Genomic DNA, 123575 nt, shown 5'->3' on the forward strand with positions numbered 1-123575 from the left:
TTAGGATTACTTGAAACAATTGTTTTTATATTTGAATAACAGCAGGACAAACAATCATTTATCAAGTGTGGTGGCCTTGCAGTTACCATGGTAATGGAAGTGCTGAAAAAATGGGGTTTACTGGTATGTTACTTCTATAGGTGAAGCTACACTATATGTACAAAAGTATGTGGACACCCCTTTCAGTTAGTGGATTCGGCTATTTCAGCCACACCCGTTGCTGATAGGTGTATAAAATAGAGCACACAGCCATGCAATCTTCATAGACAAACATTGGCAGTAGAATGTCCTTACTGAAGAGCTCAGTGACTCTCAACGTGGTACTGTCATAGGATGCCACCTTTCCAATGAGTCAGTTTGTTAAATTTCTGCCCTGCTAGAGCTGCCCTGGTCAACTGTAAGTGCTGCTATTGTGAAGTGAAAATGTCTAGGAGCAACAACAGCTCAGCCGCAAAGAGGTAGGCCACACAAGCTCACAGAACGGGACTTCCGAGTGCTGAAGTGCGTAAAAATGGGCAAGCAGCGGCACACAAGCCTAAGATCACCATGCGCAATGCAAAGCATCGGCTGGTGTGGTGTAAAGTTCGCCGTCATTGGACTCTGGAGCAGTGGAAACACGTTCTCTGGAGTGATGAATCACATTTCACCATCTGGCAGTCCAACGGACAAATCTGGGTTTGGCGGATGCCAGGAGAACGCTACCTGCCCGAATGAATAGTGTCAACTGTAAAGTTTGGTGGAGGAATAATGGTCTGGGGGTGTTTTTCATGGTTTGGGCAAGGCCCCTTAGTTCCAGTGAAGGGAAATCTTAATGCTACAGCATACAATGACATTCAAGATGATTCTGTACTTCCAACTTTGTGGCAACGTTTTGGGGAAGAACGTCATCTCTAGCTGACACCTTTGCTAACAGGTATGGTGTTCATTTTTTTGACTGCAATTTAGATCTATTTTGGATCCTTGGGATGTCCCTACCTCTATCAAGTATAAATATAAAATGGTTAAGTTTAGTCTTAGTTTAGGGTTCAGGGTAAGGACATCCCAAGGAATCCGGATAGCAGTGACTGTTCATAGAATGAGAGACGGGCACGGTATTTGAGAGCTCAGCGGTGACACAGACATTCATTTGTTTGTTATTTTACAAGCGGCAGAAAGGATTTCCGAGTGTCTGCCCCAGATAGTTTCCTTAGAGACGATGAAAATAATTCCCAAGATGTCCTTGATCCAATTGAGGAGTACGTAGGCTATATTTAAGTTATGATATCAATGTTTATGTATTTAAACCCAAAATATTGGCATATTGGTTTTCATAACTGTTTCATAAATTGTTAATTATTGTAAATTGTAACGCATCCCTTGATGGTATTTGTTAGTTCAACATGACTAATTGTTGTATCATAAGACATGCAATAGATATATTCAACCACAAGGATGTACTAATGAGCTATGATAAAAAATTAAAATAAATCATAATAGAGGACTACTGAAATAATATTATTTCAGTGTAGATAAAGGAAGGCCTGTTTAAAATGAAAACATGCCAGCCAGACAAGTCAGTGTATGAATCAAAGGTATTTGCATATGAATGGAGTGGAAATTAGCTGACTTTGTGATCTGTACGGTAAGTAACATTTTTATTTAATTTATTTGTATTTTACCTTTTGCCTTTTGGTAGGCCGTCATTGTAAATAACAATTTGTTCTTAACTGACTTGCCTAGTTAAATAAAGGTTAAATAAAATGTTATAATAAATAACATTAATGTGTGTGTGTGGGTGGGGGGGGGGGGGGGGGGGGGCATTTCAATTATATTTTTACCCAGTTTTTTCATAAAAAGCAGAAGATGGTAAATAACATTAATCGCAATGATTAGCCTATGCAAATGAATAGGAATACGTTTAGCCTAATTGATAATAAATATGACGTGGGGGAAAGTCAGGATCCTAGTCAGGCTTTAGTTTGTCAAATCCAGATTAAATATAAACTCAGCAACAAAAGAAACATTACTTTTTCAGGACCCTCTTTTAAAGATAATTTGTATAAATCCAAATAACTTCACAGATCTTCATTGTGAAGGGTTTAAACACTGTTTCCCATGCTTGTTCAATGAACCATAAACAATTAATGAACATGCACCTGTGGAACGGTCGTTAAGACACTAACAGCTTACAGACGGTAGGCAATTAAGGTCACAGTTATGAAAACTTAGGACACTAAAGAGGCCTCTCTACTGACTCTGAACAACACCAAAAGAAAGATGCCCATGGTCCCTGCTCATCTGCGTGAACGTGCCTTAGGCATGCTGTAAGGAGGCATGAGGACTGCAGATGTGGCCAGGGCAATAAATTGCAATGTCCATACTGTGAGACGGATATAAGACAGCGCTACAGGTAGACAGGACGGACAGCTGATCATCCTCACAGTGGCAGACCACGTGTAACAACACCTGCACAGGTTCGGTACATCCGAACATCACGCCTGCGAGACAGGTACAGGATGGCAACAACAACTGCCCGAGTTACACCAGGAACGCACAATCCCTCCATCAGTGCTCAGACTGTCCGCAATAGGCTGAGAGAGGCAGGACTGAGGGCTTGTAGGCCTGTTGTAAGACAGGCCCTCACCAGACATCACCGGCAACAACGTCGCCTATGGGCACAAACCCACCGTCGCTACACCAGACAGGACTGGCAAAAAGTGCTCTTCACTGACGAGTCGCAGTTTTGTCACGGTGTGTCACAGCGTCATCGGACTGAGCTTGTTGTCATTGCAGGCAATCTCAATGCTGTGCGTTACAGGGAAGACATCCTCCTCCCTTATATGGTACCCTTCCTGCAGGCTCATCCTGACATGACCCTCCAGCATGACAATGCCACCAGCCATACTGCTCGTTCTGTGCGTGATTTCCTGCAAGACAGGAATGTCAGTGTTCTGCCATGGCCAGCGAAGAGCCCGGATCTCAATCCCATTGAGTACGTCTGGGACCTGTTGGATCGGAGGGTGAGAGCTAGGGCCATTCCCCCCAGAAATGTCTGGGAACTAGCAGGTGCCTTGGTGGAAGAGTGGGGTAACATCTCACAGCAAGAACTGGCAAATCCTTGCAGTCCATGAGGAGGAGATGCACTGCAGTACTTAATGTAGCTGGTGGCCACACCAGATACTGACTGTTACTTTTGATTTTGACCCCCCCCCCCCTTTGTTCAGGGACACATTATTCCATTTCTGTTAGTCACATGTCTGTGGAACTTGTTCAGTTTATGTCTCAGGTTGTTGAATCTTATGTTCATACACATATTTACATGTTAAGTTTGCTGAAAATAAACGCAGTTGACAGTGAGGACGTTTCTTTTTTTGTTGAGTTTAGGTCTTCATGTGGATCAAATCTGTAGGCTATTGTGGGCTAAATCAATGACAAACAGCTGAAATGGTCAGGCTTCATCATGATCTGTGATCAAAACAGGCTGGGGTGTTTTCGGTTCCATTTAGTCTAAGGTTATGCGTAAGAACGCAACTGCACTGAAATGAATAGCCTGATCCAATGAGATTCTCCTGAATAATAAATGTTTTTTATCTGTTAAGCTGTTTGGTCTATGTATAGACCCATAGCGATTCTAACATTTTGGTATTTTGAGCTAGGCATAGCTCTAAATTGCAGAGCATTTAATAAACCAACCACATTTTCCTGTGATGTTGAGGCTGAGCAAGACCTCCGATAGGCTAGTAGACTGCAGAAATAATCGTGGAGTTAATCAATGTTATAGCCTAGATCGCTTCATATAATCTGGACCTTTGTTTTTCTTATGGCTAAGCAAACAAGTGGTAGCATATGCTTTTTGCTTGTCGCAATAACAAGGGTTAGGCCTATATCCTCACATACCCCCTCAATTTAAACCCTTCTTTTAACCATAATACATATCCACAGAAATGTATAGCCTAAGGATTGCATGGTGACAGTGATTGTGTCTGATAATCCGGTGTGTGTGGGGGGGGGGGGGGAATAGGTAAAATCATGACATCAGTTTGTTTTGATATTTTAACGTGCGTGTCCTGATCGCGTCTGGTGTGGATGGACAGAATCAACTTGTGCGCAATGGTGCGAGTGCGGTCTGGTCAGCATGTAACAGTTTGTAGTCACCATCACATGCTGACCACACCGCTCAAGTGTCCCGACCACACTCCAGTCTGATGTAGTAATGCACCGTAAAGTTTGTTGCCTACCGCCATATAAAGTCCAAAGAAGAAAAAGACTCCTGTACGAAGGAGGAGAGATGAGGTGAAACTAATTTGGTTTACAATTCTATCTGTGGATTAATTGTCGGTGTAGAGGACCTTGTGCATTTCAAGTAAAATAACAACCCAGTGTTTATATCCCAGGACAAATTAGCTAACAACAGCAAGCTAGCTAGCTAAATTGCAATAAATGTTTAATAGTTTTCGATCTGCCCAAATTAATATAATTGGTTCAGAGTATGTTTTGATATTTCAACCTGCGTGTCCTGATTGCTTCTAGTGTGGGTGAACAAAATCAACGCGCTCGCGTCCGGTTTGGTCAGCATGTTATAGTGCAATTAACGTAGGGTTAAGTGTTGCGTTGTTGCTTTGCCAGCATGCATCTAAAAACATTTGAGTTTGCCCCACCAAGATTTACACGATAAAATCGCCACTGGGTATTATGACTCATGCTGTGGTACTCCGAGTTAACAGATAGCAAAAATATAATAAGAACATTGTAGGCGGCATACATATCCAATAACAGGCTAACTAGTAATAAAAAAATTAAAAAGATCAGCCTGAGCAACGTGATGCCATAAAATGAACAAGGTTTGTTTTGGGCCAAGTGGCAAGCTGTCCACACTAGCTGGCTGGTTGGCTAAGTAAACAAAAAAAGCCCGTATCATACACAAACAGCTAGCTAAATGGTTAGAATTGTTCTAGCTCTTATGTTATGAAATTATAGAAGATTAGACCATATGATATTATATAACAATGTATTTCAAGATATTCCTTGGTAACTTTAGCAAAATTAAGTTAGCACCCACATACCTTGTAAATCTGAACTGCAAAAATGTGTATCTTTACTGTAGGTCAAAGATTCTTGATTGTCGAATGGCATGTGAACTATGAAGAATATATTTTTTTCTTGAATGTGTTTAAAGCGGCTAAGAAACAAAAAAACGTATGCGCTTTCTTTCCTTTTCGGCAGCTCTTACCCATTTTTACATTTTAGTCATTTAGCAGACGCTCTTATGCAGAGCGACTTACAGTAGTGAATGCATACATTTCATACATTGTTTTTCTCTGTACTGGTCCCCCGTGGGAATCGAACCCACAACCCTGGCGTTGCAAACACCATGCTCTATCAACTGAGCCACACGGGACCTGTAGCAAAGAGTTGAAGCTAGCAAATATATTTATAATCTGTTAGGGATAGGGGGCAGTATTTTCACGGCCGGATAAAAAACGTACCCGATTTAATCTGGTTATTACTCCTGCCCAGAAACAAGAATATGCATATAATTAGTAGATTTGGATAGAAAACACCCTAAAGTTTATAAAACTGTTTGAATGGTGTCTGTGAGTATAACAGAACACATATGGCAGGCCAAAACCTGAGAAGATTCTATATGGGAAGTGCCCTGTCTGACCATTTCTTGGCCTTCTGTAGCCTCTTTATCGAAAATACAGGATCTCTGCTGTAACATGACATTTTCTAAGGCTTTCATTGGCTCTCAGAAGGCGCCAGAACGTTGAATGATAACTCTGCAGTCTCTGGGCGAAAAACAGTAGGGGTTTTGGAGAGTGGTACTTCTGAGAACAATGACACTGGCGTGCGCATGCATGTGACGACTCCATTTTCTTCTTTCAGTGTTTGAATGGATACCTTGTCTCCCGGTTGGAATATTATCGCTATTTTACGAGAAAAATCGCATAAAAATTGATTTTAAACAGCGTTTGACATGCTTCGAAGTACGGTAATGGAATATTTCGAATTTTTTTGTCACGAAATGCGCCGGCGCGTCTCCTTTCAGATAGTGACTTGAACGCACGAACAAAACGGAGCTATTTGGATATAACTATGGATTATTTGGAACCAAAACAACATTGGGTGTTGAAGTAGAAGTTCTGGGAGTGCATTCTGACGAAGAACAGCAAAGGTAATCCAATTTTTCTTATAGTAAATCTGAGTTTGGTGAGTGCCGAACTTGGTGGGTGTCAAATTAGCCTGGCCATCACGGCTAGCTATCTACTCAGAATATTGCAAAATGTGCCTTCACCTAAAAGCCATTTTAAAATCGGACACCGCGATTGCATAAAGGAGATCTGTATCTATAATTCTTAAAATAATTATGTTTTTTGTCAACGTTTATCGTGAGTAATTTAGTAAATTCACCGGAAGTTTTCGGTGGGTATGCTAGTTCTGAACAAAACATGCTAATGTAAAGCTGTTTTTTGATATAAATATTAACTTGATTGAACAAAACATGCATGTATTGTATAACAATGTCCTAGGAGTGTCATCTGATGAAGATCAAAGGTTAGTGCTGCATTTAGCTGTGGTTTTGGTTTTTGTGACATATATGCTAGCTTGAAAAATGGGTGTGTGATTATTTCTGGCTGGGTACTCTCCTGACATAATCTAATGTTTTGCTTTCGTTGTAAAGCCTTTCTGAAATCGGACAATGTGGTTAGATAAAGGAGAGTCTTATCTTTAATATGGTGTAAAATAGTCTTATGTTTGAAAAATTGAAGTTTTAGCATTTTTTAGGTATTTGTAATTCGCGCCACTCTATACCATTGGATATTGGTGAGGCGTTCCGCTAGCGGAACGTCTGTCCCTAATTAACTAACCCTTCTGTCTGTAGTTGTATTATTTTCCTTGTCTGGGGAGCATTCAAAACCCGAATGTTGCTGTAAATAGATAGTATTTGTTTCTCCAATGAGCCAGACAACATAGAGGACATTGACGTCAGAAATGACAGCTCACAAAAGATAAAGGCTAAAATATTTTTTATTCAACCTTAGTTTGTCTAGTTACACAGCACAGCAATATGTAACACAGTTAATAGGCTACACATCAGCCAATGTGTGATCCTTTTAAAATCTCAGAAACCATGCAAACTCACTCTAAATACTTGTACAGTGAAGTTGTAAATTGTAAACTAGGGAGAGATTGACATTACATGGTATTGCACTGAACAAGTTACAACAGAGGGGAAACTAGCAAAAATGCACAAGCATTAATTCTAGAGCATCAGCAGAGAGAGTGGTCACATTCAGGGGAACATAACGGACACCAAAAAGCATTACTGAACTCTATCATTTAGACTCTGTTATTGTAAAGAGATAGATGCCGGAATTTACCTCTGCCTAAAACAACAATTAAATTAAATAAAAGATTACTATACTGAACAAAAATATGTAGCGTTGGTCACATCTTTCATGAGCTGAAATACAAGATCCCAGAAATGTTTCATACGCACAAAAAGCTTATTTCTCTAATTGAGTGCACAAATTTGTTTACATCCCTGTTAGTGAGCATTTCTGTTGCCATGATAATGGCATATGAAGAAGCTGATTAAACAGAATGATCATTACACAGGTGCACCTTGTGCTGGGGACAATAAAAGCCCACACAAAAAAGTGTCTCGTTTTGTCACACAACACAATGCTGCAGATGTCTAAAGTGTTGAGCGAGTGTGCAATTGGCATGCTGACTGCTACCCCGTGGGTGGGCCTGGCTCCCAAGTGGGTGTGCCTATGCTCTCCTACTTGGTCATAGGCCCACCTATTCCCAAGTGGGTGTGCCCATGCCCAGTCATGTGAAATACATAGATTAGGGCCTAATTTAATTTATTTATTTCAATAATTTCCTTAGATGAACTGTAGCTCAGTAAAATCGTTAATTGTTGCATGTTTTGTTTATATTTTTGTTCAGTCTAGATAAAATGTAAACACCTATAGTAAAATCACAACAAAAGATCAGTACTACCTTGAAACTATAACTTAATCAGAACTGGTTTGTTTTGGTAAAGAAGAATGAGGTGAGGTAGGAATGAATACTGCCTCCCCTAATTCAGTAAGGTGTCAACAGGTCTCCCAGTGCACTGTGCAGTGTTCTGACTACACAATTATGTGGGCAGGGTGAGTAGAATTGCAGTTTGGTCAGTTTGTAGATGTGTGTACATGTTTGGGGGAGGGTGTTGGGTTTGTTTTTTGTGCCAGGAAAATATTGGCATCAAATATTATTCCGGTCGTGTATGTATGTATGTATGTATGTATAAATAAATGCGTGTGTGTTATCGCCTAGTTCAGTTCACAATGGCAGACGAGCACATCTTGTTGATCCCACAGAGCCTGGATCCCCTGTACAGGTAGTAGTAACCCTGGAAGGAAGGAACAGGCAACAAGACGTAAACACAAAAATACACGTCAAAACTTCTATTTGCACAAGTTCAGGCTTGACTTTACTCTTAAAAAAAAGGGTTCCAAAAAGGTTCTGCGGCTGTCCCCATAGAAGCAATTTTAGATCCAAGTAAAATTATTTTGGGTTCCATGTAGAACCCTCTGTGGAAAGGAGCAGGCCATAAGAAAACAGGAAAACGCTCATCCAGAGGTGGCGCACCTAGTGGCCAGTGACTTTAATGCATGGAAACTTAAATCTGTTTTACCACATTTCTACCAGCATGTTAAAATGTGCAACCACAGGGAAGAAAAAAAAACAAACTCTAGACCACCTTTACTCCACACACACACACACAAAGCTCTCCCTCGCCCTCCATTTGGCAAATCTGACAATAATTCCGTCCTCCCGATTCCTGCTTACAAGCAAAAATTAAAACAGGAAACACCAATGACTCAGTCAATAAAAAAATAAAAAAAGTGGTCAGATGAAGCAGATGCTAAACTACAGGACTGTTTGCTAGCACAGACTGGAATAGGTTCCAGGATTCTTCCGATGGCATTCAGGAGTACACCACATCAGTCACTGGCTTCATTAACCTGTCTGGGCTAGGGGGCAGTATTTTCACGGCCGGGTGAAGAACGTACCCAATTTGAACAGGTTACTACTCTGGCCCAGAAACTAGAATATGCATATTATTAGTAGATTTGGATAGAAAACACTCTGAAGTTTCTAAAATTGTTTGAATGGTGTCTGAGTATAACAGAACTCATATGGCAGGCAAAAACCTGAGAAAAAGTCAAGCAGGAAGTGAAGAATCTGAGGTTGTAGTTTTTTCAAGTGATTGCCTTGACTGTATACAGTGACTTAGGGTTCATTTTGCACTTCCTAAAGCTTCCACTAGATGTCAACAGTCTTTAGAACGGTGTTTGAAAATTCTATGGTGAATTTGATGGGAATAACAGCACAAGGAAGTAGGTGTCCCATTATAAGGCATGGGCTCAGTCACGGGCAAGACTTGGGAGCGAGTTGAGTTCATATTCACTCCTAAAGAGAATGGATAGGTCCGGTTGGAATTTTATTCAAGATATATGATAAAAACAACCTAAATATTGATTCTATACATCGTTTGACATGGACTAAGTAAGCATGCGCGTTGTGGATTTGGATAGTGAACCTAACGCGCGAACAAAATGGATTATTTGGACATAAATATGAAGTTTATCGAACATTTATTGTGGAGCTGGGGTTCCTGGGAGTGCCTTCTGATGAAGATAATCAAAGGTAAGTGAATATTTATTATGTAATTTCTTTGTTTTATTGACTCCAAGATGGCGGGTTTCTGTTTGCTTGTTATTGGTGTCTTCTGGGCTGTACTCGGATTATTGCAAATTGTGCTTTCGCCGTGAACCTTTTTTGAAATCTGACAAAGCGGTTACATTTAGGAGAAGTGCATCTATAATTCTGTGCATAACACTTCTATATTGATCAAAGTTTATGATGAGTATTTCTGTAATATGTGTGCTCATTCACCAAGAGGTTTGGAGGGAAAACATTTCTCAACATTACGCGCCAATGTAAAATACTGTTTTTGGATATCAATATGAACTTTATCGAGCAAAACATACATGTATTGTGTAACAATGTCCTAGGAGTGTCATCTGATGAAGATCATCAAAGGTTAGTGCATAATTTTAGCTGAATTTCTGGCATTTGTGACGCCTGTCCTTGCTAGGAAAATGGCTGTGTGGTTTTTCTTGTGTTGGAACTGTCGTAACATAATCTAATTTTATTCAAATCGGACATGGTTGGATTAACAAGAAGTTTATCTTTAAAATGGTGTAAAATAGTTGATTGTTTGAGAAAAATGGAATTATGATATTTTAGCTGTTTTGAATTTGGCGCTCTGATTTTCCACTGGCTGTTGTCAAAATCAATCCCGTTAACGGGATAAGAATGGGAAGGGGTCCCCTAGAGGTTAAGTTTGCCAAAGACAACAGCGGTCGGCCTGATCACCGACAATGATGAGAAAGCCTATAGGGAGGTCAGAGAACTGGCCGTATGGTGCCAGGGCAACAACCTCTACCTCAATGTGATCAAGACAAAGGAGATGATTGTGGACTACAGGAAGAGGAGGACTGAGCACGCCCCCATTCTCATCGACAGGGCTGTAGTGGAGCAGGTTGAGAGCTTCAAGTTCCTTGGTGTCCACATCAACAAACTAACATGGTCCAAACACACCAAGACAGTCGTGAAGCGGGCACGACAAAGCCTATTCCCCCTCAGGAGACTGAAAAGATTTGGCATGGGTCCTGAGATCCTCAAAAAGTTCTACAGCTGCACCATCGAGAGCATCCTGACTGGTTGCATCGCTGCCTGGTATGGAATCTGCTCAGCCTCCGCCCGCAAGGCACTACAGAGGGTAGTGCATACGGTCCAGTACATCACTGGGGCCAAGCTTCCATCCAGGACCTCTATACCAGGCGGTGTCAGAGGAAGGCCCTACAAATTGTCAAAGACTCCAGCCACCCTAGTCAAGACCAGAGCCCCAAGTCTAGGTCCAAAAGACTTCTTAATAGCTTCTACCCCCAAGCCATTCAAATGGCTACCCAGACTATTTGCACTGCCCCCGCCTTTTACGCTGCTGCTACTCTCTGTTTAATATCTATACATTGTCACTTTCTCTACCTACATGTACACATTACCTCAATTACCTCGACTAACCGGTGCCCCCGCACATTGACTCTGTACCGGTACCCCCTGTATTGTTATTTTACTGCTACTTTTAATTATTTGTTACTTTTATTTTTTAATTAACACTTATTTATCTTAACTGCAATGTTGGTTAAGGGCTTGTAAGTAAGCATTTCACTGTAAGGTCTAAGCCTGTTGTTTTCGGCGCATGTGACAAATAACATTTGATTTGAAATGGAACCCAAAATGGTTCTAATTGGACCCAAAAGGATTCTACCTGGAACCAAAAGGGGTTTTACCTGGAACCAATGGGTTCTCCTATGGGGACAGCCAAAGAACCCTTTTTGGTTCTTGATAGCAACTTTTTTCTAAGAGTAGGTTTTATGCATGCATTGTAAACAAATACACTCTGTTTGCAAATCCCCACATAACTCCTTGTCATAGAGGTTCAGTGTGACAGCTTCCTCTTACCTGTTCTCCATAGTCCTCTCCCCAGCTGTTCTTGATGGCCCAGAAAGGTTTGCCTTGACCTGTACACAGAAACAACAAGACACACGACTCACACATTCTGACTCATCAGTGTTGTTATTACGCTAGGCTAATGTAAGGTAGATAAGTAGTGTCAGTCTCACGTTCTCCGTAGCCCACGAGCAGCACTGCATGGTCAATCATCCAGGGGTTGCAGAAGATCTTCAGAGGGTGGGACACACCCTTCCTGTAGAACTGAGGAGAAACAAGGAGAGAAAAGCAGGTGGGATTAGATAGATGGATACTAGTCACTTCATTGTTCAGTTGTGTTTTAGTGATGCTAATTTAAGTATCAATAAGGAGCATACAGCAGTGATGCCTGTTACCTGCATTGCGAATGCGTTCAGGGCCACAGATACTGGTCCGTTCTCAGCCAGCCAAGCAGCGATTTCTAAACATAAAAAAGGGAAGGAAACCAAGATTAACACATGAAGCCAACCCTCCTCCATCTGTACTGCATTGTTCAATCTTCATCCAAACCATCAACCTATCATCTGTGTCTTTCTCTCTGTGTACCCTACCCGCTCGGCTCTCTCTCACGCTACTTTTTTCAAAGTGTTGTTCTCCTCCCACTCACCGTTCTCATCCGTGGACAGCTCCACAGAGCTGTTGATGTAGGCGATGACTTTGTCGGTGGTGAAGTCACAGCTCTGCTTCTTGCCGGTGTAGCTGTAGTCAGTCTCTGTCTCCAGACCACCCAGCTTCTCGATAGCTTCATATGCGTTTGATGGAAGCCCGCCCCCACAGGCCTGGTCCACAGTATCACAGTCCACCAGCTCTGTGAGTGACAGGACATTGAACCAATTAATTCAAGGTTCCTATGGAGAAAAGGTAAACAGTTCTGTTGTACAGGTAAGTGTATGATACCTACAAATGCTTGTGCTTACCTTGCTCAGAGAGAGACACTAGTTTGCCAGTTTTCGCAAACCACTGGCCCTCAATGTTGCCTGTCACTGAGAATGCCCAGCAAGAACCACACATTCCCTGCAATACAAACACAAACCACACAATCAGTCACACACAGGCCTTACCTACCTCCACATTTTCCATGAATTGTGTCATATCTACAGTATGAATGAAAGTATGACTTTTGCGTACCTATAAATGTTTAGTGAAGCATCAAAGCAGAGTCATGAATAATTTATGAATACTATATAATGCCTTAAGTTATTTGCCCGATCAGAAATACAAATCATACATAAACATTTACAGTCGTACCTGTAGTCATCTCCAGTCTGTAAGACCATCTCTAAACCCGGTCCTACCTGGTTCTTGACGGGGCTGACAGCTCCATGCTCTCTCCAGTCCCAGCTGGGTGGGGCGGGGCCGCGGGGCATGGCTGCAGGCTTCATGGACTGCTGGAGGTTCTGCTGGCTCAGCAGGGGGTTCAGGTACAGAGTCCTAAACTCCTCCTCTGGAGGGAGAGAAAAGAGGGAGCAGAGGAAGAAGAGATAAGGATTATTCACAGTGTACAGCTGAGGAGTTGTACTGTAGCTTTGTGGAACTAGCTTAGAGCTCTGCTACCCGACCCGAGCCCGACGGGCCCCGACATTATACATTGGGTTAGGGCCGGGTAGGGTCTGTTTTTTCATCAATAACTAGGGTATGGTCAGGACTCGGGTATCCTTAATTTGATCAGTAACATTTTGAAGCTGAGCCATTTGCTCATGCTCTGCTGCAGTACAGTCATATCTGACGAAGATCATAACATGGTGTCAGAGATGCTTCAATCTGGTCAGATACAAGTCAGGAGACACTCAGAGTGCATGCAGAGCAAGCTGCACGCAGGGATTGAGCGACAGAGAGGAGCAGCTAATGGATTTACTAACGGAGGAGGTCATTTCTGATTTGGGGTTTTGAGCCGGGGCTTAAATTTGGCAGAAGTAAATCGGGCCATTGGTAGGGTGGGGCCTGAACGTCACAGGCATGGGTAGGGCTCGGGATTAAAATCCATTCCTATGCAGGGCTCTAAATCAACTATGTAGAAGTGAAATTACTCAACAGATTAGCCCTCTTTGCAAGGGAACATGTTTTAAACTGTCACAGAATCACACCAAGGATGTGCTGTTGCTCCAGAGAGGGCAGACGGTGAGCTCTCCAGCACGCTCAGTGGTTGTTCTGGAATTACTTCAGGCTTGTTAATCTGCATTCTCAACATGCGCGCGCGCACACACACCTGTGAGGTCGCTGAACTTGGTGACCCCGTACTCGGCTGTGCCCTGGTCCAGAGACTGGAGCTTCTCGGCAGTCTTCAAGTTCTCATGGAAGACACGCAGCCGCCGGTCAGCCTCTGTAACAGCAAAGGTCAGACAAAAATGTTATGTTTAGATGTTTTACCATCTCATCTGTGGAGTTGGATGGATGGTATTGTGTAAAATTATGGATTGACATATATCGCTCACCCTCTTGGCTGCTGTAAGTCCTATTGTATCTGACCATGAACTCTTTGAACTGACCAAGAAGCTCCACAGAATCCACTGACTCCTGTCACAAAAGACAAGTTAATTATTCACAAGTAAATTAAATATATACTCATACAGAATAAAAGAGAAACTCAAAAACACACATACCACAAACGCTATGTTTTCTATTACCTCAACTGGTTTGGTGGAGAGGGGCAGAAATTCAACTTTGTTGGTCTCAACTGGTTTGGGATCAACTGGAAACCAATTATCATGAAAAACAATTAGGATGTAGCTATGAGTATTTATACAAACAATCCTGAAACAAATAAATGCACAAAGGTAACTTTAGTTCCCACAGTTGAACCTATGACACTAACCTGCTGGCTGGCACTTCTGTTTGAGAAGGGTGGACTTGCTCTCCCAGGGAATGTCCCAGACCTCAAACACACATACCTCTGTCTGACAGAGAACACATCAGCGGAGAGAACATGGTTAGTGAGATAACCTGTGTTTATTTTATTGGGCTACTGTGTTCATGACTTCTTTAGACAGTATATTAAAACGTAATGTATTGTTATGTGCGCTTTAGGGAAATGCCTGTTTAAAATTATTCACGTCAAATTAAATTAGAAGTTTAATAACATGGGAATGGTACAGCACATAGGCCACATACAAAGGATATGTAGTGTAAAGTTAACAATAATAACTAATTTCCTCTGTCAAAAACAGTCAATTTCTGAACCTATACAGAAGTGAAGCACAGGGGTGAACACCACGAACACTTCGTTCCCTTGACCTTGGAGACATTTCTGATTACGTTTCTGCTAAGTCATGAAAACAAATACAGCAGGCGGAACAAAGAGGGAACGGTAGCTGTCTGCTTGTGCACATAGCTGCAGTAACACTGTGTCAAATCCAAGTCATGAGAAGTTATTTATCTTGTCTTGGTCACATGACTAGTGGAAGGGAGAGCTGAACAGATCTTTAGAATAATAACCTACAGTGCAGCCACACACACACACACACACACACACACACACACACACACACACACACACACACACACACACACACACACACACACACACACACACACACACACACACACACACACACCACACACACACACACACACACACACACACACACACACGCACTCTCTCCAGTGTTGCCAGTTTATTTTTAATGAGTGGTTTAGATATTGCCAATGTTCACTATTGCAAAACATCGGGATTTTATTTGATGAGGTCTCTGATATTAGTTTGGCTGTACTTTCCCTGGAACCCTCTTTCTCTCCAACAACCCACACCGTTATCATCCTAAAACAGACAAACAAACAGACACACACATACTGGCCTCACCTTCAGGTTGTGTTCCTCTGGGTAGAAGTCACAGATCCTCAGTCTGGCAGCCTTTTTACACTGGGTGTTACTTAGTTCCACCATGATGCTGTATCGGATACCCTTCACCAGCTACAAGACAGGAAATACACAGTGAAGGTGGCCTCTTTGGAAAAAGAAACAAAATCAACTATGCGGTTGTTGTTTTGCCATCTAACATACAATTTAGCTCTGATGTCACTTTCAAGACCTAATCCAGTAATTATGGCATTTATAGGCCTAGCTAAACAGGCTGATTATGCTGGAAATTACAGGTCTCTAAATTAGCTTGTCTGGCTGAGACAATAGGTTTGTTGAGACCAGTGTTGGGGAAGTTACTCTGAAAAGATATTGGTAGCGTGGTAAACTTACTTCACACTGAAAGACGTTAAGCTAAACTAAAAAGGTACCCTTAAGAAACATAGTTTACTGAACTAAAGTTACCCTGGAAAAGTAGTTCATTAAATCAAAACTACTTCGTGATAAATTATCATATGTAAATCTGAAATGTCAGACTACAAATTGCAAGAACAGATCACTTTGGGATCATATGTTAACAGAATGTGTAACTTAGCCTATTAAACACAAACTGTTTCAAGTGATAATTAGGCAGGTCTGATGCTGAAAAAGCAAGAAAATTCTTGCCTACTTCACCCATATTTTATTTTTGCAAAAAGAGTAGTGTGTAGTTCAAGTAGTTAGCTACATGGCAAAAAAGTAGTTAACTACTTGAAAGCACTACCTTGACTACCACCAAACTACTGCAAAATATAGTTTGATTAGTTGAGCCCCACATTTATAAAATAAATAAAGAAAATAAAAAGCTTTTGGGGGGGGGGGGGGGGGGCTTGCCTGTTTTGCATGTTATTTTGGCATTAATACGTGTCACATATCATTTTGCAAACAATGTAAAAAAATATATATATATCATTGAGTTAATAAAGCCGCATACAAACATGGACTCTTTTTTGTTTTCCAGAGTAAGAGAGCTCCAAAATGCAGGCGTTTCAGCCTAGCTCCGTGCTTTCTGTGGCGGTGGCGCAAGCCAGCAGAAAATACGGAACGTTGCGCCGTGATTGGCTCAGTGTTCTGTCACTCATGGGGACACTACGTCACCGCCAAGTCTAAGGGTAGAGGTCGGAAATTCAAGCCCCTTGGGTGCTGCCATACATTAGAAGTGCCCATCCAAGAAGGCTCAAGGTCATTGGCCACAGATAAAATCAAATCAAATCACGTTATAGCTACAGTAGATTTGATTGGACTGATCATGTCAACATCATACTTTCAAAATCTTAGCTAGCAGTCATCATCATCAATCAAGTCGACAATCTACTGGCAAATCCTTTTTAATCCTTGTCATATGAAGAGAAATAATGAAGAGAAATTATAGATAAAACGTATCGGTGCTCATCGGCCATAAACATTACACAACACGTTGGTAATCAACAATGAGTGGTTTGGAAGGAATCACTGGCTAACTGCAAGCATTGCAAAGCAATCATTAGTCTGCTGTTCAGTGGAGTGGCTTTGTGGTCCCAAGTCTAAGGGTGTCTTTTCTTAGTTTAAAATGATAAACATTCAACATTGGCCATGCTGTCAATGAACCATGCCATGCTCAAAACAACTTAACTCGGAACTGCAAAATCGAACTTTAGTGAGTTCAAGACAACTGGGAACTTGGAAAAAACGAGTACGACTGGGAAAATACGTTTTGAACTTTCATCCAACTCGGAATTGTAATTTGGGAACTCTGGCCTCTTTCTAGAGCTACGACCTGAAGATCACTGACGTCATCATGATTCAACCCCCCCCAGAGAATGACAGAATACTTTTGCCCACAAAAGGACAAACACACCACAACTAGGTGAGTCTAAAAATGTCTTGTATGCTGCTGCATAAATGATGTAATATGCCAGAGAGATATGTGTACTGTAGCTAAGAAAGTAATAATAAGTGTATGTTGTGTAGTAAACTGCTAGTAGCCCATGTGCCTCACTCTGGGGGTGGGGGGGTGGAATGCATGCCAACAAAGCCACAAAAAAATGTGGCGCTCTGCCCCACCTGCCCTGAATGACGGGTCGCCACTGGTCATTAGGCAGTATGAATAGGCTTAGCTGATCAATTGTAGGCTTAGTCGATCATGTGGAAAACTTCACTGAAAGCATTGTTAAATATTAGAGTGCTTGGTTGGGCTGCAGTAGAGTTAAAAGCCTATACAATTTAGGCTGAGTTACACAATTGTCATGCAGTTCAGACGCACTAGAACAGGTTGGTGCGCTCTGACGTAGGCATTATCTAACGAACTGAAATCTGTGATGGCCTATTCGCCACATATTATGGCCTACAATCACAATGGACAAACTTAATTTTAAGCTAATAACATGTAATTATTTACATAGCACAAGTTATGCGATTACAATAAACAAATTCATTTTCACAAGACTGTAGTCTACCTGTTTACTGGCAGAGAGGATCTTGCTAACTCTGCGAACGTGCATCGCATTGGACCCCTCGTTATAGCGCTCCTCTGCAAACCTCAGTGCCTTCTTTAAACCGGGGTCGTTTTCCGACAAACGGACGGGAGACCCGGGTGCCCCCATCAAAGGGCCATCCAAATCGGCCAGAACCGAGCCCAAAACCGCCAGGGTTAGGCAAAGAAGAACAGGGTGGCGAAATCCGACGTCCATGTTGACGCGTCTGTTTGTAGAGCAGAAAAACTCAAACGGAGGGTGGACGGTGAGATTATAAAATGGGATTTTTGTTTTCCTAGTTACCTATCAATGCCATAACAAATCAGAAGACCGCCCCAAATAGAAATGGTTACACAATGGTTACAATGGCCGTGTTCGAGAGGATCAAACCCGCAATGTATCATGGGTAAATTCTGACTGACTGACCGAACTACAATAATGAGTAGTTATTGACGGGTGATTTGTAGATCAGTCAGTCGGCAGTAGCCTGCAATCGTTTTGATGCTCTCAAACCCGGCCGTTGTTGCCTGAAACAACGACGGAACAATGGTGGGCGGAGCTACAGGGACTGAAAATATGCCGACCACCCTCTGCATCCTACTGCTGCCTTGCTTCTGAAGCTAAATAGGGTCGGTTCTTATGGGAGACCAGATACTGCTGGAAGTAGTGTTGGAGAGCCAGTAGGAGGCACCCTTTCCTCTGGTCTAACAAAAATTCCCAATGCCCCAGAGCAGTGTAGAGTGCAGTCTTTCGGATGGGACGTTAAATGGGTGTTCTGACTCTCTGAGGTCACTAAAGATCCCATGGTACTTATTGTAAGAGTAAGGGTGTTAACCCTGGTGTCCTGGCTAAATTCACAGTCTGGCCCTCATACCATCATGGTCACCAAATCATCCCCAGTTTACAATTGGCTCATTCATCCCCCATCCTCTTCCCTGTAACTATTCCCCAGATCGTTGCTGTAAATGAGAATGTGTTCTCAGTCAATTTACCTGGTAAACTAAGGGTTAAATAAATAATAATAACATATTAATAAATATAATATTTGAATTAATATCCATTCCAGAGACAAGAAATTGTGTAATATCCTACTGTGAAGAGACTGGCTCAGACTTGGTGCCAAATTTTGAAATATTTCAACATCCAAAATATTACTCAACACATCTGAAGTCTGTGATGAACTATTCTCTATGCAGATAAAGGAGAAATAACTTGTGCTGGTATGGGTGATACTGATATCAGTTTAGTGTTCTGTTTTGCCAGTTAACTGCCTGTATTCTTGTTTACTTATTGTTTAATTCTGGGTTATTTTGCAAATACAGGCCTTAGATTTTGAAGATAAAATATTAATTTAGATTTTTTTTATTTCACACCCACTTAAGTAAAGTTTTATATATACAGTGAGGGAAAAAAGTATTTGATCCCCTGCTGATTTTGTACATTTGCCCACTGACAAAGAAATGATCAGTCTATAATTTTAATGGTAGGTTTATTTGAACAGTGAGAGACAGAATAACAAACAAAAAAATCCTGAAAAATGCATGTAAAAAATGTTAGAAATTGATTTGCATTTGAATGAGGGAAATAAGTATTTGACCCCCTCTCAATCAGAAAGATTTCTGGCTCCCAGGTGTCTTTTATACAGGTAATGAGCTGAGATTAGGAGCACACTCTTAAAGGGAGTGCTCCTAACCGCAGCTTGTTACCTGTAAAAAATACACCTGTCCACAGAAGCAATCAGTCAATCAGATTACAAACTCTCCACCATGGCCAAGACCAAAGAGCTCTCCAAGGATGTCAGGGACAAGATTGTAGATCTACACAAGGCTGGAATGGGCTACAAGACCATCGCCAAGCAGCTTGGTGAGAAAGTGACAACATTTGGTGGGATTATTCGCAAATGGAAGAAACACAAAAGAACTGTCAATCTCCCTCGGCCTGGGGCTCCATGCAAGATCTCACCTCGTGGAGTTGCAAAGATCATGAGAACGGTGAGGAATCAGCCCAGAACTACACGGGAGGATCTTGTCAATGATCTCAAGGCAGCTGGGACCATAGTCATCAAGAAAACAATTGGTAACACACTACGCCGTGAAGGACTGAAATCCTGCAGCGCCCGCAAGGTCCCCCTGTTCAAGAAAGCACATATACATGCCCGTCTGAAGTTTGCCAATGAACATCTGAATGATTCAGAGGACAACTGGGTGAAAGTGTTGTGGTCAGATGAGACCAAAATGGAGCTCTTTGGCATCAACTCAACTCGCCGTGTTTGGAGGAGGAGGAATGCTGCCTATGACCCCAAGAACACCATCCCCACTGTCAAACATGGAGGTGGAAACATTATGCTTTGGGGGTGTTTTTCTGCTAAGGGGACAGGACAACTTCACCGCATCAAAGGGACGATGGACTGGGCCATATACCGTCAAATCTTGGGTGAGAACCTCCTTCCCTCAGCCAGGGCATTGAAAATGGGTCGTGGATGGGTATTCCAGCATGACAATGACCCAAAACACATGGCCAAGGCAACAAAGGAGTGGCTCAAGAAAAAGCACATTAATAAGGTCCTGGAGTGGCCTAGCCAGTCTCCAGACCTCAATCCCATAGAAAATCTGTGGAGGGAGCTGAAGGTTCGAGTTGCCAAACGTCAGCCTCGAAACCTTAATGACTTGGAGAAGATCTGCAAAGAGCAGTGGGACAAAATCCCTCCTGAGATGTGTGCAAACCTGGTGGCCAACTACAAAAAAACGTCTGACCTCTGTGATTGCCAACAAGGGTTTTGCCACCAAGTACTAAGTAATGTTTTGCAGAGGGGTCAAATACTTATTACCCCTCATTAAAATGCAAATCATTTTATAACATTTTTGACATGCATTTTTCTGGATTTTTTGTTGTTATTCTGTCTCTCACTGTTCAAATAAACCTACCATTAAAATTATAGAATGATCATTTCTTTGTCAGTGGGCAAACGTACAAAATCAGCAGGGGATCAAATACTTTTTTCCCCTCACTGAGCCTCATATATACATACAGTGAGGGAAAAAAAGTATTTGATCCCCTGCTGATTTTGTACGTTTGCCCACTGACAAAGAAATGATCAGTCTATAATTTAATGGTAGGTTTATTTGAACAGAAAAAAAAAATATATATATATTTTTAAAGCATTTCATATCTGTATTTCACTGTTTTTGTCCTGTTTCACACACAGACTTTTGACATTCTGCTTTGTATTACACTTACAAAAGTCTTGATAATTAGAACATATGTAATGCAGCTGTTTAAAAAAAGAGTCATAGAAATGGGAACTACATACATATTAGATGTGCATAAGACATTTGTTACTCTTTTTACACAGAATACAGTTCTCTCTTGTATTGTGTCATTACCACCACAAGCAAATTGCATGATAGTTTGTGCACTTGGTTACCATGGATATGAATAGTGACAGTGGAGCACATGGATGTCATGGAGAGAGATTCAAATGTTGATGCTAGGAAATAATAGAAAAATAAAGGTAAATATGACTTGAGAAGATAATATTTTTATTGTACGTCATTACCCCTTGTTAGGTTATCATTTCATCAAATTATGTTAGATTTTTCAAATGATATTTTAACAATGTGCATTTAGTATACATTGTATGCTAGCTGTTCAACTGGAGTTCGCATGCTACAATCCCTGCTATTTATGGCCAAATACTGTAAAAATGTCATTCCCACCACATAATGAACTGTCATGGTAAGGACAGAATGTGGTGGTAATGACACAATTTATTAGTTAATCAATTTTTACTTACCTTAATACCTGAAAAGACACACAAATTACATATATGATCATGGTTAAATTGAAACTGAACACTTATTTGCTGAATAAGGCCATTATATGTTGTATAATGTTAGGATGACTGAGTGATTTTGATGTCTATTCGTGTGACTTACTATGGTTGTTGCTGACTTTATTTATTTTTATTTTCTATAAGATGCCCCCTAAATCAACCAAGGAGAGGACAAGGACATATATAAACAAAATCAAACAAGACCCTATAAGATACCAGGAGTATCTTAAGAAACAAATACCTTAAGAGAAAAGAAAGTGGTGAACTGAAACCCATCTCACAACTTTCCCAAAGGAATAAAAAGGAGGGAATGGGAAATAAAACAAAGAAACAGAAGATCAACTATCCAGAAAATAGTGATAATTTTTACATTACATTTACATTTAAGTCATTTAGCAGACGCTCTTATCCAGAGCGACTTACAAATTGGTGCATTCACCTTATGATATCCAGTGGAACAACCACTTTACAATAGTGCATCTAAATCTTTTAGGGGGGGGGGGGGGTCTAGAAGGATTACTTTATCCTATCCTAGGTATTCCTTAAAGAGGTGGGGTTTCAGGTGTCTCCGGAAGGTGGTGATTGACTCCGCTGTCCTGGCGTCGTGAGGGAGCTTGTTCCACCATTGGGGTGCCAGAGCAGCGAACAGTTTTGACTGGGCTGAGCGGGAACTGTTCTTCCTCAGAGGTAGGGAGGCGAGCAGGCCAGAGGTGGATGAACGCAGTGCCCTTGTTTGGGTGTAGGGCCTGATCAGAGTCTGAAGGTACGGAGGTGCCATTCCCCTCACAGCTCCGTAGGCAAGCACCATGGTCTTGTAGCGGATGCGAGCTTCAACTGGAAGCCAGTGGAGAGAGAGGAGGAGCGGGGTGACGTGAGAGAACTTGGGAAGGTTGAACACCAGACGGGCTGCGGCGTTCTGGATGAGTTGTAGGGGTTTAATGGCACAGGCAGGGAGCCCAGCCAGCAGCGAGTTGCAGTAATCCAGACGGGAGATGACAAGTGCCTGGATTAGGACCTGCGCCGCTTCCTGTGTGAGGCAGGGTCGTACTCTGCGAATGTTGTAGAGCGTGAACCTACAGGATCGGGTCACTGCCTTGATGTTAGTGGAGAACGACAGGGTGTTGTCAAGGGTCACGCCAAGGTTCTTAGCACTCTGGGAGGAGGACACAATGGAGTTGTCAACCGTGATGGCGAGATCATGGAACGGGCAGTCCTTCCCCGGGAGGAAGAGCAGCTCCGTCTTGCCGAGGTTCAGCTTGAGGTGGTGATCCGTCATCCACACTGATATGTCTGCCAGACATGCAGAGATGCGATTCGCCACCTGGTTATCAGAAGGGGGAAAGGAGAAGATTAATTGTGTGTTGTCTGCATAGCAATGATAGGAGAGACCATGTGAGGATATGACAGAGCCAAGTGACTTGGTGTATAGCGAGAATAGGAGAGGGCCTAGAACAGAGCCCTGGGGGACACCAGTGGTGAGAGCACATGGTGCGGAGACAGATTCTCGCCACGCCACCTGGTAGGAGTGACCTGTCAGGTAGGACGCAATCCAAGCGTGGGCCGCGCCGGAGATGCCCAACTCGGAGAGGGTGGAGAGGAGGATCTGATGGTTCACAGTATCAAAGGCAGCAGATAGGTCTAGAAGGATGAGAGCAGAGGAGAGAGAGTTAGCTTTAGCAGTGCGGAGAGCCTCCGTGACACAGAGAAGAGCAGTCTCAGTTGAATGACCAGTCTTGAAACCTGACTGATTTGGATCAAGAAGGTCATTCTGAGAGAGATAGCAGGAGAGCTGGCCAAGGACGGCACGTTCAAGAGTTTTGGAGAGAAAAGAAAGAAGGGATACTGGTCTGTAGTTGTTGACATCGGAGGGATCGAGTGTAGGTTTTTTCAGAAGGGGTGCAACTCTCGCTCTCTTGAAGACGGAAGGGACGTAGCCAGCGGTCAAGGATGAGTTGATGAGCGAGGTGAGGTAAGGGAGAAGGTGGTCTGGAGAAGAGAGGAGGGGATAGGGTCAAGCGGGCAGGTTGTTGGGCGGCCGCCGTCACAAGACGCGAGATTTCATCTGGAGAGAGAGGGGAGAAAGAGGTCAAAGCACAGGGTAGGGCAGTGTGAGCAGGACCAGCGGTGTCGTTTGACTTAGGAAACGAGGATCGGATGTCGTCGACCTTCTTTTCAAAATGGTTGACGAAGTCATCCGCAGAGAGGGAGGAGGGGGGGGAGGGGGAGGAGGATTCAGGAGGGAGGAGAAGGTGGCAAAGAGCTTCCTAGGGTTAGAGGCAGATGCTTGGAATTTAGAGTGGTAGAAAGTGGCTTTAGCAGCAGAGACAGAAGAGGAAAATGTAGAGAGGAGGGAGTGAAAGGATGCCAGGTCCGCAGGGAGGCGAGTTTTCCTCCATTTCCGCTCGGCTGCCCGGAGCCCTGTTCTGTGAGCTCGCAATGAGTCGTCGAGCCACGGAGCAGGAGGGGAGGACCGAGCCGGCCTGGAGGATAGGGGACATAGAGAGTCAAAGGAATCAGAAAGGGAGGAGAGGAGGGTTGAGGAGGCAGAATCAGGAGATAGGTTGGAGAAGGTTTGAGCAGAGGGAAGAGATGATAGGATGGAAGAGGAGAGAGTAGCGGGAGAGAGAGAAGGTTGGGACGGCGTAATACCATCCGAGTAGGGGCAGAGTGAGAAGTGTTGGATGAGAGCGAGAGGGAAAAGGATACAAGGTAGTGGTCGGAGACTTGGAGGGGAGTTGCAATGAGATTAGTGGAAGAACAGCATCTAGTAAAGATGAGGTCAAGCGTATTGCCTGCCTTGTGAGTGGGGGGGGTGGGGGAAGGTGAGAGGGTGAGGTCAAAAGAGGAGAGGAGTGGAAAGAAGGAGGCAGAGAGGAATGAGTCAAAGGTAGACGTGGGGAGGTTAAAGTCACCCAGAACTGTGAGAGGTGAGCCATCCTCAGGAAAGGAACTTATCAAGGCGTCAAGCTCATTGATGAACTCTCCAAGGGAACCTGGAGGGCGATAAATGATAAGGATGTTAAGCTTGAAAGGGCTGGTAACTGTGACAGCATGGAATTCAAAGGAGGCGATAGACAGATGGGTCAGGGGAGAAAGAGAGAATGTCCACTTGGGAGAGATGAGGATCCCAGTGCCACCACCCCGCTTACCAGAAGGTCTCGGGGTGTGCGAGAACACGTGGGCAGACGAGGAGAGAGCAGTAGGAGTAGCAGTGTTATCTGTGGTAATCCATGTTTCCGTCAGCGCCAAGAAGTCGAGGGACTGGAGGGTAGCATAGGCTGAGATGAACTCTGCCTTGTTGGCCGCAGCGTTTGTATGGCCTGTGCAGAGGGGAGAGAACAGGGATAGACAGACACATAGTTGACAGGCTACAGAAGAGGCTACGCTAATGCAAAGGAGATTGGAATGACAAGTGGACTACACGTCTCGAATGTTCAGAAAGTTAAGCTTACGTTGCAAAAATCTTAATGACTAAAATGATTAAAATTATACAGTACTGCTGGCTGGTGAAGTAGGCTAGCTAGCAGTGGCTGCGTTGTTGACTTTGTTTGAAAGTATAGCTGGCTAGGTAACCTCGATAGTTTCAGTACTACACCTTATCATGATACAAAGGCAACTATGTAGCTAGCTAACATAACACTAATCAAGACGTTCCTTAGTAATGTATTTAGTTTCTACAATGTTGCTCGTCGGTAATAGTTGGCTAGGTTTGGAAATGGCGTCGCGGGGGACGAAAATAGTTGGCTAGCCTGTTGAGGCTCGGGGGCAGTATTGAGAAATTTTGAAAAAAATATGTGCCCATTTTTAACTGCCTCCTACACCAACTCAGAAGCTAGGATATGCATATTATTAACACATTCGGATAGAAAACACTCTGAATTTTCTAAAACAGTTTGAATGGTGTCTGTAAGTATAACAAAACTCATATTGCAGGCAAAAACCTGTGAAAAATAGATAAAAAAAAAAATTGAATTTTGTGACTGTACTATTTAGTGTCATTGTTTTATAGATACCATAGTGAGAAAGGATTCATTTCGCAACTCCCACGGCTTCCACTAGATGTCAACGATCTTTATAAAGTTGTTTGAAGCGTCTATGATGAACAGAGACCGGATGGCAATGAAGAGAAGTTGACCTCCCTGGGATGTCGTCACTTCATTATTGGCTGCACCTGCGCAATCATGTGATGCGATACATTTTTCAAATACGTTTTTCAAGACACAGGAGAGGTCGGGTTGAAACATTACTGATGTTTCACGTTAAAAATGGCTCTAAAGATTGATGCTAAACAACGTTTGACATGTTTGAACAATGTAAATAGATTATTTTTTTTACTTTTCGCCGTGACTCCCCCCCCCCCCTGCGCTACTTTTTAGTAGCCTACCGAAGCGCTAACAACATGGAACAACTTGGAGTTATTTGGACATCAATTATGAACTTTGTCAAAAGAAACCACATTTGTAGTGGACCTGGGATTTCTAGAAGTGCCAATGGATGAAGATAATCAAAGGTAAGGGAATATTGACAATAGTAATTTTGATATTACATGGTTACATATGGTGCTAACCTGTATAGCCTAGCCTATTGTTCTTAGCACAGCACCCGGTTTATTGCAAATTGTGATTTCCCAGTAAAGTTATTTTGAAATCTGGCATTGCAGTAGCATTTACGAAATGTTAAACTATGAATATTTGAATGACAATAATATAATTTACCAATGTTATCGAATAGTAATTTTGTGATTTGTAACGTTGTTCACCGGAAGCATTTGAGAGAAAAAAAAATCTGATTTTCACCGCTTCGGTAAAATGCTGTTTTTGGATATAAATATCAACTTGATGGAACAAAAAATGCATGTATTGTGTAACATAATGTCTTAGGAGTGTCATCTGAGGAAGATTGTCAAAGGTTGGTGCATAATTCTAGCTGGTTATCCGCTTATGGTGACGCCTGTCTTTGAATTGACAAAACATTACACACAGCTATTTTCAATGTACTCTCCTAACATAACCTAACTTTATGCTTTCGCCGTAAAGCCTCTTTGAAATCGGACAATATGGTTGGATTTAGGAGATGTTTATCTTTCAAATTGTGAGAAATAGTTGATTGTTTGAGAAATTGAAATTATTAGATTCTTGCAGTTTTTGAATTTCCCGCCGTGGTCTCTTGACAATGAATCCCGATATCGGGATAAGATCCCCAACAGGGGATCTTATCTAACCTCGATAATTACTCTAAACTACACAATTATCTTTGATACAAAGACAGCTAAGTAGGCAGCTAAAAAATTGCTCAGATCAAACAAATCAAACCGTTGTAATGTAATGAGATGTAATATTACCTGCGGAGCGGAGTGCAGCACGACTACTCGTGCTGCACTCTATTGTTTTGTAATATTGATAAGTTGGAAGGGTGTCAGGAAGTGTTTAGTTCCAAAACATGTCAGATGTGCCCTCTTAACAGCTCAGTGGTCAATACTGATAATGGAGTTATACCTGTCAAGGAACACACCACCACACTCACCTGAAGTCTTACAGCTACAGAATGATATGTGATTGTTTTGGCCCACAAACCGTGATAATTCAACAGACAGACGCAGACAAAGCACAACCTTACACTTCAACCTGCACAGCACCACAGCCATCTCCTAGCACAATACAGCCCATTGCAGACATACATGAGGGACTGATTGGAAAGTGGTGTGTTGTGAAATATGAGGAAGACCCTTACCCTGGTATTATACAAGATGCAGAAAGCTGTGCTCTAGTCAAGACGATGAGTAGTGTGGGAGCCAATCGATTCTTTTGGCCAATGAGAAAGGACATTGTATGGTACCAACCAGAACATGTGCTTGGGCTTGTCCCTGAGCCTCATCCAGTGACAAAACGGCATATGATGCTTGATGGCGCAGTCTGGGAGGAAATTTGCTCTCTCGTGAAGCAATATAGAGCATTATTAAGGGCAAAACCTAATCTTGAGTGAGCACACACCTGTCTCATGAGTCTGAATCAATAGGCTACAGCCAGTGAACAATCATTTGTTTAATGTCAAGCAGTGTTTCCAACCTTTCTGTCTAATGCTTTGAATCCCAAAATTGTTCTAAAAGATGCTTTAAGTTCTTGAGGCATGTATCATTGTTTTTTTTAGGTTTTGAATGGTGTGTTCTAGATCTTAAATAAAATTAAACATGTACAACTGCTATCATTAAAATGTTTAATGGTATTTTTCATCAGTTGTTTTATATGAAATGGCATTTCCACCATGCACATTGGCTACCCGGACTATCTGCATTGTGTCCCTCCACCCGCCGACTGTAACGCCCTGGCCATAGAGTTTTTTTTTTTGTTCTTTATTTTGGTTAGGCCAGGGTGTTACATTGGGTGGGCGTTCTATGTTCTGTTTCTATGTGTTTGTATTTCTTTGTTTTGGGCCGTGTGTGGCTCCCAAATCAGGCACAGCTGAAGTTCGTTGTTGTTGATTGGGAGTCACACATAAGTGCATGTTTTTCCGTTGGGGTTTTGTGGGTAATTGTTTCTGTTCGTGTTACTGTGTTAAACGTGACAGGACTGTTTTGGTTGTCTGTTTATTGTTTTGTTTTGTATTGTATAGTGTTCTTGCCGTAATTAAATATATGACGAACACTAACTCCGCTGCATTTTGGTCTTCTTCCCGACGACAGCCCTTACACCAACCCCTCTTTTACGCTACTGCTACTCTCTGTTCATCATATATGCATAGTCACTTTAACCATATCTACATACTACCTCAATTAGCCCGACTAACCGGTACCTGTATATAGCCTCGCTACTGTTATTTTTCACTATCTTTTAACTGTTGTATTTATTTATTTACTTGTCTATTGTTCACCTAATACCTATTCTTTACTTAAAAATCGCACTGTTGGTTAGTAAGTAAGCACACGTGTTGTATTCGGCGCACGTGACAAACTTTGATTTGAATGCCAAGAGTGCGCAAAGCTGTCATCAAGGCAAAGGACGGCTACTTTGAAGAATATAAAATATATTTAGATTTGTTTAACACTTTTTTTTGGTTACTACATGATTCCATGTGTTATTTCATAGTGTTGATGTCTTCACTATTATTCTACAATGTAGAAAATAGTAAAAAAAAAAAAAACCTTGAATGAGTAGGCGTGTCCAAACTTTTGACTGGTACTGTATATTCTGTGTGTTCATGTGTGTGTTTGTTTGGGCACATGTGTATGAGGTGAGAGATTCGTCTTCATCAAAGGCTAGCTGGGATGGACTGGCCAGGATAACACTACAGGCAGTGGTGTAAAGTACTTAACTAAAAATACTTGAAAGTACTACTTAAGTCGTTTTTTGGGTATCTGTACTTTACTATTTATATTTTTGAAAACTTTTCCTTTTACTTCACTACATTCCTAAAAAAAAAAAAGACTTTTTACTCCATACATTTTCCCTGACACCCAAAAGTACTGGTTATATTTTGAACGCTTAGCAGGACAGGGAAATGGTCTAATTCACACTTATCAAGAGAACATCCCTGCTCATCTCTACTGCCTCTGATCTCGCCGACTCACTAAATACAAGCTTTGTTTGTAAATGATGTCTGAGTGTTGGAGCGAAATCCTGGCTATCCGGAAATTAAAAAAACTAGAAAATGGTGCAGTCTGGTTTACTTAATATAAGGAATTAGAAATTATTTCTACTTTTACTTTTGATACTTAAGTATATTTTAGCAATAACATTTACTTTTGATACTTAAGTATATTGAAAACCAAATACTTTTACTCAAGTAGGATTTTACTGGGTGACTTTTACTTGAGTCATTTTCTATTAAGGTATCTTGACTTTTACTAAAGTTTGACAATTAGGTACTTTTCCACCACTGACTACAGGTAAGTACGCACTTGTACACACACCTGTGTGAGACGTATCATGTGTTGTGTGTTTCCTATATCATGATGTTGTGTTTGGGTGTGCTTTTCACTCAGAAATCGAGTAGTGCATCTGAAATTCTTCATCAGATGCACTACTGGAGCCACATCAGATTACAGCAACCCATCTGAGCCAGGAGAAAGAGTCCATTCTCATAGCATGAGGGGGGAGATGGACATCAGGAGGTTTCAGAGTGAGATAGACAAAGAATAAATATTGAGATAGACGAAGAATAAATATTTGCTGAGGAAGGGGTGGGGAATATGGGCATGTCTCTTGACCCAGAGTTGGAAGGGTAATCTGAGACAGCAAAGCAGCCAGACAGTATCCCCAGCACACTGAGTGGAATTTCAAGCTGTGCGATATCCTGATGGAGAGCTCCAGTGGAGTAATGACCAATAGGTGGCGCCAAAGTATTATCTTTAGGGGGGCCCTCGTATTTTGTTACTGTGAAACAACAGGAAGATTTGTTACATTTAAAAACCTGCTTATATGGTTAAATCTGTATGAATGTATTACTTTTTGTGTCTTTTATTTCATTTATTTAAAGTTGTGTGATAATTCATGCAAAAACCAGACAATGTTGAAATATTTCACCATAGGCCTCCACCAAAGATGACCATTTTTACTGTAGCCTACAGTATTGCACAAATGGAGTAAGGGTTAAATCAGATTATCTCAGTATTATGAAACATCCAGGGTGGATAACAACACAAACAAAGTGCCTTCCTCATTTTCATATATTTGCAGGGCCGGTTCCAGGCATAGGAGACATAAGACGTTGCTTAGGGCCCCGGCCGCTAATGACATGACATTTTTTATAGAATTGCTACTTTTTCTCTCCGCCCCATAGCGAAATGTGTAGAATTGCTGAAAACGTGCTTTAAAACTGAAATGTTGTCTCTATGCCCCATGGCAAAATGTATAGAATTGCAAGAAATTAACTTTAAAACACCATCAAGAGGCGGGCCAATAAATGTTTTGCCGCGAGATGGAGGGCCCTCAAAAGGCTAGCGCTGGCCTTTATATTTGCATGTTACTGACAAACATTCCTATGTCTCCCATATTCTCCTCATCATTTCATTTAATACATATTACAAATGTTTTTATTGGTGTTTGTATAGCATTTATGCATTTACATCCTACATTTCACATTCTGTCATTATGTCACTCAAAAACATGGTCACAGCACAATCTGTCCAAAAATTGCTCTGTACAGTGGGGGAAAAAAGTATTTGATCCCCTGCTGATTTTGTACGTTTGCCCACTGACAAAGAAATGATCAGTCTATAATTTTAATGGTAGGTTTATTTGAACAGTGAGAGACAGAATAACAACATAAATATCCAGAAAAACACATGTCAGAAATGTTATAAATTGATTTGCATTTTAATGAGGGAAATAAGTATTTGACCCCCTCTCAATCAGAAAGATTTCTGACTCCCAGGTGTCTTTTATACAGGTAACGAGCTGAGATTAGGAGCACACTCTTAAAGGGAGTGCTCCTAACCGCAGCTTGTTACCTGTAAAAAATACACCTGTCCACAGAAGCAATCAGTCAATCAGATTACAAACTCTCCACCATGGCCAAGACCAAAGAGCTCTCCAAGGATGTCAGGGACAAGATTGTAGACCTACACAAGGCTGGAATGGGCTACAAGACCATCGCCAAGCAGCTTGGTGAGAAGGTGACAACATTTGGTGCGATTATTCGCAAATGGAAGAAACACAAAAGAACTGTCAATCTCCATCGGCCTGGGGCTCCATGCAAGATCTCACCTCGTGGAGTTGCAATGATCATGAGAACGGTGAGGAATCAGCCCGGAACTACATGGGGGGATCTTGTCAATGATCTCAAGGCAGCTGGGACCATAGTCACCAAGAAAACAATTGGTAACACACTACGCCGTGAAGGACTGAAATTCTGCAGCGCCCGCAAGGTCCCCCTGCTCAAGAATACATATACATGCCCGTCTGAAGTTTGCCAATGAACATCTGAATGACTCAGAGGACAACTGGTGAAAGTGTTGTGGTCAGATGAGACCAAAATGGAGCTCTTTGACATCAACTCAACTCGCCGTGTTTGGAGGAGGAGGAATGCTGCCTATGACCCCAAGAACACCATCTCCACTGTCAAACATGGAGGTGGAAACATAATGCTTTGGGGGTGTTTTTCTGCTAAGGGGACAGGACAACTTCACCGCATCAAAGGGACGATGGACGGGGCCATGTACCGTCAAATCTTGGGTGAGAACCTCCTTCCCTCAGTCAGGGCATTGAAAATGGGTCGTGGATGGGTATTCCAGCATGACAATGACCCAAAACACACGACCAAGGCAACAAAGGAGTGGCTCAAGAAGAAGCACATTAAGGTCCTGGAGTGGCCTAGCCAGTCTCCAGACCTTAATCCCATAGAAAATCTGTGGAGGGAGCTGAAGGTTCGAGTTGCCAAACGTCAGCCTCGAAACCTTAATGACTTGGAGAAGATCTGCAAAGAGGAGTGGGACAAAATCCCTCCTGAGATGTGTGCAAACCTGGTGGCCAACTACAAGAAACATCTGACCTCTGTGATTGCCAACAAGGGTTTTGCCACCAAGTACTAAGTCATGTTTTGCAGAGGGGTCAAATACTTATTTCCCTCATTAAAATGCCAATCATTTTATAAAATTTGACATGCGTTGGTCTGGATTTTTTTGTTGTTATTCTGTCTCTCACTGTTCAAATAAACCTACCATTAAGATTATAGACTGATCATTTCTTTGTCAGTGGGCAAACGTACAAAATCAGCAGGGGATCAAATACTTTTTCCCCCCACTGTATACCTTTTGATTTGATGTAATCAATTAAGCCACCTAAGATGTTTTAAAATGTCCTATAGTAGCATAGGCCTGTTAGTAAAACACTTATGTATTTAGATACTAGACAGAGTACCCCATTCAGATGATCCAGATTCATTTCCTAAGGAACACACAAACAAGAGAGACTCCTGTCAACCTGCAGTTCACTGCCATGCTGCCAGTCACGCTCACTCACTCACCACAGTGTTTTGAAAACTTTGTTGCGTCACAGCATGCAAAATACTGCCACGTCAGGGATAACGCAGGGAGACAGAGCTCGAGTCTATCCTATTCTACTACAGTCCTCCGACTGTACAGGTGTCATTTCTACAGACTAAATCAACCCCTAGGGTCCATAAAGGGTTCCACAGATTTATCAAGGGGATGCTGTTGGATGCACAAGGTAGGCTACTGCTAGCAACTTTTAATATATCTATTTCAGCATCCTTATTGCAACACCTAAACAGACATTGTCATTGCATTGTCAGTCCTGTATGTGTTTTAAAAAAACAAATTGTTGTAGCTATAGCTTATTCATGTATCTGTTGTTAGTGAAACAATTATATTCTTAACCATTCAAATTCCTTCATTTGCCTGTGTGTTTTGTGTTATATGATTTTATTAAAAAAAAATCACATATGGAACATATCATCTATACTCAGGAGACTTATCAAACACTCACAAAGAGGACTAGGCCTACTAACATTGGAGTGGACTTATCAGGATAACTACATCCCCTGGAATATCACCCTTTCACCTGGGAATGATGGACAACACAACACCCCCAGCTCTGGAGGAAATGAAGGATGTAGAGAAAGAAAAGGAGACGGTAGAAGGAGAGTTGGGGAACGGAGAACATGATAATGACAATGAGGATGGATTTGTTGGAATCTTGAAGGATGTTGAGCAACATCTGCCCACTGCTGACATGACACCCAGTGTGTTTAGTGGGGTGAAACTCCAAACCAAACTTCTCTCTAGCCCGGACTCACCATCTAACAGTCTGGAACTACAAGACCACAGTGGAGGACCAGAAGAAAGATCCAGGAAAATGGGAGACACAGAACCAGGCTCTGAACTGCATGTGACTCAAGGCCTTTTGTTTGATATTCAAAGATGTGACAGTGGAGTGCGGGAGAGGGGAGAAGAACATGTAGAGGAGGAGGGGTCAGAGAGGGAGAGAGTAAAGGATTCAAGGATGAACAGAAGGAGCGCAAAGGAGAGATGGAGACTGAGTAAGAGGGAGAGGTCGGGAGAGAGCATGCCAACAGCAAAGACAGAGGGATGGGAAAAGATGGAGAAAAGAGAGAGATGGAGCAGGTCAGGGAGGATGAGAAAGATGGAAGAGGAAGAGGGGATGCAAGATGGAGGTGTGCTGAATGAGAGGAGCGAGGAGAGGAAGAGTACAGAGCAGACACGTGATAAAGAGACCGAGCTTGAGAGGATAGGGGACAGAATGACAGACAGAGAGGACACAGGGGATAGAGAGATAAACAGAGAGGACACAGGGGATAGAGAGATAAACAGAGAGGACACAGGGGACAGAATGACAGACAGAGAGGACACAGGGGATAGAGAGATAAACAGAGAGGACACAGGGGATAGAGAGATAAACAGAAAGGACACAGGGGACAGAATGACAGACAGAGAGGACACAGGGGATAGAGAGATAAACAGAGAGGACACAGAGGATAGAGAGATAAACAGAGAGGACACAGGGGATAGAGAGATAAACAGAGAGGACACAGGGGACATAATGACAGACAGAGAGGACACAGGGGACAGAATGACAGACAGAGAGGACACAGGGGATAGAGAGATAGACAGAGAGGACAGAGAGATCGACAGAGAGGACACAGGGGATAGAGAGATAGACAGAGAGGACACAGGGGATAGAGAGATAAACAGAGAGGACACAGGGGATAGAGAGATAGACAGAGAGGAAAGAGAGATAGACAGAGAGGACACAGGGGATAGAGAGATAGACAGAGAGGACACAGGGGATAGAGAGGTGGAAGGAGAAAGATCAGGGGATCGAAAGACGGAAGGGGAAAGTGTCAGGGATGGAGAGAAGGAAGGTGCCAGCAGCCTTAGCTCTGAGGGGAGCTGTAGTGAAACCCACTGGTCTCCTTCACCCCATCCCATCCTCTCCAGGATGCTCATGCATTCCTCCGTCTCTTCCTCCGCTTCCTCATTCAACTGCTCCTCAGCGGAGAGCGATGAGGTCTTCAGCGAAGGAGAGGACACTGCCAGCAAGAGGAGCACCATGAGGAGGGTGAGATTGAGAACTGAACATGAAAAGAGAAAGAGTGTAGGCCTATTAGATACACCATACTTTTGGAGATCATATTTTAAATAGACAATATCTCACTGGTTTCATCCACTGTAGGCCTACACTGTAAATATTAGGGCTGGGAATTGCCAGGATCCTCACAATACAATATTATCCCCATATTTAGGTGCCGATATGATATGTATTGCAATTCAATTCTGTGATTGTATTCCGATTCCATGGTCCTGACATATTGTCTGCTGCAGAGAGACACGAGAGAGCATAAGAAAACCAGTTTTGATCAGTCATGGAAATAAAAGTGCTGAAAACAAATTGGCTCCCCATTGAAAAACAATATGGAGAACAAGCTATGAAGGATAAATACTGTCATTTTGGTGCATATACAGCCAACTAGCGCTAAAATAATATTGCAATATTATCAAATCGATACAATACATTGTGAAAAATATATGTAACTGTATCGATTATTTCCATTGATGCCTTTATTCTCCATGAAAGAATGTGTGTAATTTCCATCCCATTCTCAACCCCTCTGTCTAACTGCAGTCTGCGATTTGCATGAGTTTGAAAGCGAGCCTTGAGCCCGGCACATTTGAATAGGATTTGCATGGGTCCTACTGATGGAGATAGGGGAGACCGGAGAGGGGGGTGGTGGGTGTTCCACCAGTGTTGTCCCACTCCCCTTAGTGTGGACCTACAGTATTTGACTCAAGCTATGCCCATTATGAAGCTAAAGAGAGAGATCATAAAAAGCAGGCTATTTTATGTGAATAAGACAATGGAAATTCTCTTTACTCCAGTGTCGCTCCTGGAGGACCTTCCTGACCATGATGCAGTGGTCAGTGCGTCGGCAGAGTTCATGGGTCCAGCTAGCAGGACATCAAGGCATGTGTCCATTCAACAACACAAACACATCGCTATCGCACTTTATATGTAGTGTATAATTCACTCTATCACATCTCTCCCCTGCCTCTGTGTTGCTAGGTAACTTCCAGTTGAGTGAGGGGGGCGAGGTGCTGAAGCGTTTCAGTGAGGTGGAGGCTGTGTGTCTGCAGGCCCTCATGGCTGACCCCCTGCGTCCGTTTGTACCGCAGTACCATGGCTCGGTCAACAGGGGGGGCAACAGTTACATCCGCCTGGAGGACTTACTGAGTGGCCTGAAGAACCCTGTCATCATGGACTGCAAGATGGGCGTGAGGTAGTGTGTGTGTGGGGGGGGGTTCTTCTACCCTTGTTGGGACTTAAAATCCACAAAAGTCTCCACAAGGATAGTAAAACAAGGAAAATGATCACCAATGGGGACATTGGTTGGGGACATAATGGGGACATAACGGTGTGTGTGTGTGTGTGTGTGTGTGTGTGTGTGTGTGTGTGTGTGTGTGTGTGTGTGTGTGTGTGTGTGTGTGTAATACAAACTACTGTTGACATAATGGTTTCTCTCAGGACATATCAGGAGGAGGAATTAACCAAATCACACACCAAGCCCACCCTACGGAATGATATGTACCAGAAGATGGTCAAAGTAGATCCGACGGCTCTCACTGTGGAGGAACACGAGCAGCGAGGTGTGACGAAGTGGCGCTACCTGCAGTGGAGGGATAACACCAGCTCCACCTCCACACTAGGCTTCAGGATTGAGGGCATCATGGTGAGAGACACGGCTTCAACACCCAAACCTCTTCTGTCCTCTGATTGGCTAAATGATTTTAAAAAATCTTATTTTGTGCCAGTCTTTATTTATTGACTTCATCATTGATGTTTTAAAGTCCTGACTGTTCTTGACCCCTGTGTCTCTCAGGCTACTAACTTCTCTGGATTATATATACTGGGGCTATATACAGTTCCTTCGGAAAGTATCCACTTTGTTGCGTTACAACCTTATTCAAAAATTGATTTAATAGTTTTTTTCCCTCATCAATCTAAACACAATTCCCCATAATGACAAAGCAAAAACAGGTTTTTAGAAATGTTTGCAAATGTATTAAAAATTAAAAGAAATATCACAACTACATAAGTATTCAGACCCTTTGCTATGAGACTCGAAATTGTGCTTAGGTGCATCCTGTTTCAATTGATCATCCTTGAGATGTTTCTACAACTTGAATGGAGTCCACCTTTGGTAAATTCTATTGATTGGACATGATTTGGAAAGGCACACACCTGTCTATATAAGGTCCCACAGTTGACAGTGCATGTCAGAGCAAAAACCAAGCTATGAGGTCAAAGAAATTGTCAGTATGAGCTCAGAGAAAGGATTGTGTCGAGGCACAAATCTGGGGAAGGGTACCTAAACATTTCTTCAGCATTGAAGGTCCCCAAAAACACAATTGCCTCCATCATTCTTAAATGGAAGACGTTTGGAACCTCCAAGACTCATACTAGAGCTGGCCGCACAGCCAAACTGAGCAATCGGTGGAGAAGGGCCTTGGTCAGGGAGGTGACCAAGAAAGTGATGGTCACTCTGACAGAGTTCATCTGGGGAGATGGGAGAACCTTCCAGAAGGACAACCATCTCTGCAGCACTCCACCAATCAGGCCTTTATGGTAGAGTGGCCAGACGGAAGCCACTCCTCAGTAAAAGGCAGCCCACTTGGAGTTTGCCAAAAGGCACCTAAAGACTCTCAGACCATGAGAAACAAGATTGTCTGGTCTGATTGAACCCTTTGGCCTGAATGCCAAGCGTCACGTCTAAAGGAAACCTGGCACCATCCCTACGGTGAAGCATGGTGCTGGCAGCATCATGCTGTGGGGATGTTTTTCACCGGCAGGGACTGGGATACTAATCAGGATCGAGAGAAAGTTGAACCGCGCAAAGTACAGAGAGATCCTTGATGAAAACCTGCTCCAGAGCGCTCAGGACCTCAGACTGGGGCGAAGGTTCACCTTCCAACAGGACAATGACCCTAAGCACACAGCCAAGACAACGCTGGAGTGGCTTCGGGACAAGTCTCTGAATGTCCTTGAGTGGCCCAGCCAGAGCACAGACTTGAACCTGATCGGACATCTCTGGAGAGACCTGAAAATAGCTGTGCAGTGACGCTCCCCATCCAACCTAAAAGAGCTTGAGAGGATCTGCAGAGAAGAATGGGAGAAACTCCCCAAATACAGGTGTGCCAAGCTTGCAGCATCATACCCAAGAAGTCTCAAGGCTGTAATCGCTGCCAAAGGTGTTTCAACAAAGTACTGACTAAAGGGTCTGAATACTTATGTAAACGTGACATTTGCAAAAAAATCTAAAAACTTGTTTTTGTTTTGTCAGTAGGGAGTATTGTATGTAGATTGATTTAATCCATTTCAGAAATCATTTTATCACATTTTTTACATGCGTTTTTCTGGATTTTTTTGTTGTTATTCTGTCTCTCACTGTTCAAATAAACCTACCATTAAAATTATAGACTGATCATTTCTTTGTCAGTGGGCAAACGTACAAAATCAGCAGGGGATCAAATACTTTTTTCCCCTCACTGTATGTATACTGGGCTTCTGTATGCTGGGCTTCTGTATGCTGGGTTTATGTATGCTGGGTTTATGTATGTCGGCTATCGCCAGTTAACACTTGATCTGATTGAATCTAGGCCTTAGTCTGCGTCTGTCCCTGTGTGTCCATGTTAGATGGAGAACGGCAGCATACAGCGGGACTTTAAGATGCTCACCCCAGCACAGGTCACCGAGGCCCTCCTCTCCTTCACCAAGAGTCATCTACACATCCTGGTCAGTCATTCACCATCAACAGCTCTAATAATGTAGCTGAATATATCTCATTTTCACCCTGCACTCTCCCTTCCTGTTTCTCACCCTTAGAAGGCCTACCATTCCAGACTTCAGGCTCTGGATGAAGCCCTGAAGGAATCCACATTTTTCAAAGCCCATGAGGTCAGTTGATATGTGCTACTTAAACATGTCAACCCTCCCTCTACTTCATAATAACATATTTAGCCTCAGAACTAGTCATACAGTAATGCTTTGGGTTCACCTGGCAGGTGATTGGCAGCTCGCTCCTCTTCGTCCACGACTGGACCAGTAAGGCCAGCATCTGGATGATAGACTTTGGGAAGACCACCCCGTCGCCCAGCACTGTGCAGCTGAGGCACGACGTCCCATGGGCCGAGGGGAATCGGGAGGATGGGTACCTGATCGGGCTGGCCGCCCTCACCTCCCTCGTGGGTCAGGCCATCAGCCAGGCAGCATGCAGATAGGAGGAGAAGCATGGAGAGGAGACAGACAGTGTCACACACACCCTGCAGGAACAGGAACACACACGACTAAAAGTCAGGGGGGTCAGGGCGGTCAGGGCGAGACAGCACAGAATGAAAGTACTTCTGATTGAAGAAGAGAGGCCACATCAGGACAATACTCACAGGAATGTGTTCTCTAATTTACATGGATGATGTTTGTGGATGATTGCAATAGACACTATTAATGGATAGAATTCTCTTAACTGTTTAGAAATAAGACAATCTTTTTCTATTTCTCACAAAAACAACCTACTGTACAAATGCCTCATCTATAGACATCATATTGACAGTTATCAATATATTCTAACTCAAATGTGCACCATAGACCATGGTCTGGTTTGTCTCATTTGCTTGTGCCATTAAGGAAATTCAATTTGAATAGCCACAGTAGATACTCCAGGCTTTGTGGTGGTGGTTATCTCCTGAACCATCACTGCAGGACAGGTGAGGGAGGTTAACACCCAACATCAGATGCAGCCAACAAAAACAGGATCTTTCATTTCACATTCTTTCAGCATTACATCTGTGGCACACGTGGGCAAAGTTCATGAGGTCAAGGTTGACAGGAATTGTCTTTGCTGCTCAATGGATGTCCCTGAGCCCTATCAGAGATACTGTACTTTTGAGGAGATGGGAAACTCCAATGGAATCGTATTAACGCCCATTGTGTACGTTGCCCTGCGTCGTCAATGGGCTGCGCGGTGCATTCTGGGCAATTCAGGGACAAGGAGAGCTCTCCTTCAAGGAGTGAATGGGAGTCAGTTGGGTGCTAACTCAAAGAAATCCAATCAAATCAAATGTCACTTGTCCCAAGCAGCAAATACAACTGGTGTAGACTTTTTCCTTAAATGCTTGCTTACGAGCCATTCCCAACGATGCAGTGTTTAAAAATAAATATAAAATAGTAACACGAGGAATAAAATACACAACAATGGAGCTATATACATTGAGTACAGTACCAGATCAATGTGGAGCTATATACAGGGAGTACCAGATCAATGTGGAGCTATATTACATTTACATGTAAGTCATTTAGCAGACGCTCTGATCCAGAGCGACTTACAAAATGGTGCATTCACCTTATGATATCCAGTGGAACAACCACTTTACAATAGTGCATCTAAATATTTTAAGGGGGGGGGGGGGGTTAGAAGGATTACTTTATCCTATTCCTTAAAGAGGTGGGGTTTCAGGTGTCTCCGGAAGGTGGTGATTGACTCCGCTGTCCTGGCGTCGTGAGGGAGCTTGTTCCACCATTGGGGTGCCAGAGATTAAATTAATGCAGTGTTTAAAAATAAATATAAAATAGTAACACGAGGAATAAAATACACAACAATGGAGCTATATACAGGGAGTACGGTACCAGATCGATGTGGAGCTATATACAGGGAGTACGGTACCAGATCAATGTGGAGCTATATACAGGGAGTATCAGATCAATGTGGTACTATATACAGGGAGTACAGTACCAGATCAATGTGGAGTTATATACAGGGAGTACCAGTACCAGATAAATGTGCAGCTATATACAGGGAGTACCAGATCAATGTAGAGCTATATACAGGGAGTACCAGTACCAGATCAATGTGGAGCTATATACAGGGAGTACCAGTACCAGATCAATGTGGAGCTATATACAGGGAGTACCAGTACCAGATCGATGTGGAGCTATATACAGGGAGTACAGTACCAGATCAATGTGGAGCTATATACAGGGAGTACCAGTACCAGATCAATGTGCAGCTATATACAGGGAGTACCAGTACCAGATCAATGTGGAGCTATATACAGGGAGGGGAGAGCCCAATTCACATTGACAGGGTTGTAGTGGAGCGGGTCGAGAGTTCAAGTTCCTTGGCGTCCACATCACTAAGGACTTAACATGGTCCACACACACCCGCACAGTTGTAAAGAGTGCACGGCAGTACCTCTTCCTCCTCAGGAGGCTAAAAAGATTTAGCATGGGCCCTCAGATTCTCAAAAAGTTCTACTGCTGCACCATCAAGAGCATCTTGACTGGCTCCATCACCGCTTGGTATGGAACATGCACCGCCCTTGACTGCATAGAGCTACAGAGGGTGATGGGGACAGCCCAGTACATCACTGGGGCCAAACTCCCTGCCATCCGACACAAAACAAATACATACATATTACACACACACACTTTTACACCCATCATTTGCTGGTGCTCCTCTGTTCTTAACTTACTCTTCGTATCTATCCTAATGCCTAGTCACTTTACCCTGCCTTCATGTACATAACATGTACATAACAATAAAGTATTTGAGGTAGATATCTATCCTGATGCCTAGTCACTTTACCCTGCCATCATGTACATATCTACCTTAAATACCTTATTATTATCTTTCCTGATGCCTGGTCACTTTACCCCGCCTTCATGTACATATCTACCTTAAATACCTTATTATTATCTATCCTGATGCCTGGTCACTTTACCCCGCCTTCATGTACATATCTACCTTAAATACCTTATTATTAACCTTATTATTATCTATCCTGATGCCTGGTCACTTTACCCTGCCTTCATGTACATATCTACCTCATACCATATTATTATTTATCCTGATGCCTGGTCACTTTACCCCGCCTTCATGTACATATCTACCTCAAATACCTTATTATTATCTATCCTGATGCCTGGTCACTTTACCCTGCCTCCATGTACATATCTACCTCAAATACCTTATTGTTATCTATCCTGATGCCTGGTCACATTACCCTGCCTTCATGTACATATCTACCTCATACCTTATTATTATCTATCCTGATGCCTGGTCACTTTACCCTGCCTTCATGTACATATCTACCTTAAATACCTTATTATTATCTATCCTGATGTCTAGTCACTTTACCCCGCCTTCATGTACATATCTACCTTAAATACCTTATTATTATCTATCCTGATGCCTGGTCACTTTACCCCGCCTTCATGTACATATCTACCTTAAATACCTTATTATTATCTATCCTGATGCCTGGTCACTTTACCCCGCCTTCATGTACATATCTACCTTAAATACCTTATTATTATTTATCCTGATGCCTGGTCACTTTACCCCGCCTTCATGTACATATCTACCTTAAATACCTTATTATTATCTATCCTGATGCCTGGTCACTTTACCCCGCCTTCATGTACATATCTACCTTAAATACCTTATTATTATCTATCCTGATGCCTGGTCACTTTACCCCGCCTTCATGTACATATCTACCTTAAATACCTTATTATTATCTATCCTGATGCCTGGTCACTTTACCCTGCCTTCATGTACATATCTACCTTAAATACCTTATTATTATCTATCCTGATGCCTGGTCACTTTACCCCGCCTTCATGTACATATCTACCTTAAATACCTTATTATTATTTATCCTGATGCCTAGTCACTTTACCCTGCCTTCATGTACATATCTACCTTAAATACCTTATTATTATTTATCCTGATGCCTGGTCACTTTACCCTGCCTTCATGTACATATCTACCTTAAATACCTTATTATTATCTATCCTGATGCCTGGTCACTTTACCCTGCCTTCATGTACATATCTACCTTAAATACCTTATTATTATCTATCCTGATGCCTGGTCACTTTACCCCGCCTTCATGTACATATCTACCTTAAATACCTTATTATTATTTATCCTGATGCCTAGTCACTTTACCCTGCCTTCATGTACATATCTACCTCAAATACCTTATTATTATCTATCCTGATGCCTAGTCACTTTACCCTGCCTCCATGTACACATCTACCTCTAATACCTTATTATTATCTATCCTGATGCCTGGTCACTTTACCCTGCCTTCATGTACATATCTACCTTAAATACCTTATTATTATCTATCCTGATGCCTGGTCACTTTACCCTGCCTTCACTTTTGAGCCAGGAGAGGTTGACAGGCATATTATTAATATTTGCTCTCTGTGAACATCCAAGGACCAGCCGTGCTGCCCTGTTCTGAGCCAATTGCAATTTTCCTAAGTCCCTCTTTGTGGCACATGACCACATGACTGAACAGTAGTCTAGGTGCAACAAAACTATGCCTGTAGGACCTGCCTTGTTGATAGTACTGTTAAGAAGGTAGAGCAGCGCTTTATTATGGACAGACTTCTCCCCATTTTAGTTACTGTTGTATCAATATGTTTTGACCATGACAGTTTACAATCCAGGGTTACTCCAAGCAGTTTAGTCACCTCAACTTGCTCAATTTCCACATGATTTATTACAATATTTAGTTGAAGTTTCAGGTTTAGTGAATGATTTGTCCCAAATACAATGCTTTTACTTTTTTAATATTTAGGAACAACTTATTCCTTGCCACCCATTCTGAAACTATTTGCAGCACTTTGTTAAGTGTTGCAGTCATTTCAGTCGCCGTAGTAGCTGACATGTATAGTGTTGAGTCATCCGCATAGACACACTGGCGTTACTGAAAGCCAGTGGCATGTCGTTAGTAAATACTGAAAAAAGTAAGGGGCCTAGATAGTTGCTCTGGGGAATTCCTGATTCTACCTGGATTATGTTGGAGAGGCTTCCATTAAAGAACACCCTCTGTGTTCTGTTAGACAGGTAACTCTTTATCCACAATATAGCAGGCAGTTTACTGAACACATCAGCAAGATAGGCAAGGAGTGCTCCCCAGTCTGTGTCCTCGAACACATCCACAAGGGGGTGTGAGTGCTCAGACAGAAAATCACTTACTTTGGCACCCAGCTCAAAAAGCCTCTTTAGCGTTTAACCTCTTGATAGCCAATGGACGTCGGCGTGAAGCAGTAGCTGCTGGTGCTCAGTCACACTGTCATCACAGAGCCTTTCAAACGGTCAATGATTCAGAGGCCCGGACGAGATAAAGTGAATCACTTTCACTGCGTCATTCAAAACATAATGTAACCTAGGACTCATTCTCTTGCTAGCCAATTCCTCTCTGTGAATGATACAGACCTTTTTGTGGGCAATTAATCATTTCACTATCCCGTGCATTGATGCTGCATGATCCGTGCACACATGAACACAGGATTTCCAATCCTGATTGAACGCCGAGAATGAGCAGTCAATAACGTGAAACACATCTTCACCTGTACTCTCCGTAAGCTTCTTGCAGAACAGAATGTGCTCATTAATTAGCGAAATCTCTCTGTATCGCACAAACGCAATCAACGGGCTTCCCCACTGACATCAGTTGATTCATCCGACTGCAGAGAAAATGGACAGGAATTATTTTTATTTTTTTCACCAATTGATCAACAATATCAACTCTCACTCAATGACTGGGCTGAGCGGGAACTGTCAACAAAACAAAGGAGATGATCGTGGACTTAAGGAAACAGCAGAGGGAGCACCCCCCATCCACATCGACGGGACCGCAGTGGAGAAGGTGGAAAGCTTCAAGTTCCTCGGTGTACACATCACTGACAAACTGAAATGGTCCACTCACACAGACAGTGTGGTGAAGAAGGGGCAACAGTGCCTCTTCAACCTCTGGAGGTTGAAGAAATTTTCTGTATCTATAATTCTTAAAATAATTGTTATGTATTTTGTGAACGTTTATCGTGAGTAATTTAGTAAATTCACCGGAAGTTTGCTAGTTCTGAACATCACATGTTAATGTAAAAAGCAGTTTTTTGATGTAAATATGAACTTGATTGAACAAAACATGCATGTATTGTATAACATAATGTCCTAGGAGTGTCATCTGATGAAGATCATCAAAGGTTAGTGCTGCATTTAGCTGTGGTTTTGGTTTTTGTGACATATATGCTTGCTTTGAAAATGGCTGTGTGATTATTTTTGGCAGGGTACTCTCCTGACATAATCTAATGTCTTTAAAATGGTGTAAAATAGTCATATGTTTGAGAAATTGAAGTTATAGCATTTTTGAGGTATTTGTATTTCGCGCCACGTGATTCCACTGGCTGTTGACTAGGTGGAACGCACACCTCGCCCAGACAGGTTAATGGGGGCCTGTTTGTCCCGCCTTTTCCTGTGGTCCACGATCAGCTCCTTTGTCTTGCTCACATTGAGGGAGATGTTGTTGTCCTGGCACCACACTGCCAGTTCTCTGACCTCCCTATAGGCTGTCTCATCGTTGCCAGTGATCAGGCCTACCACTGTTGTGTCATCAGCAAACTTAATGATGGTGTTGGAGACGTGTTTAGCTACGCAGTCGTGGGTGAACAGGGAGTCCAGGAGGGGACTAAGTACACAAACAATCCAAAACAATGGCAAAGTCTTCTCATGCTTTGTTGATTTCAAAAAAGCTTTTGACTCAATTTGGCATGAGGGTCTGCTATACAAATTGTTGGAAAGTGGTGTTGGGGGAAAAACATATGACATTATAAAATCCATGTACACAAACATGGGCAAATAACAAACATTTCTTTCCACAGGGACGTGGGGTGAGACAGGGATACAGCTTAAGCCCCACCCTCTTCATCATATACTACAAATTGGCGAGAGCACTAGAACAGTCTGCAGCACCCGGCCTCACCCTACTAGAGTCTGAAGTAAAATGTCTACTGTTTGCTGATGATCTGGTTCTTCTGTCCCTAACCAAGGAGAGCCTACAGCAGCACCTTGATCTTCTGCACAGATTCTGTCAAACCTAGGCCCTGACAGTAAATCTCAGTAAGACAAAAATAATGGTGTTGCAAAAAAGGTCCAGTTGCCAGGACCACAATACAAATTCCAGCTAGACACTGTTGCCCTAGAGCACACAAAAAACTATACATACCTCGGCCTAAACATCAGCTCCACAGGTAACTTCCACAAAGCTGTGAACGATCTGAGAGACAAGGCAAGAAGGGCCTTCTATGCCATCAAAAGGAACATAAAATTCAACATACCAATTGAGATCTGGCAAAAAATACTTGAACCAGTTATAGAACCCATTTCCCTTTATGGTTGTGAGGTCTGGGGTTCGCTCACCAACCAAGAATTCACAAAATGGGACAAACACCAAATAATGCAGAATTAGGCCGATACCCGCTAATTATCAAAAAACAGAAAAGAGACGTTAAATTCTACAACCACCTAAAAGGAAGCGATTCCCAAAACTTCCATAACAAAGCCATCACCTACAGAGAGATGAATCTGGAGAAAAGTCCCCTAAGCAAGCTGGTCCTGGTGCTCTGTTCACAAACACAAACAGACCCTACAGAGCCCCAGGACAGCAACACAATTAGACCCAACCAAATCATGAGTAAACAAATAGATAATTACTTGAGACATTGGAAAGAATTAACAAAAAAACTGAACAAACTAGAATGCTATTTGGCCCTAAACACTGAGATAGCACAGTGGCAGAATATCTTACCACTGTGACTGACCCAAAATTAAGGAAAATGTTGACTATGTACAGACTCTGAACATAGCCTTGCTATTGAGAAAGGCCGCCATAGGCAGACCTGGCTCTCAAGTAAGTCAGGCTTTGTGCACACTGCCCACAAAATGAGGTGAAAACGGAGCTGCACTTCATAACCTCCTGCAAAATCTATTACCATATTAAATACATATTTCCTTCTGATTATACAGACCCAACAAATCCAATTTTGATAAACTCCCATATCTATTGGGTGAAATACCAGTGTGCCATCACAGCAGACCTGTTGCCACAAGAAAAGGGCAACCAGTGAAGAACAAACACCATTGTAAATACAACCCATATTTATGTTTTTTTATTTTCCCTTTTGTACTCAAACTATTTGCACATCGTTACAACACTGTATATAGACATAATATGTCATCTTTATTCTTTTGGAACTTTTGTGAGTGTAATGCTGTTACATTTTTATTAATTATTTCACTTTTGTTTATTATCTATTTCACTTGCTTTGCCAATGTTATTAACATGTTTCCCATGACACTAAAGCCATTTCTATTGATTTAATTGATAATCGGAGATTTCCCGAGTTCCCAATTGTTTTGAACACTAACGTGGTTATCTGATACCTAAAATAACAATCCAAGCGTTGTAGCTAAGACATGGCATGTAACAGCAACGCCTGGGCAGAGGAACGCATACAGTTTGGTTTTGACCTTCCAAAGATGGCGTATTTATAAATCTAACTTTCGGCTTTCGCAACTGACGCAATGACGTCCCCCACCGTACAATCAATTCGCGTATGAAAACAATAAACAATCCTGAGAAACGGGAGATATGCATGAGGACCTGTCGCCAAGTTTAGACATAAATACCGTTAAAAGAGGAACTGAAACAACAAGTATAACGTCTTGTAAAACGACGTTGGACTCATCGGTCCGGACACAAAGGATTTCCGAGAGACGGGTTACCCCCTTCCTTAGACCCCTACTAGGCTCTAGCTAGCTAGCTAACCAGTCCTGTAGCTCGTTCTTCGTTAGTACACTTTGTTTTGTTTGTTATGCAGTTGCCGGAGGACTATTTTCGCATTCGTTTTCCTCCATCGCCTCATCGCTCCCTCACCCTGAACTCGCTGGCCCTATGTCTCGCTGGCTTTTCCCCTGGTCAGGCTCAATCAAGAAGCGGGCCTGTCGGTACCTCTTACAGCATTACCTCGGTCACTTCTTTCAAGAACGACTGAGTTTGGAACAGCTGAGTTTGGACCTGTACAATGGTAGTGGTGTCATCAAAGAAATCAACATCGATGTTTGGGTGAGTTAGTCAAAGTAGTAAGGCAGTTTAACTGTCAAGGAACAGCTGGTCCCTTTTGTGTGTTCCCATGCACTCCGACCCTCAATTTTTTTTTCGCATTTTCAGGACTTGAGTATAACAACAATATCAACGCTTCTCGTGAGTTCAAGGAACAGCAGTTCCGATAAATATTTTTGTCAGCATCTGATTGGAAAATAACTCGCCTCATCCAGTGTCCCTGCAGTTCAGTTGAAATATACTGTATATAACTTAAGTCTCGCAAACTCACTCACTTTCAATCTGCACATCAGACAAAACCATTGCCTGACGCCATTTCCACCAGCTGTTTATTGTAGGACACGGTGTATCTTTTTCCAACATCATCTTCCACTCATCTCTATTCATTTCTCATCGCCCATTTCCTTCCTTCCCTCCCCCCAGGCAGTCAACGAGCTCTTGGAGTCTCTTGGGGCTCCACTTGAGATTGTGGATGGGTTTGTGAGCAGCATAGAGGTCACAATTCCCTGGTCAGCTCTTGTCACTGACCACTGCACCCTCGTCATCTCAGGCCTTCAGATAACATGCAGACCCAAGTACAGGACCCGTAAGTCTCAGCCTGACAGCCAGTCTTACCTTGTTATTGTTCCTGTCATTGCCTCAGGCCTATCAGGTTCAGGAAGGAAGTTGTGGTAACCATTGATTAGTTAGCTACCTTTTAGAATGTCATTGTCAACCAAGACAAATACAGTTGTCTAGTACTAGCTAACTCGTTGTTGTAAACCAATGTCAGAGCTCAAGAGAAGATGTGTTGCACTATCCCAGGCCCAACATTTTTCAGAGCCAGCTACAAACCAATTAACAAATGACTGTTGCTCAGTCATACAGTACAGTGTGTCCATGAGTCATCACTTAGCATTGATTACAGTCACTGAATTATGCCTTGTTTTTTTTCTGCTTACGTGTAGGTGGGGGTTTGGACTCCCAGGGCTGGTCCACATGCATGACCTCCAGCATGCAGCTGGCCCAGGAGTGCCTAAAGGACCCCCCTGAGGTGTCCGAGGAGCCGCCCGCTCCACTGGAGGGCTTGGAGATGTTTGCACAAACTATTGAGACTGGTGAGTCAATGTGTAAGCCTTGTTTGCACGTGTGCATGGCAGTGAAAAGCATGCACCTGTTTTCCTATAGTTGGTTATAGTGCCTTTTTGAAGATAACATATTTGTTCTTTCATTTTCAAACTGCTGAGTCAGTTGTGTACCATCATGTTCAAGCTTGTGAAATAAGGACTCATATCACATCACTGGTGCCCCTTGTTAGTGTCTTTGTGACCAATATGCTTAGTGATAGTCCCTGTTTGTGTTGTGTTGCAGTCCTGCGTCGGATAAAAGTCACCCTCCTGGACACCATCATCCGAATCGAGCACCAGCCCCTGGACATGGAGACGGGCATTGCCTTAGAGGTGCACATCAAACGGTATGTTGGTTCTCACCACACTGACACTCACACTTCTTGTGGTTGTCTGTTTACCTTTGACCAGTTTAGAAGTCAGGAAGGAAAGGAGATGAGAAAACACTTGATTCAAACTTGCAATGCCAAACTGTCACTGGATTTGTCTGTAGATCCAAAGAGAACCTTTGAACCTTGGAGAAGCTTCACTATCTTTGGCAGAGCTTGTATGGTGAATGTGTGTGTGGTGGGTGTTTTGACTGAGGTTGACGGTGATCTAGCATTATTGTGCTGAGTGCTCATCTCTGCCCCCGGTGACTGTGTGGTGCGCTGTAGGCTGGAGTACTGTGACGAGGCGGTAAAGGACCCCAGCCAGACGGTGCCTGTGGACATCCACCAGCCCCCTGCCTTCCTGCACAAGATCCTCCAGCTCAGCTCTGTTCAACTGCTGTACGAGACCACCGGAGGGCCCCAGGTAGCATACAGTTTCACATTGACCATGGCACTTATCAACCCCCTCATGTACACTGTCACTCTCACATGCATATACTCACATTGGGTCCCAATATAACACACAACTCTTATAGAGTCTAAATATTAACTTAGAAACTATTCACATACGCTCGTACAGTATTTCCTCTCGCTCTCCCTCTAGTGTGAGAGGCAATATGAGACTTGGGGCTGACAGACTCTACCAACCAGTGGTGCTAAGGGTTAACCCTGGTAATCTTTCTCTCCTCCTCAGGGTCCTTTAAGAGCTGACACCCCTGGCTCAGCCTCAGCCAGCGAAGAGGAAGTTGAGGGGGAGGACAATGACCCTCCAGCCACCTCCCTCCCTCTGGCCACCCAGCGGCCCCTCCTCATCGGCAGCTGCTCTGGCTTCATGGAGACCACGGTCAAGATCAAACAGAACGACATGCTGCCTGGACCTAAGGTGTGTGTGTGTGTCTGTCTGCCAGTGTTTTTGTCTGTGGTTTGGTTCACTTCCTTCCTGTGTGCTTAACCTAGTTTAAGAACACAGTTTTGCTTTTGTCTTGTTCTGTCTGTTATTACAGCCAATTGTCTCTCCTTATCTTTCAGTTGGAGCTGGATGGGAAGGTGGGCTGCCTCCACCTGCTGCTCTCTCCAGACCAGATCACTCACCTGACCGACCTTCTGTCTGCCCTCTGCATCGACACAGGTGAGTAAAGGAACTGGTTTGCCTGTACCTCCCAACCTGCATTCCACCTACACTGTATATACAAAACATTAGGAATTGCTCTTTTCATGACATAGACTGACCATGTAAATCCAGATGAAAGCTATGAGCCCTTATTGATGTCACTTGTTAAATCCACTTCAATCAGTGTAGATGAAGGGGAGGAGACAGGTTAAAGAAGGATTTTTAAGCCTTGATACAATTGAGACATAGATTGTGTGTGTGCCGTTCAGAGGGTGAATGGGCAAGATAAAATATTTAAGTGCCATTGAACGGGGTATGGTAGTAGGTGCCAGACGCAGCGGTTTGTGTCAAGAACTGCAACGTTGCTGGGTTATCACGCTCAACAGTTTCCGTGTGTATCAAGAATGGTCCACCACCCAAAGGACATCCAGCCAACTGGTCTCAACTGTGGGAGTGGTTGGAGTCAACATGGTCCAGCATCCCTGTGGAACGTGTTCGACACCTTGTAGAGTCCATGCTCTGATGAATAGAGGCTGTTCTGAGGGGGGGAAACGTAATATTAGGAAGGTGTTCCTAATGTTTTATACAGTTAGTGTATGTGTCTTAGTTCCACATCCTAATGTCATTGACAGTGGAACAAAACTCACTTAACTGAACACACTTTATTTGGATCCACAGTTCAGTGTCTTTTAACCATGCAGATCTTCATCCACACTGTACTGCAGAGCCTGTATGGTTCCTCCCTGTCTGTCCTACCAGAGCCTGTATGGTTCCTCCCTGTCTGTCCTACCAGAGCCTGTATGGTTCCTCCCTGTCTGTCCTACCAGAGCCTGTATGGTTCCTCCCTGTCTGTCCTACCAGGGCCTGTATGGTTCCTCCCTGTCTGTCCTACCAGAGCCTGTATGGTTCCTCCCTGTCTGTCCTACCAGGGCCTGTATGGTTCCTCCCTGTCTGTCCTACCAGAGCCTGTATGGTTCCTCCCTGTCTGTCCTACCAGGGCCTGTATGGTTCCTCCCTGTCTGTCCTACCAGAGCCTGTATGGTTCCTCCCTGTCTGTCCTACCAGGGCCTGTATGGTTCCTCCCTGTCTGTCCTACCAGAGCCTGTATGGTTCCTCCCTGTCTGTCCTACCAGAGCCTGTATGGTTCCTCCCTGTCTGTCCTACCAGAGCCTGTATGGTTCCTCCCTGTCTGTCCTACCAGAGCCTGTATGATTCCGCCCTGTCTGTCCTACCAGAGCCTGAAGCCAGTGGTGCTGGGGTTCACAGCCGTCCCCTGGACTCTGAGGACCTGCGTCTGATAGAGGAGGACTTGAGCAAACAGTTGAGCTCCAGCCCCGGAGATGGAGATCCGGACTGGGATGAAGAGCCCGAGATGGAGCCCTACCTCACCGGTCTGGAGAACGGGGGTACGTGGGTTAGTGGAGGGCAGCTATAGTTAGAATGCAATATGGAGGCTAGTGAATTTGAGGTCACATTAGCTTTTGTTTGCTGCTGCATAATTTGCGTTCTTGACATTTCTGTGAGAGATTAGTTGAACTTGACATGTGAAGCATAATGTACCTTTTCTCTGTTTACACTCTCTCTCTTTCAGATATGTTCTTCTCCATGGGTCCTGGTATGACTAGCAGTGTGACGTCAGCGCTCTCTGGCAGCTCTCTCTCCGACAGCATGGCGTCGTCTACACACAGCCAGGCTAGCTATGCCCAGGGCCTTCCACAGGGTCCCAGGCGTTATCCTGTACCAGGATCACTATCCAGCCTGCCCCAGTGTAACCGAATACCAGGTAACACTCACAACATCTTACTACACTGTTTTGTACACGTTTCACAGATAACATAATCTATATTATACAACCTATCTTCCTGATTCATCTTATTAGCCTCTCCTCGTCCAGGGCGACGTAGCCAATCTGAGCCCCTGAAACCAGAGGCATTGCTCCGCCTCTCGCTTGGCGGGCTCACCCTAACCCTACTGGAGCGGGAACCACACCCCGGGCCGGACGGAGTGTCCTCATTGACCCAGGTGTCTCAGGTGTTCTTCCGGGAGCTGGCCTTCTTCAAAGACAGCATGTTCAGCGAGAGAGACTTCCACCACCTCAGAGCTAGCTTCGCTAAAGCCTGCCCCCACTCACACCTCAGGTACAAACACACAATAGCCTCTTCAACGTTGGCCACCACTCCTCAGATATACCAACACACCAGCCTGCCCTACATACCCGTAAATAATCATTTTCTCTATCTCTCAGGATGACTGGAGCAGCGGTACAGGTGGCGTGTGAGATGCGCAGTGCAGGTCGCCACTCCCGTGCTATGACCTCTGACCTATCCTTCAGTAGGCTAGAGCTGCTTGAGTGTCTCTGGGAGCCAGGAAAGCCCCAATACACTGAGGTATGACTGGGGCTGTTATTTGAGATGATCTGAGGACTTTAACACCCCATTCAACATAAGTGTGCTACAGCTGGGGTTAGCATTGCCCAGGATATAACTCTTCTCTCCTCTTTCCTCCCTCTCTAGTTGCTCCAGTTCCAGCGTGCTGGGATGTTCACAGTGGGAGCTACAGCCAGACCGTGTGCACAGCTACACTACAGTCTCACAGAGAAACACCTGCGCAAGGTAAACCAGGACAGTGTCCATGTTGTGTGTTGGCGTCATGTTCAAAAGCTAATATGTCATTAATTCAGTCTGTTTTGGTCGCCTCTGTTAACCTGCTACCCCCTCCTGATATGTCAATGTCTCTGTATTGCAGGGGAGGCAGCGTGTGGTGCGTAGAGACAGTGTAGTGAGGGTAGAGTTGGGAGAGCTGAGTGCTGAGTTGGACCTGGACATACTGAGTCGACTGGAGCCTCTGAGCAGAGCCTGCAGCCACTGTCCCACACAGACAGGAGGAGGACCCGTCCACACACAGGTAAACACTTAGCAAGCCATCAGCCACTGTCCCACACAGACAGGAGGAGGACCCGTCCACACACAGGTAAACACTTAGCAAGCCATCAGCCGCTAAGAGACGCCATTTGATAATGGTTGATAAGGATTTTGATATGTCTGCCTCACAATTGAAGTTAAATTGCAGGTTTGCTTTGTTTAGATATTTTATTTGAATATTCTCCACCCTTTTTCCTCTCCCATCCCTCTCTCAGACCCAGAGCAGAGAGCTGCACTCCTCTCTCTCCCTCCTCTCGCCCCACGCCATCCTCAAGCTCCGCTTCCCCATCCCGGACCTCCGGCCGCTCCCCTTCCGACGCCCTCCTTCTCAGAGAGCTGTGCGGCAGGAGACCCTGGTACTGGAGCTGTGTGACCTGGACATCTGCTCCCAGGAGGGCCTTGATCTCCAGCCAGATCACCATGCACCCCCTGGCCCCTCCCACAGCTCCCTCACACAGCTATTGGAGGCCAGCTTCAGTGACATGCACGGTGAGGAATACACACACACGGTCAAATAAACATACACACATAGTAACACTCACATTTTGAGCAATTGTTTGTTCATTGTCTCTCTCAGGAACGTATGAGGGCTGGGAGGGAGGCTCCTTCCCCTGTATCAGAGTCAAGAAGAGTCAAGACTCCATGGCCAAGTGAGTGTGTTTCTGGAACATTTGTTTTAGGAGAGTTTGTTTCACTTGCTGTGTCACTTGGATTGAATGTCTTTCATCAAAAACCTACTGTACACCAATTCCACAGCTCTATAGTATACATCTCCCTCTCTATCTCTCTCCAGGCTGTCAGTGCGTGTGAGTGGAGGAGAGGGTCTGGGGTCAGCGTTAGGGGGGGTAGGGGTGGGTCTGATGAGAGACCTGGGGTCCATGTCGTTTGAGAACCCCTGTGAACTCCGAGAGAAGACCAGCTCTCCCTTCTCCTCCAACCGCACCATGTTCGAGACTGAGGAGGTACCGCACCATACCATCACAAACACCTAGACTCCTCTCTCACCCCTGGCCAGCCCTCTCTCACCCCTGGCCAGCCCTCTCTCACCCCTGGCCAGCCCTCTCTCACCCCTGGCCAGCCCTCTCTCACCCCTGGCCAGCCCTCTCTCACCCCTGGCCAGCCCTCTCTCACCCCTGGCCAGCCCTCTCTCACCCCTGGCCAGCCCTCTCTCACCCCTGGCCAGCCCTCTGCATGTAAATCTCTCATGGCTCAAAGTGGAAGAGAGATTGACTTTATCCATACTTGTTTTTGTAAGAAGTGTTGACAAGCTGAATGCACCAAGCTGTATGTTTAAACGACTAGCACACAGCTCGGACACCCATGCATACCCCACAAGACATGCCACCAAAAGTCTCTTCACAGTACTACATAGAGCCATGGCTACATTGAACTCTATTCCACATCAGGTAACTGATACAAGCAGTAGAATAATATAAAAAAAAACGGATAAAAATACACCTTATGGAACAGCAGTGTCTGTGAAGAGACATATACACAGGTACAGACACATGCATACGCACACAAACACTAGCACACGTACAGAACCAGTCAAAAGTTTGGACACACCTACTCATTCAAGGGTTTTTCTTTATTTTTGCTATTTTTTAAGTTGTAGAATAATAGTGAAGACATCAACATTATGAAATAACAAATATGGAATCATGTAGTAACCAAAAAATTATTAAACAAATCAAAATATATTTTAGACTCTTCAAAGTAGCCACCCTTTGCCTTGATGACAGCTTTGCACACTCTTGGCATTCGCTCAACCAGCTTCACCTGGAATGCTTTTCCAACAGTCTTGAAGAAGTTCCCACGTGTGCTGAGCACTTGTTGGCTGATTTTTCCTTCACTCTGCGGTCCAACTCATCCCATACCATTTCAATTGGGTTGAGGTCGGGTGATTGTGGAGGCCAGGTCATCTGATGCAGCACTAAATCACTCTCCTTCTTGGTCAAATAGGCCTTACACAGCCTGGAAGTGTGTTGGGTCATTGTCCTGTTGAAAAACAAATGATAGTCCCACTAAGCGCCAACCAGATGGGATGGTGTTTCGCTGCAGAATGCTGTGGTAGCCATGCTGGTTAAGTGTGCCTTGAATTCTAAATAAATCACTGACAGTGTCACAAGCAAAGCCCCTATACACCATACCACCACCTCAATGCTTCATGGTGGGAACCACACATGCAGAAATTTTCCGAATTGACTGACCTTCATGTCTTAAAGTAATGATGTTTGCTTATTTGAGCTGTTCTTGCCATAATATGGACATGGTATTTTACCAAATAGGGCTATCTTCTGTATACCACCCCTCGGGTTGCACATTTTGGGGAATATTCAGAGGTGGAAACTTTCTGCGGGAATTAACGGGAATATATGGGAATTAATGAATACCATTTACATGTAGATGTTTTTTGCATTGGATATATTTACCATATCATATGGAGACATAAACAAACCTTTTACCTTATCATAAGTAGACATAATTGCAAATTATCATCCTTCCAATATAATTTTTTTTAAATATTTAAGTTACAAATTGAACTTTAATTTGAGTTGACTCTTCAAAGGGGATGATTTCACTGAACAACTAAAGGGAATACTGAACAATCCCCAGTGATCCATCGCATCTCTCAAAAGTCACTTTCCAACCCTGTTGAGGATGGCTTGTCAGGCTCAAAAAGCCTCAAGTTTTCCTGGATGGCCACCAATTTTTCAACCCTTGTATTGGTCAGCCTGATGCGTGTGTGTGTTCCCAAACAAGGACCAGTTACGCTCTGAGACGGCTGATGTTGGTGGGATTTGGAGGATGATGGAGGCAACAGGGGAAAGAGCCTCAGATCCACAAAGTCCCTTCCACCGGGTGGCTTATGAGATATGTTGGCATGACTGCCATATTGCATCTCCATCCCAAAGCCCTTGCTTGGAAGTGTACTTCACTAGACTGCCAAGAACCTTGCCCTCATCCAGGCCAACGTGGTGAGACACAGTAGTGATGACACCATAAGCCTTGTTGATCTCTGCGCCAGACAGGAGGCTCTTGCCAGCATACTTGGGGTCCAACATGTATGCTGCGGCGTGTATGGGCTACAGGCAGAAGTCTAAATGCTTTTTGATGTATTTCAGAACTGCAGTTTCCTCTGCTTGGAGCAACAGTGCAGGGCAGTGCGGATTTCTTCTCTTACATCTGCAAGCAGAGTCTGAACATCAGACAGGATGGCATTGTCTCCCTCAATTCGTGCAATTTAAAAATCTATTTAACTAGGCAAGTCAGTTAAGAACAAATTCTTATTTTCAATGACGGCCTAGGTTAACTGCCTTGTTTAGGGGCAGAACGACAGATTTTTACCTTGTCAGCTCGGGGATTCGATCTTGCAACCTTTCAATTACAAGTCCAACAATCTAACCACTAGGCTACGCTGCCGCCCAATGGCTACTGCTATAGGTTTCAGGCTGCTTACCACTCTCCCAAAATACATCATCCAGGAGGATCCTGTTGATGGGGCTGCCCATATCGGCAGACTGTGATATGGCCATTTCTTGGAGAGACTTCTTCCCCTCCAGGAGACTGTCAAACATGATGACAACACCACCCCAACGGGTGTTGCTGGGCAGCTTCAATGTGGTGCTCTTATTCTTCTCACTTTGTTTGGTGAGGAAGATTTCTGCTATAACTTGATGGCCCTTCACATACCTAACCATTTCCTTGGCTCTCTTGTAGAGTGTATTCATTGCATGAGCAGCACAGCCAGCCTTCAGCTCATCTGCAATGTAGGGACCAATGTCTGTTGTCCCTTCTGTCTGTGCTCTTGTAGAATACTGGTTGAGGGGTGGAGATGTAGTTAATTATTCCTTGCCCACGAACATTCGACCACCCATCAGAGATGAGTGCAATACAGTCTGCTTTCTCTATGATTTGCTTGACCTTCACTTGAACTCTGAACTCTGCATCCAGCAAATTAGTAGATAAAGCATGTCTGGTTGGAGGGGTGTATGCTGGGCGAAGAACATTCAGAAATCTCTTCCAATACACATTGCCTGTGAGCATTAGAGGTGAACCAGTTGCATACACAGCTCGAGCAAGACATTTATCAGCATTTCTCTGACTACGTTCCTCCATTGAGTCAAAAAAAACTTCTGATTCTAGGAGGACCATGAGCTGTTGCTATTGATAAGGTGGCTGATTCATCATTTTCACCTCGAATAGAAGTAGAGGGACTTTTGCCAGAGGTTGCTTGTTGTGAGCGCTGAGGGAACTTTATGCACTTGGCCAGATGATTCTGCATCTTTGTTGCATTCTTCACATGATTTGGAAATGCAAATGTACACAGCTTTTCCTTCTACATTAGCTGCAGTGAATTGTCTCCACACATCAGATAGTGCCCGTGGCATTTTCCTGTAAAGATTAGAAAAAAATGAGTAAATAATAAACAAATACAATTCCATGTACAGATAAATAGTTAAACAGATAGATTAAACAACTCCTTTGCAAGATAAATATTTTTAAATGAAACATGAATGGAAACAGGTGAATTAACACTCCTCCGTTAAGAAGCTCACGCAAGCTAAAACCCACATGGTAGCAAAAATGAACTAGCAGAAATTGTCAACAAGTTAGAAATTATTTAAACACACTTTGCTGTAGGCTATTTATTATTTAACAAAAAATCATGTAAAATATATTCACCCCACCCAGTATTGTAATCAAAACTTACCAGAAAGCATGTAGTCCTTGGCTCAGACAGCGTAGTAGTCTGGGCTCAATAGCATCTCATTAGTGTGCAAGATCTTTAGAATCAGTTGTACATGTGATGGAAGAGTGCACTGCACATGTGATGGAGGAAGTTACTGTGTATGCAGAGGGTTGCAATTCCATTGAATTGGGGATAGTTTAACCAAAATATGCCACAAAACCTAGAATTGCCTTCTATGTATCCCACAAAAAAAGGTTCACTGTTATAAAATAACTTTTTTTTTTTTTTTTTATGAATTAAAGCAAAATTCCCCAAATTACAGGGTTTAACTTCCCATGGAAAAATTCCGGAAGAAGTCTGAAAATTTACCAGTAAGTTTCTGACACTTTGCAACCCTAACCACCCCTACCTTGTCACAACAACTGATTGGCTCAAATGCATTAAGAAGGAAATAAGTTCCACAAATTAACAAGGCTCTCCTGTTAATTGAAATGCATTCCAGGTGACTACCTCATGAAGCTGGATGAGAGAATGCCAAGAGTGTACAAAGCTGTCATCAAGGCAAAGGGTGGCTACTTTGAAGAATCTCAAATATAAAATACACTGCTCAAAAAAATAAAGGGAACACTTAAACAACACAATGTAACTCCAAGTCAATCACACTTCTGTGAAATCAAACTGTCCACTTTGGAAGCAACACTGATTGACAATAAATTTCACATGCTGTTGTGCAAATGGAATAGACAACAGGTGGAAATTATAGGCAATTAGCAAGACACCCCCAATAAAGGAGTGGTTCTGCAGGTGGTAACCACAGACCACTTCTCAGTTCCTATGCTTCCTGGCTGATGTTTTGGTCACTTTTGAATGCTGGCGGTGCTTTCACTCTAGTGGTAGCATGAGACGGAGTCTACAACCCACACAAGTGGCTCAGGTAGTGCAGCTCATCCAGGATGGCACATCAAATCAAATTTATTTATATAGCCCTTCGTACATCAGCTGATATCTCAAAGTGCTGTACAGAAACCCAGCCTAAAACCCCAAACAGCAAGCAATGCATGTGAAAGAAGCACGGTGGCTAGGAAAAACTCCCTAGGAAAAACTCCCTAGAAAGGCCAAAAACCTAGGAAGAAACCTAGAGGAACCAGGCTATGAGGGGTGGCCAGTCCTCTTCTGGCTGTGCCGGGTGGATATTATAACAGAACATGGTCAAGATGTTAAAATGTTCATAAATGACCAGCATGGTCAAATAATAATAATCATAGTAGTTGTCAAGGGTGCAACAAGCACGTCCGGTGAACAGGTCAGGGTTCCATAGCCGACATCAATGCGAGCTGTGGCAAGAAGGTTTGCTGTGTCTGTCAGCGTAGTGTCCAGAGCATGGAGGCGCTACCAGGAGACAGGCCAGTACATCAGGAGACGTGGAGGAGGCCGTAGGAGGGCAACAACCCAGCAGCAGGACCGCTACCTCCGCCTTTGTGCAAGGAGGAGCAGGAGGAGCACTGCCAGAGCCCTGCAAAATGACCTCCAGCAGGCCACAAATGTGCATGTGTCTGCTCAAACGGTCAGAAACAGACTCCATGAGGGTGGTATGAGGGCCCGACGTCCACAGGTGGGGGTTGTGCTTACAGCCCAACACCGTGCAGGACTTTTGGCATTTGCCAGAGAACACCAAGATTGGCAAATTCGCCACTGGCGCCCTGTGCTCTTCACAGATGAAAGCAGGTTCACACTGAGCACGTGACAGAGTCTGGAGACGCCGTGGAGAACGGTCTGCTGCCTGCAACATCCTCCAGCATGACTGGTTTGGCGGTGGGTCAGTCATGGTGTGGGGTGGCATTTCTTTGGGGGGCCGCACAGCCCTCCATGTGCTCGCCAGAGGTAGCCTGACTGCCATTAGGTACCGAGATGAGATCCTCAGACCCCTTGTGAGACCATATGCTGGTGCGGTTGGCCCTGGGTTCCTCCTAATGCAAGACAATGCTAGACCTCATGTGGCTGGAGTGTGTCAGCAGTTCCTGCAAGAGGAAGGCATTGATGCTATGGACTGGCCCGCCCGTTCCCCAGACCTGAATCCAATTGAGCACATCTGGGACATCATGTCTCGCTCCATCCACCAACGCCACGTTGCACCACAGACTGTCCAGGAGTCCGCCACCTCATCAGGAGCATGCCCAGGCGTTGTAGGGAGGTCATACAGGCACGTGGAGGCCACAAACACTACTGAGCCTCATTTTGACTTGTTTTAAGGACATTACATCAAAGTTGGATCAGCCTGTAGTGTGGTTTTCCACTTTAATTTTGAGTGTGACTCCAAATCCAGACCTCCATGGGTTGATAAATTGGATTTCCATTGATTATTTTTGCGTGATTTTGTTGTCAGCACATTCAACTATGTAAAGAAAAAAGTATTTAATAAGATTATTTCATTCATTCAGATCTAGGATGTGGTATTTTAGTGTTCCCTTTATTTTTTTTGAGCAGTGTATATTAAGATTTGTTACTACATGATTCAATATGTGTTATTTCATAGTTTTGATGTCTTCACTATTATTCTACAATGTAGAAAAGAGTAAAAAATAAACACCTTTAAGTGAGTACCTGTGTCCAAACTTTTGACTGGTACTGTACATTGTAAAATTGTTGTATGGTGGTATTATACATGTTGTATTGTAGATATGTGGTGGTGTAATAATGTTATATGATGTACTGTTTTATATTTTGTGTAATGTAAGTGCCTTAATGTGTTTGGACTCCAGGAAGAGTAGCTGCTGCCTTGGCAGAGCTAACGGGGATCCTTAATAAACCCCAGGAAGAGTAGCTTCTGCCTTGGCAGAACTAACGGGGATCCTTAATAAACCCCAGGAAGAGTAGCTTCTGCCTTGGCAGAACTAACGGGGATCCTTAATAAACCCCAGGAAGAGTAGCTTCTGCCTTGGCAGAACTAATGAGGAACCATAATAAATCCCAGGAAGAGTAGCTCCTGCCTTGGCAGAGCTAACGGGGATCCTTAATAAACCCCAGGAAGAGTAGCTGCTGACTTGGCAGAACTAATGGGGATCCATAGTACAAATCCCTCTCGCACCTGGCCATCCCTCTCTCGCACCTGGCCATCCCTCTCTCGCACCTGGCCATCCCTCTCTCGCACCTGGCCATCCCTCTCTCGCACCTGAACATCCCTCTTTTTACTCCTGACCATCCCTCTCTCGCACCTGGCCATCCCTCTCTCACACCTGACCATCCCTCTTTTTACTCCTGACCATCCCTCTCTCGCACCTGACCATCCCTCTCTCGCACCTGGCCATCCCTCTCTTGCACCTGGCCATCCCTCTTTTTACTCCTGACCATCCCTCTCTCGCACCTGGCCATCCCTCTCTCACACCTGACCATCCCTCTTTTTACTCCTGACCATCCCTCTCTCGCACCTGGCCATCCCTCTCTCGCACCTGGCCATCCCTCTCTTGCACCTGGCCATCCCTCTTTTTACTCCTGACCATCCCTCTCTCACACCTGACCATCCCTCTTTTTACTCCTGACCATCCCTCTCTCGCACCTGGCCATCCCTCTCTTGCACCTGGCCATCCCTCTTTTTACTCCTGACCATCCCTCTCTCGCACCTGACCATCCCTCTCTCGCACCTGAACATCCCTTTTTTTACTCCTGACCATCCCTCTCTCGCACCTGGCCATCCCTCTCTCACACCTGACCATCCCTCTTTTTACTCCTGACCATCCCTCCTTTACTGGACCAATTGTCAGTTTCTCACCTACACTCAAGCTGACAATCCCTCTCACTCAATCAGCTGACCATCCCTCTCTCACATATAATCTCACACTTCCCGAAGATATTGGGGTTTTATTTGACCCGTTTTCCGAAAGTCGCAGTCTAATCTTTTCTCGTTCTCCCTCTCCTCCTTATCCTTCTGTCCTCTCTATCTCCTTCCATTGCCCCCCCTCTCAGATGGTAATCCCAGCAGACCCAGAGGGGATGCAACAGTTCCAGTCTCAGTGTGTGTCTCAGTGTCAGTGTGTAGTAGATGTCTTTCTGCCCCTGGCCTACATCTTCCTGCCCAGCAAACAGGCCTTCCAGAGCATCTACAACAGGTTTGTGGGTCTCTTTTTCTGCTAGTTTGCTTATTTGTACAAAAATGAATTACAATGTACAGTTGAAGTCGGAAGTTTACATACACTAAGGTTGGAGTCATTAAAACTAGTTTTTCAACCACTCCACAAATGTCTTGTTAACAAACAATCGTTTTGACAAGTCGGTTAGGACATCTATTTTGTGCATGACACAAGTAAATTTTCCAACAATTGTTTACAGACAGATTATTTCACTTATAATTCACTGTATCACAATTCCAGTGGGTCAGAAGTTTACATACACTAAGTTGACTGTTCCTTTAAACAGCTTGGAAAATTCAAGAAAATGTCATGGCTTTAGAAGCTTCTGATAGGCTAATTTACATAATTTGAGTCAATTGGAGGTGTACCTGTGGATGTATTTCAAGGCCTACCTTCAAACTCAGTGCCTCTTTGCTTGACATCATGGGAAAATTAAAGAAATCAGTTAAGACCTCAGATAAAAAAAAAACTCTGATAAAAAATTGGTTCATCCTTGGGAGCAATTTCCAAAATCCTGAAGGTACCACGTTCATCTGTACAAACAATAGTACGCAAGTATAAACACCATGGGACCACGCAGCCGTCATACCGCTCAGGAAGGAGACGCGTTCTGCCTCCTAGTGGTGAACGTACTTTGGTGCGAAAAGTGCAAATCAATCCCAGAACAACAGTAAAGGACCTTGTGAAGATTCTGGAGGTAATGGGTACAAAAGTATCTATATCCACAGTAAAACAAGTCCTATATCGACATAACCTGAAAGGCCGCTCAGCAAGGAAGAAGCCACTGCTCCAAAACTGCCATAAAAAAGCCAGACTACAGTTTGCAACTGCACATCGGGACGAAGATCGTACTTTTTGGAGATATGTCCTTTGGTCTGATGAAATAGAACTGTTTGGCCATAATGACCATCATTATGTTTGGAGGAAAAAAGGGGGAGGCTTGCAAGCCGATGAACATCATCCCAACAGTCAAGCACGGGGGTGGCAGCATCACGTTGTGGGGGTGCTTTGCTGCAGGAGGGCCTGGTGCACTTCACAAAATAGATGGCATCATGAGTCAGGAAAATTATGTGGCTATATTGAAGCAACGTCTCAAGACATCAGTCAGAAAGTTAAAGCTTGGTCGCAAATGGGTCTTCCAAATGGACAATGACCCCAAGCATACTTCCAAAGTTGTGGCAAAATGGCCTAAGGACAACCAAGTCAAGGTATTGGCGTGGCCATCACAAAGCCCTGACCACAAAGCCCTGGCAGAACTGAAAAGGCGTGTGCGAGCAAGGAGGCCTACTAGCCTGTCTCAGTTACACCAGCTCTGTCAGGAGGAATGGGCCAAAATTCACCCAACTTATTGTGGGAAGCTTGTGGAAGGCTACCCGAAACGTTTGACCTAAGTTAAACAATTTAAAGGCAATGCTACCTAATACTAATTGAGTGTATGTAAACTTCTGACCCACTGGGAATGTGATGAAAGAAATAAAAGCTGGAATAAATCATTCTCTCTACTATTATTGTGACATTTCACATTCTTAAAATAAAGGGGTGATCCTAAGACAGGGAATTTTTACTAGGATTAAATGTCAGGAATTGTGAAAAACTGAGTTTAAATGTATTTGGCTAAGGTGTATGTAAACTTCCGACTTCAACTGTATGCACTCCCTACTGTAAGTCTCTCTGGAGAAGAGTGGTCTGCTAAATGACTAAGAAGTCAATGTGACCATTTTACAATCACTCATTGTCTTTTTCTGTCCTTTCCCTCTGTCGTCCTCTCTCCATCCCTGTAGGATCAATAATGACCTGTTAATGTGGGAAGCCCCTCCCCCCTCGGGTTCTAAGAGCGACCACAGCCCCCTACACCATCGCCAAGACGATGACAACTTCCAGCTTTGCAAGTCTGCCTTCAGACTAGGTGAGACCCCCATACTGAGACTTGTAAACCACTTCAGACTGGTCAGACACTCATTCAGAATTGGGTAATCCCTGGGTAGCAACTTGTTGACATCTTTAGTTTATTTAAATCTCTGATTTAAGATGGCTTGCCAAGTAGTATGAGTTGAGCAACTCTTTAGTCGGCACACCTGCAGACCATCTGAAATGTGTTGTTGCTCAGCAGTTCTATAACTGTGACGTTTCTGGTCTCTCAGACTCGGACTCCGAGGAGGAAGATGCTCAGTTCTACACAGCCAGTGAATCAACCAGACGCAGGCAGTCAGAACCCCGCCCTAACCACACCCTCAGCCTGCTCTCTCTCACCATTGTCATAGGAAAGGGTCGCCTCCAAGCAATGACAGACAGCAAGGTGAGCCATTGATGAACCAACTTCATCTTACAATGGTTAACTAGGGATATAGACTGGAGAGATTTTGGATCCTGGTTCAATTCCTGACTGGACCTTACTGCTTGAATGAGTGATATTAGAGCAAACAAATGTAATTTGAATTCATTAGCATGGAATTTCTATTACAAAAATTGAATGATTGAATGTATACATACTACGACGCTTCTAAAGAAGACACTTGCTTAAATACATTGTTTTCTGTTTCTCCTCTCCTTCAGGGAGAGACGGGAAGTCCGGAGGACCGGTGTCACGGTGAGCTCCTATTGGACCTAGAAGGGGGGAAGATGTTCAGTGTGGCGCAGCATCAAAACAACCCCCATCTCAGCTTCCTGTGCCTGGAGAGCAGGAGGGTGGAGCTCTACCACAAAGGTGAGTGGAATGACTGTGTGATATCAGGGTTTAGCTCTGGTAGTACCTACCTAATCATGTGTAGTAGTGTGATAATCTATGTGTTATCATATAGATTTTAGTCATGAGCTAATCTCTTCTAAATGACTGACAGCCCTTTCTTTTCTGGCCACTAACCCTTTTCCTACCCCTCACAGCTGTAGTGAAGGACTCCCCTGTCCCCGGGCGGTTGGAAATGCCCAGCTTCACTCCCCCAGGGCATCTAGACCTTACCATTTACCCCACAGAGTTGGGGCTGAGCAGTGTGAGTGGCAGGGAGACTGAGGTCCAGATGTTATCCACAGCCATCAAAATCACCCTGGACCCTCAGAAGAACGTCAAGGTAACACGCATATCTTCTCATTTAGTCTTTGAATGAAATATCACCTTTTGATTTTGCTTGTAGGTTAGCTGTGCTTATGATGAAGAAAGCTTAAGAAATATCATTAACTTAACCTCTCTGGGGTATGTGGGACGCTAGCGTCCCACCCGCGGGACACACTATTCAACAGCCAGTGAAATAGCAGGGCGGCAAATTCAAAACAACAAAAATCTCATAATTCAAATTTCTCAAACATACAACTATTATATCCCATTTTAAAGATACACTTCTCGTTACTCCAACCACATTGTCCGATTTCAAAAAGGCTTTACGGCGAAAGCATAACATTAGATTATGTTAGCACAGCGCCAAGACAAGAAAAACCACACAGCCATTTTCCAAGCAAGGAGAGGTGTCACAAAAAACAGAAATACAGCTAAAATTAATCACTAACCTTTGATGATCTTCATCAGATGGCACTCATGTTACATAATACATGTATGTTTTGCTCGATAAAGTTCATATTTATATCCAAAAAACCCATTTTACATTGGCGTGTAATGTTCAGAAATGTTTTGCCTCCCAAAACTTCCGGTGAATGAGCACATCAATTTACAGAAATACTCATCATAAATGTTGATAAAATATTCAACAGTTATTCAAAGAATTATAGATGCACTTCTCCTTAATGCAACCGCTGTGTCAGATTTCAAAAAAGCTTTACGGCGAAAGCAAATTTTGCAATAATCTGAGTACAGTGCTCAGATATCAAAACAAGCCATACAGATACCCGTCATTTTGGAGTCAACAGAAATGACAAAAATGACATTATAAATATTCACTTACCTTTGATGATCTTCATCGGAATGCACTCCCAGGAATCCCAGTTCCAGAATAAATGTTTGTTTTGTTCGATAAAGTTAATCTTTATGTCCAAATACCTCCATTTTGTTCGTGCGTTTAGTCCACTACTCCAAATATAAGGCACGCGCTTAATAAGTCCAGACGAAAAGTCTAAAAAGTTATACTACAGTTTGTAGAAACATGTCAAACGATGTATAGAATCAATCTTTATGATGTTTTTATCATAAATCTTCCATAATATTCCAACCGGACGATTCCTTTGTCTTCAAAAAAGAAAAGGAACACAGCTAACTCTCAAGTGAGCGTGCACTACTGAGCTCATGTCATTTTCTCTGTCAGCTACTTCCAGGAGCTCTTATTCTCTCCCTATTCACAGTAGAAGCATGAAACAACGGTCTAAAGACTGTTGTCATCTAGTGGCAGCCTCAGGAAGTGCAAAATGAACCCTAAGTCACTGTATAGGCAATCACTTGAAAAACTACAAACCTCAGATTTCCACACTTCCTGGTTTGGATTTTTCTCAGGTTTTTGCCTGCCATATGAGTTCTGTTATACTCAGACATCATTCAAACAGTTTTAGAAACATCAGAGTGTTTTCTATCCAAATCTACTAATAATATGCATATCCTACCTTCTGAGCCTGAGTAGCAGGCAGTTTACTACGGGCACGCCTTTCATCCGGACGTCAAAATACTGCCCCCTACCCTAGAGAAGTTAATTCTGTGTTTGTGTGTTTTACAGGAGTTTCTGGTTGCCATTCGTCTCCATGGCGCCACTATGCAACATCGCATGGCACAGACCAATCACAGCTGGCACGAACAGGTATGGGTGATCCTAATAAATACTAAATCTGAGATGCTTCAGGCACCTAACATGATTTGACTGTGTGGGTGTGTTTGGTTAGTGAGTCTTGTTGATTAGTCTGTTTTTCTTCATGACAGCTGGTTGATTTTTTGGATGTCATTGATGACCCGATCCTGGGCTTTACATCTCCTGTAGTTATTACCGTCCTACACACACACCTGGCCACCTGCGTCGTGGACTACAGGTACACACACACACACACACACACACACACACACACACACACCAGATTTACATATGTGGACAAAGACAGATAATACATTATTAACATAAAATTTGTTTTCACTTCTCCCTTCTCTCCCCTTCTTTGTCTCTTTCTGTCTTTCAGGCCCCTGTATCTTCCATTGAGGGTGTTGTTCACAGCAGAATCCTTTTCTCTCTCCAGTAACATCATAGTAGACACTGCCACCTTTCACCTCAGGTACAGTAACAGTGAAACTCAAAATAAGTTGTTCCTTTACTTCATTTATGGGCAACTGGCGGCCCCCTTTTTGTAAGCCCAATTAAAATAAATAATCTATATTTTTTGGAACTCAGTCGGGGTCTCAACTTACTGTTGAGAGATAGAATACACAAGGCGCAATTTTGAAATTTGGTTGTGCATCAGCAATCACTTAATTAGGCCGTCAGTTAGTCTAGCAGCCAGCTATCTAAACTTGGAGTAAGCATGCTTGAATTACTGACCGGGTTGGGGCCCATTGATCATCAGTTATCTGCAAAAATGGTATTGCTCGCCTGAGGTAGAGTACTTGATGAAAAGCTGTAGACCACACTATCTACCAAGAGAGTTTTCATCCAGTTTTCCTATCTGTCTATTTACCACCACAAACCGATGCTGGCACTAAGACCGCACTCAACGAGCTGTATAAGGCCATAAGCACACAAGAAAATGCTCATCCAGAAGCGGTGCTCTTAGTGGCTGGGGACTTTAATGCAGGCAAACTTAAATTCGCTTTACCTAATTTCTACCAGCACGTCACACGTGCAGCCAGAGGAAAAAAACTCTCGACCATCTTTACTCCAGACGCAAATAAAGCTCTCACTCGCCCTCCATTTGGAAAATCTGACCATAATTCTATCCTCCTGATTCCTGCTTACAAGCAAAAACTAAAGCAGGAAGTACCAATACGGACGTTGTCAGTTGACATAGATGCTATGCTACAGGACTGTTTTAATATGTTCCGGGATTCAGCCAATGGCATTGAGGAGTATACCACCTCAGTCACCGGCTTCATCAATAAGTGCATCGACAGTGACCGTACGTACATATCCCAACCAGAATTAATGAATTACAGGCAACATCCGCAACGAATTAAAGGCTAGAACTGCCACTTTCAATGACTGAGACACTAATCCGGACGCTTATAAGAAATCCCGCGATGCCCTCAGACGAACCATCAAACAGGCAAAGCGTCAATACAGGACTAAGATTGAATCCTACTACACCGGCTCTGATGCTCGCCGGATGTGGCAGAGCCGCAAGTTGCCCAGTGACGCAAGCCTACCAGACAAGCGAAATGACTTTTTATGCTCGCCCTCGAGGCAAGCAACACTGAAGCATTCATGAGAGCATCAGTTGTTCCGGGTGACTGTGTGATCACGCTCTCCGTAGCCGATGTGAGCAAGACTTTTTAAACAGGTCAACATTCACAAGGCTGCGGGGCCAGACGGAATACCGGGAAGTGTACTCAGACGTGCGCGACCAATTGGTAAGTGTCTTCACTGACATTTTCAACCTCTCCCTGACCGAGTCTGTAATACCTACATGTTTCAAGCAGGCCACCATAGTCCCTGTGCCCAAGAAAACAAAGGTAAACACCTCCCTCTGCAACTGGATCCTGGACTTCCTGACGGGCCACCCCCAGGTGGTAAGGATAGGCAACAACACATCTGCGTGCGCTTATCCTCAACACGGGGTCCTCTCAGGAGTGTGTGCTTAGTCCCCTCCTGTACACCCTGTTTACCCACGACTGTGTGGCCAAGCACGATTCCAACACCATCTTTACGTTTGCTGACGACACAACAGTGGTAATCCTGATCACCGACAATGATGAGACAGCCTATAGGGAGGAGGTCAGAGACCTGGCAGTGTGGCGCCAGGACAACAACCTCTCCCTCAACTTGAGCAAGACAAAGGAGCTGATCGTGGACTACAGGAAAAGGAGGGCCGAACATGCCCCCATTCACATCGACGGGGCTGTAGTGGCGCAGGTCAAGAGTTTCAAGTTCGTGGTCCAAATACACCAAGACAGTCATGAAGACGGCACGACAACACATTTGCCCCCTCAGGAGAAAAAAAGTATTTGGCATGGGTCCCCAGATCCTCAAAGTTCTACAGCTGCACCATCGAGAGCATCTGACAGGTTGCATCGCCTGGTATGGCAACTGCTCGGCATCTGACCGTAAGGCGTTACAGAGGGTAGTGCGTACGGCCCAGTACATCTGGGGCTAAGCACAGGACCTATATACAAGGCGGTGTCAGAGGAAGGCCCAAAGAATTGTCAGTCTCCAGTTACCCAAGTCATAGACTGTTCTCTGTGCTACCACACGGCAAGCGTTACCAGAGCGTCAAGTCTAGGTCCAAAAGGCTCCTTAACAACAGCTACTCCCAAGCCATAAGTCTCCTGAACAGCTAATCAAATGGCTACCCGGACTATTTACATTACACTGCTGCTACTCACTGTTTTTATTATCTATGCAAAGTAATTTTACCCCTACCTACATGTACAAATGACCTCGACTGACCTGTACCCCCGCACATTGACTCGGTACCGGTACCCCCTGTATATAGAGTCGTTATTTTATTGTGTTACTTTTTATTTCATTTTTTACTTAAGTTTATTTAGTAAATATTTTCTTAACTCTTTCTTGAACTGCATTGTTGGTTAAGGGCTTGTAAGTAAGCATTTCACAGTACTTAGCGCAGTTGACAAAAAAACGTTTGATTAGAAATGTGTAGAATTGCGGGGGGAGGGGGGGGGGGGGGGTTAGGAATAACCTAATAGTTGGCTATTGAAGTTTGTGATGGTATTTCCTCTTCAGGTTTATCCTGGATGATTCTGCCTTGTTTCTCTCTGATAAGTGTGAAAGTGACGTAGTGGACCTGAGACGAGGTATGACACATAATTAACTGTACCGTGTGTGTGTACGTCTACATCTGAGTGTGTTTGCAGTTCTAACGCTCTCTTTCTCTCTCTCGCTCTTTCTCTCCTCAGACTATGTGTGTGTTCTGGACATTGATCTGCTGGAGCTGGCCATCACCACATGGAAAGGCAGTGATACGGGGAAACTGGTAAGTTCTTAGCCTGACAATTTTATGTGATTACACATCTATCGGTGTGTTTGAACTTGAGAGACTGTCGGTCTCAAATCTACGGTCTCTTTTGTTCTTCTTACCTCTTCTCCTCGCCAGCGAGATGACGCTCGACAGAGAAGGGCGACATCTTACGAGTTCTAACCGAACTTTGCTAATTAGTTACTTTTATTTTGTTTATCTTTTTTGTACAAAAAGTTCATGCTATCACATATCAAATGTTAATATTCACATATTTAGCAGATGTTCTTGCAGGTGTAGCGAAATGCTTGTCGACATCAGATCGACAGTTAGTAACCTCGATTTCAAATACAACTTCAATTTCCACAGCTGTTCCACTGTTCATACCAGACCCTATTCCTTTGTTCCATGAGCCACCAAAACGACGCAGGAGAAATTGAGGTGAAGAGAGAACCGAATGGCGCTCCCCTCCATTTTATTGGCAAATGTCCAGTCACTCGAGAATAAGACGTATGAGCTTTTTTTCGAGAGTCTCCTGTCAGAGAGTCTCCTGTCAGAGAGTCTCCTGTCAGAGAGAGAGACTTGAAAAGCTGGAATATTATGTCTTACTGAAACGTGGCTGGATGATGACGCAATGCATGTAGTACTCAGTGAATTCTCTATGCAGCGGTAGGATCAGACGGCGGCTTCGGGGAAGTCGAAAGGAGTGTTTTTTTTCTTAAGTACTGCTTCCAGTGGGAAGGAAATCTCTAACTTTTGTTCACTTGATATAGAATACCTCATGGTAAGCTGCAGACCCTTTTATCTACCAAGAGAGTTCTCATTCGTAATTATCACGGCTGTCTACATCATGCCCCAAGCAAACACCACTCTGGCACTCAACAAACTGTATGGGGCCACAAACAAACAAGAAACCGCTCACCCAGAGGCAGCGTTTCTGGTGGGCGGAGACTTTAATGTGGGGAGAATTAAAACCGTCCTACCTCGCTTCTAATAACATCTCCTGTGCCACTAGGGGCGCTAAAACTCCAGACCACTTTTATTCTACCCACAGAAACGCATACATGGCCCTCCCTCGTCATCCCTTTGGCAAATATGACCATGACTCTATTCCAGTGATATCAGTGATGCGCTCAATACAGAAGTGATTAGATAGCATCCGATAGCATTGAGGAGTTTACAACAACAGTCACAGGCTTCATCAATAAGTGCAAAGACGATGTCGTCCCCACAGTGACTATAAGAACGTATCCAAACCAAAAACTATGGATTACAGACAATATCTGCACTGGGCTTAAGGCTAGAGCTACCGCTTACAAGGAAAGAGACATGGATGCATACAAGAAAGTCCTCTACGACCTCCAACAAGACATCAAACACGCAAAAGGACTATATATATATATGTTTGTTTGTTTGTTTTATTTCACCTTTATTTAACCAGGTAGGCCAGTTGAGAACAAGTTCTCATTTACAACTGCGACCTGGCCAAGATAAAGCAAAGCAGTGCGACACATACAACACAGAGTTACACATGGAATAAACAAGCGTACAGTCAATAACACAATAGAAAACGTATCTATATACAGTGTGTGCAAATGAGGTAAGATTAGGGAGGTAAGGCAATAAATAGGCCCGAAGTGGCGAAGTAATTACAATTTAGCAATTAAACACTGGTGTGATAGATGTACAGAAGATAAATGTGCAAGTAGAGATACTGGGGTGCAAAGGAGCAATAAAAAATATAACAATATGCAGATGAGGTAGTTGGATGGGCTATTTACAGGTGCAATGATTTGTGAGCTGTATGGGGCCATAAATAAATACACAGTAGGAGGAAGGTGGAATCCGATTACACCGGGTCCGATGCTCGTCATATGTGGCAGGGCTTGCAGACGATAACAGATTACAAAGGCAAACCCAGCCGTGAGATGTCCTGTGAATTTATTTTTTATTTAACCTTTTTTTAACTAGGCAAGTCGGATAAGAACAAATTCTTATTTATGATCATGGCCTACCGGGTAACAGTGGGTGAACTGCCTTGTTCAGAATGACAGATTTTTACCTTGTCAGCTCAGGGATTCAATCCAGCAACCTTTCGGTTACTGGCCCAACGCTCTAACCACTAGGCTACTTGCTCGCTTCGAGGAATACAACACTGAGTCTCGCCGCCGGGCAAGACGGAATACGAGGTCGCGTTGTCAAAGCATGCGCAGACCAGCTGGCAAGTGATTCATGAACATTTATTTAGATAATTTTTATATATTTTTTTCATCTGTCTTTTCATTTTTTAACCCCCTTTTTCTCGTGATATCCAATTGCGATCCAATTCCAATCTTGTCTCATCGTTGCAAGTCCCCAACGGTCTCGGGAGAGGCGAAGGTCGAGTCATGCATCCTCAGAAACATGACCAGCCAAACCGCGCTTCTTAATACCCGCCCACTTAACTCTGAAGCCAGCTGCACCAAGGAGTCAGCCGGCAGGCCCCCGGCCCACCTTAAGGAGTCGCTAGAGCGCGATGAGCCAAGTAAAGCCCCCCCACCAAACCCTTCCCTAACCCGGACGACGCTGGCCCAATTGTGCGCTGCCCTATGTAACTCCCGGTCACGGCCGGTTGTGACACAGCCTGGGATTGAACCTGGGTCTGTAGTGACACCTCAAGACTGCTGCACCACTTGGGAGGCCCTTCACGGACATTTTGAATCTCTCCTTGTCCCAGTCTTTAATACCAACATGTTTCAACCTGACCACCATTGTCCCTGTTCCCAAGAGCTCCAAGGTAACCTGCCTAAATGACTATCGTCCTGTAGCACTCACATCTGTAATTATGAAGGCTGGTCATGGCTGGTCAGGACACACATCTACACTATCCTCCCAGACACCCTAGACCAGGCCTGGGCAAAGGCCGGCCCGAGGGGATGTATGTGGCCCGTGACCTAATTTCAATACGGCCCACGGAATCATGCTCAAATCACAAAGAATTTGCGATAGTAAAGTTTTGAAAAAGGTATTTGCTATTCAAATTAAAATCCCAATAAATACTCGCCTTTCTATAATGATTTAACGCCCACCTCTTGTGGGACATTTATTTTGAAGGCACGTATAAATAACAACTGCACGAGGACAGACAGTGACTGACAGGCTGACACACACGTCACAGTTACAAATAGTAGCTAGCTAGAAATTGCGCAAAAATGAGTTTTTCAAAGAAAAGTAAAGTAGACCATGTATGTAGGGTGTTCCAGCAAGAGTGGACATCGAAATATTTCTTTGAGCTATCAGGGAAAGCTGTGTGCAAAGAGAGCATCGCTGTCTTGAAAGACAACTTGTCCCGACACTTCCAGACGAAGCATGCAGAGGAATATGTCTTCTGAGCAGAGGGCAAGTGCATCGAAATAATTGCTTTCTCAGTTGCAAAAGCAGCAAGGACTTTTCACAAAACTGCGTTCAGCAAATGACAGAATTGCAAGAGCTATCTATGTACTGTCCCACAAAATTGCTAAACATAGCATGCCATTCGCTGAGGGTGAATTCCTTCAAGAATGTTTAATTGACTCTGCAGCAATACTTTGCCCTGACAAGAAAGAGCTGTTTGAAAGTGTTTCCCTGTCAAGACGAACAGTGACACAGCGTGTTGAGGATATGGAACAGTTGAAAGACAAGGTGAAGGATTTCACCTATTTCTCCTTGGCCCTGGATGAGAGCAGTGATGCACGTGACACGGCGCAGTTGTTGATATTCTCTCAAGGCATAACCCCAGACTTTGAAATTACAGAGGAGCTTGCTTCAGTGCAGTCAATGAATGGCACAACCACAGGGAAAGATTCATTGGAGGAGGCTAATAAGTGTGTGGCAAAGCTGGGACTGAGTTTTGAAAAGTTATCCAGTGTGACCACTGAAGGGTGCCCAAACTTGACAGAATAAAACATTGTCCTTTTGAAAAGGATACAAGATCAAGTAGATGAGCTGAACCAGGATCACAAAATTATTTTCCTGCATTGCATTATTCATGAGGAGGTGCTCTGTAAATGTGTTCTGAAAATGAGCCATTTTGTGGAGACAGTCACTAAAGTGGTTAACTTCATAAGAGAAAAATCTTTAAACCACAGGCAGTTTCTCTTCTAACAGTGAGACAGAGTCGGGTCATGCAGATCTGCCCTACCACACAAATGTGAGATGGCGACGGTGCTTAAAAGGGTGTGGGACCTGAAGTCGGAGATTACAGAGTTTTTGCAAATGAAAGGGAAAAAATGTGGATTTCCCTGAACTGCAAGATAAAGAATGGTTGGCTGATTTTGCCTTCGCCGTGGACATCATGGCCCTCATGAATGAACTGAATTCCAAACTACAAGGGAAGGGCCTTTTTGCACATCAAATTTACAGCCATGTCAAAGCCTTCAAGGGAACATTACTCCTGACCTGCCAAGTAGAAGCCAACAAACTCGCCCATCTTCCGACACTACTAGTCTGTTCCCTATCAGATGACCAGCGGGAGAAGTATACATCGCTGCTGCGTGCTTTGAACGGTGAGTTTTCTCGTCGTTTTGAGGATTTGGAAAATCCAAGTGTTGGAAAATGACATGCTGTTCGTTCCCTCTCCTTTCACCTTCAATGTGGATAACGCTCCCACTGACCTGCAACTTGAGCTTCTCGATCTTCACTCTGATGCTTGGAGAACTATTCAAAACAATGTCACTGACGAGGTTCTATGCATCTATCAATGAACAAAACTTTCCAAAGATTAGGAGTTATGTTCAGAAGATGTTTGGTTCAACCTATGTATGTGAACTGACATTTTCAGTGATGAAATATAAGTCAAGGCACAAATCATCTCTTACTGACTCTCACCTCTCAGCAATCCTGCGCAGAGCGACATCAGAAACTATACCTTCACTGCTCTAGTCAATGCCCATCAGACTTCACTCCTCACATTGATTGAGTAGTTTAAATGTAATGTTGAGCTCTCTCTCTTTCTTGTGTTTTTGTGCATACCCCTTAACAAGAGTTCTGTCCGTGGTGCTGAATGCACAGTGTACTTTCCCTCCGTGTAGTTCATTCTATGTTTAATAATGAAAATACCTACCAAAAGGAGAACATGGAGGTGGTTTATTTCTGTGCATGTTAAAAAAGTAAAATAAGTAGCATATCTGGGAATGATTTACAGTAGATGTATCTGTCAACATAGTCATACACATGATGTATAATCCTGTAATATGATTCTGGCACGCGATGGCAAAAATATATTCTAATGTGGCCCTCCATGGAAAATAATTGCCCAGGTCTGCCCTAGACCCACTCCAATTCGCATACTGCCCCAACAGATCCCCAGATGATGCAATTGCACTTCACACTGCCCTCTCCCACCTTGACAAGAGGGGAAATAGCTGTGAGAATTCTGTTCATAGACTACAGCTCAGCATTCAACACCATAGTCCCCTCCAAGCTCATCACCAAGCTAGGGACCCTGGAATCCTGGAACTGAACCCCTCCCCTCTGCAACTGAATCCTGGACTTCCTGATGGGCCAACCCTAGGTGGTGAGGGTAGGCAACAACACCTCTGCCACGCTGACCCTCAACACGGGGGCCCCTCAGGGGTGTGTACTTAGTCCCCTTCTGTACTCCCTGTTCACCCATGACTGTGTGGCTACGTAGAACTCCAACACCATCAAGTTTGCTGACAACACAAAGGTGCTAGGCCTGATCAGCGATGGCGATGAGACAGCCTACAGGGAGGAGGTCAGAGACTTTGCAGTTTGGTGCTGGGACAACAAAATTTCCCTCGACGTCAGCAAGACCAGGGAGCTGATCGTGGACTACAGGAAAAATAGGGGAGAGCCTCATCCACATCGACAGGGCTGTTGTGGAGCAGGTCGAGAGTTCCTTGGCGTCCATATCACTAAGAACTTAACATAGTCCACACTCACCGGGCACAGTCGTGGAGAGGGCACGGTAGTGCCTCATCCCCCTCTGGAGGCTGAAAAGATTTGGTGTGGGCCCTCAGATTCTCAAAAAGTTCTACAGCTGCACCATCAAGAGCATCTTGACTGGCTCCATCACCACTTGGTATAGAAAATGCACCGCCCTTGACTGCAAAGAGCTACAGAGGGTGGTGCGGACAGCCCAGTACATCACTTGGGCCAAGCTCCCTGCCATCCGACACAACACAAATACACATACAGTTGAAGTCGGAAGTTTACATACACTTAGGTTGGCGTCATTAAAACTCGTTTTTCAACCACTTCACAAATGTCTCGTTAACTATAGTTTTGGCAAACTTTGTGCATGACACAAGTGATTTTTCCAACAATTGATTATTTCATTTATAACTCACTGTATCACAATTCCAGTGGGTCAGAAGTTCCAGAAAATGTCATGGCTTTAGAAGCTTCTGATGGGCTAATTGACATAATTTGAGTCAATTGGAGGTGTACCTGTGGATATATTTCAAGGCCTACCTTCAAACGCAGTGCCTCTTTGCTTGACATCATGGGAAAATTAAAAGAAATCAGCCAAGACCTCAGATAAAAAAAATTGGTTCATCCTTGGGAGCAATTTCCAAAATCCTGAAGGTACCACGTACATCTGTACAAGCAATAGTACACAAGTACAAACACCATGGGACCACGCAGCCGTCATACAGCTCAGGAAGGACACACGTTCTGTCTCCTAGAGATGAACGTACTTTGGTGCTAAAAGTGCAAATCAATCCCAGAACAACACCAAAGGACCTTGTGAAGATGCTGGAGGTAATGGGTAGCCGAAGAACACCATCCCAACCGTGAAGGACGGGTGTGGCAGCATCATGTTGTGGAGGTGCTTTGCTGCAGGAGGGACTGGTGCACTTCACAAAATAGATGGCATCATGAGGGAGGAAAATTAGGTGGATATATTGAAGCAACATCTCAAGACATCAGTCAGGAAGTTAAAGCTTGGTTGCAAATGGGTCTTCCAAATGGACAATGACCCCAAGCATACTTCCAAAGTTGTGGCAAAATGGCTTAAGGACACCAAAGTCAAGGTATTGGCGTGGCCAACACAAGGCCTTGACCTCAGTCCTATAGAAAATTTGTGGGCAGAACTGAAATGCGTGTGCGAGCAAGGAGCCTACAAACGTGACTCAGTTACACCGGCTCTGTCAGGAGGAATGGGCCAAAATTCTCCCAACTTATTGTGGGAAGCTTGTGGAAGGCTACCTGAAACGTTTGACCCAAGGTAAACAATTTAAAGGCAATGCTACCAAATACTAATTGAGTGTATGTAAACTTCTGACCCACTGGGAATGTGATGAAAGAAATAAAAGCTGAAATAAATCGTTCTCTCTACTGTTATTCTGACATTCCACATTCTTAAAATAAAGTGGTGATCCTATCTGACCTAAGACAGGGAATTTTTACTAGGATTAAATGTCAGGAATTGTGAAAAACTGAGTTTAAATGTATTTGGCTAAGTTGTATGTAAACTTCCGACGTCTACTATACATGCATATTACACACGCACACACATACTTTTACACTCATCATTTGCTGGTGCTGCTCTGTTTAACTTACTCTAGTTGTTATCTATCCTGATGCCTAATCACTTTACCCTGCCTTCATGTACATATCTACCTCAAATACCTTATTATTATCTATCCTGATGCCTAGTCACTTTACCCTGCCTTCATGTACATATCTACCTCAAATACCTTATTATTATCTATCCTGAAGCCTAGTCACTTTACCCTGCCTTCATGTACATATCTACCTCATACCTTATTATTATCTATCCTGATGCCTAATCACTTTACTCTGGCTTCATGTACATATCTACCTTAAATACCTCGTACCTCTGCACATTGATCTGGTACGGGTACTTCCTGTATATAGCTCCACATTGATCTGGTACTGGGACTCCCTGCATATAGCTCTACATTGATCTGGTACTCCCTGTATATACACTACCGTTCCAAAGTTAGGGGTCACTAAGAAATGTCCTTGTTTTTGAAAGAAAAGCAATTTTTTTGGTCCATTAAAATAACCAAAAATTGATCTGAAAATACAGTGTAGACATTGTTAATGTTGTAAATGACTATTGTAGCTGGAAACGGCTCATTTTTAATGGAATATCTACATAGGCGTACAGATGCCCATTATCAGCTACCATCACTCCTGTGTTCCAATGGCACGTTGTTTTAGCCAATCCAAGTTTATCATTTTAAAAGGTTAATTGATCATTATAAAACTTTTTGCAATTATGTTAGCACAGCTGAAAACGGTTGTCCTGATTTAAAGAAGCAATAAAACTGGCCTTCTTTAGACAAGTTGAGTATCTGGGGCATCAGCATTTGTGGGTTTGATTACAGGCTCAAAATGGCCAGAAACAAAGAACTTTCTTCTGAAACTCGTCAGTCTATTCTTGTTCTGAGAAATGAAGTCTCTTCCATGTGAGAAATTGCCAAGAAACTGAAGATCTCGTACAACGCTGTGTACTACTCCCTTCACAGAACAGCGCAAACTGGCTCTAACCAGAATAAAAAGAGTGGTGCACAACTGAGCAAGAAGACAAGTACATTAGTGTCTAGTCCTCAACTGGCAGCTTCATTAAATAATACCCGCAAAACACCAGTCTCAATGTCAACAGTGAAGAGGCGACTCCGGGATGCTGGCCTTCTAGGCAAAGTTGCAAAGAAAAAGCCATATCTCAGACTGGCCAATAAAAAGAAAAGATTAAGATGGGCAAAAGAACACAGACACTGGACAGAGGAACTCTGCCTAAAAGGCCAGCATCCCGGAGTCGTTTCCAGCTACAATAGTCATTTACAACATTAACAATGTCTACACTTTATTTCTGATAAGTTTGATGTTATTTTAATGGACTGAAAATGTGCTTTTCTTTCAAAAACAAGGACATTTCTAAGTGACCCCAAACTTTTGAACGGTAGTGTAGCTCCACATTGATCTGGTACTGGTACTCCCTGTATATTGCTCAACATATATCTGGTACTTCCTGTATATAGCTCCACATTGATCTGGTACTGGTACTTCCTGTATATAGCTCCACATTGATCTGGTACTGGTACTCCCTGTATATAGCTCCACATTGATCTGGTACTGGTACTCCCTGTATATAGCTCCACATTGATCTGGTACTGTACTCCCTGTATATAGCTCCACATTGATCTGGTACTGTACTCCCTGTATATAGCTCCACATTGATCTGGTACTGTACTCCCTGTATATAGCTCCACATTGATCTGGTACTGTACTCCCTGTATATAGCTCCACATTGATCTGGTACTGTACTCCCTGTATATAGCTCCACATTGATCTGGTACTGTACTCCCTGTATATAGCTCCACATTGATCTGGTACTGTACTCCCTGTATATAGCTCCACATTGATCTGGTACTCCCTGTATATAGCTCCACATTGATCTGGTACTCCCTGTATATAGCTCCACATTGATCTGGTACTGTACTCCCTGTATATAGCTCCACATTGATCTGGTACTGTACTCCCTGTATATAGCTCCACATTGATCTGGTACTCCCTGTATATAGCGCCACATTGATCTGGTACGGTACTCCCTGTATATAGCTCCACATTGATCTGGTACTGTACTCCCTGTATATAGCTCCACATTGATCTGGTACTGGTACTCCCTGTATATAGCTCCACATTGATCTGGTACTGGTACTCCCTGTATATAGCTCCACATTGATCTGGTACTGGTACTCCCTGTATATAGCTCCACATTGATCTGGTACTCCCTGTATATAGCTCCACATTGATCTGGTACTGGTACTCCCTGTATATAGCTCCACATTGATCTGGTACGGTACTCCCTGTATATAGCTCCACATTGATCTGGTACTCCCTGTATATAGCTGCACATTGATCTGGTACTGGTACTCCCTGTATATAGCTCCACATTGATCTGGTACGGTACTCCCTGTATATAGCTCCACATTGATCTGGTACTCCCTGTATATAGCTCCACATTGATCTGGTACGGTACTCCCTGTATATAGCTCCACATTGATCTGGTACTCCCTGTATATAGCTCCACATTGATCTGGTACTGGTACTCCCTGTATATAGCTCCACATTGATCTGGTACGGTACTCCCTGTATATAGCTCCACATTGATCTGGTACTGTACTCCCTGTATATAGCTCCATTTTATGTGCATTTTATTTTATTCCTCATGTTACTATTTTATTTGTATCATTATTAATGAACTGCATTATTGGGAAGGGCCCGTAAGCAGTGGTGTAAAGTACTTAAGTAATACTTTAAAGTACTACTTAAGTAGTTTTTTTGGGTATCTGTACTTTCATTTACTATTTATATTTTTGAGTACTTTTACTTCACTACATTGCTAAAGAAAGTAATGTACTTTTTACTCCATACATTTTCCCTGACACCCAAAAGTACTCTTTACATTTTGAATGCTTAGCATGACAGGGAAATGGTCCAATACACATATTTATTGCTGCTTCTGGAGGACTCACTAAACACAAATGATTGTTTGTAAATGATGTCTGCGTGCTGTAGTGTGCCGTCTGGTTTGCTTAATATAAGCAATTTGAAATTATTAATACTTTTACTTTTGATACTTAAGTATATTTAAAACAAAATTATTTTACTTTTACTCAAGTAGTATTTTACCGGGGGACTTTCACTTTTACTTGAGTCATTTTCTTTTAAGGTATCTTTACTTTTACTCAAGTATGACATTTGGGTACTTTTTCCACCACTGCATGTAAGAAAGTATTTCACGGTAAAGTGTACACCAGTTGTTTTTGGCGTATGTGACATAAAATGTTAGTTGATTTCTATTCCAATCCCCTCACCTCCTCTCGGTCTCTTCCCCCAGTCCCAACCTCTGTTTGAGCTGCGTTGCTCCAACAACTTGGTCCACCTCCACACCTGTGCTGACTCCTGTGCTGCCCTGGTCAACATGCTGCAGTACCTGGTGTCCCAGGGAGACCTGCACCCGCCCCCCCGACACACATCGCCTACTGAGATCGCTGGACAGAAGCTGCCGGTAAGACATACAGGCCAGTAGACCAATAGACTAGTGAACTAGTATAATATTACCTTCTTTAAGGTCTGGAACAGATGTTGTATGTTTGTTCAGATAACCATTGTGTGGGAGAACAACTGAAGAAAATGAAACTGGAGCGACTGGAATGGAGCCTATATGAACCTCAACTATCTGTTGTCTGTCTATATGTGACTTGTTTTAGTTGTCAGAAAGTCCCGCCTCCTTGCCACCCTGCCCTCCAGCTGAGACTGCTGAGATCAACCAGTATGATCTCCTTGATGCTTTGATTGACACAGAGAGGAGCCATCCAGATGAGGATATGGACTCAGGTAAAACAGGGGTATTAAATGATAGTGTAGTTCAATATCTCCAATTATAAATCCCTTCTGTACATTTGATAGATGAAATGGATGCCATTAGCAATTCCTGTGTGTATTTCCTATTTCTAATGCATATTACTTTTCACTGTAAAAATGGAGTCTTCTAAATGAACGTTTCTATGTCCAGGATCTCCCACTATCCCTCGGGGCTCACCGGTCTCCGTCTACCTGTTTCCTGGGGAGGCCCCTAAGCTCCGCCCACCAGTTGTCATTGAGGGGGAGGAGTCAAAGCTTGACAGACTGGTGGCGACAGCCACTGAGGTGAAGGTGGAAATGATGTCAGAGGAGGGCTCTGATGGTTCAGAGGACAACGAGGACTTCTGTATCCTAGAGGCTCCTGGGATGGGTATACCTGTGAGTCGTATGTTTCTTTATTTCATTATGTCTCTATACGCTCTGTCTATTCTCACTCTGTACTCTCTATACTCTCTCTCTATACACTCTCTATATACTCTCTCTATATACTCTCTCTATATACTCTCTCTATATACTCTACTCTCTCTATTCTCTCTCTATTCTCACTCTATACTCTCTCTCTATACACTCTCTATATACTCTCTCTATATACTCTACTCTCTCTATTCTCTGTCTATTCTCACTCTGTACTCTCTATACTCTCTCTCTATACACTCTCTATATACTCTCTCTATATACTCTCTCTATATACTCTCTCTATATACTCTACTCTCTCTATTCTCTCTCTATTCTCACTCTATACTCTCTCTCTATACACTCTCTATATACTCTCTCTATATACTCTACTCTCTCTATTCTCTGTCTATTCTCACTCTGTACTCTCTATACTCTCTCTATATACTCTCTCTATATACTCTCTCTATATACTCTACTCTCTCTATTCTCTGTCTATTCTCACTCTGTACTCTCTATACTCTCTCTCTATACTCTCTCTCTATACACTCTCTATATACTCTCTCTATATACTCTCTCTATATACTCTACTCTCTCTATTCTCTGTCTATTCTCACTCTGTACTCTCTATACTCTCTCTCTATACACTCTCTATATACTCTCTCTATATACTCTACTCTCTCTATTCTCTGTCTATTCTCACTCTGTACTCTCTATACTCTCTCTCTATACACTCTCTATATACTCTCTCTATATACTCTCTCTATATACTCTACTCTCTCTATTCTCTGTCTATTCTCACTCTGTACTCTCTATACTCTCTCTCTATACTCACTCTCTATATACTCTCTCTATATACTCTCTCTATATACTCTACTCTCTCTATTCTCTGTCTATTCTCACTCTGTACTCTCTATATACTCTCTCTATATACTCTACTCTCTCTATTCTCTGTCTATTCTCACTCTGTACTCTCTATACTCTCTCTCTATACACTCTCTATATACTCTCTCTATTCTCTCTCTATTCTCACTCTGTACTCTCTATACTCTCTCTCTATACACTCTCTATATACTCTCTCTATATACTCTCTCTATATACTCTACTCTCTCTATTCTCTCTCTATTCTCACTCTGTACTCTCTATACTCTCTCTCTATACACTCTCTATATACTCTCTCTATATACTCTACTCTCTCTTCTCTCTCTGTTCTCACTCTGTACTCTCTATACTCTCTCTCTATACACTCTCTATATACTCTCTCTATATACTCTACTCTCTCTATTCTCTCTCTATTCTCACTCTGTACTCTCTATACTCTCTCTCTATACACTCTCTATATACTCTCTCTATATACTCTCTCTATATACTCTACTCTCTCTTCTCTCTCTGTTCTCACTCTGTACTCTCTATACACTCTCTATACACTCTCTATATACTCTCTCTATATACTCTACTCTCTCTATTCTCTCTCTATTCTCACTCTGTACTCTCTCTATATACTCTCTCTCTATACTCTCTCTATACTCTCTCTATACTCTCTCTATATACTCTGTCTATACTCCCTCTCTCTATTCTCCCTCTATACTCTCACTCTATATATGTGTGTATACATACATACATACATACATACATACATACATACATACATACATACATACATACATACATACAGTTGAAGTCGGAAGTTTACATACACTTAGGTTGGAGTCATTAACTCGTTTTTCAACCACTCAATACATTTCTTGTTAACAAACTATAGTTTTGGGAAGTTGGTTAGGACATCTACTTTGTGCATGACACAAGTCATTTTTCCAACTATTGTTTACAGACAGATTATATCCCTTATAATTCACTGTATCACAATTCCAGTGGGTCAGAAGTTTACATACAGTCATCAATGTACCTTGAAACAGCTTGGAAAATTCCAGAAAATGATGTCATGGCTTTAGAAGCTTCTGATAGGCTAATTAACGTCAATAGAGTCAATTGGAGGTGTACCTGTGGATGTATTTCAAGGCCTGCCTTCAAACTCAGTGCCTCTTTGCTTGACATCATGGGAAAATCAAAAGAAATCAGCCAAGACCTCAGAAAATAAATTGGAGACCTCCACAAGTCTGGTTCATCCTTGGAAGTAATTTCCAAACGCCTGAAGGTAGCACGTTCATCTGTACAAACAATAGTACGCAAGTATAAACACCATGGGACCACGCAGCCGTCATACCGCTCAGGAAGGACACGCGTTCTGTCTCCTAGAGATGAATGTACTTTGGTGCGAAAAGTTCAAATAAATCCCAGAACAACAGCAACGGACCTTATGAAAATGCTGGAGGAAACGGTTACAAAAGTATCTATATCCACAGTAAAACAAGTCCTATATCAACATAACCTGAAAGGCCGCTCAGCAAGGAAGAAGCCACTGCTCCAAAACATCCATAAAAAAGCCAGACTATGGTTTGCAACTGCACATGGGGACAAAGATCGTACTTTTTGGAGAAATGTCCTCTGGTCTGATGAAACAAAAATAGAACTGTTTGGGCATAATGACCATCGTTATGTTTGGAGGAAAAAAGGGGGAGGCTTGCAAGCCGAAAAACACCATCCCAACCGTGAAGTACAGGGGTGGCAGCATCATGTTGTGGGGGTGCTTTGCTGCAGGAGGGACTGGTGCACTTCACAAAATAGATAGCATCATGAGGGGGGAAATTTGGTGGATATATTGAAGCAACATCTCAAGACATCAGTCAAGAAGTTAAAGCTTGGTGGCAAATGGGTCTTCCAAATGGACAATGACCCCAAGCATACTTCCAAAGTTGTGGCAAAATGGCTTAAGGACAAATTCAAGGTATTGGCGTGGCCATCACAAAACCCTGACCTCATTCCTATAGAATATTTGTTGGCAGAACTGAAAAAGCGTGTGCGAGCAAGGAGGCCTACAAACCTGACTCCGTTACACCAGCTCTGTCAGGAGGAATGGGCCAAAATTCACCCAACTTATTGTGGGAAGCTTGTGGAAGGCTACCCGAAACGTTTGACCCAGGTTAAACAATTTAAAGGCAATGCTACCAAATACTAATTGAGTGTATGTAATGTCGTGTCTTTGGCATCATTAAATTGAGGACTGTTATTTTATCAAATCAATTCTCTGTAATTATTATTATGTGACTAAACTAATCATGTAAATGTAATTAACTAGGAAGTTGGCACCAAGGAAAATCTTCAGATTACAAAGTTATAATTTTCCTAATATAACTCTTCAGATATTTTAATATCTGATCAATTAGTCTTCTAATTAATGAATTATTCTTTACCTCACGTTAGTCTCATTCCAAACGTCATAAATTGTTGGTTATCTGCATGAACCCAGCCTTTACTATGAATCATCCATACACCAATTGTCTTAATCATTTATTTACTAACTAAATCACAGAAATGCGTAAACAAACAAACAGTAGATATGGTTACAAGGAAATGATAGGGGAGGTTCCCTAGTGGGTTAAGCCGATATGACGGCTTGGTGGACACTTGGTGGCCACTTCACAGTTGATAATTATATTAATTGAAATTCTAACCCTTTGCACATGAACGCTCACTCATTCGGGAATAATTGCAATCGATATATATTTACGCTCAGTGTGTCGTCATGATCTCTGTTGGAATCGTCCATCTTTCTGTTGGAAAGTTCATCCGCGCATCTCGCTCTCTGCTTTCCTGAAGTCTTTCGTGGTTAGAATGGATAGTTCAGAGTACCATTCATAAATATTCTTATAGAATAGGTGTTTCGGTGGTTGTCGGTCTTCGCATCTCAGGTTCACATCATTTCTAGCTGCAGACTAGTAATTAGTATCGAAGATTTGCTCTTATTCTGTCGGGATCGATAGTCTCAGAGTTTAACCCATGTAGCCAATGTTCCACGTGATATGGTTAGGAATTCAACAACCATTACAACCTTAGCTTATACTGAGGTTTTTGTGGTCTCTACTCAAACCTTCGCCCCCTCGGTGATCGAGGTACGCATGGTCTCCAGAGGATTTCTTCAGGTGGGGGTTTTATTCCTAACAGTAGAAAAGGGCTGTCCCATGAGCCAGATCATGTCTGTGCTCATGGAGGCGGGCCAATGACTTAGTTAAACTTTAAAGGGAATACAATTCTCTCACATTAAGTTTTTAAAATCACATTACATAATTTCACAAATAGTTTCATCTTTACTCATTCATTTTATACAATAATTAGATGCAAACCTCATAACGGAGGCTCCTGTATAAACAGTTATGGTAATGTGGCTGTATTGTCTTTCATGAGTTCACAAACATGAAACAAAACGGACCGGGTCGTAGCTGGCTTCTCCACCGACCGTTTACACATTCTCCAAAACATGGATATTGTTCAGTTCTCAAGTTCTGTGATGTAGAAGTTCCTTTGTTCCCTCTGTGTCTCTTTTTGCATGGCCAGGAAGAGAGAGTCTCCCCCAGGAATTTACGACCTGAGATAAGAGAACCTGGGTGTTAGAAGGGGAAGCCACTCGCTCTACCCAAAGAGGGCCACGTCATGACAGTAAACTTGTGACTCACTGGGAATGTGATTTCGAAAATAAAAGCTGAAATAAATAATTCTCTCTACTATTATTCTGACATTTCACATTCTTAAAATAAAGTGGTGATCCAAACTGACCTATAACAGGGAATTTTTACTAGGACTAAATGTCAGGAATTGTGTGAAATTTTGCTTTTAAATGTATTTGGCTAATACATTTAAACAAAGTTTTTATATATATATATATATATATATATATATATATATATATATATATATATATATATATATATTAATTACACACACATATACATACACTGTCTCTATATATATACATTGCCTTTGAAAAGTATTCTATTCAGACCCCTTGACTTTTTCCACATTTTGTTACGTTGCAGCCTTATTCTAAAATGTAAAAAAAAAAAAAAAAAAATCCTCATAATGACAAAGCAAAAACAGGTTTTTAGAAATGTATTAAAAATAAAATGCACCTATTCAGACCCTTTGCTATAAGACTTGAAATTGAGCTCAGGTGCATCCTGTTTCCATTGATCATCCTTGAGATGTTTCTACAACTTGATTGGAGTCCACCTGTGGTAAATTCAATTGATTGGACATGATTTGGAAAGGCACACACCGGTCTTCATAAGGTCCCACAGTTGACAGTGCATTTCAGAGCAAAAACCATGCCATGTGGTTGAAGGAATTGTCCTTCGCAATTCACGAGCACAAGATTGTGTCGAGGCACAGATCTGGGGAAGAGTACCAAAAAATGTCTGCAGCATTGAAGGTTCCCAAGAACACAGTGGCCTCCATCATTCTTACATGGAAGAAGTTTGGAATCACCAAAACTCTTCCTAGAACTGGCCACCCGGCCAAACTGAGCAATCAGGGGAGAAAGGCCTTGGTCAGGGATGTGACCAAGAACCCGATGGTCACTCCGACAGAACTCTAGAGTTCCTCTGTGGAGATGGGAGAACCTTCCAGAAGGACAACCATCTCTGCAGCATTCCACTAATCAGGCCTTTCTGGTAGAGTGGCCAGACGGAAGCCACTCCTCAGTAAAAGGCAAATGACAGCCCGCTTGGAGTTTTCCAAAAAGCATCTAAAGGACTCTCAGACCATGAGAAACAAGATTCTCTGGTCTGATGAAACCAAGATTGAACTCTTTGGCCTGAATGACAAGCGTCACGTCTGGAGGAAACCTGGCACCATCACTACGGTGAAGCATGGTGGTTGCGGTATCATGCTGTGGGGATGTTTTTCAGTGGTAGAGACTGGGAGACTAGTCAGAATCGAGGGAAAGATGAACGGAGCAAAGTACAGAGAGATCCTTGATGAAAACCTGCTCCAGAGCACTCAGGACCTCAGACTGGGGCGAAGGTTAACCTTCCAACAGGACAATGACCCTAAGCACACAGCCAAGACAACGCTGAGTGGATTCGGGACAAGTCTCTGAAGCCCGGATCGAACATTTCTGGAGAGACCTGAAAATAGCAGTTCCAAGAGTGTGCAAAGCTGTCATCAAGTTAAAGGGTGGCTACTTTGAAGAGTCTCAAATATAAAATATTTTGATTACTTTAACACTTTTTTGGTTACTTCATGATTCCATATGTGTTATTTCATAGTTTTGATGTCTTCACTATTATTCTAAACTCAGCAAAAATAGAAACATCCTCTAGCTGTCAACTGTGTTTATTTTCAGCAAACTTAACATTTGTAAATATTTGTATGAACATATCAAGATTCAACAACTGGGACATAAACTGAACAAGTTCCACAGACATGTGACTAACATAAATGGAATAATGTGTCCCTGAACAAAGGGTTGGGGGGGGGTCAAAATCAAAAGTAACAGTCGGTATCTGGTGTGGCCACCAGCTACATTAAGTACTGCAGTGCATCTCCTCCTCATGGACTGCACCAGATTTGCCAATTCTTGCTGTGAGATGTTACCCCACTCTTCCACCAAGGCACCTGCAAGTTCCCGGACATTTCTGGGGGGATTGGCCCTAGCCCTCACCCTCCGATCCAACAGGTCCCAGACGTGCTCAATGGGATTGCGATCTGGGCTCTTTGCTGGCCATGGCAGAACAGACGTTCCTGTCTTGCAGGAAATCACACACAGAAAGAGCAGTATGGCTGGTGGCATTGTCATGCTGGAGGGTCATGTCAGGATGAGCCTGCAGGAAGGGTACCACATGAGGGAGGAGGATGTCTCCCCTGTAACGCACAGCGTTGAGATTGCTTGCAATGACAACAAGCTCAGTCCGATGACGCTGTGACACCCTAACCCTCCACCTCCAAATAAATCCCGCTCCAGAGTACAGGCCTCATTCTTTCGACGATAAACGCGAATCTGACCATCACCCCTTGTGAGACAAAACAGCGACTCGTCAGTGAAGAGCACTTTTTGCCAGTCCTGTCTGGTCCAGCGACGGTGGGTTTGTGCCCATAGGCGATGTTGTTGCCGGTGGTGTCTGATGAGGACCTGCCTTACAACATGCCTACAAGCCCTCAGTCCAGCCTCTCTCAGCCTATTGCGGACAGTCTGAGCACTGATGAAGGGATTGTGCGTTCCTGGTGTAACTCGGGCAGTTGTTTTTGCTATCCTGTACCTGTCTCGCGGGTGTGATGTTTGGATGTACCAATCCTGTGCAGGTGTTACACGTGGTCTGCCACTGCGAGGACGATCAGCTGTCCGTCCTGTCTCCCTGTAGCGCTGTCTTATATCCGTCTCACAGTACGGATATTGCAATTTATTGCCCTGGCCACATCTGCAGTCCTCATGCCTCCTTGCAGCATGCCTAAGGCACGTTCACGCAGATGAGCAGGGACCCTGGGCATCTTTCTTTTGGTGTTTTTCAGAGTCAGTAGAAAGGCCTCTTTAGTGTCATAAGTTGTCATAACTGTGACCTTAATTGCCTACCGTCTGTAAGCTGTTAGTGTCTTAACGACCGTTCCACAGGTGCATGTTCATTCATTGTTTATGGTTCATTGAACAAGCATGGGAAACAGTGTTTAAACCCTTTACAATGAAGATCTGTGAAGTTATTTGGATTTATATTAATTATCTTTGAAAGACAGGGTCCTGAACATTTCTTCTTTTGCTGAGTTTACAATGTAGAAAATAGTCAACATAAACCCTTGAATAAGTAGGTGTGTCCAAACTTTTGACTAATACTGTATATACTCTCTCTATATATAGATATACTCTTTCTTTATACTCTCTCTCCCTCTATGCTTTCTCTATATGCTCTTTCTTTATATGCTCTCTCCCTCTACAAACTCTCTCTATTCTCTCTCCCTCTGCTCTCTCTATATGCTCTTTCTTTATATGCTCGCTCCAACTACAAACTCTCCTACTCACTCTCTTAATACACTCTCTCTCTCTCTACACTCTCCTACACTCTATTAATACACTCTCTCCCTCTACCTCTCTACACTCTCTCTCTCTACTCTCTAATATCTCTCTTTCTTTGTACTCGCTCTATACTCTCTATACCCTCTTTATACTCTTTCTATATTCTCTCTATACTCTCTCTCTACTCTCTTGCTTTTTATTTTATATTCTTCCTTCCTCTGTATCTCACATTTAACTTCCTGTCCCAGTGTTCCTATTAGTCGTAGTTCACATGGAATTGAATTATGTGACATTAAGTACTAAGCCTGTTCATTAATTCACCCCCTCCCCAGCCCAGAGATGGAGAGCCTCTTGTGACGGTGCTAGCTGAGGGTTCTATCAGGGTGAGGGAGGGCCACTTCTCCCGGCCGCGGGGCAGCTCTGACCTGCTGCGGGCCCCCAGCCGCTTCCCTGTCCCCGAGAGCAGGGTGGTGCTACGAGAGGTGTCTGTCGTCTGGCATCTGTACGGAGGGAGAGACTTCGGGGGCAAGGCCATGTCTACACACACGCAGCATGGAAACAGGTCCCTATGCACACATGTACACACAACCCAGCAACAGGCACTTGGATTTGGAAGATTTCTCTCTTACTGATCATCAAGCTCCTTTCTCTCTCTCTCTCGCTCTCTCGCTCGCTCGCTCTCTACCCTCTCGCTCTCTAGGGGTCGCTCTGCCCCCTCTGGGATGCGTGGATCCCCGTCCCGCTCCACTGCTCCGTCCCGGCCTCAGAACTCGTGGCGCTGGGTTGGAGGCCGTGGACGTCAACACAACTTGCTCATGGAGATCCAGCTCACCAAGGTAGGGAGAGTATGTACACTACATAACGGAAAATATGTGGACACCTACTCATCGAACATCTCATTCTAAAGTCATGGGCATTAATTTGGAGTTGGTCTATAACAGCCTCCACTCTTCTAGGAAGGCTTTCCACTAGATGTTGGAACATTGCTGCGGGGACTTTCTTCCATTCAGCCACGAGCATTAGTGAGGTCGGGCACTGATGTTGGGCGATTAGGCCTGGCTTGCAGTCAGCGTTACAATTAGTCCCAAAGGTGTTCATTGGGGTTGAGGTCAGGGCTCTGTGCAGGCCAGTCAAGTTCTTCCACACCGATCTCGACAAACCATTTCTGTATGGACCTCACTTTGTGCACGGGGGCATTGTCACGCTGAAACAGGAAAGGGCCTACCTCAAACTGTTGCCACAAAATTGGAAGCACAGAATCATCTAGAATGTCATTGTATGCTGTAGCGTTAAGATTTCCCTTCACTGGAACTAAGGTTTCTAGGCTGAACCATGAAAAACAGCCCCAAACCATTATTCCTCCTCCACCAAACTTTGCAGTTGGCACTATTCATTTGGGCAGGTAGTGTTTCCCTGGCATTCGCCAAACCCAGATTCGTCCAAACGTGATTCATCACTCCAGAGAACGTATTTCCACTGCTCCAGAATCCAATGGCGGCGAGCTTTACACCACTCCAACCGACGCTTAGCATTGTGCATGGTGTTCTGTGAGCTTGTGTGGCCTACCACTTCGCGGCTGAGCCGTTGTTGCTCCTAGACATTTCCACTTCACAATAACAGCACTTACAGTTGACTGGGGCAGTTCTAGCAGGGCAAAAATTGTATGAACTGACTTGTTGGAAAGCTGACATCCAATGACAGTGCCACGTTGAAGTCACTGAGCTCTTCAGTAATGCCATTCTACTGCAAATGTTTGTCTATGGAGATTGCATGGCTGTGTGCTCGATTTTATACACCTGTCAGCAACAGGTTTGGCTCAAATAGCCGAATCCACTCATTTGAAAGGGGTGTCCACATACTTGTGTGTGTATATAGTGTATATAACATGTATATAGTGTATATAACATGCAAAACATTTTGGGACTATATCAACAATGGACTAATGAAACAAATACCAACATGTTTTTTATGGTGGAGTTTTCCTTTAACCATACTGTGAGTGTGTGGTAATAAAGCCATAAGACCTGACTGTGACAGAGGTGATAGAACATTTATGCCACTGTAGTGGTTGGGGGTTAACTAACCATGTTGTACTGGTTGGGGGTTAACTAATCATGTTGTAGTGGTTGGGGGTTTACTAACCATGTTGTAGTGGTTGGGGGATAACTAACCATGTTGTAGTGGTTGGGGGTTAACTAACCATGTTGTAGTGGTTGGGGTTAACTAACCATGTTGTAGTGGTTGGGGTTAACTAACCATGTTGTAGTGGTTGGGGGTTAACTAACCATGTTGTAGTGGTTGGGGTTAACTAACCATGTTGTAGTGGTTGGGGGTTAACTAACCATGTTGTAGTGGTTGGGGGTTAACTAACCATGTTGTAGTGGTTGGGGGTTAACTAACCATGTTGTAGTGGTTGGGGGATAACTAACCATGTTGTAGTGGTTGGGGTTAACTAACCATGTTGTAGTGGTTAACTAACCATGTGTAGTGGTTGGGGGTTACAGCCGGTAGGGGGGGGCAGCCATGTTGTAGGGTGGGGGCTGCCTGGGGGTGGGGGATACAGCCGGTAGGGGGGGGCAGCCATGTTGTAGTGGTTGGGGGCGCCAGGGGGGTAACTAACCATGTTGTAGTGGTTGGGGGCCCGGGGGGGGGGACTAACCGGTAGGGGGGGCACCATGTTGTAGTGGTTGGGGGTCTAACCGGTAGGGGGGGCACCATGTTGTAGTGGTTAACTAACCATGTTGTAGTGGTTGGGGGTTAACTAGCCATGTTGTAGTGGTTGGGGGATAACTAGCCATGTTGTAGTGGTTGGGGGATAACTAGCCATGTTGTAGTGGTTGGGGGATAACTAGCCCTGTTGTAGTGGTTGGGGGTTAACTAGCCATGTTGTAGTGGTTGGGGGATAACTAGCCATGTTGTAGTGGTTAACTAACCATGTTGTAGTGGTTGGGGGTTAACTAACCATGTTGTAGTGGTTGGGGATAACTAACCATGTTGTAGTGGTTGGGGGATAACTAGCCATGTTGTAGTGGTTGGGGGATAACTAGCCATGTTGTTGTGGTTGGGGGATAACTAGCCATGTTGTAGTGGTTGGGGGATAACTAGCCATGTTGTAGTGGTTAACTAACCATGTTGTAGTGGTTGGTGGATAACTAACCATGTTGTAGTGGTTGGGGGATAACTAGCCATGTTGTAGTGGTTAACTAACCATGTTGTAGTGGTTGGGGGATAACTAGCCATGTTGTAGTGGTTGGGGGATAACTAGCCATGTTGTAGTGGTTGGGGGATAACTAGCCATGTTGTAGTGGTTAACTAACCATGTTGTAGTGGTTGGGGGATAACTAGCCATGTTGTAGTGGTTAACTAACCATGTTGTAGTGGTTGGGGGATAACTAGCCATGTTGTAGTGGTTAACTAACCATGTTGTAGTGGTTGGGGGATAACTAACCATGTTGTAGTGGTTGGGGGATAACTAACCATGTTGTAGTGGTTGGGGGTTAACTAACCATGTTGTAGTGGTTGGGGGTTAACTAACCATGTTGTAGTGATTGGGGGTTAACTAACCATGTTGTAGTGGTTGGGGGATAACTAACCATGTTGTAGTGGTTGGGGGATAACTAACCATGTTGTAGTGGTTGGGGGTTAACTAACCATGTTGTAGTGGTTGGGGGTTAACTAACCATGTTGTAGTGGTTGGGGGTTAACTAACCATGTTGTAGTGATTGGGGGTTAACTAACCATGTTGTAGTGGTTGGGGGATAACTAACCATGTTGTAGTGGTTGGGGGATAACTAACCATGTTGTAGTGGTTGGGGGTTAACTAACCATGTTGTAGTGGTTGGGGGTTAACTAACCATGTTGTAATGGTTGGGGGTTAACTAACCATGTTGTAGTGGTTGGGGGATAACTAACCATGTTAGTTGGCCAGGGCAGAAATTTGACAAACTGACTTGTTGGAAAAGTGGCATCCTATGACGGTGCCACGTTGAAAGTCATTGAGGTCTTCAGTAAGGCCATTCTACTGCCAATGTTTGTTCATGGAGATTGCATGGCTGTGTGCTCGATTTTATACACCTGCCAGCAACGGGTGTGGCTGAAATAGTTGAATCCACTAATTTGAAGGGATGTCCTATATATATACAAAAGGTTGTGTGTACAAGGTGTGTCCTTACAGTACCTGCCTTTCATTATTTTCTCCGTACAAACTAGAAAGCTAATTCATTTTCCCCCATCATAAGGATATGTTCAGTTCAAGTGTAGCATAAGTGTCAACCAGTCCTTTTGTTAAAGTGGAGACAGCAAAAAGCTACATATCAAAAGCAAAAAGCTACACTAATTCTTTACAACCATTAGTTAAATGTGTCATTCCTGTTCCAGGTGAGCTTCCAACACGAGTCCTACCCAGTGGTGGTGTCTGCGGCTGGGCCGGCTCTGGAGGGAGAGGGGCCTGGGGTCGGGGCTGTGGGGGAGCAGCCTCTGTCCCGCCAGGTGTTCATTGTTCAGGAGCTGGAGGTACGCGACCGCCTGGCCTCGTCCCAGCTTAACAAGTTCCTCTACCTGTACACCAGCGAGAGCATGCCCCGCAGGACACACTCCAACATGGTGAGAGAAGAGTCCTTTTAAAGCCGTTTATCATTATTTCCTTTCCGTTGTGAAAATCTGTTCTTATTAATAATTCTCATTTCCAAGGGAATTCTAAAGTTTTCTATGAGATTGGTTTGTTGTAATCCTACCTAATGTGTTGTCTATGTCTGTGTTTCCTAGTTAACAGTGAAGGCCCTGCAGGTGTGTCCAGACTCTGGTGTAGGTGGTCCAGAGTGTTGTTTAAGAGTGAGCCTCCTCCCCCTCCGACTCAACATCGACCAGGATGCCTTGTTCTTCCTGAAGGATTTCTTCAGTAGTCTGGCTGCTGGAGTTAACCCCTACCTGCCTGTGGACCCTGCAGCTGAGAGTGAGCACCTTCACTGTGTTCTCTGTACTCTACATAATAAGTAGGGTCACATGGATCAGGAAGAAAATCATACATAGCATACATGGTGCTCTGTATCATGTATCTCCTCCTTGCCCACTTGATACTTTCTCCTGTTTTCTTCATATTCTCTTTTCTCTCTTTTCTCTCACAGTGAAGACAGACCCTTCCCAGAAGCCCGCTGAGGATGGGGTCAGTGGCACGGAGACCACTGCTGGTCTGGGTCCTGACCTCACCGCTTCTGTAGAAACCACCTATAGCGAGCAGAGCTCCTCGTCCGCTGGCTCCACCTCTTCCACTGATCAGCCAATCTACTTCAGGTAATTAACTTCATCCTCCCAAAGAATAAATCAACAGTCTATTTAGAATGTGTGGACATTATTTATACGTTGTCTTTCCTTCTCTTTCAAAGGGAGTTCCGTTTCACCTCTGAAGTGCCCATCTGGCTGGACTACCAGGGCAAGCATGTGGTCATTGAGCAGGTGAAAGGACAAAGAACCTTTAACTACGAACACGGTGAACTCATCTCTGTGGTTCTATTTTGTTATGTCACACACTTGACATTTGCTATGTGATTGTTTCCTAGGGGACGTTTGCTGGGATTCTTATTGGTCTGGCCCAGCTGAACTGCTCTGAGCTGAAGCTGAAGAGACTCTGCTGCCGACACGGGTACAACAACACTAACTCTGGGGTTTCTCTGTAGTCTGAAGCAAGTGTCTTTTTCATAACGCTTTTCTCTAATATCTGTTCCTTACAGACTTCTAGGCGTAGATAAGGTGATTCAGTACGCTGTCACTGAGTGGCTGACAGACATCAGGAAGAACCAGCTGCCGGGCATTCTGGGAGGTCTAGGCCCCATGCACTCTGTAGTTCAGCTGTGTAAGTACAGGACAGGACGTCACTTGTTTGGTGATCTTTGTTTCTTGGCTTCTTTGCTATTGTCCCTTTAGTAGTTCCTGAGTTATAACCATAGTAATAGAATTGTTCTCTTGCAGTGTGGTTATAGCTAGCATACTCTCACAACCTCATTTAGTGTTGATCTCATTTGTTTTTTGTGTAACTTTCTCTCTGTAGTCCATGGAGTGAGGGACTTGTTCTGGATGCCCATAGAGCAGTACAGGCGGGACGGCCGTATTATCCGGGGTCTCCAGCGGGGGGCCGCGTCCTTTGGCACCTCCACTGCCTCTGCTGCTCTGGAGCTCAGCAACAGACTGGTGCAGGCTATACAGGTACTACTGACCTCTGAACTCTAACCACAGACAGATCAGCTGACAACAGACTGTCTGTAAGTAACACAGCGGTAGAATACCAATCAAACAAGCATAGACATATAGGTTGAAACAATGCATCCTATGTACCGCACCCTATACACTAACCTTACAGTCACATGTCATAGATTGCGGCCAAAAGGTTAGCATACCTAAACCATGTAGGAAAGAACTGAACGAGTAGTAGCAACCGTATGGGTAGAAGCCACTGGGACCAGTAATACAGGTTCCTCCATTGCTATGATGTGCCTCACTCTCCTGAAGTGTTGTAATATTCCTGCGGTTTCTCCTCTAGGCCACAGCGGAGACGGTGTACGACATCCTGTCCCCAACGCCCCCCGTGAACCGTTACATCACAGAGGGCCGACCGCCCTCCAACCGGCCCCGCCGCGCCCACCAGCCTGCCGACCTCAGAGAGGGCGTAGCTAAAGCCTATGACACTGTCAGAGAAGTACGTGTTCTACTGATCAACAAATCAATCAATAAATGTTCATTTAAGTCAACCATTTTAGAATAATTGCAACAACAAAAGGCTTAGCACTTTCATTTGAACACACAAACTTCTCTTCCTCACCTCTCTGTCTGTCTGTTTCCAAGGGCATGATGGACACAGCTCAGACACTATGTGACGTGGCGTCTCGCGGGCATGAGCAGAAAGGTCTGCCTGGTGCTGTGGGTGGAGTCCTGCGGCAGATCCCGCCCACCGTGGTCCGTCCCCTAATAGTGGCCTCTGAGGCAACGTCCAACCTACTGGGGGGCATCCGGAACCAGATCAAGCCAGATGCACGGAAGGAGGACTTCTTAAAATGGCGCTCTGAAGAAGGCCAAGAGTGATGATTCTGGGGGATTAAAGGTTAAAGATATGGGGGTGAAATTGTTGTGTGTGTGTGTGTGTGTGTGTGTGTGTGTGTGTGTGTGTGTGTGTGTGTGTGTGTGTGTGTGAACAGATGAAGGGAGTGAATGTGTGAAAATTTGAATTTTAATGCAAAACGAATAACTACTGCAGAGTGATTGACACAGTATTTTATGTGGTTCCATATGGATCAAGATAAAACAATTGTATCTCTTTCTGCAATCAAATGGAGCTCAGTTCAGTTCACTATCCTTGCAGCAGTACGTATGATGAGGATACTCTACCTTTATTAGTATGTCAACATATCACTGTCATTCTGGGTTGTCTTCATCTTTCGATGTCAACGCTGTCAAAGGGCATAAAGGGCTCTAGTCTAGTATAAGGTCTGTAGTAGTGGTAGGTGGGATTAAACATGTTAATCAGTAGCTCTCGCAGTCTTCTGTTGATCAGACTATGGGCCGGTTTCCCAGTTTGAGATTACACCTATTCCTGGGCTGAAAAGCACTTTGAATGGCGATCCTTAATTGAGCATGCATTTTAGGAGTAGGCTTAACCTGAGTCTGGGAAATCATTCTATTGAGCCTAAATCAGTGTCCACAGGGATCGGCTGGTAATATCCGTCTCTCCTGTAGTCATGGAGACTGAAAGACTGATATAGTGGCCTTAGCTGAGATCCTTACAGATAGCTGTTAATCAAAACCTCAAAACGCAATTCTGGGATTGTTCCATCCTAGCCTGCACACATCCCCACCCCAGCGTTGTTTGTGCCATACGTTTGTTCAATGTTGGGTTCCCTGGCCTCTCCTCCTTTGGTTTTAAACCAATGTGTTTACTTTTATCGCCTTCCTGAAACCTATACTCATCTCTCTGTATGCTTACTTGTTCATAATTGACCTGTGGAAACAATGACCTGGGCCTGGTTGTGTTAACTAAATGCAGTCATGGGAGAATTTGGACGATGAACTGAATGAACTAGAGAAATGTCCTTTCCTCTCTATGTCAAATGGCTTCGCTTGAGTTTAATGCTTGCCAGCGCCTGGTCATCTGATTTGTACTTACAGTATGTTAACTGTTTCTTTTGTCAGAGCAAGGAGGTCGCCCTCAGGGCCTTATCACCAGTCTGGTTCCTTCCTCTCAACAGAACAATTGCTAGACTCGTCTCATTAGTTGCCTTCCTCCATTTTTTTATTTGTATTTTCTAATTATGTTAAACACTAGTATTATCATATTATTTTTCAAAATAAGTGTTGGTGGGATGTGTCTAGAGGGTTCAGATGGGGGGGGGGGGGGGATTGTGGTAAAACATTTAACATTATCTTTAGTTCAATACGTTTAAATTGTGTGTGTGTGTGTGTGTGTGTGTGTGTGTGTGTGTGTGTGTGTGTGTGTGTGTGTGTGTAATGCATGTTTGTGGGTTAGTGGTTTCTTGTGAGGGTGACCCGTGGGTTGTATTGGTCACAGGTCTGTAATTACTATTTACCTGTAAGAATGACCTGTATACTACCAAGACAATGAGTACAGAAAAATATATACAAAAAAAATTAAACAATATAAAAAACGTCACTTCTCGGTTTCTGTGATTTTTGGAGGGGACAGTTTGTACTGCTAGGAACCTGTTTTAGGATTATTGATGTTTGGGGGAAACTATTCACTGTTGCACCATCGACATTTCCGATCCACATGTAAACGCATTGTTTTTAGTTTGTACTGTAGAGAATCATAGATATTGGAGATAAATACAGTATCTATTGACAAATTTACCGGTTCTCTCACTCCCCCCCCCCCCCCCCACTCCCAATGATTCCCACAATTGTGTCAAGTTGGCTGGATGTTTTGTCTCAAGACTTAAAAATCCTTCTTTAACCTGTCTCCTCCCCTTCATCTACACCGATTTGAAGTGGATTTAACAAGTGTCATCAATAAGGGATCATAGCTTTCATCTGGTCAGTTTGTCATGGAAAGAGCAAGTGCTCTTTAATGCATTTTTTTAATTTTTTATCCGGTTTGTGCGGAACCCAGGCGACGGAGGTGAGAGTGAGTGAGGTGGAGTTCAATCCCATTTTCGTGAGTTGGATTGGAGCGCACTGGTTCAGGCGGCGGATGGGGTGAGTGTCTCCGTATGACTACAACTGTCTGGAATGCCAGAGCGTTTCTATTGGACAAATTCAGGTAGCTCCATAGAGAGACAGAGGACTCATCTTTGTATCTGCCATTTTATAGCTTATGTATCAAATATTATTTGTCACGTGCGCCGAATACAACAGGCGTAAACCTTAGTGAAATGCTTACTTACAAGCCCCTAACCAACAATGCAGTTTTAAGAAATTACCTTAAACACAAGAATAACAAATAATTAAAGAACAGCAGTAAATAACAATAGCAGGGCTATCTATATACAGGGGGTACCGGTGTCGAGGTAACATGTACAGTTGAAGTCAGAAGTTTACATACACTTAGGTTGGAGTCATTAAAACTAGTTTTTCAACCACTCCACAAATGTCTTGTTAACAAACTATAGTTTTGGCAAGTCAGTTAGGATATCTACTTTGTGCATGACACAAGTCATTTTTCCAACAATTGTTTACAGACAGATTATATCCCTTATAATTCACTGTATCACAATTCCAGTGGGTCATAAGTTTACATACAGTAAGTTGACTGTGCCTTTAAACAGCTTGGAAAATTCCAGAAAATGATGTCATGGCTTTAGAAGCTTCAGATAGGCTAATTGACATCATTTGAGTCAATTGGAGGTGTACCTGTGGATGTATTTCAAGGCCTGCCTTCAAACTCAGTGCCTCTTTGCTTGACATCATGGGAAAATCAAAAGAAATCAGCCAATACCTCAGAAAAAAAATTGTAGACCTCCACAGGTCTGGTTCATCATTGGAAGCAATTTCCAAACGCCTGAAGGTACCACGTTAATCTGTACAAACAATAGTACGCAATTATAAACACCATGGGACCAAGCAGCCGTCATACCGCTCAGGAAGGACACATGTTCTGTCTCCTAGAGATGAACGTACTTTGGTGCGAAAAGTGTAAATCAATCGCAGAACAACAGCAAAGGACCTTCTGAAGAAGCTGGAGGAAACAGGTACAAAAGTATCTATATCCACAGTAAAACAAGTCCTATATCGACATAACCTGAAAGGCCGCTCAGCAAGGAAGAAGCCATTGCTCCAAAACCGCCATAAAAAAGCCAGACTACAGTTTGCAACTGCACATTGGGACAAAGATCGTACTTTTTGGAGAAATGTCCTCTGGTCTGATGAAACAAAAATAGAACTGTTTGGCCATAATGACCATCGTTATGTTGGAGGAAAAAGGGGGAGGCTTGCAAGCCGAAGAACACCATCCCAACCGTGAAGCACGGGGGTGGCAGCATCATGTTGTGGGGGTGCTTTGCTGCAGGAGGGACTGGTGCACTTCACAAAATAAATGGCATCATGAGGAAGGAAATTTATGTGGATATATTGAAGCAACATCTCAAGACATCAGTCAGGAAGTTAAAGCTTGGTCGCAAATGGGTCTTCCAAATGGACAATGACCCCAAGCATACTTCCAAAGTTGTGGCAAAATGGCTTAAGGACAACAAAGTCAAGGTATTGGAGTGGCCATCACAAAGCCCTGACCTCAATCCCATAGAAAATTTGTGGGCAGAAAAAGTGTGTGCGAGCAAGGAGGCCTACAAACCTGACTCGGTTACACCAGCTCTGTCAGGAGGAATGGGCCAAAATTCACCCAACTTATTGTGGGAAGCTTGTGGAAGGCTACCTGAAACGTTTGTCCCAAGTTAAACAATTTAAAGGCAATGGATCCAAATACTAATTGAGTGTATGTAAACTTCTGACCCACTGGGAATGTGATGAAAGAAATAAAACCTGAAATAAATCATTCTCTCTACTATTATTCTGAGGTTTCACATTCTTAAAATAAAGTGGTAATCCTGACTGACCTAAGACAGGGAATTTCTACTAGGATTAAATGTCAGGAATTGTGAAAAACTGAGTTTAAATGTATTTGGCTAAGGTGTATGTAAACTTCCGACTTCAACTGTATGCACTCCCTACTGTAAGTCTCTCTGGAGAAGAGTGGTCTGCTAAATGACTAAGAAGTCAATGTGACCATTTTACAATCACTCATTGTCTTTTTCTGTCCTTTCCCTCTGTCGTCCTCTCTCCATCCCTGTAGGATCAATAATGACCTGTTAATGTGGGAAGCCCCTCCCCCCTCGGGTTCTAAGAGCGACCACAGCCCCCTACACCATCGCCAAGACGATGACAACTTCCAGCTTTGCAAGTCTGCCTTCAGACTAGGTGAGACCCCCATACTGAGACTTGTAGGTAGAGTTATTAAAGTGACTATGCATAGATCATAACAGAGAGTAGCAGCAGTGTTGAGGGTTCAATGCAAATAGTCTGGGTAGCCATTTGATTAGCTGTTCAGGCTTGGGGGTAGAAGCTGTTTAGAAGCCTCTTGGACCTAGACTTGGCGCTCCGGTACCGCTTGCCGTGCGGTAGCAGAGAGAACAGTCTATGACTAGGGTGGCTGGAGTCTTTGACAATTTTTAGGGCTTTCCTCTGACCGGTGATGTACTGGGCCATTCGCACTACCCTTTGTAGTGTCTTGCGGTCAGAGGCCGAGCTGCTGCCATACCAGGCAGTGATGCAACCCGTCAGGATGCCCTCGATGGTGCAGCTGTAAAACCTTTTGAGGATCTGAGGATCCATGCCAAATCTTTTCAGTCTCCTGAGGGGGAATAAGTTTTGTCGTGCCCTCTTCATTACTATCTTGGTGTGGTTGGACCATGTTAGCTTGTTGGTGATGTGGACGCCAAGGAACTTGACGCTCTCAACTGCTCCACTACAGCCCCGTCGATGAGAATGGGGGCTTGCTCGGTCCTCCTTTTCCTGTAGTCCACAAGGGGGCAGTGTTCTGGTCTAAAAGCACGGTTTCGACTGCTCCTACAGTTTTGCTTCAGTACTGCAGTTTAACTGACACGGCCCAGAAAGACAGTTTTCATACACTGCCACATAGAGAAGTCAGATTTGAACATTCCAAATAAGACACTTCAGTCATTGTGCACAAAACATCCATTGAATAATTCAAATAATTGTCGCTGAGGCTGATTTGTTTTCTCCATCACTTACAGCCGAAGATATTAACATTTTATATTCATCGAATGTCTGCCATGTTTTTGGATGACGTGATGATGTCGTCACTGCTCGCGATGCTCCCTGGGCACACTATTGCACGTGTAATGTTGGTCCGTAAAAACCGGATGCAACCCGGATATAGACGGTCAATGAATCGGCGTATGCAAACATGAGTAGATCACCTTTTAAACAACGGTCAGACATCTTTGACACAGTCTCCAGTTCATATTATACCTCAGTGGTGACAGCATGGGCAGCGCCAATGAGGCTATCTCCATTGTAAAGTAGTCCATTTTATTCTTCACTATTGGCTGATTCCTCCTGATGACCCAGTTGGACATGACTCCAACAGGAGGGATTAGCCAATGAAATTGGAAATCCCACCCAGTTGACTTCATTAAAATGGTGGATGCCCTCAATTGTTTTGCCTATGCTAATACGGCCCTTTGGCCACTAGAGGCCTCTATCATTCTCTATGGTCCCTTCCTGTTTGGTTCCGTTTGCTCTGTTTACTACCGTTTGGTTCTTAAACGGAGTTATTTAAAGCTACTGTATCCAACGGAGGTAGAATAGTTAACTAGTCTTACAGCTATTCTTTGGTCTAACTAATACAGATAGGTTTTTACCTAAATTCTAAGTCTTGATTCTTGTTCTAGTGATTGTGGTTGTATGGCAATATTACTGTCTTATACTAACTACTTCCTAACTGTGGTCTTTCTCCAGCTGGGTCTTCTCCAGGGCTTACCTGCAGAACAGGTCACAGACTATGAGAAGAATGAAGACTTCCTGCGTAAAATACACAGGGTTTCGCTGGAGGTGAGGTTTGTGGTGGCTAATTTCCGCATTACCAAATGAGGATTTACAAACACACCAGTCCGAGTTAAAACTACATCTTTAATACTTAAGATACTTTTGCAAAAGTTCTTGACCCCACCAATGCATTCTCTCAAATGAAACATTTAATGAGGTGCTTACAGAATGGCTCAGGGATCTTTTATAGCAACGATACAGCCCCTTCAACGTACATTGACAAACCACAGATACTTAGTAACAGTTCACAAAGGTTACGTTTTGTATGACAGATATCCATAAAACACATCAGACAGTAACTGCTATGTCAACCTGGTTCATTATATAGCCCAGTATCTGGTCTCCTTAGAACTGACCCTCCCAGGTACGGTATAGAACGAAAACACCATTTCATCCAATGGCATATATCAATTGTCAACTCTAGATACTCCCATCTCAAGCAAACCCCCTCTTGACCCCACTCCTGGACAGGCTCACTGGAGGGAGTGAGCCTCTAGGCCATATATTATCACAGGATAAGTGTGAGATCTAAGAGACCATGGTCCCAGACACTGCCATAAACCTCCCCACAATAAGGAAAAGGAGGGTGTGACTTGCTCACAGACATTGTGGAGACAAGTCATTGGTTCCCCAGTAATCACGCCATCCCTTCACATGGTTTAAGCATAGGTAAAGACACATTCCCATGACGACAAGTCTGACCTCTCCTCTCTCTGGGCCCCAAGTGTCTGGGCCCCAAGTGTCTGAGCCCCAGCTGTCTGAGCCCCAGCTAAGGTAGACGTGCAACTGAAAAGACACCAGAGTCCAATGGACACTTTCTAATGACAAGTACCTCAAATAAGCATATTATACTAATAAAACATCTTAATTATCTATGTTACCCAACTAATTCTGATTCGTCCACGACAGGTTCACCATAAATAACCTGATATTGGTCTTCATTACTTGAGTCAACTCCATATTTTGGTGAATAGGAGGATGCGTACTGCTTTTATTACTAGGGGAATATGAGGACATCTAGTGGTCAGGTTAGGTAGAGTCCCAGTCACATTCCCTCTGGCTGTTTCATTCTGCTTGATAAATTGTAGGTTGTGTGATTGTAGGTTTCCATTCTTTTCCTATGTAAACACACTGCATTGTGTAAACTATAACCCTATTGTCACTAGGGCTGTGACAATACCAGTATCGCAATATGTTTTCCATGGCAAAAATAAAAACATGAAGCAGACCAAACTCTTTGGTCCTTTAAAAAGCTGCTGTATGTAAAATAGTGTGTGCTATAGCTTGGACATAAATACATGTGACTCTGGATGACAACATGATGTTTGTTTCCAACATTAGGACTGTTTTCCTAAACAAGTTAAATCCACTTTGTGTTTTGTTTCCTTGCCATGATACTAACGAGTATCATCCTGGCCCTAATTGGCACACACACAGAGAGTAACCACAGGTGATGTGAAGTGTATCTGTCTCTCTTCTGTCCAGGTGGAGGTGCTGGAGGGCTGTCTGCAGTGCCCAGAGTCTGGCTGTGAGTTCTCCAGAACCCGGGGGGTCCCCAACATGCTGCTGGATGAGGCACAGTGGAGAGTGGTTGGGAGGGGGGGGGGTTGGTTACCCCCAACATGGGCTCTTAGATGTACAGAGAGAAATACACCACTTATCCATACGGTAACCCCCCATTCGCCCTTCTCCACCATCTCACACCAACCATTCATTGTATGGGACTGCTGGCATTAGAAGTGAGGGGAAAAAATGGATTCCTGTTTAAGACTGAATAGGAAGAAGTATATGTTGAAGTGGTTACATAGTACAGTACATGGGGCAATGGGATGTGAATACACCGCTGCCCCCAGAAAACCACAGAACGGATGTGAATACACCGCTGCCCCCAGAAAACCACAGAACGGATATGAATACACCGCTGCCCCCAGAAAACCACAGAACGGATGTGAATACACCGCTGCCCCCAGAAAACCACAGAACGGATGTGAATACACCGCTGCCCCCAGAAAACCACAGAACGGATGTGAATACACCGCTGCCCCCAGAAAACCACAGAACGGATGTGAATACACCGCTGCCCCCAGAAAACCACAGAACGGATGTGAATACACCGCTGCCCCCAGAAAACCACAGAACGGATGTGAATACACCGCTGCCCCCAGAAAACCACAGAACGGATGTGAATACACCGCTGCCCCCAGAAAACCACAGAACGGATGTGAATACACCGCTGCCCCCAGAAAACCACAGAACGGATGTGAATACACCGCTGCCCCCAGAAAACCACAGAACGGATGTGAATACACCGCTGCCCCCAGAAAACCACAGAACGGATGTGAATACACCGCTGCCCCCAGAAAACCACAGAACGGATGTGAATACACCGCTGCCCCCAGAAAACCACAGAACGGATGTGAATACACCGCTGCCCCCAGAAAACCACAGAACGGATATGAATACACCGCTGCCCCCAGAAAACCACAGAACGGATGTGAATACACCGCTGCCCCCAGAAAACCACAGAACGGATGTGAATACACCGCTGCCCCCAGAAAACCACAGAACGGATATGAATACACCGCTGCCCCCAGAAAACCACAGAACGGATGTGAATGCTTCTATGTTGTCCAATATCTGGGAGATGATTTTGTTTAATTTATTCATTTAATAAAAGTGTAATTCCTTGGTTTCCTTGCAACCCTAAAATACTTTCCCTTGTAATTAAGTTACACAGATAAATAAATCCAGGTTCAGACCTCCAATACAGTTAAACATGTATACCGGTATTATATCCACTCATGAATGAAAGGTAATGTCAAACTGTGATAAATCACCAAACCATGTCCTTGAGTTTGTCGCAGGTCAGGAGAACTGCTGAGAGCTAGATGACGTGGCGATCCGTGACTATATTTTGGACTGAGGGAAAGATAAAAAACTCCAGCCAGGGATAAGTTGTTTTTGAGGAAGTATTTTTCTACCCACGCATTGCAATACCACAACTAACCACTAGGCCCCTTTGATCCATTCACCCCAGGTCAGACAGTCAGAAGCACTGGCTGTTGCCAAACAACCCTAGATCCACATAGGCAAAATTTACTCTGAGCGGCTGTGGGGGGCACACTGTCTGAAGCTTTGGGGCACAGCAATAACATTCATGTTGAAACAAAGTGTTCCCAATCTTCCCATGCAGTGTTATCATTTTTAGAAACCTTGCCAGGAGAGGAAAAAAGCCTGCCTGCCACAAGCTTTAGGGCTGACTGTGTCTCATTCTCTCTCTCTCCCTCTCTTTCTGTATCTATCTCTGTTTCTCTTCTCTCTCTCCATCTCTCCCTCTCTTTCTGTATCTCTCTGTTTCTCTTGTTTCTCTTCTCTCTCTCCATCTCTTTCTGTATCTATCTCTGTTTCTCTTCTCTCTCTCCATCTCTCCCTCTCTTTCTGTATCTATCTCTGTTTCTCTTCTCTCTCTCCATCTCTCCCTCTCTTTCTGTATCTATCTGTTTCTCTTCTCTCTCCATCTCTCCCTCTCTTTCTGTATCTATCTCTGTTTCTCTTCTCTCTCTCTCTCCATCTCTCCCTCTCTTTCTGTATCTATCTCTGTTTCTCTTCTCTCTCTCCATCTCTCCCTCTCTTTCTGTATCTATCTCTGTTTCTCTTCTCTCTCTCCATCTCTCCCTCTCTTTCTGTATCTATCTCTGTTTCTCTTCTCTCTCTCTCTCCATCTCTCCCTCTCTTTCTGTATCTCTCTCCATCTCTCCCTCTCTTTGTGTATCTATCTCTGTTTCTCTTCTCTCTCTCCTACTTACTGCAATTACAGCTTTGGAGCCAAAACTATAATAACAGCATAATGGGATGAGGAAGCTGCAATAAAAGCCTCCGCTGACAGATTAACAGTCCCGGACTTCTGAACTGTAATTAACAATGAAACTGGCAAGAAGAGGGAGAGAGAAAGACCGAGACATGGTGGGACTGGATAACTGGGCTACTCATTTCTTATAACTGAATGAAAATGAAAAGATTTCAGGAAGTACTAGGAGTGGGACAAATGGGTTACATTTATGTAGGACACACACTTAGGAGACATGTCACAGTTATGGAAATAACTAAAGGGGAAGACAAATGAAACCATGTCAGTCAAATATGACAAGCCAAGGATTTAGCAAACTCCATCTATCTCTTTTTTGCTTTTCAATAGTGACTGGGTATGAAACGGTGGTTTGATATGTTTGAACAGGATACTTACCTGGGGATAGAAGGGAGGCCTGTGCAAACATTTTTGTGGTGGGGAGAATCTCCAGAAATATTTCTTCCTGTGTGTGTACATGTGTGTGCTGAATTGATGAGGGAGATGTCTAATAACACACACCCATCACTTTGGTGGCACCCCACCCACTAGCTCTCACATGCGACCTCTCTCTCCCTCTGTTTCTCACACACACACACATTGCATTGCACACTGAAGTTAGTGTCCCACAGCTCTGGATAATATTTTTATTGCCAAGGAATGAAAGAGTGGCATCAGACCTTTTCGCTATAGTGGAACGTTTTTCCCTCTGATATCTGTATAAAAAGAATCAAGAGGAGGATTCATTTTCTAAGGATGGGATTGTACCAAAGCTTACCTTAAACTCTATAATATATTTACACTTTTCTGGAGGAGTTGTCTATCGGGAATGCAAATACCTCTTTCATAGAGGATTTTATTATAGTAGAACTTTTATGTAGTGTGAGAATTTGAGTAGCCAACCATGCTGCTTGGTTTCCATCTCAAAATGTTCTCAAAATTGTATCAGGAATCTCTATAGCATTCAGTTCTTAGACTTTAAGGAACACGTATGGACAGTCATTATTTTCTATATGCTCAGAAATGGCTCTCGGAGAAAATGATTAAATAAACACTTTTGAAATAATTGTAACCAACTTTATGCTAATACGCCATAGCTTCTCTATTCTAGCTGCATTTCTTTTATACTATTATTTGGCTATTATTTTTACAAACGTTGGACATTTTCTTTAAAAGTGTATTTCTGGGGTTGATAGACGGTCGCCAGGATAGCAGAGTAACAGGTCCTCATTGCGTATTGGACTGCACCGGACACCACACAGACTGAAAGATTCCTAAAGATTTCATATGGAGCCGAGTGACCCCCTTCATCCATCTGACCACCGGACTATGTGGCTTACCCACCTCGCCCTGCTGCTGCTCCGGCTGGCGGTGTCCGCCGAGGGGCTCTCCACCTGCCAGTCATTCAGCCTGGATGATCAGAAATCCAAGCGCATCGAGGCCGTCCGCGGGCAGATCCTCAGCAAGCTCCGCTACCGGAGCCCACCCGAGCCCCCCGCACCTAGCCCACAGCCCGAGGCCGTACCCGCTGAGGTAATGCTACTCTACAACAGCACCAGAGAGCTGTTGAAGGAGCGTGCGCGTCAGTCCGATTCCGCGTGCGACCGAGAGAGCAGCGAGGAGGATTATTACGCAAAGGAGGTTCAGCGCATAGACATGCTTAGGCAGCGCACGGACACAAGTGAGTGGAGTCTTAATATCAACATAATTGAATGGAATGTTTATACATTACTGTTATGCATGCGTTAAGGTCTCCAGATACCTCTATTACTGTCGTAACTGTGTGTGTGTCATTATTTAGTATATGTTGCAACTTTATTGATACGCCTCTCCACTCTTGTAGATGCAGTGAACCCTCCAGTCCCCAGCCCATATTACAGAGTGGTGGGGTTCGATGTGAGTGGTGTGGACAGGAACTCCAGCACCCTGGTCAAAGCTGAGTTCAGAATCTACAGGACACCAAACCCCCAGGCCCGCACCTCAGAGCAGAGAGTAGAGATCTATCAGGTACAGGATCAGTGGGGTGTATTCATGGAAGCCAGGCTTCCCCAAAATATTGACAAAGAAAAAAAGCATTAAATGTATCTTTTGTCTCTGTTTCATAAATGTCCTTCAATTTGCAAAAGGCTGAATGTTTCTCATCGGAGAAAGCATCTGATGCTGTCTGGTCCAAAGGAGTATGACTTTGTTTCCGCTAGTAGCATTGAATGCAAGGGAAGCCAGCTAGCATTTAATCTCCCTTGATCAAAAATATTAAATGATAACCAATCAGCGTTGAGCTAAACTGAGTGAGCTCAGCTGTGAATGGTCATGGCGCACAAAAAAAAAGTGTCAAGGGAAGCCAGTTTGGATTTGGCTTCAGACTAATAAAATTAGAAGCCAAACATCATTATTGACAAAAAAAAACTTGAATTGTTGCATCTCTTTGTGTTGTCCAGCCCTTTCCTAAATTAGCCACCTATGGACATATGGATTTGTGGTTTATATTTAATTATCCGTACTGGCCTACTACACCGGCTCTGAAGCCCATCGGATGTGGCAGGGCTTGCAAACTACTACGGATTACAAAGGGAAACCTCATCACTAAGCTAAAGCTCATGAGGAAAGCTCATCACTAAGCTAAAGACCCTGGGTCTAAACACCTCACTCTGCAACTGGATCCTGGACTTCCTGATGGGCTGATGGGCCGTTGTCGGTAAATCAGTAGTTGTTTAGTAGTCCGAAAATGTCAAACATTACCTTGCTTGACCATGCTGTAGGCCTAAGGCCGAGACAATAAGAAGACAGTGGCAGAAAAAATGTCACAGTTACATGGCCTACAGCATGGTCAAGCAAGGTAATGTTTGACATTTTCGGACTACTAAACAACTACTGATTTAGAACCACAGAGAGTTACAGCAAGTCACAAAGAAAACAGGAGCTGCCTCCACTATTCCAGCACCATTTCAACATCAACATCATCTAATCACCTATGCTTAGTCTAATACAATGACAACTAAAAAGATATTTAAAAAAGTAAGGTAATACAATAACGAGGCTATAGACAGGGGGTACTGGTAACAAGTCAAGTAACATAAGTGTATTTGTCACATGTCCCGAATACAACAGGTGAAATGCTTACTTGCAAGTCCTTAACCAACAGTGGAGTTCAAGAAATAAAATATTTACTAAATAAAGTCAAGTAAAAAAAATTGAATCAATTCAAAAGTAACAAGAAATGTACACAACAATAACGAGGCTATATACAGGGGGTACCAGTGCATTCGGAAAGTATTCAGACCCCATGACTTTTTCCACATTTTGTTATATTACAGCCTTGTTCTAAAATGTCTTAAATAAAAGAAAATCCTCAATCTACACACAATACCCCATAATGACAAAGCAAATAAAAGCTTTTTAGAAATGTTTTCTAATTTATTAAATATCTTATTTACGTAAGTATTCAGACCCTTTGATATGAGACTCGAAAGTGAGCTCTGGTGCATCCTGTTTCTATTGATCATCCTTGAGATGTTTCTACAACTTGGAGTCCACCTGTGGTAAATTCAATTGATTGGACATGATTTGGAAAGGCACACACCTGTCTATATAAGTTGACAGTGCATGTCAGAGCAAAAACCAAGCCATGAGGTCGAAGGAATTTTCTGTAGAGCTCCGAGACAGGATTGTGTCGAGGCACAGATTTGGGGAAGGGTACCAAAAAATGTCTGCAGCATTGAAGGTCCCCAAGAACACAGTGGCCGCCATCATTCTTACATGAAAGAAGTTTGGAATCACCAAGACTCTTCCTAGAGCTGGTCACCCCAGCCAAACTGAGCAATCGGGGGAGAAGGGCCTTGGTCAGGGAGGTGACCAAGAACCAAATGGTCACTCTGACAGAGCTTCTCTGTGGAGATGAACCTTCCAGAAGGACAACCATCTATGCAGCACTCCATTAATCAGGCCTTTATGGTAGAGTGTCCAGGCGGAAGCCACTCAGTAAAAGGCACATGACAGCCCACCTGGAGTTTGCCAAAAGGCCCCTAAAGAATCTCAGACCATGAGAAACAAGATTCTCTGGTCTGATGAAACCAAGATTGAACTATTTGGCCTGAATGCCAAGCGGTTGTGGTAGAATCATGCGGTGGGGATGTTTTTCAGCAGCAGGGACTGGAAGACTAGTCAGAATCGAGGGAAAGATGAACGGAGAAAAGTACAGAGAGATCCTTGATGAAAACCTGATCCAGAGCGCTCTGGACCTCCGACTGGTGCGAAGGTTCACCTTCCAACAGGACAACGATCCTAAGCACACAGCCAAGACAACGTAGGAGTGGCTTTGGGACAAGTTTCTGAAAGTCCTTGAGTGGCCCAGCCAGAGCCCCGGTCTGAATACTTATGTACATGTGTTATTTCGGGGGGGGGGGGGTTGTAATAAATGTGCAAAATTTTCTAAACTGTTTTTACTTTCTCATTATGGGTTATTGTGTGTAGATGAGGGGGGGAAATGATTTAATCAATTTTAGAATAAGGTTGTGACCTAACAAAATGTGGAAAAAGTCAAGGGGTCTGAATACTTTCCGAATGCACTGTATATATCACGGTTTCAAGGCAAATGAAGCAAATAGAGCAAACAACACAATTGTCAGAACACATAGGTTGTAATATGGCCTTTTTTTCTGGATTGGCTTCCCCAGTGATTTAACCCACTCACCGATACTGTATGGTATATCATATTACACTATTACATTACCTGTACCAGGTATTACAATATTACTTTCCTGTACAAAGGGTTACAACATCATACTTCATGAACCCATGTCAGAATCAATCAATTTGTTGTTACAACATCTCAGAACTTCACTGGTATCACAGTTTGCTGGAGTTGTGAACTGATGCGTCTCTCCGGTTCTCCCTCTGTCTCTGACAGGTGATAAAACCAGAAGAGGCAACAGGTCCCTCGCAGAGATACATCAACTCCAGAACGGTTCGCCCACGGACCAAGGGGGCGTGGCTCTCGGTGGATGTCACAGACACTGTGACGGACTGGCTGGCTCATAGAGGTAAGTTGACAAGCCAATCACACGGCTCTATAACCCTTTATCTACTTAACAACATTCAAGGTGTCAAACTTAACATTTGAGGTGTAACTTGGATGAATGTTTCAGATTTTGCTCTACACATGATTTAGAGGTTAATACTGTATCTGTTTTCTCCTCTCACCATCTCTCTACCCCTACTCCGTCATCTCATCCTCCGTATCACTCTTTCAGAGAGGAACCTGGGTTTGAAGCTGGGTGTTCACTGTCCGTGCTGCACCTTCGTTCCCTCCACCAACAGCATCGTGTTCAATAAGAGCGAGGAGCTGGAGGCGCGCTTCGCTGGTCTGCTTGTTGTAGAACCTGTTAATGTTATGTAACAGACACATGGCTCTTTTAATTAATGATTGAACTTCTCAACTCACACAGCTGTCGTGTCTCTGACTATGATTAAATTATATGACATGCTATTTTATCAAATCGATTACCTAACTTAATTTGATTACGTGATTGAATTATACCATGCAACAATTAAACCGTTAATAACCTGGGGCACCACGGAAGCATTCATTTAAATAGAGCGGTTATCTCCCGAATCCACTCTCAATAGCAGTCAATTATTAATCGTCACCTCGATCGATCTCATTCTGATTGTCGTAGGTACTTGGTTATCTGCACGAACCCTAGCTAATAAGTTGAATCAGCAATACACAATTTGGCTTTATTTATTTACTAAATATTCACACAGAATGACATATACATACAGACATACATACATACATGCGTCAATTACTAATCATGTCATGAAAAGCCCCTAGTGGACTAACCAGATATGGGGGTTGGGTTTGAATGAAAGAGCGGGAAAACTGAGGGACAAAGGGATTGAATCTATCAAACCTTGAGACGGTATGCTACAGTAAATACAGTCTTATGCATTCTAATAGCCACCCATTCGGAAAAGAAAAATGCAAGATATATACAGTTGAAGTCGGAAGTTTACATACACTTAGGTTGGAATCATTAAAACTCGTTTTTCAACCACTCCAAATATTTCTTGTTAGCAAACTATAGTTTTGGCAAGTCGGTTAGGACATCTACTTTGTGCTTAACACAAGTCATTTTTCCAACAATTGTTTATAGACAGATTATTTCACTGTATCACAATTCCAGTGGGTCAGAAGTTTACATACACTAAGTTGACTGTGCCTTTAAACAGCTTGGAAAATTCCAGAAAATGATGTCATGGCTTTAGAAGCTTCTGATAGGCTTATTAACATAATTTGAGTCAATTGGACCTGGACCTGTGGATGTATTTCAAGGCCTGCCTTCAAACTCAGTGCCTCTTTGCTTGACATCATGGGAAAATCAAAAGAAAATCAGCCAATACCTCAGAAAAAAATTGTAGACCTCAAGTCTAGTTCATCCTTGGGAGCAATTTCCAAACACCTGAAGGTACCACGTTTATCTGTACAAACAATAGTACGCAAGTATAAACACCATGGGATCACACAGCCATCATACAGCTCAGGAAGGACACACGTTCTGTCTCCTAGCGATGAACGTACTTTGGTGCGAAAAGTGCAAATCAATCCCAGAACAACAGCAAATGACCTTGTGAAGATGCTGGAGGAAACAGGTACAAAAGTATCTATATCCACAGTAAAACAAGTCCTATATCGACATAACCTGAAAGGCCACTCAGCAAGGAAGAAGCCACTGCTCCCAAACTGCCATAAAAAAGCCAGACCATGGTTTGCAACTGCACATGAGGTCAAAGATCGTACTTTTTGGAGAAATGTCCTCTGGTCTGATGAAACAAAAATAGAACTGTTTGGCCATAATGACCATCGTTATGTTTGGAGGAAAAAAGGGGGAGGCTTGCAAGCCGAAGAACACCATCCCAACCGTGAAGCACAGGGGTGGCAGCATCATGTTGTGGGGGTGCTTTGCTGCAAGAGGTTCTGGTGCACTTCTTAAACAAGATGGCATCATGAGGGAGGAAAATTATGTGGATATATTGAAGCAAAGTCAAGGTATTGGAGTGGCCATCACAAAACCCTAACCTCAGGCCCATAGAAAATGTGTTGGCAGAACTGAAAAAGCGTGTGCGAGCAAGGAGGCCTACAAACCTGATATTTAAATAAATAATTCTCCCTTCTCAGTGGTTGGAGAGCTCGACTGAAAAATTGTTTACCAAGTTACCAATTACTTTGCACAATCAGTTACACCAGCTCTGTCAGTAGGAATGGGCCAAAATTCACCCAACTTATTGTGGGTAGCATGTGGAAGGCTACCCAAAATGTTTGACCCAAGTTAGACAATTTAAAGGCAATACACTCAATTAGTATTTGGTAGCATGTAAACTTCTGACCCACTGGGAATGTGATTAAAGAAATAAAAGCTGAAATAAATAATTCTCTACTATTATTCTGACATTTCATATTCTTAAAATAAAGTGGTGATCCTAACTGATCTAAGACAGGGAATTTTTACCAGGATTAAATGTCAGGAATTGTGAAAAACTGAGTTTTAATGTATTTGGCTAAGGTTCATGTACACTTCCGACTTCAACTGTATATTTACTCTAAGCTGCACTTCGATAGATGGGTCAAAGATGGAAGACTGGTTTACCCAGCAGTGATTGCCATTGTCCTTTGAAGAATCTTTCTGGTCGTAGTGTTGTAGAGCGAATACATTAAAGTACCCTGTCATTCTTCTGAGATTATCTGTCCTTTCCTAGGCCACGTGCGTTTACAGCTGATGTTGATAACTCGACGTCTAGGTTTCACTTCTTCTTTAGTGAATAATCGTTCAAAGTTCATACCAAGTTGCCATGATCAGCTCGCGCTGTATTCTGGCTGGTCTGGTCGAAATTCACCATTCCAGCATGGTGATCATGACCTCCACGTTGAAATTCACCATTCCAGCGTGGTGATCATGACCTCCACGTTGAAATTCACCATTCCAGCGTGGTGATCATCACCTCCACGTTGAAATTCACCATTCCAGCATGGTGATCATGACCTCCACGTTGAAATTCACCATTCCAGCATGGTGATCATGACCTCCACGTTGACATTCACCATTCCGGCATGGTGATCATCACCTCCACGTTGAAATTCACCCTTTTAAACGTTTGGACAGCAAATCAAATCAAATGTATTTATATAGCCCTTTTTACATCAGCTGATATCTCAAAGTGCTGTACAGAAACCCAGCCTAAAACCCCAAACAGCAAGCATTGCAGGTGTAGAAGCACGGTGGCTAGGAAAAACTCCCTAGAAAGGCCAAAACCTAGGAAGAAACCTAGAGAGGAACCAGGCTATGAGGGGTGGCCAGTCCTCTTCTGGCTGTGCCGGGTGGAGATTATAACAGCACATGGCCTAGATGTAACAGCAGTCCTAACATTTCTGGAACTAAATGTTCATTTCATCAGGTTGTAGTTGAAATGAGTCCTTTTAAACGTATGGACACCAGTCCTCACGTCATCGGGAACGGAGTTGACTTCTGTCAACGGGCTTTTGTATTGGGGGAGTGTCACGGCTTTCTTCGTCGGAGGACGATATAGCGAAATCGTCGTCTGAAAAGGTGGACCAATATGCAGCAGAGTTGGTGTTCATTTTCTTAATTTATTAACGAACGTTGAACACGAAAAAAAACAAGAAAACAATAAGCACGACAAATGACAGTTTTGCAGGCTCACAAAAACACGCAATGCAAAAACAATCTCCCACAAATACAAGACAAACACACCCAACTAATATAGGACTTCCAATCAAAGGCAACACCAAACCAGCTGCCTTCAATTGGAAGTCCACCCCAATTAACTCAACATAGAAACACACTCACTAGACTACACATAGAAATACATAAACATAGACCATAACTCAAAACCCGGAAATAATAAATCAAACGCCCTCCTAACTAACACACCACCCTGAACCACATAAAACAAATACCCTCTGCCACGTCCTGACCAAACTACAATAACAATTAACCCTTATACTGGCCATGACGTGACAGGGAGAGAAGGGTGTGTTTCATAGTTCTCAACCAATGTCTGTTCACTTGGGCGTGGCCACTGAGTGAGCATAGCTTACTTATGAAAACAATTATTTCATTTAGAAGCTAAAATTACATTAACTTTTCACAAATAGTTTCATATTTAAACATTTAAATTGCACAACACTTCCATGTGAATCTGATAACTAGAATGTGTAGACTTTCCAAGATACAATTTATGTCGTCCTGTCATCAGATATAATGTCCCAGACACCAACTGATCTGACATCATATTCTTTAAGTACAAACAGACACTTTCAGCTGGTTGAGAAAGGGAAATATTGTTCCATTCCCCAACCTTTTGATGTTACCATACTCTCTCTATGTTAACAAAGGGCTTTCCAAGAGTCCATTCTGTAGAATGGAGAGAAAAGGGGGGAAAAGGGATTTATGGGGGATCATAAACATCACCCAACAGGGCAACAGGGCAACGTCATGACACAGCATTCTGGCTGACAAATGTTTCTGTTTTTTGTCTCCATGAGATCAATTTTCCCATGCACTGCAAAAAACACTTCTCTCTCCCTCCTCCTCTCCCCCCACTTCTTCTCCCTTCCCTGTCCCTTCTCCATGTCCTACTCCCTCTCTTCCTCAGGTCTGGATGATGAGCTGCTTCAGCAGCAGTTGCGGAGGCCAGGGTCAGGGCTGGCTAAGGGCCAGGTAGATTTTAGTACCAAGACCCCCCACCTCATCCTCACCTTGCTGCCCAGTTACAGGGTCGACAACCCAGGCAAGAAGAGCCGCAAAAAGAGGGCCACCGCAGACACCACCACCTGCTCCAGGTAGGGTAAGCACCTCAGATCCAGATGTCAAAAACGTAATGTTGTCTACAACCATACAAGATACTTAGAGGTTTCTCTTTAGTTTGGTCTTTGATATACAGAATTACTACACATTTGTTCATAACAATATTACAATCATCAATAATGTTGCAATCTATCGGAGGCTTATAGTTCTGAAACTGATAAAGTGCCTGTGTGGATCAGAATGAGAGAGTGTTTTCTCTCCATGTCTCCTACCCGTTTTAGGAACTCCGACGTGGACTGCTGTCTGCGATCGCTCTACATCGACTTCCGCCGGGACCTGAACTGGAAGTGGATCCACGAGCCGAAGGGCTACAAGGCCAATTTCTGCTCTGGCAGCTGCCCATACGTCTGGAGCGCTGACAGCCACTACAACATGGTTAGTTAACCCCCAACCACTACAACATGGTTAGTTAACCCCCCAACCACTACAACATGGTTAGTTAACCACTACAACATGGTTAGTTAACCCCCAACCACTACAACATGGCTAGTTAACCCCCAACCACTACAACATGGCTAGTTATCGCCCAACCACTACAACATGGTTAGTTATCCCCCAACCACTACAACATGGTTAGTTATCCCCCAACCACTACAACATGGTTAGTTATCCCCCAACCACTACAACATGGTTAGTTATCCCCCAACCACTACAACATGGTTAGTTATCCCCCAACCACTACAACATGGTTAGTTATCCCCCAACCACTACAACATGGTTAGTTATCCCCCAACCACTACAACATGGTTAGTTATCCCCCAACCACTACAACATGGTTAGTTATCCCCCAACCACTACAACATGGTTAGTTATCCCCGAACCACTACAACATGGTTAGTTATCCCCGAACCACTACAACATGGTTAGTTAACCCCCAACCACTACAACATGGTTAGTTAACCCCCAACCACTACAACATGGTTAGTTAACCCCCAACCACTACAACATGGTTAGTTAACCCCCAACCACTACAACATGGTTAGTTAACCCCCAACCACTACAACATGGTTAGTTAACCCCCAACCACTACAACATGGCTAGTTAACCCCCAACCACTACAACATGGCTAGTTATCGCCCAACCACTACAACATGGTTAGTTATCCCCCAACCACTACAACATGGTTAGTTATCCCCCAACCACTACAACATGGTTAGTTATCCCCCAACCACTACAACATGGTTAGTTATCCCCCAACCACTACAACATGGTTAGTTATCCCCCAACCACTACAACATGGTTAGTTATCCCCCAACCACTACAACATGGTTAGTTATCCCCCAACCACTACAACATGGTTAGTTATCCCCCAACCACTAGAACATGGTTAGTTATCCCCGAACCACTACAACATGGTTAGTTAACCCCCAACCACTACAACATGGTTAGTTAACCCCCAACCACTACAACATGGTTAGTTAACCCCCAACCACTACAACATGGTTAGTTAACCCCCAACCACTACAACATGGTTAGTTAACACCCAACCACTACAACATGGCTAGTTATCCCCCAACCACTACAACATGGTTAGTTAACCACTACAACATGGCTAGTTAACCCCCAACCACTACAACATGGCTAGTTATCAACCAACCACTACAACATGGTTAGTTAACCACTACAACATGGCTAGTTATCCCCCAACCACTACAACATGGCTAGTTATCAACCAACCACTACAACATGGTTAGTTATCCCCCAACCACTACAAAATGGTTAGTTAACCCCCAACCACTACAAAATGGTTAGTTAACCCCCAACCACTACAACATGGTTAGTTAACCACCACAACATGGTTAGTTAACCCCCAACCACTACAACATGGTTAGTTAATGACTCCTTGCTGTCCCCAGTCCACCTGGCCGTGCTGCTGCTCCAGTTTCAACTGTTCTGCCTGCGGCTATGGAACCCTGACCTGTTCACCGGACGTGCTTGTTGCACCCTCGACAACTACTATGATTATTATTATTTGACCATGCTGGTCATTTATGAACATTTTAACATTTTAACATTTTGACCATGTTCTGTTATAATATCCACCCTGCACAGCCAGAAGAGGACTGGCCACCCCTCATAGCCTGGTTCCTCTCTAGGTTTCTTCCTAGGTTTTTGGCCTTTCTAGGGAGTTTTTCCTAGGGAGTTTTTCCTAGCCACCGTGCTTCTTTCACATGCTTTGCTTGCTGTTTGGGGTTTTAGGCTGGGTTTCTGTACAGCACTTTGAGAATATCAGCTGATGTACGAAGGGCTATATAAAAATAAATTTGAAATTTGAGTTAACCCCCAACCACTACAACATGGTTAGTTATCCCCCAACCACTACAACATGGTTAGTTATCCCCCAACCACTACAACATGGCTAGTTAACCCCCAACCACTACAACATGGCTAGTTAACCCCCAACCACTACAACATGGTTAGTTAACCCCCAACCACTACAACATGGTTAGTAAACCCCCAACCACTACAACATGATTAGTTAACCCCCAACCACTACAACATGGTTAGTTAACCCCCAACCACTACAGTGGCATAAATGTTCTATCACCTCTGTCACAGTCAGGTCTTATGGCTTTATTACCACACACTCACAGTATGGTTAAAGGAAAACTCCACCATAAAAAACATGTTGGTATTTGTTTCATTAGTCCATTGTTGATATAGTCCCAAAGTGTTTTGCATGTCAGAAATCAAATTTAAGATTTATAACTTTCAGAATACAGAAATACAGCTGGTATGATGCAAAACACAGCATCATACTGGCTGTATTTTTCAAGTTATATACACTATATACACACACAAGTATGTGGACACCCCTTCAAATGAGTGGATTCGGCTATTTGAGCCACACCTGTTGCTGACAGGTGTATAAAATCGAGCACACAGCCATGCAATCTCCATAGACAAACATTTGCAGTAGAATGGCCTTACTGAAGAGCTCAACGTGGCACCGTCATAGGATGCCAGCTTTCCAACAAGTCAGTTCATCAGAATTTTGCCCTGCTAGAGCTGCCCTGGTCAACTGTAAGTGCTGTTATTATGAAGTGGAAACGTCTAGGAGCAACAACGACTCACCTGCGAAGTGTAGGCCACACAAGCTCACAGAACGGGACTGCTGAAGTGCATAAAAATCATCTGTCCTCGGTTGCAACACTCACTACCGAGTTCAAAACTGCCTCTGAAAGCAACGTCAGCATAAGATCTGTTCATAGGGAGCTTCATGAAATGGGTTTCCATGGCCGAGCAGCTACACACAAGCCTAAGATCAGCATGCGCAGTGCCAAGCGTAGGCTGGAGTGGTGTAAAGCTCCCCGCCATTAGACTCTGGAGCAGTGGAAACGCGTTCTCTGGAGTGATGGCTTCACCATCTGGCAGTCAAACGGACAAATCTGGGTTTGGTGGATGCCAGGAGTTTTTCATGGTTCGGGCTAGGCCCCTTAGTTCCAGTGAAGGGAAATCTTAACGCTACAGCATACAATGGAAAGGAAACCACTCATTTGTTTAAGCTATTCCTTTAAGTAGTGTTTTCAGTACTTGCATTTGTTTTTTTTATGTGATATTTCATGTGGTACTTTCACTTGCCCTCACACACAGATCCTGCCGCTGTATAACAAACTGAACCCTGAGGCGTCGGCATCTCCGTGCTGCGTACCTCAGGACCTGGAGCCTCTGACCATCGTTTACTTCATGGGCCGAACGCCCAAGGTAGAGCAGCTCTCCAACATGGTGGTCAAGTCCTGCAAGTGCCGCTGACGCAGGGAGCCCAGCGGCGGGACACGAGGAGGGACTACAACAAACTACCACTTTTGGTCCTCAAACAAAAAGGACAGCCTGACTATCTCTAGATATTTAACCCTTCATTTCACTATGACACATTTTACAGAGTCTGTCACAGATTATTTTTAAACTCACAAGCATGAAACTCTGAAAATCGTCGTCAGCAATGGGTCTTTTCCCCACTTTCATAAGGTTGAGAATATTGTAAATATTGAATTCCTTAATAGCTTTAAAATCTGATAAAGTATTTTGATTGGAAATACAATGCGTTCTTGTTGCATAAGACTCTGATCTCTACCAAGTTGACTGAAGGACCCAGTAACTCCACATAAGACCTCTGTTACTTAAGATCTGTGCATATTTACTGAATGGAGATGATTTTGATTTGAACTAGCTTTGCTTCTCTTTCTTTCAGACCAAAGGAGAGGGAGAGAAGGAGATGGAAAGGGGCTGGGAGGGAGGGAGAGAGAAGAGTCAGAGAGAGAGAGCGAGAGAGAGCGAAGAGTCAGAGAGCGAAGAGTCAGAGAGCGAGAGAGAGCGAGAGAGAGCAAAGAGTCAGAGAGCGAAGAGTCAGAGAGCGAAGAGAGCGAGAGAGAGCGAAGAGTCAGAGAGCGAGAGAGAGCGAGAGCGAGAAGAGCGAGAGCGAGAAGAGCGAGAGCGAGAAGAGCGAGAGAGAGCGAGCGAGAAGAGCGAGAGAGAGCGAGCGAGCGAGAAGAGTCAGAGAGAGCGAGCGAGCGAGAAGAGTCAGAGCGAGCGAGAAGAGTCAGAGCGAGCGAGGAGCGAGCGAGAAGAGTCAGAGCGAGCGAGCGAGAAGAGTCAGAGCGAGCGAGAAGAGTCAGAGCGAGCGAGCGAGCGAGAAGAGTCAGAGCGAGCGAGAAGAGTCAGAGCGAGCGAGCGAGAAGAGTCAGAGCGAGCGAGCGAGCGAGAAGAGTCAGAGCGAGCGAGAAGAGTCAGAGCGAGCGAGAAGAGTCAGAGCGAGTGAGAAGAGTCAGAGCGAGCGAGAAGAGTCAGAGAGAGCGAGCGAGCGAGAAGAGTCAGAGAGAGCGAGCGAGAAGTCAGAGCGAGCGAGAAGAGTCAAAGCGAGCGAGAAGAGTCAGAGCGAGCGAGAAGAGTCAGAGCGAGCGAGCGAGAAGAGTCAGAGCGAGCGAGCGAGAAGAGTCAGAGCGAGCGAGCGAGAAGAGTCAGAGCGAGCGAGCAGAGTCAGAGAGAGCGAGCGAGCAGAGTCAGAGAGAGCGAGCGAGAGAGAAGAGTCAGAGAGAGCGAGCGAGAGAGAAGAGTCAGAGAGAGCGAGCGAGAGAGAAGAGTCAGAGAGAGCGAGCGAGAGAGAAGAGTCAGAGAGAGCGAGCGAGAGAGAAGAGTCAGAGAGAGCGAGCGAGAGAGCGAGCGAGAAGAGTCAGAGTGAGCGAGCGAGAGAGAATAGTCAGAGAGAGAGAGCGAGCGAGAAGAGTCAGAGTGAGCGAGCGAGAGAGAAGAGTCAGAGAGAGCGAGCGAGCGAGAGAGAAGAGTCAGAGCGAGAGAGAAGAGTCAGAGCGAGAGAGAGAAGAGTCAGAGCGAGAGAGAGAAGAGTCAGAGCGAGAGAGAGAAGAGTCAGAGCGAGAGAGAGAAGAGTCAGAGCGAGAGAAAGAGGCAGAGAGAAGAGAAGAGGCAGAGAGAGAGAGAGAGAGAGAGAGAGAGAGAAGAGAAGAGGCAGAGAGAGAGAGAGAGAGAGAGAGAGAGAAGAGAAGAGGCAGAGAGAGAGAGAGAGAGAGAGAGAGAGAGAGAGAAGAGGCAGAGAGAGAGAGAAGAGAAGAGGCAGAGAGAGAGAAGAGAAGAGGCAGAGAGAGAGAGAAAAGAGGCAGAGAGAGAGAAGAGAAGAGGCAGAGAGAGAGAGAAAAGAGGCAGAGAGAGAGAGAGAGAGAGAGAGAGAGAGAGAGAGAGAGAGAGAGAGAGAGAAGAGACAGAGAGAGAGAAGAGACAGAGAGAGAGAAGAGACAGAGAGAGAGAAGAGGCTGAGAGAGAGAAGAGGCTGAGAGAGGAGGGAGCGAAGATGCTGAGAGAGGAGGGAGAGAGAAAAGAGGCTGAGAGAGGAGGCTGAGGGAGAGAGGATAGAGAGAGAGAAAGAGAGGAGAGGGAAAGCAAAAGAAAGTAGGGTAGAGAGTGAGGTTGTGTGTCCAGGCATTAAGGGCCTCCAGCCAGCTCTGCGGTCGAGGGCTGAAATCTGCCGCCGTAAACAGGATGTGAAAGATTTCCAGACATCGACCACTCACGCCAAATTTAAACCCATTTGTGGTCGGAGCAGAAAGAGGGAAGAAAACAGAAAGAGGCTTTGAAGGGAGAGACGTGGGCTCATAGGCCCAATTTGGAACACATCAGCTTTGGGCGGGGGTAGCTATTTTGCAGCCTTAGCAAATTTCTAACAATCAGGTCTGTCATTATTGGGCTTTTCACAGCTATAACCACACTTATCTGTCATGTACATTTACGTCTTGATTGCTGTTGCATGTATAATATGTTAGGTCGTGTTGTTAACATTGATCCAGTCATCGAAGTTTGGCCATGTTAATCACTTTTGATAAGAGGGCTCAACTCAAAATAAGTCCATCCTGAGGCTCAACTTATATTTGGGCCTTCTGGTATTTCAGGTAGGCCTGTGTGTGTGTGCGCGCATGAGAAAGAGAGAGAGAGAGCAAGAGAGGGGGAGGGAAGGCTAGGGAGATATACTGTAGAGTGCTGTATGTTTAATTCTATACTCTGGACTCCTGCGGTTGACACTGAACCTAGTGAGAAACAGAGTGGGTCGGCAGTCAGCCGCCAAGCCGGTCCGTTTTATGTGCCAAACACAGAAAGGTGATGAAAATGTGATACTGCCTAGAGACTTGAAACAGTAACCCAACTGGGCCTCCATTAATCCTCTTCTCATCCTCCCTCAGTCTTTCTGGGGAAAGGACGTGTGGCCTCTGTAGGGGGAGGAGGATGTTAGGGGGGCTGCAGTAAGGTCCCCCTCCCCCCCAGCATCTGTTAGTCCTTTCCACCTAACCACCCCTTACTATATTCAACCTGCACTTATCCCACATTAACACTCCTCTGGGTGTCTGAGTGTGTGTGTGTCTGACTCAGTGACCTTCAGAGAGTGTGTAGTGTGTGTGTGCGCGTTTGTAGTTTGCGTGTGCTGTACACGTACGATCTGACCTCCCTTCCACCCCACGTCTTCCCCAAGGCCTCTCCATGTATTATGTCATCTCAGGTAGGTTTGATGGAACTTTCCTTTATATATCCCGAGAAACAGAATGCCGTCAAAACAAAAGTTATGGGTCATTCCACGAAATGAGTCCCTTTT

At 43.7% G+C, this 123575-nt stretch overlaps 4 protein-coding genes across 8 annotated transcripts; 3 read left to right on the forward strand and 1 right to left on the reverse strand.

Moving 5' to 3' along the window:
- Nucleotides 1–6990: 6990 nt before the first annotated feature.
- ctsf (cathepsin F) lies at nt 6991–18429 on the reverse strand. 4 transcript variants are annotated; one of them, XM_014212960.3, is made up of 13 exons: nt 17860–18429; nt 15389–15499; nt 14405–14486; nt 14217–14281; nt 14025–14103; nt 13799–13912; nt 12888–13036; nt 12510–12606; nt 12200–12400; nt 11949–12013; nt 11727–11817; nt 11566–11624; nt 6991–8383 (listed from the first exon to the last, which is right to left on the reverse strand). In XM_014212960.3, exons 1-13 carry the CDS (start codon nt 18091–18093, stop codon nt 8309–8311), a joined length of 1422 nt encoding a protein of 473 aa, XP_014068435.2. In that variant the 5' UTR covers nt 18094–18429; the 3' UTR covers nt 6991–8308. The 4 variants fall into 4 exon arrangements, with proteins under 4 accessions (XP_014068435.2, XP_014068432.2, XP_014068431.2 ...); XM_014212957.3 differs by having other exon boundaries at nt 14193–14281; XM_014212956.3 differs by having other exon boundaries at nt 14025–14106; nt 14193–14281.
- Nucleotides 18430–32507: 14078 nt separating this feature from the next.
- On the forward strand, nt 32508–39320 carry LOC106612103 (uncharacterized). The gene is made up of 8 exons (XM_014212961.3): nt 32508–32871; nt 33131–34743; nt 35562–35646; nt 35746–35959; nt 36205–36409; nt 38374–38472; nt 38563–38634; nt 38742–39320. The coding sequence occupies exons 2-8, from the start codon at nt 33232–33234 to the stop codon at nt 38955–38957; spliced, it is 2403 nt and encodes an 800-aa protein (XP_014068436.2). The 5' UTR covers nt 32508–32871; nt 33131–33231; the 3' UTR covers nt 38958–39320.
- A 7786-nt stretch (nt 39321–47106) lies between these two features.
- LOC106612100 (autophagy-related protein 2 homolog A) lies at nt 47107–98348 on the forward strand. Of its 2 annotated transcripts, none has more exons than XM_014212954.3 (40): nt 47107–47654; nt 48075–48237; nt 48599–48748; nt 49002–49104; nt 49414–49552; nt 49823–50011; nt 50158–50257; nt 51475–51645; nt 51831–52022; nt 52119–52377; nt 52485–52626; nt 52753–52851; nt 52985–53143; nt 53376–53649; nt 53738–53810; nt 53954–54122; nt 61814–61956; nt 63759–63883; nt 64119–64273; nt 64531–64681; nt 64858–65042; nt 66627–66707; nt 66827–66933; nt 67078–67170; nt 69792–69862; nt 69965–70041; nt 80879–81049; nt 81252–81378; nt 81557–81783; nt 90028–90257; nt 90396–90531; nt 94073–94297; nt 94460–94646; nt 94819–94984; nt 95077–95146; nt 95251–95333; nt 95422–95543; nt 95739–95893; nt 96228–96383; nt 96530–98348. In XM_014212954.3, the coding sequence occupies exons 1-40, from the start codon at nt 47484–47486 to the stop codon at nt 96764–96766; spliced, it is 6033 nt and encodes a 2010-aa protein (XP_014068429.3). In that variant the 5' UTR covers nt 47107–47483; the 3' UTR covers nt 96767–98348. The 2 variants fall into 2 exon arrangements, with proteins under 2 accessions (XP_014068429.3, XP_014068430.3); XM_014212955.3 differs by having other exon boundaries at nt 52134–52377.
- An 8836-nt stretch (nt 98349–107184) lies between these two features.
- Nucleotides 107185–120717, forward strand: LOC106612106 (transforming growth factor beta-2 proprotein). Its single transcript, XM_014212963.3, has 7 exons — nt 107185–108279; nt 108442–108605; nt 111505–111637; nt 111848–111958; nt 116271–116457; nt 116704–116857; nt 120077–120717. Exons 1-7 carry the CDS (start codon nt 107886–107888, stop codon nt 120233–120235), a joined length of 1302 nt encoding a protein of 433 aa, XP_014068438.1. The 5' UTR covers nt 107185–107885; the 3' UTR covers nt 120236–120717.
- Nucleotides 120718–123575: the final 2858 nt, after the last annotated feature.

This window comes from Salmo salar, chromosome 09 (genome assembly GCF_965601325.2).
Source record: "Salmo salar chromosome 09, fSalSal1, whole genome shotgun sequence".
Lineage (NCBI taxonomy): Eukaryota > Metazoa > Chordata > Actinopteri > Salmoniformes > Salmonidae > Salmo > Salmo salar.

Bases quoted from the DNA above. Each gene is read 5' to 3' on its own strand.
- LOC106612103 (XM_014212961.3), top strand. From the start codon at position 33,232: ATGATGGACAACACAACACCCCCAGCTCTGGAGGAAATGAAGGATGTA. The intron at 35,960-36,204 runs GTAGTGTGTGTG...GGTTTCTCTCAG, and splicing joins GACTGCAAGATGGGCGTGAG to GACATATCAGGAGGAGGAAT. The intron at 36,410-38,373 runs GTGAGAGACACG...TGTCCATGTTAG, and splicing joins TCAGGATTGAGGGCATCATG to ATGGAGAACGGCAGCATACA.
- LOC106612100 (XM_014212954.3), top strand. From the start codon at position 47,484: ATGTCTCGCTGGCTTTTCCCCTGGTCAGGCTCAATCAAGAAGCGGGCC. The intron at 52,023-52,118 runs GTAACACTCACA...TCATCTTATTAG, and splicing joins CCAGTGTAACCGAATACCAG to CCTCTCCTCGTCCAGGGCGA. The intron at 67,171-69,791 runs GTACAGTAACAG...TTTCCTCTTCAG, and splicing joins ACTGCCACCTTTCACCTCAG to GTTTATCCTGGATGATTCTG.
- ctsf (XM_014212956.3), bottom strand. From the start codon at position 18,093: ATGGACGTCGGATTTCGCCACCCTGTTCTTCTTTGCCTAACCCTGGCG. The intron at 13,913-14,024 runs GTGAGCGATATA...TTGCTGTTACAG, and splicing joins GACTTACAGCAGCCAAGAGG to AGGCTGACCGGCGGCTGCGT. The intron at 11,818-11,948 runs GTAACAGGCATC...GTTTCTCCTCAG, and splicing joins TGAACGCATTCGCAATGCAG to TTCTACAGGAAGGGTGTGTC.
- LOC106612106 (XM_014212963.3), top strand. From the start codon at position 107,886: ATGGAGCCGAGTGACCCCCTTCATCCATCTGACCACCGGACTATGTGG. The intron at 111,638-111,847 runs GTAAGTTGACAA...TCACTCTTTCAG, and splicing joins GGACTGGCTGGCTCATAGAG to AGAGGAACCTGGGTTTGAAG. The intron at 116,458-116,703 runs GTAGGGTAAGCA...TACCCGTTTTAG, and splicing joins GACACCACCACCTGCTCCAG to GAACTCCGACGTGGACTGCT.